At 36.3% G+C, this 144,179-nt stretch overlaps 5 protein-coding genes, 1 long non-coding RNA gene and 1 pseudogene across 10 annotated transcripts; 2 read left to right on the forward strand and 5 right to left on the reverse strand.

Moving 5' to 3' along the window:
* Positions 1–14,322: 14,322 nt before the first annotated feature.
* On the forward strand, positions 14,323–16,749 carry LOC105491589 (probable ATP-dependent RNA helicase DDX6 pseudogene; annotated as a pseudogene).
* A 16,894-nt stretch (positions 16,750–33,643) lies between these two features.
* On the reverse strand, positions 33,644–37,085 carry LOC105491588 (olfactory receptor family 14 subfamily J member 1). Its single transcript, XM_011758106.2, has one exon. The coding sequence runs from the start codon at positions 34,908–34,910 to the stop codon at positions 33,873–33,875; it is 1,038 nt and encodes a 345-aa protein (XP_011756408.1). The 5' UTR covers positions 34,911–37,085; the 3' UTR covers positions 33,644–33,872.
* A 10,775-nt stretch (positions 37,086–47,860) lies between these two features.
* Positions 47,861–48,805, reverse strand: LOC105491590 (olfactory receptor 2B6-like). Its single transcript, XM_011758109.2, has one exon. The coding sequence runs from the start codon at positions 48,803–48,805 to the stop codon at positions 47,861–47,863; it is 945 nt and encodes a 314-aa protein (XP_011756411.2).
* Positions 48,806–49,075: 270 nt separating this feature from the next.
* LOC105491591 (uncharacterized) lies at positions 49,076–83,756 on the reverse strand. The gene is made up of 5 exons (XR_011623140.1): positions 83,602–83,756; positions 81,216–81,268; positions 51,948–52,113; positions 50,603–50,740; positions 49,076–49,391 (listed from the first exon to the last, which is right to left on the reverse strand). It is a non-coding gene; the product is annotated as an uncharacterized lncRNA (long non-coding RNA).
* On the reverse strand, positions 80,169–81,147 carry LOC105491677 (olfactory receptor 2G3-like). The gene has a single exon (XM_011758260.2). The coding sequence runs from the start codon at positions 81,144–81,146 to the stop codon at positions 80,211–80,213; it is 936 nt and encodes a 311-aa protein (XP_011756562.2). The 5' UTR covers position 81,147; the 3' UTR covers positions 80,169–80,210.
* A 6,022-nt stretch (positions 83,757–89,778) lies between the features above and the next one.
* On the reverse strand, positions 89,779–104,578 carry LOC105491595 (olfactory receptor 2G3-like). Of its 5 annotated transcripts, XM_071096091.1 has the most exons (4): positions 104,522–104,578; positions 102,765–102,818; positions 93,212–93,371; positions 89,779–90,878 (listed from the first exon to the last, which is right to left on the reverse strand). In XM_071096091.1, exon 4 carries the CDS (start codon positions 90,754–90,756, stop codon positions 89,821–89,823), a length of 936 nt encoding a protein of 311 aa, XP_070952192.1. In that variant the 5' UTR covers positions 90,757–90,878; positions 93,212–93,371; positions 102,765–102,818; positions 104,522–104,578; the 3' UTR covers positions 89,779–89,820. The 5 variants fall into 5 exon arrangements, with proteins under 5 accessions (XP_070952192.1, XP_070952194.1, XP_070952195.1 ...); XM_071096093.1 differs by lacking the exon at positions 93,212–93,371 and having other exon boundaries at positions 104,522–104,574; XM_071096094.1 differs by lacking the exon at positions 102,765–102,818 and having other exon boundaries at positions 104,522–104,560.
* Positions 104,579–135,529: 30,951 nt separating this feature from the next.
* LOC105491594 (olfactory receptor 2G3-like) lies at positions 135,530–136,474 on the forward strand. The gene has a single exon (XM_011758111.2). The coding sequence runs from the start codon at positions 135,530–135,532 to the stop codon at positions 136,454–136,456; it is 927 nt and encodes a 308-aa protein (XP_011756413.2). The 3' UTR covers positions 136,457–136,474.
* Positions 136,475–144,179: the final 7,705 nt, after the last annotated feature.

Raw genomic sequence — 144,179 nt, forward strand, 5'->3', positions numbered from 1 at the left:
TCAGCCTCCCGAGTAGCTGGGACTACAGGCGCCCGTCACCTCGCCCGGCTAGTTTTTTGTATTTTTTAGTAGAGAAGGGGTTTCACCGTGTTAGCCAGGATGGTCTCGATCTCCTGACCTCGTGATCCGCCCGTCTCGGTCTCCCAAAGTGCTGGGATTACAGGCTTGAGCCACCGCACCCGGCCGAAGAAGTGTTTTCATTTGCAAAAGTTCTATCACTAGAAAAATGAATTCAAGCAACATATTGTTATTTTCCTTTCTTTAACTTAGGTCATCCCACCTTTTCCTATCCCATGCTATCATTCTTACATTTTGGAATGTCTCTTTTTGAATTCTTTACTCACTAATAAAATTCCTTAGAACCTTAGCAATATATTATGAAAAAGTTCTCCAATACCACTACCTAGTCGTGATAATTCTGTGTTGTCGTTAACATTCGGTTCTTCTCCCAAAAGCTATTTCTCTTATTCTTCAATTCAAAGCTGCTCCTTCTCTCACAGTTTGAGGAGGTGGGTAGGATCAAGGTCTGCATTCTCTAAGTTCCTTATTTTTTTTTCTGACTGTTACTTCTTCTCTTTCATATAAAATATCTTGCCCTTCAAGGCCTACATTTTCTTACCAAAAAATTCTTTACATCTTCTTTTTTTTCTCATATGCTTATTTTCCAGGCATGTTCCTAACTGCATATTGGGTGCCTATACCAGTTTTTTCTTTCTAGTATCAAATATGGCCATCACCCAGGCATCTATGTTGATGATGCAACCTTCCCACTGACCATCATGCTGCCACAATTAATATCAGGTAGATATCTTCCCTCCCCATGTTAACCTCAGACCTCCTTGACCTCCACTCCTTTTTTATTCTTTTTAAAATTATTGTTGATCATCAACTTAGTACAAGACATAGTGGTATAATCCAGATATCAAAAATTCAATTGTGTATAAAGTCAAGTCTCAATTCTCCACCTTTAAATCATTCACCATATAAAGAGAGAAATGCATATAGCAGATAATTAGAATACGATGTAGTAAGTGCAACAGTTAATATGAAAAGGAGTTACAAAAGTAGTGCAGATGTTATGATCACATCATGAAGATTACCTACATGTCTACTCTAAGACTGTATCCCACCTTCATAGTCTTTTGTTTGGTATTGGAGTGTGTTCTTTGCCATTCTTCCATTACTTCTCTCATTCCAATTTATTTTATAAATGTATAATTTATAGACAGTAACATTCTCTCTTTTAGCATATAATTATTTGATTTTTTACAAACACATATAGTCATGCAACTATAGACACAGGCAAGATATAAAACAATTCTATCACCTCCCAAATCTTCCCATTCCTTTTTATAAACAACACATCACTGATTCCAGCTTCTGGAAACCATAAATTTGTTTCTATCTCTACAGTTTTTTATCTTCCCTAATGTAATAATACAAGTAGAATCATATGACCTGTATCTTTTTTCTCTACTTCTTTTTTGTTTCTTTGGCTTCAAAGATATTTTCAGTTTCTTAACTCTCCACTTTCCCTAAGTCTTTCAGTTCCTTGTAACTGTACTTATGTCCCTATAGAGCCAGAACTCTATGTCTGTGAAGGGCTAGAACAGTAAGCCAGAGGAGAAAAATTTGCATTTTATTTCTAGGATTTCCAACTTCATAACACATTTATCCTCTACCCACATCTCCAGTGAATAATCCAAACCAGCAGCCAGTCTCTTCTACACATATGGTTCAGAAAATGTGGAGAAAATTCCACACTCACACACTCTGGTGTTGTTTAAAATTAATAGCACTCTTACTTTTCTCTTATTTTATTTGTTGTGGTTACTGCTATCTCCCATTTCCTTCAGGAACTGTTTTAAACATTCACCTTTCCTTCATTACTTTACCTACACTCCCTTCATGCTTGGCAGACAGTCTCACCTTCTGTCCCACAGAAGAAACATAAACCATTAGATAAGTTCATCTAATGCCATTCTCTGTATTTCCAACCACTCTTCTATCTTACTTCAGTCTATAATCAAGTTCAAATATTTAAAGTGTTGTTAAAAATTAGGTCCACCCATGAAACTGTTGCTATGTGCAAGGAATTTATTATTGCCCCTGACCAGAAAAGTTCTGTAAAGAGATACAGGTGGGAGCCTGATTTCAGTAGTCAGAGTGAGTGGGTAGCCTTTCCCACTCCTCATTTTTCATTTCTTTACATCTAATGTTGAACGAACGATCAACAACTTTTCTTTAACCAACAACTTACTCTTACTTCCATATTGGCTATAATATCCCTAAACTTGGAGGATAAAAGTTATATGAACAAATTTATCTCTTTGCCTTGGAGTAGTTTTCTTAAGTCACAGTGCACCTAGTTCAGGGTTTCTCAACAGAAGAACAATTGGCATTTTGGGCTGCATAATTCTTCGTGTGTGGGGCTTTTAAAATATGATGAAACAAAGCCACAGAAAGACTAAAGAACTTTCCCTGGCTTCTGGAAACCTTTAGTCACATTTAGTAAGGGGTGACATGGTGATTTGAACAGATGATTTTTATGTGTACAGTAAATTTATAAGCAGTTGGTTCCACTATTTCACCTCATTCTCCTATTTTACTGTAGTTTGCATACTTCCACTGAAAAAATGTCCTTTAAATGTCTGGCCAGAATGAGTCCCTAGAGATGGCTCATGATTGATAGGGCCATGACAGAGATTAGGATCAGAGTGCAGTCTGAGGTTGTATTCCACAGAAGCACAGTCTCTCCTCTGCACCAACTAACTTCACACACCAATTATGTAACTCATAACAGCTTAGTGACATGGTACATATCTTTTTCAAAATATAAGCAAATTAATATTAGTAAAGTAATTGCTAAGAGATTCCCATTTGGCCTATATGTCTGTTTTTGTACCACTACCATGTTGTTTTGGTTAATGTAGCCTTGTAATATAGTTTGAAGTTGGGTAGTATGATGCCTCCAGCATTTCTCTTTTTGCTTAGTATTGCTTTTGCTATTTGGGCTCTTTCTTGATTTCAAAGGAATTTTAGAATATTTTTTTTCCAATTCTGTGAAAAACAATATTGGTAGTTTGATAGGAATAGCATTGAACCTGTGGATTGCTTTGGACAGTATGATCATTTTAACAATATAAATTCTTCTAATCCATGAGCGTGGGTTTTTTCCCCATTTATTTGTATCCTCTCTGATTTCTTTCTTCAGTATTTTGTAGTTTTCCTCAAAGAAATCATTCACTTCTTTGGTTACATGGATTCCAACATACTTTATTCTTTCTGTGGCTATTGTAAACAGGATTGTATTATTGATTTGGCATTCAGGTTCAGTGTTATTGGTATATAGAAATATCACTGATTTGTACATTGATTTTGTATCCTGAAACTTTATTGAAGTTTTTATCAGCTCTACAAGCCTTTTGGCAGTCTTTAAGGTTTTCTACGTATAGAATCATATCGTCAGCAAGGAGATAATGACTTCCTCTTTTCCTATTTGGTTGCTTTTTATTTCTTTCTCTTGCCTGATTCCTGTGACTAGGAATTCCAGTACTATGCTCAATAGGAATGGTGAGAGTTGGCATCCTTGACCTGTTCCAGTTCTTAAGTGTAACACTTCCAGCTTTTGCCCATCCATGTTGGCTGTGGGTTTTTCATAGTTGGCTCTTACTATCTCGAGGTATGTTTCTTCCATGCCTAGTATGTTGAGGATTTTTTTTATGAAGGTATGTTGGATTTTATCAAAACATTTTTCTGCATTTATTGAGATAATTAAACGGTTTTGTTTTTAATTGTTTATGTGGCGAGTCATGTTTATTGATTTGCATATGTTGAACAAACCTTGCAAACTGGTAGTGAAGTCTGCATGATAGTGGTGAATTAGCTTTTTGATGTGTTGCTGGAGTCCGTCTGCTAGTATTTTATTGAGAAATGTTGCATCTACGTTCATCAGGGATATTTGTCTGTAATTTTCTATGTTGTTGTTGTGTCTTTACTAGATTTTAGTATCAGAGTGATACTGGCTTCGTAGAACAAATTAGGGAGGAGTCCTCTTCCCCATTTGTAAAAAAATATTTCAGTAGGATTGGTACCAGCTTTTCTTTGTACATCTGGTAGAATTTGGCTATGAATACACCTGTTTCAGGGCCCTTTTTATTTTGTAGGTTTGTTTTTCAATTTCAGAACTCTAAATTGATCTCTCCATGGTTTTGATTTCTTCCTGGCTCAATCTTGGGGTGTTGTGACCTTCAAGGAATTTATTCATTTCCTCGAGAGTTTCTAGTTTGTGTGCATAGTGGTGTTCATAATAGTTTCTGAGAATTTTTTATATTTCCATGGAATTGGTTGTTATTTCACTTTTGCCATTTCTGATTGCACTTATTTAGATCTCTTTTTTGTTGTTGTTGTTAATTTAGCTGGTGTTCTATTGATCTTGTTGACAAGAACAAGCTTTCGGTTATTACTTTGCATGTATTTTTTTTTAAATTTATTTATTATTATTATACTTTAAGTTGTAGGGTACATGTGCATAACGTGCAGGTTTGTTACATACGTATACTTGTGCCATGTTGGTGTGCTGCACCCATCAACTCGTCATTTACATCAGGTATAACTCCCAATGCAATCCCTCCCCCCTCCCCCCTCCCCCCTGCCGCTGATAGGCCCCGGTGTGTGATGTTCCCCTTCCTGAGTCCAAGTGATCTCATTGTTCAGTTCCCACCTATGAGTGAGAACATGCGGTGTTTGGTTTTCTGTTCTTGTGATAGTTTGCTAAGAATGATGGTTTCCAGCTGCATCCATGTCCCTACAAAGGACACAAACTCATCCTTTTTTATCGCTGCATAGTATTCCATGGTGTATATGTGCCACATTTTCTTAATCCAATCTGTCATTGATGGACATTTGGGTTGATTCCAAGACTTTGCTATTGTGAATAGTGCCACAATAAATATACATGTGCATGTGTCTTTATAGCAGCATAATTTATAATCCTTTGGGTATATACCCAGTAATGGGATGGCTGGGTCATATGGTACATCTAGTTCTAGATCCTTGAGGAATCGCCATACTGTTTTCCATAATGGTTGAACTAGTTTACAATCCCACCAACAGTGTAAAAGTGTTCCTATTTCTCCACATCCTCTCTAGCACCTGTTGTTTCCTGACTTTTTAATGATCGCCATTCTAACTGGTGTGAGATGGTATCTCATTGTGGTTTTGATTTGCATTTCTCTGATGGCCAGTGATGATGAGCATTTTCTCATGTGTCTGTTGGCTGTATGAATGTCTTCTTTTGAGAAATGTCTGTTCATATCCTTTGCCCACTTTTTGATGGGGTTGTTTGTTTTTTTCTTGTAAATTTGTTTGAGTTCTTTGTAGGTTCTGGATATTAGCCCTTTGTCAGATGAGTAGATTGCAAAAATTTTCTCCCATTCTGTAGGTTGCCTGTTCACTCTGATGGTAGTTTCTTTTGCTGTGCAGAAGCTCTTTAGTTTAATGAGATCCCATTTGTCAATTTTGGCTTTTGCTGCTGTTGCTTTTGGTGTTTTAGACATGATGTCTTTGCCCATGCCTATGTCCTGAATGGTACTACCTAGGTTTTCCTCTAGGGTTTTTATGGTATTAGGTCTAACATTTAAGTCTCTAATCCATCTTGAATTAATTTTCGTATAAGGAGTAAGGAAAGGATCCAGTTTCAGCTTTCTACTTACGGCTAGCCAATTTTCCCAGCACCATTTATTAAATAGGGAATCCTTTCCCCATTTCTTGTTTCTCTCAGGTTTGTCAAAGATCAGATGGCTGTAGAAGTGTGGTATTATTTCTGAGGACTCTGTTCTGTTCCATTGGTCTATATCTCTGTTTTGGTACCAGTACCATGCTGTTTTGGTTACTGTAGCCTTGTAGTATAGTTTGAAGTCAGGTAGCGTGATGCCTCCAGCTTTGTTCTTTTGACTTAGGATTGTCTTGGAGATGCGGGCTCTTTTTTGGTTCCATATGAACTTTAAAGCAGTTTTTTCCAATTCTGTGAAGAAACTCGTTGGTAGCTTGATGGGGATGGCATTGAATCTATAAATTACCTTGGGCAGTATGGCCATTTTCACGATATTGATTCTTCCTATCCATGAGCATGGTATGTTCTTCCATTTGTTTGTGTCCTCTTTTATTTCACTGAGCAGTGGTTTGTAGTTCTCCTTGAAGAGGTCCTTTACATCCCTTGTAAGTTGGATTCCTAGGTATTTGATTCTCTTTGAAGCAATTGTGAATGGAAGTTCATTCCTGATTTGGCTCTCTGTTTGTCTGTTACTGGTGTATAAGAATGCTTGTGATTTTTGCACATTAATTTTGTATCCTGAGACTTTGCTGAAGTTGCTTATCAGCTTAAGGAGATTTTGGGCTGAGACAATGGGGTTTTCTAAATACACAATCATGTCATCTGCAAACAGGGACAATTTGACTTCTTCTTTTCCTAACTGAATACCCTTGATTTCTTTCTCTTGCCTAATTGCCCTAGCCAGAACTTCCAACACTATGTTGAATAGGAGTGGTGAGAGAGGGCATCCCTGTCTTGTGCCAGTTTTCAAAGGAAATTTTTCCAGTTTTTGCCCATTCAGTATGATATTGGCTGTGGGTTTGTCATAGATAGCTCTTATTATTTTGAGGTACGTTCCATCAATACCGAATTTATTGAGCGTTTTTAGCATGAAGGGCTGTTGAATTTTGTCAAAAGCCTTTTCTGCATCTATTGAGATAATCATGTGGTTCTTGTCTTTGGTTCTGTTTATATGCTGGATTATGTTTATTGATTTGCGAATGTTGAACCAGCCTTGCATCCCAGGGATGAAGCCCACTTGATCATGGTGGATAAGCTTTTTGATGTGTTGCTGAATCTGGTTTGCCAGTACTTTATTGAGGATTTTTGCATCGATGTTCATCAGGGATATTGGTCTAAAATTCTCTTTTTTTGTTGTGTCTCTGCCAGGCTTTGGTATCAGGATGATGTTGGCCTCATAAAATGAGTTAGGGAGGATTCCCTCTTTTTCTATTGATTGGAATAGTTTCAGAAGGAATGGTACCAACTCCTCCTTGTACCTCTGGTAGAATTCAGCTGTGAATCCATCTGGTCCTGGACTTTTTTTGGTTGGTAGGCTATTAATTATTGCCTCAATTTCAGAGCCTGCTATTGGTCTATTCAGGGATTCAACTTCTTCCTGGTTTAGTCTTGGAAGAGTGTAAGTGTCCAGGAAATTATCCATTTCTTCTAGATTTTCCAGTTTATTTGCGTAGAGGTGTTTATAGTATTCTCTGATGGTAGTTTGTATTTCTGTGGGGTCGGTGGTGATATCCCCTTTATCATTTTTAATTTTGTCGATTTGATTCTTTTCTCTTTTCTTCTTTATTAGTCTTGCTAGTGGTCTGTCAATTTTGTTGATCTTTTCAAAAAACCAACTCCTGGATTCATTGATTTTTTGGAGGGTTTTTTGTGTTTCTATCTCCTTCAGTTCTGCTCTGATCTTAGTTATTTCTTGCCTTCTGCTAGCTTTCGAATGTGTTTGCTCTTGCTTCTCTAGTTCTTTTAATTGCGATGTTAGAGTGTCAATTTTAGATCTTTCCTGCTTTCTCTTGTGGGCATTTAGTGCTATAAATTTCCCTCTACACACTGCTTTAAATGTGTCCCAGAGATTCTGGTATGTTGTATCTTTGTTCTCATTGGTTTCAAAGAACATCTTTATTTCTGCCTTCATTTCGTTATGTACCCAGTAGTCATTTAGGAGCAGGTTGTTCAGTTTCCATGTAGTTGAGCGGTTTTGATTGAGTTTCTTAGTCCTGAGTTCTAGTTTGATTGCACTGTGGTCTGAGAGACAGTTTGTTATAATTTCTGTTCTTGTACATTTGCTGAGGAGTGCTTTACTTCCAATTACGTGGTCAATTTTGGAGTAAGTACGATGTGGTGCTGAGAAGAATGTATATTCTGTTGATTTGGGGTGGAGAGTTCTATAGATGTCTATTAGGTCTGCTTGCTGCAGAGATGAGTTCAATTCCTGGATATCCTTGTTAACTTTCTGTCTCGTTGATCTGTCTAATGTTGACAGTGGAGTGTTGAAGTCTCCCATTATTATTGTATGGGAGTCTAAGTCTCTTTTTAAGTCTCTAAGGACTTGCTTGATGAATCTGGGTGCTCCTGTATTGGGTGCATATATATTTAGGATAGTTATCTCTTCCTGTTGAATTGATCCCTTTACCATTATGTAATGGCCTTCTTTGTCTCTTTTGAACTTTGATGGTTTAAAGTCTGTTTTATCAGAGACTAGTATTGCAACCCCCGCTTTTTTTTGTTCTCCATTTGCTTGGTAAATCTTCCTCCATCCCTTTATTTTGAGCCTATGTATGTCTCTGCGTGTGAGATGGGTCTCCTGAATACAGCAGACTGATGGGTCTTGACTCTTTATCCAGTTTGCCAGTCTGTGTCTTTTAATTGGAGCATTTAGTCCATTTACATTTAAGGTTAAGATTGTTATGTGTGAACTTGATCCTGCCATTATGATATTAACTGGTTATTTTGCTCGTTAGTTGATGCAGTTTCTTCCTTACCTCGATGGTCTTTACATTTTGGCATGTTTTTGCAATGGCTGGTACTGGTTGTTCCTTTCCATGTTGAGTGCTTCCTTCAGGATCTCTTGTAAGGCAGGCCTAGTGGTGACAAAATCTCTAAGCATTTGCTTATCTGTAAAGGATTTTATTTCTCCTTCACTTATGAAACTTAGTTTGGCTGGATATGAAATTCTGGGTTGAAAATTCTTTTCTTTAAGAATGTTGAATATTGGCCCCCACTCTCTTCTGGCTTGTAGAGTTTCTGCCGAGAGATCTGCTGTTAGTCTGATGGGCTTCCCTTTGTGGGTAACCCGACCTTTCTCTCTGGCTGCCCTTAAGATTTTTTCCTTCATTTCAACTTTGGTGAATCTGGCAATTATGTGTCTTGGAGTTGCTCTTCTCGAGGAGTATCTTTGTGGCGTTCTCTGTATTTCCTGGATTTGAATGTTGGCCTGCCCTACTAGGTTGGGGAAGTTCTCCTGGATGATATCCTGAAGAGTGTTTTCCAACTTGGTTCCATTTTCCCCCTCACTTTCAGGCACCCCAATCAGACGTAGATTTGGTCTTTTTACATAATCCCATACTTCTTGCAGGCTTTGTTCATTTCTTTTTCTTCTTTGTTCTTTTGGTTTCTCTTCTTGCTTCATTTCATTCATTTGATCCTCAATCGCTGATACTCTTTCTTCCAGTTGATCGAGTCAGTTACTGAAGCTTGTGCATTTGTCACGTATTTCTCGTGTCATGGTTTTCATCTCTTTCATTTCGTTTAGGACCTTCTCTGCATTAATTACTCTAGCCATCAATTCTTCCACTTTTTTTTCAAGATTTTTAGTTTCTTTGCGCTGGGTACGTAATTCCTCCTTTAGCTCTGAGAAATTTGATGGACTGAAGCCTTCTTCTCTCATCTCGTCAAAGTCATTCTCCGTCCAGCTTTGATCCGTTGCTGGCGATGAGCTGCGCTCCTTTGCCGGGGGAGATGCGCTCTTATTTTTTGAATTTCCAGCTTTTCTGCCCTGCTTTTTCCCCATCTTTGTGGTTTTATCTGCCTCTGGTCTTTGATGATGGTGATGTACTGATGGGGTTTTGGTGTAGGTGTCCTTCCTGTTTGATAGTTTTCCTTCTAACAGTCAGGACCCTCAGCTGTAGGTCTGTTGGAGATTGCTTGAGGTCCACTCCAGACCCTGTTTGCCTGGGTGTCAGCAGCAGAGGCTGCAGAAGATAGAATATTTCTGAACAGCGAGTGTACCTGTCTGATTCTTGCTTTGGAAGCTTCCTCTCAGGGGTGTACTCCACCCTGTGAGGTGTGGGATGTCAGACTGCCCCTAGTGGGGGATGTCTCCCAGTTAGGCTGCTCAGGGGTCAGGGACCCACTTGAGCAGGGAGTCTGTCCCTTCTCAGATCTCAGCCTCCGTGTTGGGAGATCCACTGCTCTCTTCAAAGCTGTCAGACAGAGTTGTTTGCGTCTGCAGAGTTTTCTGCTGCGTTTGTTATAGTTTACTGTGCCCTGTCCCCAGAGGTGGAGTCTACAGAGACAGGCAGGTTTCCTTGAGCTGCTGTGAGCTCCACCCACTTCGAGCTTCCCAGCGGCTTTGTTTACCTACTTAAGCCTCAGCAATGGCGGGCGCCCCTCCCCCAGCCTCGTTGCTGCCTTGCCTGTAGATCACAGACTGCTGTGCTAGCAATGAGGGAGGCTCCGTGATTGTGGGACCCTCCCGGCCAGGAGTGGGATATGATCTCCTGGTGTGCCTGTTTGCTTAAGGTGCAGTATTGGGGTGGGAGTTACCCGATTTTCCAGGTGTTGTGTGTCTCAGTTCCCCTGGCTAGGAAAAGGGATTCCCTTCCCCCTTGCGCTTCCCAGGTGAGGCAATGCCTCGCCCTGCTTCAGCTCTCGCTGGTCGGGCTGCAGCAGCTGACCAGCACCGATCGTCCAGTACTCCCCAGTGAGATGAACCCAGTACCTCAGTTGAAAATGCAGAAATCACCGGTCTTCTGTGTCGCTGGCGCTGGGAGTTGGAGACTGGAGCTGTTCCTATTCGGCCATCTTGCTCCGCCCCCACCGCATGTATTTTTGAGTTTCAATTTTATTGAGTTCTCTAACGAACTTTGGTCATTTATTGTCTTCTAGCTTTGGGACTAGTTCTTGTTTTTCTAGTTCTCTAGGTGTGTTGTTAGATTGTTAATTTGAGATCTTTCTAATTTCTTGATGTAGGTATTTAGTGATATAAGCTTTCCTAACACAGTTTTAGCTATATTCCAGAGATTTTAAAATATTGTGTCTCTGTTTTTATTTATTTTAAATAATTTTCTAAATTTTTTCCTTAATTTTATTGTTTACCCAAAAACAATAAAATTACTCACAAGAAAGTTCTTTTATTTCTATGTAATTTTGTGGTTTTGAGAGAACTTATTGGTATTGATTTGTATTTTTATTCCACTGTGACCCAAAAGCATAGTTTGTATGATTTTGAATTTTTTAACTTGCCTTATGTCCAAGCATGTGGTCAATCTTAGCATATCTTCCCTATGCAAATGAGAATAATGTATATTCTGTGGTTACTGGGTGGAGTGTTCTGTAGATGTCTATTGTGTCCAGTTGGTCAAGTGTTGAATTTAACTCCAGGATTTCTTTGTTAGTTTTCTGCCTCGATGATCTAACTCTGTCAGTGGGATGTTGAAGTCACCCACTCTCATGGTGTGGCTGTCTGTCTTTTTGTAGGTCTAGCAGTACTTGTTTTATGAATCTAGGTGCTCCAATTTTAGGTGCATGTATATTCAGGATAGTTAAGCCATATGGTTGGATCTAACCCTTTATTACTGCATAGAGCTCTTCTTTACCCTTTTTTGACTGCTGTTGCTTTAAAGTCGATTTTATCTGATAGAATAATAGTAACCCCTGATGTTTTTTGTCTTCTGTTTGGGTGACAGATCTTTCTCCTACCTTGAGTCTATCAGTGTCGTTACATGTGAGATGGTTCTCTTGAAGACAACAGATGAGTGAGTCTTGTTTTTTATCCAACTTGCCACTCTGTGCCTTTGAAGTAGGGTGTTAAGACCATTCACAGTCAAGGTTAATATTAATACGTGAGATTTTGATTCTATCGTAAAGTTGTTAGCTGGTTGCTTTGTAGTTTCTATTGTGTGGTTGCTATATAGGGTCTGTGGACTGTGTATTTAAGTGTGTTTTTGTAGTAGCAGTTATTATTCTTTCCATGTTTAGAAATCCATTATGGACATCTTGTAAGGCTAGTTGAGTGGTAATGAATTCCCTTAGCTATTGCTTATCTGAAAAAGATTCTTAGTTCTTGTTAACTTATGAAGCTTGGTTTGGTGGCGTATGAAATTCTTGATTGGAGTTTCTTTTCTTAAAAAATACTGAATATAAGTCCCCTGTAAGATTTCTGCTGAGAAAGCCCCCATAAGTTTATAATGTTTCCTCTGAGAAGTTTACTGTTAGCCTGTTGGGGTTCCCTTTGTATGTGATCTATCCTTTTTTTCTAGCTGCCTTTGTAGATCTTTTTCTTAATCATTGACCTTGGACATTCTCGTCACTATATACCTTGGTGATGTTCATTTTATATAGGATCTGGCAGGTCTTCTCTGGATTTATTATATCTGTGTGTCTACTTCTCTAGCAAGATAAAGGAAAATTTCTCAAATTATTCCCTTAAATATGTTTTCCAGGTTTTTTACTTTTTCTTTTTCTCTCTCATTAATGCCAATCATTCATAGGTTTTGCCATTTTACATAATCCCATATGTCTTGGAGACTTTGTTTCAAGAATTTTAAGAATTTTTAAATTTCTTTTTTTTGTTTTATTTTTGTCTGACTCAGTTAGTTTGAAAGAACAATCTTCAAACTCTGAAATTCTTTCTTCTGTTTGGTCTTGTCTATTGAGAAAGCATTCAATTGTATTTTGAAATTCCCTAAGTGAGTTTTATAGTTTTCATTGCTCTGATTGATTTCTTTTTAAGACATTTGCATCTTCTTTTATTTCCTGGATTGCTTTACAGGTTTCTTTGTAGTGATTTTCAACCTTATTTTGGATCTCATTGAGTTTCCCTGTGATCCATACTTTGAATTCCTCATCTGTCATCCTCCTGCCTCCATTTTGGTTAAGAACCATTGCTGGAAAGCTAGAGTCTGCCTTTGATGATGTCAATCCTTTCAGATTTTTAATGGTGGCAGAATTCTTATGCTGGTTCCCTCTCATCTGGAGAGTGTTGTACTAGGTAGGGTCTTTGGGGTTGCTTCTATAGTTCTATGCACTTCCGTCAGCAGGTTTTGTGTTAGGCTGTGTGGTTTGACCTACAACGCAGGATATGGCATTTGCAGGTAAGAGTCAGCAGCCACATAAGTAGGTGGGAGCAGAGCTGACCTTTGTTTACTGTGAGGTGCTCTCTGTTGTTTCAGGTGAAGGACTGGACAGTGGGGTGCCCAGTGTTCTGAGCTTCCTAATTTGTGAGGTTGGTGGGACATACTTGGGCAGAGCTGGAACCATGGCTTTCCCATGAATATCTCAATGACAAGTACAGGCACCAGCCCTGATGGGTGTGGCTAGGAGAAGCTCCTGGTAAAATGTGGTGAGGTCTTTGCGAGCCCCCCACTTCCTTGGTGAATCTTGACATGCTGTCTTAGAGAATTCACCTGAAGAACTACTATTTACTCGCCACTGTCTTTCCTCTCTGTGAGAGCAGCACACACTAGCTGCTTCCAGTCAGCCATCTTGAACCTCCATAACCATTTGGAAAATGCAAATTGTGGTGAGCGGCTGCAGTCAAGAGATACTAAAAATAAGTTATGGCCTGGCGCGGTGGCTCACGCCTGTAATCCCAGCATTTTGAGAGGCCTAGGCGGGCGGATCACGAGGTCAGGGAGACCATCCTGGCCAACATGGAGAAGCACCGTCTCTACTAGAAATACAAAAATTAGCTGGGTGTGGTGGCGCACGGGCCTGTAGTCCCAGCTACTCGGAAGGCTCACAACAGGATAATCGCTTGAACCCGGGAGGTGGAGATTGCAGTGAGCCGAGAAAGGGCCACTGCACTCTGGGCTGGTGACAGAGCGAGACACAGTCTCAAAAAAAAGTGATTCATTTATTCATTATTTCTTCTTCAGAATTAAGTTTAAGATTTAAATACAGTATAAGAAATAGCTTTGGAAATAACTGAGAGTTCTACCCTAATTAAAATACATATCATTTAACAGGGTATGATGGCACATGCCAGCAGTCCTAGCTCCTCAGTATGCTGAGGTGGGAGGATGAGCCCAGGAGTTTGAGGCTGTAGTGAGCCATGATCACACCTGTGAATCACCACTGCACTCCAGCCTGGGCAACATAGCAAGACTCTGTTTCTAAACAAACAAACAAAACAAAATACACATCAGTATATGAGTGTTGACGAGTCACTTGGTAATGAGTGTCATATTTCTGCATTTTTCTTTTCCATCTGTGAGTTCTAGAAAGAAGTGGGAAAACCACTATATCCAACAGCCTCTTTGGACTTTATTCTAAACCATGTAAAATCTCACCAGATTTATTTGTGTGTCTCAGTAATTAATCTTAGAAATTATATCCGGAGGTGCAGGTTGAGGTGTCCAAAGAGGAAGGAGTGGCACCATTTGGGGAGCTTCCAGTCAACAATAAAGGACCAAGAGTGCCCAGCACAGGAGTGGCCTCAGTGATTGAAATGAGTGAATTCAGCTATACTTGAAGCTGGTAAGAGGGCCTTTTAAAAATTAAAGTTGATTCAGTACAAGAAAGCAAGTTACTGCTACTAACCATTCAGAGACTTGTGGGTGCTTACCTGCATTATAATAAAAGAACTCAATTATTAAACAAGACCTATATTTACCTCTTCACTTTGGACAGCCTAATAAACTATTATTATAGTTTCTCTACTGACTTTCAAACGTTTTGAAGTTTGAAGGACCCCTTTGCAATTAACACAGCATGAGCACAACCAGAACAGAGAAGGCTGTTATAATGGGTCTGTCCAGTCAAAATGGTCAGCTGAGGGGTCCTGTGAAACCCAGTGGTGGCCCTAGAGGAGAGGCCACACAGACACAGCAACAGATGAACCAGCTGAAAAAACCAACCCGATAATAGCACTCAGCAGCAAGCACAGAGTATGACCACCACAGTTAAGCCTGGTGATAACTGGAAAAAGACTTTAAAACTCCTTCCAAAGGATCTAAGAACCAAAACATTAGATGTGACCTCCACAAGAGGAAATGAGTTTGAAGATTACTGTTTGAAACGGGAGTTACTGATGAGAATTTTTGAAATCAGATGGAAAAAGCCATCTCCTTTTCAAGAAGAGAGCATTCCCATTGCTTTATCTTGTAGGGATATCTTAGCTAGAGCAAAAAAAATGGAACAGGCAAGAGCAGTGCCTATGACATTCCCTTACTTGAAAGGCTACACCTGAAGAAGGACACTATACAAACAGTGGTGATTTTTCCCACTGGAGAACCTGCTCTACAGGTCAGTCAAATTTGCATCCAGGTCAGCAAACACATGGGAGGAGCCAAAGTGATGACAACCACAGGAGGAACCAATTTAGATGATGTAATGAGGATTCATGATACAGTGCACGTGGTAATTGCTGCCCCTGGGAGAATCCTGAATCTTATCAAGAAAGTAGTAGCAAAGGTCAATCATGTCCAGGTGATACTATTGGATGAGGCAGATAAGTTCCTGTCATAGGATTTTGTGCAGATAATGGAAGATATTATTCTCGTGCTGCCTGAAGACAGGCAGATTTTACTATATTCTGCTACTTTCCCCCCTAGTATACAGAAGTTTGTGAATTCCCATTTTCAGAAATCCTGAGACTAACCTGATGGAAAAACTAACTCTGAAGGACATAACCCAGTATTACACATATGTAACTGAACACCAAAAAGCACACAGCCTCAACACACTTTTCTCCAGGCTTCAGCTAAACCAGTTGATCATTTTCTTTAACTGCTCTCAGCGAGTTGAATGGCCAGCCAAAATTTCTCAACTGGTTTATTTTTGTTTCTACATTCATGCTAAAATGAGGCAGGAACATCAAAACTGTGTATTTTATTATTTCTGAAATGGTTTATTCTTGTTTGCACTGATCTGTTTACCTGAGGTATTGATATACCAGCCATGAATGTGGTAATAAACATTGACTTTTCAAAGCTGGAAGAGACCTATCTCCATCATACTGGAAGATCAGGTCACTTTGGTCATCTTGGCTTAGCCATCAACTTGATCACATATGGTGATCACTTCAACCTGAAAAGTATTGAGGAGCAGTTGGGAACAGAAATTAAACCTATTCCAAGCAATATTGACAAAAGCCTGTAGGCAGCAGAATTCCACAGCAAAGCTGTAGAAAATGAGAAGCCTTACCAAGCACTCTTTGACAAACTACAGAAGCGTTGTTTGGATCTGTGACATACCACTTTTTAGGAAGGGGTGCTCTTCTCTTTGTGGGTTTTTCATCTTTTATTTCAGAACTATGAAGACTTAAAAGAGTTTGGATTTTTTTTTTTCCTTTTTTAACTGGTGAAGAGAAAAAAGCTGAAAAGAAGGAATATTCTTTTGTTGTTGTTCCATCTGTTTGCACTGTGTGCTGACTGAACATTAGTTGCACTAACTGCTGGTTTTAAAAAAATGTTTTCTGGGGAAAGGGGACAGGGAAGGAAAAGAAAGAAGGGGAGAAACCCTATAAAGAGAAGAATCTTAATGAACACAAAAGCTTGTCTATGATTTCAAAATTCTCCAACACCTAACTCTCAAGGACATTTCAACTTCTCCCTAATCATCCATTTCTTTTAAGCCTGAAGAGCTTATTACTCATTTGTGTGAAGTGGTATATGCTCTGAGATATTCAGAATATCATCTTTTAGACACAGACCAAGGAATCAACCATAGTAACTCTTTCCTTTTTTCTTTAAAAAAAAATTGTCTTTTCGTTTTGGTTTTAGAGTGAAGTCTCTCTCTTTTCTTTCTACCCAGTACTCAAGCCCAGAGCTGGTAGAAGGTCAGGAGTGTGGTAAAGGCAGTGTCTGATGAGGTTATGAGCTTCCAAAGAGTTTCTACATTTTTAGTGTAGACACCCTCCCTTTGTGGGCAAAGTACAGTTCCTCCCATCTCTATTAAAAAGACAATAATTAAACTAAGTCGTCAGAATGAGATGTTTTGACTCTAACAATTTACACTCAGATATTTTTAAACATGTTTTTTCCCTAGAAGATTCAGGATTTTTTTATTTTACATCTTTCGTACTGGACTATATCATAAAAATATTTCAATTTCCTACTCTTCTAGCACCTGGAATTTGGAGCCCTTGGAATTTTCATATAGGAGGAAAACAGTTTAGTAAGTTGTCGGGTTTTGTTGTCCTTAGCATTGGTTCTCAAATTTTAGCAGACATTTGAATTGCCTGAAGATCTTATTAAAACACAAGGACCTAAGTCTAAGCCTCAAACTCAGGAATTCTGATTCAGTAGGTCTGGAGAGGCACTCATGAATTTGAGTGCGTAATAAGCTCCCAGGTACCGCTGCTGCTAGTCCGAGAGCCAAACTTGGAGAATCAATGCACTCGCTAAATCACATATTTCCATAAAAGAAACAGGAACTTTTAACCCTTTAAAAAATTAATGCATCTCTAATGCCAGACTTCCTGGAAAACTAGAAGTCAATTCTTAACATTTTTTTTATGCTAGTAATTTGAGCCTTTGTGTCAAAATTAGATGTAGAACAGCTATTTTGGTCATAAATTATGATCTCTAACAATCAGAAATATGTACTGAAATATTCAAAAACAAATCTAGCAACAATATCTGCAAATCTCATATAATAGCTATATCCATTAAAATGTATATTAAAATTTTTGCAACAACTTTGTAACTGCTTAGAAATAAAAGTAAGTCCATAATGTTGCTTTATATTTTGGAGTCATCTCACTATCTTGTATATACATTTTAGTATTTTTAGTAATAACATAATTAGTTACAGAAATTCCTCTGGAGCTATGTGGATATACATTATTTTTTAAAGGCTACTTAGCATTCTGCTCAGATAACAATTTACAATTTGCAAAAACATTTTATTTATTTATTTAACAAACATTTATTGATTGCCTATTGTATACCAGTCACTTTTCCAGTTTTTCATTGTTATAAGCAGCATTAGTCAATGTTTTCTGTAATCATTATCACATTCACCAAAACACGTTAAATAGCTCTATTAATATTTTTTCTGAGTTATGAATAACATAACAACAAAGTGATAGCATAATCATCTTTATAAACATTGCATTTCCTGCAGTTGATTTTTTCCTTAAAATAAAATGAAAGAATATAAGATTATTCAGTTTATTTCTAAAACTGTATGCATTTAAATATTGATAAATTCCTTTCTAAAATTATTGTAAAATATTATATTGCTTCCAGTATTATCATTTGTTATTTTTTATACTTAATAATAGAAGGCATACTGTATCATATATAAGTACATAACAATTACAGTCAGTTTGCTTGGGTTTAATTCTAGTGCTACCAATTATCCTTTGTGAGGTAACTTTAGACGCTTTATCGTTCTGCCTCTGTAAAATGAGCATGTTGAATAAATAATTCTGTAAAGTGCTTAGCAAAGTGACTCAAAAATAGATACTTAATGGTGCTACATATTATGTCCATTAATGTTTTATTTAAAATTTTATTACAAAGAAATCATAGACAACACAAACAAATGGAAACACATCCTATGCTCATGGATGGGTAGAATCAATATTTTGAAAATGACGATACTGCCAAAAGCAGTCTACAAATTCAATGCAATTCCCATCAAAATACCCCTACCATTCTTCACAGAATTAGAAAAGCAATTCTAAAATTGATATGGTACCAAAAAAGAGCCTGCATAGTCAAAGCAAGACCAAGCAAACAGAACAAATTTGGAAACATCACATTACCCAACTTCAAACTATACTCTAAGGCCATAGTCACCAAAACAGCACAGTACTGGTATAAAAATAGGCACATAGACTAATGGAACAGAATAGAGAACCCAAAAATAAAACCAAATACTTACAGCCAACTGATCTTCGACAAAACAAAGAAAAACATGAAGTGCGGAAAGGACACTCTGCTCAACAAATGGTGCTGGGATAATTGGCAGGCCATATGTAGGAGAATGAAACTGGACCCTCATCTCTCCCCTTATATATACAAAAATCAACTCAAAATGAGTCAAATACTTAAATCTAAGACCTGAAACCATAAAAACTCTAGAACATGACATCGGAAAAACCTTTCTAGATATTGGCTTAGGCAAAGATTTCATGACCAAGAACCCAAAAGCAAATGCAACAAAAACAAGGATAAATAGGACTAAAAAGCTTCTGCACAGCAAACAAAATAATGAGCAGAGTTAACAGACAACCTACAGAGTGGGAGAAAATATTCACAATCTATACATCTGACAAGGGACTAATATCCAGAATTTACAAAGAACCCAAAAAAATCAGCAAGAAGAAAACAAAGAATCCTATCAAAAAGCAGGCTGAGGATACAAATAGACAATTCTCAAAAGAAGATATACAAATGGCCGACAAGCATATGGAAAAATGCTCAACTTCCCTAATGATCAGGGAAATGTAAATCAAAACCACAGTGTGATACAACGTTACTCCTGCAAGAATGGCCGTAATCAAAAATTCAAAAAAAATAACAGATGTTGACATGGATGTGGTGAAAAGGGAACACTTTTACACTGTTGGTGAGAATGTAAACTTTGTACAACCCTCATGGAAAACAATGTGAAAATTCCTTAACGAACTAAAAGTAGATCTACCAGTTGATCCAGCAATCCCACTACTAGGTATCTTCCCAGAGGAAAAGAAGTCATTATATGAAGAAGATTCCTTGCACACACATGTTTATAGCAGCACAATTTGCAACTGCAAAAATATGTAACCAGTCCAAATGCCCATCAATCAATGAGTGGATAAAGAATATGTGGGAGATGTATACATATACACCATGAAGTACTTTTCAGCCATTAAAAGGAACAAAATAATGGCATTCACAGCAACCTCGATGGAATTAGAGACCATTATTCTAAGTGCAGTAACTCAGGAATGGAAAACCAAACATCACATGTTCTCATTCATAAGTGGGAGCTAAGCTATGAGGATGCAAAGGCGTAAGAATGGATTTTGAGAACTCAGGGGAAAGGGTGGGATCAGGGTGAGGGACAAAAGACTACACATTGGATACAGTGTACACTGCTTGGGTAATGAGTGCACCAAAATCTCAGAAATCACCACTAAAGACCTTATTCATGTAGCCAAACACCATCTGTTCCCCAAAAACCTATTGAAACAAAAAATAAATTAAAAAATTATTTAATAGCAGGGGATTTAATATCTTTAAGTAGAACATCAACTAATAAATGTGGAAGAGATGGTAGACTTATAAAATCACCATTTTGCAACAAATACAATAAAAATTGATTTAAGCAAAAATTTTCAGTGAATACTTAAATGAGTAGGTGAAAGTTTGGGGAATAAAGAATATTTATGTATCGTCAAAGTACCTCTCCACAAATTACTTATAAATTACTAAGGGGAAAATAGTAAATTTATATTGGAGAAACTTGGCAGAACCATCTTAACTAACTGATTATAGCTAATATCACCAGTAATGGTACAGATAAACATCATGTGCCTTCTGATGTAATGTGCTGAGAAGACAATCTCATGTCTGTTTTCCTATATGACATTTGTGACCTGAATCTAATCAGAGGAAATACCAGACAGACCCAAGCTGAGTGACAGTCTACAGAATAACATGTACTCCAAGCTGCCAACGTTATAAGAGAAAAGACTGAGGAGTTAATCCCTCAAGGGACATGACCGCTGAGTGAAATGTTTATTCCTGAATTGAATTTTAAACTAGGAAATAAAATCAATATAGGATGTTATTTGGATAATGGATTAAATTTGAATATTGACTCTGGATGACATACTACTACTGTATAAATGGTATTTTTTTATATAGGTCATTTTACTAGTTATGCAGGAGAATGTCTGTTCTTAGGAAATACACATTGTTCAAAAGGTTAAAAACATTTATTAAAAGAGTAAATAAAGCAACTAGGGCAAAAATGTTAATAATTTGTGAATCTGGGTAAAGGACATATGAGTATCATTTGTTCTATTCTGATAATCTCTAGGTAAACTTGAAATTATGTCAAAATAAAATGTTTAAAATAAATAAATAAATAAATAAAATTTTATTACACAAAATTGTCCAGGAAATAGGGAAGAAGAAACACTTCCAACTTGTCTTATGAAGCCAGTATCAACTTGATAACAAAATTAAACGAAGACATTATACACACACACGCACAGACATACACACACACGCACAGACATACACACAGATGAAAAATAACTATTCCAATAGATCCAGCAAAACATTTGAAAAAATTTAACATCTACTAAAGATAAAATCACTGAATTACTGAGCATACTCAGATGAAAAGGGAATGTCTGATCTAATGAAAAGACTCTACGTAAAAGCTACAGTACATATCATATTTGATGAAATACTTTAAATTTCCACTATAGGTTAAGAAATAAGATAACAATGACTACTGTCAGTACTTCTGCTCAGTAGCCCAATAGAGCCAGGAAAATGACAAAGAAGGTATAAATGTTTTGGGTACATAATAATTTGGAAAGGAAATATACCTAAACTACTAGAATTAAATAGTAAACTAAATAAAATACAAAGCCCATAAAATTTTAGTAGCATCGAAAGGCTCCCAATATTTAGGAACAAATTTAATTAAATATTGGCAAAATGTCTACATTGAAAACTACAAATGATTGCTAAAAAAATTTTAAATAGATGAATAAATCAAAGAATCTTACATTTTTATCAATTGGAAGTTTCAATATTGCTAAGAAGTCAATTCTTCCCAAATTTATCTTTAAATTCATTGTGATGCTCATTAAAATGCAAGCAGTTTTTGACTTTATGGAAATTCACGAAATGATTCTATTAATATCTAAATGCAGGCAACCAAAAGCCACAACGACATGAAGAAAAACCAAGTTAGAGAATTCACACCACTGGATATCAAAACTTACAAAGCTACAATAACTAATTAGAACTGTGGCATAGAATCAAGTATCAAGAATCACATCACATATAAACATTGCCAAATTTATGACAAATATGCTAAACTGATTTTAATAATTTTAGCCATAAATACTTATATTAAAAAGAAAAAATTAAATATTAACTAACTAAGTCTCTAATGTAAAAAATTACAAATACAAATGGAAAAATTTCAAAATAAGTGGAAGAAGTGATACGGTGTTACAATAAGAGCAAGAGTTATTGAAATTAAGAACAATAGAGGGAAAGATATTAAAATGTCAAATTTCTGGCAAAATCTTTTAAGAATAATAGCTGATAATGCACAAATTAATATTAGGGATTGAAAGGAACTGTAACTTCAGGTAACCACAGAAATAAGATAAAAGAATAAATTATGAAACGTTATGCCAATAGGTTTGAAAAAATAGTGAATGTAATTTAGTAATGGTGAAGAACAATTTAAAAAAATATACTGGCTTCCTTGCTGTTAATTACACATTCCAAGAATGCTCCCATCTCTGGACTTTGCATTGGTTTCTCTGCTTGGAATGTTTTTCCTCAGATACTCAATTAGCTAACTGTGTTTAAGCTTTATTTTTATATACGGTGCTATTAGTGAAAACTTTACTATATAAAATAATTTGTTTCCTGCACTACATCACTTGCCTTGCTTTCTTTACCTCTGTAATGGGTGTTGCCATCTAACCCATTTCATGCTTACATGTTTATTTGTCAGTAGTTTCTCTACCACTATAGATTGTACTTCATGAATATGAAAACTTTGTCTAAATCATCACTTCTGGATTTTCAGTTGCAGTTCCAGTAAATTCACTTGAATAAATGATGTATAAAAGAATTAAAACTGCATGATGGTCTTAATAGATATAGGAAAAAGAAATATTGCATACAAATCAGCGTATATTTATGATGAAAAGTTTAGCAGACTTGAAATAAGAAGGGACTTCGTCAATTTAATAAAGGCTCCTGGGGTAGATCAACACTTTAATGGGCTCAACGAACTATGCCCCCAGCACTCACATTTGTTTCACAATGACATACTCCACAGTTGGCCATGTGATAAGTTTGACCAATGTGACAATCTAAGTAGAGGCTTGCACATGTCGCTTATATTCTTGAAACACCTGTTCTTCAGATTATCCTTGGAACCTAGCCATCATTTTTTGAGGAGCCCAACCTAGCCATGTAGAAAGATCATATGGAGAGCCATATGGAGGACCAGCCAACATCTCTAGCTGGACTCGGCAAAACCTAATACGAATTTTATTGGAACAGTGGCAAGCTGTCTTTACCAAGCTCTGCTAAAGTAAGTAAGTTAAATAGTTATTGTTTGAAATCACTGTTTTGGGATGTCTCCTTATGTAAAACTAGATAAGTGGAACAGTTGTCCACCTAAAACCTAGGTCAAAACATGTACTCAGTGAGAACAAGACGTAACTGCCACTTGTTATCACTTTAATTCCACACTGTTTTGATTGTTGTAGCTGGTGCATTAAGATAAAGAAAATTTATAGGAACTAGAATGGAAATTTAAAAACTTTCCTTAATTATAGGAGCTATATTTCCCTACTTAAAAAATCCCTAAAAATCTGCAGATAAAACATTAGAAAAATGAGATAATTTAGCAAATCCCTTGGCCCAGGTATCAAATTTATTTCTATCTACCAGCAACAAAGAGTAAAATGTAGTTTGGAAAATATAATTTTGATGACTACCAAAGTAATAATGTCCAGATGTAAATCTAATAGAACATGGAAAGGCTTTACACAGAATATTATACAACTTTACTGAAATACATTAGAGAAGATCTAAGTAAACATGGATATTTACCTTAATAATGGTTGAGGAGTTATCTTTAGTAGCTTTATTTTTTTGCTGACATACAGAGTCAATGAAATTTTAATTAAAAGATATTTTACTTTATAAAAAATTTATTGCACCGATTCTCACATTTATGCAAAGGAGGAAGAGCTCAAGATAACAACAACAAAAAAAAAAAAAGCAGAAAAACAGGAACAAAATTCAGAGATTTGTTCTAATAGCAATATTTACAATGTATAGGAAATAAGACAGTATAATGTTAGCACAGGAACAGACAGGTAGATGAGTGGACAAAAAGAGAGGGCACCGAAGAGATCTGCATACACACAATGTATACACACATTGCAAGTCAGTAAATGGCACTGGGGCAATTGGTTTTCCACATTAAGAAAAGAAAAATAAATACATTGAAATATTTCTCACTATAAGTATATCTAAAAATGAGTTTCAGGTGGATTAAAGATTGAAATATTAAAGTTAAAACTTTAAAACTTTTTGAAGTACCTATAAAGTCATTATCTTTATGTCCTTGGGAATGGAAAACATTTCTTAACAGAAGAACTAAAAAAGACTTTAGCATAAAGAGAAGACTTATTTTAATAATTCCACAATATAAAATTAGAGCATCTTTACATCAAAGGAAACCACAGAATGAATGAAAATTCAGGCTACAGAAGGGAAAGAGATATCTGCCACTTCTATTAAGTGGCACAGTTTAGTATTCTAAAGAGACACATAATTCCCTTAAAAATAAGAAAAAGAAAATGACCAAAATGAAAATGAGCAAAAGTCTGCAAAGAAATCCAAATGCCTAGTAAACACATAAACAAAAATGTCTAATAAGATAGAAAAAGCAAATTAAAAGTAGAGTGTGCTCTATCTGTCAGTATCCTTAGAGTAGTAGTACCTCGTTGGGTAAGTATGTAAAGCTCTGAGAGCTCGTATACAAGGTTGGTAAGAGTGTAAATGGCTAAAACTACTTTGAAGAATAATTTCACATCATATTGGAAAGTTTTAGATGTCAAAGGGAAAAATATAATTTTTTCAGAAATTTATAGTAGATATCTTTTAGAAACAGGGAAGTAGGAAAAGGAGCCTAGAGCTGTCCATAAAGGGAAATAAAATACGCTCATAAAGAATTATGCCTTTAAAAGTTATTGGACTCAAATCTTACGAACTATTAATGGTTATTGTTTCAACCATTATTATGAAATATGAATTTCAGTTGCACTGTTTTTTGTAATCTTCCTTCTGAGGGTAAAAATCAAACAGAAAGATTTACAAAAGTAGGGATTCTGTTTATAATGCTATGACTTTTGGTCTCAAGTCGTGTCATGCTTCTTTATGGAAAGGCTGGAATTCCTTCCCTTTCCTTTCTTAGTCTTTCATTTTCTTTTCTTTCATTTATTTATTTCTTTCCTTTTCTTTCTTTTCTTTCCATCCCATTCCTTTCCTTCTCTTTTCCTATCTCTCTCTGTAAACACATAAGAATACATGCATATTCACTGCACCACTCTGGTAGTGTTTTACTAATATATTCCTGTCCATTTATAAATCAAAATAGAAAGCTGCTATAATTCAACACCATGGACAGCTTTGAAAGATATGGATCATAGGACAATTTTAACTCATGTGTTGATGTGATAATATATCTCATAGAATGTCAACTCAAGAAAGATATAAGACATGGCATAATGTGTGTATGTACATATTTGTGTCCAAGTTAGTATTGAAAAGTTATATTAAAAATGAACAAAGGGAAAAAGTGCATGAGGTGCAGGGAGTCTAGGAGAAGCCAGGAATAAGCTTCTAGGTGTTCTCTTCCAGTGAGTTACATTGATGTGCTTAATGTGCCATCAATGGTATGATAACACATGCAGAATAATGTCAACCAGGAAGTTCACTCAAGTTTGATGTAGAGGGTTTTTATGGGGGATCAGTCAGGTACGCATATGGCACCTGTGTGACTGACCTCAGCTACTCAGACCCAGCCCACCAGAGCAAAATAGGCACCATAAATCACCCTGTTAGCATAATCTATCTGATCAAATTTATATTCTGTGACCCAAGAAAACAAATTATTTAAAAAAACACAAATATTTTATTAGGCAGGATATTCCAAGAACTTAGAGCTCCTCTCCCAGGAGCCTGCCAAGAGCCAGTCCCGAATATAGGCCTTTCTTAGGAGTATACAGGGTTCTGCAATACAGATGTGAAAAGTTAACCCTTTTCTGCATAATGGTTGACTGATATTTTGATATATCAGATGCGTTAGGTGTTTTACAACTGAAAAAAAAAAAGAAGCAAAACTATATTCATAAAATAATATCAAATTTTTCCATAAAATACCATAGTGGTAAAGAATGAAAACTTTGGGGCCAAACTGCCTTGAGTTTGAGTCCCAGGATTAGCTAGTAATTTGCTAGTGACTGTAGATAAGTTGATTAGTGACCTGTGCCTTAATTTCCTTATCTTTAAAATAGGAATATCAATATTATTTGCCTCACAGGATTTATTGTGAATGTTGAACACAACAATGCCTTTGAAATCTAGAATAATCCTTGGCATAAGTAGTACTTATTAAGTGTCACTGTTATTATTATAGTTTTATTATACACTAGCATAGGCATAAGAAAGTAGATCTAGAGATATGAGCAAAAAGTTTTCCAAAAAGCTAAAAGTGAAAACAAAAACAAAAACAAAAACAAAAAACCTCAAGCTATTTAGGCTATTTTATAAAGAGAGAAGTGTTACAGTTTTGCAAGATAGTAACATTGGGGAAAAAGGTGAGGGATAAAAGAGAAACCTCTGTATTATTTTTACAAATTTTTTATAGGTTTAAAATTTCTCCAAAGTTTAAAAGTGAGGTAACGTTGTATTCTATTTGAGTAGTAGAAAGCAGGGTAGTGCCAAGAATTGGGAGAGCTGAGGAAATGACAGGAACATGTCTGCCCCACTGGTAGGAGTGTAGCCTCATGGAAGCATTCTGGAGCACATTCTGGGTATAAAAATTCAAATTAAGCCTCTCATATATTGGACCTGAGCAATTTTGCTTCCAGGTACATATCCTAAATAAATCCTTACACAGGTCCATAACAACACTTGTTTGGCATAATTCATGGTAATGGGGAATTAGAAGCGACCGAGATGTCCATCAGTGAGAGAGTAGATCTGCAAAGGTTGAGGATGTACACCATCAAAAAACATGCAATTTTTAGAAAAAGTGGGCTAGATACAGACATTGTAACATGATAGCTCTTTAAAGTAGTGTGCTGAGTGAAAAAAAGTAAGAAACTGAAAAGATTATAATGTAATACTATTTTATAGAATAAAATATCCTAAAACAACAATACTAGTAGAAATTAAGAGCCCATAAAAAGTTACACATGAAACTTATAATAATTGTTTTCTTTAGGGGGAATGGTAGTAGAAACAGAAAGGAAAGAAATGTTATAAATTAATTAATGTAAGATGAGAGAGATTGTGCACATATCAATGAGGATAGGGTGCCATGAACTGATAAATGTAATGAATTCAACCTTCTGCACTTGAGATCCAACCACATAATAAAAGGAAAAAACAAATAATATATACAATTTTGTCTATATATATATATCAAAATTAAAATAGTGAAAACCTCTAGGAATCAGTATTAAAGAGGAAATTCTTATTTTAATGTTATTTCTACAACATTTAAAATAATTTGAGGAGCATGATGTGTAATTTTAGTATTCAAAACATAAAATGTGAATAATTAGTAATAAATTCAATAAAGGAGCAAGACTGCCTCATAAAGCTATGTAACATGACTGAAAGAAATTAAAGACCTAAAAAATGGGAAGCTATGTCATGTTTATGAATTAAATGACTCAATATTAAGATTTCTATTTTCTCAGAAATGATCTATAGATTTGATGCAATCCTAATAAAAATGCCAGCATGCTTCTTTTTAGTAGGAATTAACAAGCTATTTCTAAAGTGTATATGGAAATGCAAATGACTTGGAAAATCGAAGCCTAGAAAATCAAAAGATTAGAGGCCTTAACCTATCTGACTTCAAGAATTGTTATAAAGTTGCTGTAATTGATACAGTATGGTATTAGTTAAAAATAAACACATAGATCAATGAAAAAGAATAGTAAGCCCATATATTGACAAGGTTCTGAGGTAAATCAATGGGGGAACATAATGTCTTTTCAATAAATCACACTAAAAGCTATATATCTGTATAGAAAAAGAATGAGCATTAATACTCACTTTATATTACATTCAAAAATTAACTCAATAGGGATCACGGACTGAATTAAGTATAGAAGCTAAAACTATTCATTTTCTAAATGGTCACTTAGAAAAATATCTTTATAATTTTAGGCCGGGCATGGTGGCTCACACCTTTGATCCCAGCAAATTAGGAGGCCAAGGCGGGTGGATCATTTGCGGTGAGGAGTTCAAAACCAGCCTGACCAACACAGTGAAATCCCATCTGTATTAAAAATTCAAAAAAAAAAAAAAAAAAAAAAGAACAGAAAAGAAAAGAAAATGAGCCAGCATAGTGGCACACACCTGTAATATCAGCTACTTGAGAGGCTGAGGCACGAGAATTGCTTGAACCAGGAGGTGGAGGTTGCAGTGAGTCAAGATTGCACCACTGCACTCCAGCCTGGGTGACAGAGTGAGGCCCCGTCTCAAAAGAAAAAAAATCTTTATAATTTTAAAGAAGGTATTTTTGGAAGATAGGACACCAAACATGAATTATGAAACAAAAAGTTGATAGATTGAACTACATCAAAATGTTTAAAGTTTTACTCTCCAAAAGAACCTGATGAAAAAAAAAAAAAAAAAAAAAAGACAACCCTAGGAGATTAGAAAAAACATTTGTAATACATGTATCTGACAAAAGATTTTTATCCAGTATATATGCATATATACACACATATGTAAATGTCTTCTTAATAGAAAGATTAACAACTCCTTTTAAAAATGGGCCAAGTGTTGGAGCAAACACTTCACAAATGAACATACAAATAACTAATAAGTCCATGAAAAGATGTTCAACCTTGTTGAACAGGGCAATGCAAAATAAACTCTTCGATATATATCACCATGAATGTGTTTAAAAAGCTAAAAGTTTTGAAAACACCTGACAATATCAACTGTTGGTGCAAATGTGGAACAACTGGAACTCTCATACACTGCTTAGAATATTATATTCCCTGGACTATCTAGGGAATATAATATGGAACAACTACTTTAGAAGTCAGTGTGGGTGGCTGGGAAGATGGCCGAATAGAAACAGCTTCAGGCCGCAGCTCCCACTGAGATCAATGCAGAAGGTGGATGATTTCTGCATTTCCAACTGAGGTACCCGGCTAATCTCACTAGGACTGGTTAGACAGTGGGTACAGCCCACGGAGGGCTAGCCAAAGCAGGGTGGGGTATCGCCTCACCCAGGAAGCCCAACGGGTGGGACCAACTCCCTTTCCTAGTCAAGGGAAGCCATGAGGGACTGGGCTGTGAGGAACAGTGCACTCCTGGTAGATACTACGCTTTTCCCACAGATTTCACAAACCAGGAACAGGAGATTCCCTCGGGTGCCTATGCTACCGGGGCCCTGGGTTTCAAGCACAAAACTGGGCCGCCGTTTGGGCAGTGACTGAGCTAGCTGCAGTAGTACTGCTAAGGCAGTGTTTAAAGGGAAATTTATAGCACTAAATGCCCACAAGAGAAAGCAGGAAAGATCTAAACTCAACACCCTAACGTTACAATTAAAAGAACTACAGAAGCAAGAGAAAAAAAATTCAAAAGCTAGCAGAAGACAAGAAATAACTAAGATCAGAGCAGAAATGAAGGAGATAAACAAAAAATAAAAATAAAAAGAACAATGAATTCAGCAGCTCAGTTTTTTTGAAAAAATTTAACAAAGTAGACCACTAGCCAGACTAATAAAGAAGAGAGAAAAATCAAATAGACACTATAAAAAATGATAAATGGAATATCACTGCTGATCCCACAGAAATATAAACTACCATCAAGGAATACTATAAACATCTCTATGCAAATAAACTAGAAAATCTAGAAAAAATGGATAAATGCCTGGACACATAAACCCTCCCAAGACTAAACCAGGAAGAAATCTAATCCCTGAAAGACCAATAACAAGTTCTGAAATTAAGGCAGTAATTAATAGCCTACCAACAAAGAAAAGCCCAGAACCAGATGGATTCACACCCGAATTCTACCAGAAGTATAAAAAGGAGCTGGTACCATTCCTTCTGAAACTATTCCAAACAACAGAAAAAGAGGAAATCCTCCATAACTCATTTTATGAGGACAGCATCAACCTGATACCAAAACCTTGCCGAAACACAATAAAAAAGGAAAATTTCAGGCCAATATCCCTAATGAACATTGATGTGAAAATCCTCAATGAAATACTGGCAAACCAAATCCAGCAGTGCATCAAAAAGCTTATCTACCATGATCAAGTCAGCTTCATCCCTGGGATGCAAGGTTGATTCAACATATGCAAATCAATAAATGCAATCCATCACATAAACAGAACCAATGACAAAAACCACATCATTATCTCAATAGATGCAGGAAAGGGTTTCAATAAAATTCAACACCGCTTCATGCTAAAAACTCTCAATAAACTAGGGATTGATGGAATGTATCTCAAAATAATAAGAGCTATCTATGACAAACCCACAGCCAATATCATACTGAATGGGCAAAAGCTGGAATCATTCCCTGTGAAAACTGTCACAAGACAAGGATGCCGTCTCTCAACACTCCTATTCAACATAGTGTTGGAAGTTCTGGACAGGGCAATCAGGAAAGACAAAAAAAATAAAAGGTATTCAAATATAAAGAAGGAAGTCAAATTGTCTCTGTTTGCAGGTGACGTGATTCTATATTTAGAAAACCCCATAATCTCAGCCCCAAATCTCCTTAAGCTTATAAGCAATTTCAGCAAAGTCTCAGGATACAAAATCAACATGCAAAAACCACAGGCATTCCTATACACCAATAATAATAATAATAAAAAAGAGAGCCAAATCATGAGTGAACTCCCATTCACAATTGCTGCAAAGAGAATAAAATACCCAGGAATACAACTTACAAGGCATGTGAAGGACTTCTTCAAGGAGAACTACAAACCACTGCTCAAGGACAGAGGACACAAACAAATGGAAAAACATTCCATCCTCATGGGCAGGAAGAATCAATATTGTGAAAATGGCCATACTGCCCAAAGTAATTTATAGATTCAATGCTATCCCCATCAAGCTACCATTGACTTTCTTCACAGAATAGGAAAAAACTACTTTAAATTTCATATGGAACCAAGAAAGAGCCCACATAGCCAAGACAATCCGAAGCAAAAAGAACAAAGCTGGAGGCATCATGCTATCTGACTTCAAACTATACTACAATGCTATAGTAACCAAAACAGCATGGCACTGGTACCAAAACAGATATATAGACCAATATAACAGAACAGAGGCTTCAGAAATAATGCCACACATCTACAACTATCTGATCTTTGATAAACTTGATAAAAACAAGCAATGGGGAAAGAATTCCCTATTTAATAAATGCTGTTGAGAAAACTGGCTAGCTATATGCAGAAAACTGAAACTGGACTCCTTCCTTACACCTTATACAAAAATTAACTCAAGATGGATTAAAGACTTAAACATAAGACCTAAAACCATAAAAACCCTGCAAGAAAACCTAGGCAATACCATTCAGGACATAGGCATGGGCAGAGACTTCATGACTAAAGCATCAAAAGCAATGGCAACAAAAGCCAAAATTGACAAATAGGATCTAATGAAACTAAAGAGCTTCTGCACAGCAAAAGAAACTATGATCGAGTGAATAGGCAGCCTACAGAATGGGAGAAAATTTTTGTAATCTATCCATTTGACAAAGGGCTAATACCCAGAATCTACAAAGAACTTAAACAAATTTACAAGAAAAAAAAAAAAAACCATCAAAATGTGGGTGAAGAATATGAACAGACACTTTTGGGATTCTCCGGGTTCAAGTGATTCTCCTTCCTCAGCCTCCTGAGTAGCTGAGATTACAGGTGCATGGCACCATGCCCAGCTAATTTTTTGTATTTTTAGTTGAGATGGAGTTTCACCATGTTAGCCAGGATGGTCTCAATCTCCTCACCTCGTGATCTGCCTGCCGTGCCCCTCCAAAGTGCTGGGATTACAGGCATGAGCCACGGCCCTGGCCCGACAGACACTTTCTAAAAGAAGATATTTATGCGGCCAACAAACATATGAAAAAAAGCTCATCATCATTGGTCATCAGAGAAATGCAAATCAAAACCATAATGAGATACCATCTCATGCCAGTTAGAATGGCTGTCATTAAAAAGGCAGGAAACAACAGATGTTAGAGATGATGTGGAGAAATAAAAACACTTTTACACTGTTGGTAGGAGTGTAAATTAATTCAACCATTGTGGAAGACAGAGTGGCGATTCCTCAAGGATCTAGAACCAGAAATACCATTTGACCCAGCAATCCCATTACAGGGTATATACCCAAAGGATTATAAATCATTCTACTATAAAGACACATGCACATGTATGTTTATTGTGGCTCTGTTCACAATAGCAAAGACTTGAAACCAACCCAAATGCCCATCAATGATAGACTGGATAAAGAAAATGTGGCACATATACACCCATGGAATACTATGCAGTCATAAAAGGATGAGTTCATGTCCTTTGCAGGCACATGGATGAAGCTGGAAACTATCATTCTCAGCAAACTAACACAAGAACAGAAAACGAAACAGTGCATGTTCTCACTCATAAGTGGGAGTTCAACAATGAGAACTCATGGACACAGGTAGAGGAACATCACACACCAGGGCCTGTTGGGGGGTAAGGGGGTAGGGGAGGGATAGCATTAGGATAAATACCTAATGTAGATGGCAGGTTGATGGGTGCAGCAAACCACCATGGCACATGTATGCCTATGTAACAAACCTGCAAGTTTTGCACATGTACCCCAGAACTTAAAGTATATTAAAAAAAGGAAAACAAAATCTCATGTAGAAGATTAAAGAAAAAAAACTCACTAAGGTGTATGCATGTGTAGATATCATAACCATTAATTCAAAAAAGTCCTATAAAAACATTCCCCATTACTGAGCAATTGCTCATTCCCTTTGTCATTAAAACATGTACTTTGATTTACTTCAAAACTGAGGGGACTAGTCCAGTTTTGTACTCTTGGAAATTATGAGTCTTTCTTGACGAAATCTGCAGCATTACACAAAATTGAATCAGATATTCAGATTCACAAGATTTATGCCCCCTTATCTCACACATTCATAAGTTGGATCTTTTCATTTGCAGTTTATCTATATTCTGTTTCATGGAACTAGGGAGCATCCCCAGGCTAACTCTGTAAAACCAATTTGTCAAACTCTTGTACAGATCAGAAAAGTAAAGGAATTAATATAAATATCTCCAGTAATAGGGATACACAAGGGTGATGACAATTTTATTAATAGATTATAGTTGTATATGCTTATATTTATAGATTGTACACCTCACACACACACATAAACATACACACTCACATTTGGGTAATAATGCATTTGCCATGAGTAAGGAACATAAATGACATTATTGTTTGAGTCAGACAAATATTAATTTGAATCACAGCTTAACTACTATTTGTTTGAGAAATCTCAGAAAAAATTAATTAATCCTTCCTAAATTTATTGCTCCTATTGGCAAAATGGGGACAATATGGCATAGCTAGAAGAGTTGTTTTCTTGAGTCAAAAGAAAAAAATATGTATAAACACTTGATACTTGCTAGGGGCTGAATACATTGTTGAAATCACCACTGTAATAATAGCAAAAGAACTTAATAAGAATACTTAATATGGATAGGAAACTAGGAGGCCCGCTGGAAAGACCATATATGCACTATCATATTACCCCAGTTAGCTTCAACTATCTCCAACCTATTTGTTAATAATGGATTTTAAATTATACAGGCCAGACTCCAAACTAATTGTCTTTCTCCTTCATTTCAGAAAAATTTCCCAAAGATGACTTAAAATAGCACTTGAATTGGAGGGAGGAAGGAAAGCCAATATTATTAGAAGCACAACATCTTAAATTTTGAAGAATTATATTTGAGAGGAGTATATGCAATAGACAGCTTGGAAGAGCGTTCTGGGAAGAAATTAGATTCACCCCCTTCCAATCTGAAACATAATAACAATGCCTTTCATTTCTATGGTTCTTTAGAGTTTAAACATGGCTTTTAAACACATCTTTCTCTGAGGAAGCTCTTCCTTTGACAACATCTTCCTCAGTGCTGCCTTCATGGCGTCATTCCGTAAGCTATAGATGACTGGATTGAGTGTCGGAGGTATCACAGTATAGAATATGGAGAATACAAGGTCCATAGTCGATGAGGAATCAGAAGGCAGTCTGAGAAACTCAAAGCCTGCAGCTGAAAGAAAGAAGGTGACTACAAATAGGTGTGGTAGGCAGGTGGAGAAGACCTTGGTCCGGCCCTCAGCTGATGGGATTCTCAGCACTGTAGAGAAGATGCGAATGTAGGAGAGCACAATGGATATCAAACAGATAAATGCTGTAGACGTCGTGAATGCAGCCAGTGCAATCTCGTTAATGGATTCATAAGAACAGGCTAGTTTCAGCATCTGAGGAACATCACAGAAGAATTGGTGAATGACTCTCTTCCCACAGAGAGGTATGGAGAAGTTAATGGCAGCATGCATGAGCCCAGAGAGGCCCCCAGCAATCCACACAGCTATCACTGCATGCCTACAGGCACTGGGATCCATAGTGGTCTCATAGTGAAGTGGTTGACAGATCGCTGCGTACCGGTCATAAGACATCACTGTGAGAATGGCCACTTCTGATGAGGCCAGAGCTATGAAGAAGAAAACCTGAAGAATGCACTGAACAAGAGAAATGTAACCATTGCCCATGAGTGAATTTGCAATGGACTGGGGGACTGTGACAGAGATGAAGCAGAGGTCCAGAAGAGAGAGGTGCTTTAAAAAGTAATACATGGGGGAATGGAGACGATGGTCCAAGGTAATGACGGTGATAATGAGGAGGTTGCCTGTCAAGGCCAGCAGGTATGTCACCAGAAACAGCAATGCATGTAAAATCTGAAGCTTACGCTCATCAGAAAACCCCATGAGGAGGAATCCACTCATTGCAGTCAAATTGACCATAGTCTCTCTGAAGATACCAAGTGTGACTCTGTTTAGGAAGCCAAAGAACAGTAGGAAGAAAATGCATGACATCTAATATATTTGTATGTCAAGTAACTCAGTTCCTCAGCATGGAGGTACTGAAATGAGATGAATTTATCTCCATTGTGATTAGTTAATATTCAATTAAAAAATTTAGCAATTATTCAGAAATAGAATCCCTAAATGTGATCAACAAGTCATAAACGTTTTCTGGAGCAGAGTTTGCGTTGTCAAAAGAGGGAGAAATTGATGGAAATGATAAAATCTTTACCTTCAACAAAGTCAATGAAAATGATATTAGCATACCAATCTCATTACATCTTCTATGTGATGCCTTAGTATTATAGTTATGCACTATACAGCTTCATTTGCTAACCAGCTAACATGAAGTTATTGATACCACCTCAACTCAGAGGCACATCTAGAAACAGCTCAGAAGCTAATCTAGAAGAGAGGTTCGCTCAAAGAACAGTCATATTTTTTCCTCTGAAAAGCTCTTAACATCTAAAAAAGATTACATTTGATTGTAATAAACTTTCCATAGAAATTTTGAAAAATGGAATGTCTCAAAATTGTAAACTGCAGATGCCACTGATATCAGGCATTGAATCCTGAGCTTTGGAGATCTTGCAACTAAATGACAAAGGTTCACTGTCAAAGAACGTTTAATTCTCAGAATTCTTATGACAACTTGGGGTTGGACATTTTCAATCAAATCCATTTGAAGAAATAAAGAGATTTTCTAAAATCTCTGTGATAGGGAGAATGCTAGGTAGTGGAGTATGTATCTTTCTAGTGCTATGTCTCATTGTGTCTTCCCAAATGAAAAAAAAAGAAACAGTATTTTTTTCTCTCTAGGACTTGAAATATATTAGATAGTGGGAGCCCATTTCTTAAAATAACCAACCAAACAAAAGAAACATCTATACCAGATGTAACAATTGTTAGGAGGATTAAATGATGTAACTTTTCCTATTTTATTTTAAATGTGCTATTATTGTAGAATCATCATCATCATAGAATCATTTTGTGTATCAGAATCACTCTGCCAACTAATTTTTGCCTCTTTTTTTTCTTTTTAAATCTGTGCATTTGTTGAAAGGTCAATCAGTATCATTTTCACTGAGTTTCTTTTGCACAAAGACTATTCCTTCACCATTTCAATCCATTTCTTCACCCTTGACCAATGGTATCTAACATATAAGTACTAAGTAAATAGTTATTTAACTGGATATCTACATAATTGATTTCAATTCTATATAGATAAAAACTTAATGGCCAAGTTACATGAGTTACTGCATCGGATTTTGAAGTTACTGTATCTGATATTGTAGTATGTTTCATTTATTAATCCCTAAGCTGTAGGAAACGGTTAAAAATCACTTAAACCAAGATCTTTCTGATTTTGCTGTAATTTATTTTGAGAACTGATTGAAACTAATTTTTAGGAAGTATTTTTTTTTTCCACAAGGCACAGTCTCAGGGATAGAAGGGCCCTTAATCCATCACCGATGGTCACATGCCCTGCTTCACGGCAGTAAGAATCAGAGGAAAACAGGGGTTACTTTCTTCAAAGTTTCTCTAGCTTTCTTACTCCTACAGCTTTCCTGGTCCTCCATTAGATATGGCTTAATTCCCATTGCTGCCAATCTTAATGCCTGGCTTAACTTGCTCCAAATATCAGATGGTAGTTTTGGAATTTAAAATAAATAGATTAAAACAATTCACTTATATTTTAAAACTTATTGTCTCTGGCTTGAAAATCAAGAGCATCATGTTATTTACCACTTCTAATACACATTGTTAGTGTAATTTAAGAAAAACCTCTATCATTTAGCGTCCCCATTAAGGTTTCTCCATAGAGGGAAGGAGGAGAAAAATCATTAGAAAAAACTTGAATGAACACACCATATTCTCCTCTCAACAACTCCCACCAACCTATTTTTATTTTTATTTTCTTTGAAGACATAGAGAATAATTTTTATGTCTGATGAATACAAGGATAATTTCATCATTTTAATTTCATTAGTTGCAAATTGTATTGATTGATTCATCACTTATCAAATAAGAAGGAAGGGAATCATATACATGTGGAGATACACTTAGGATTAAGGATGTACTGTGAGAACATATAAAACCTGTGTTCAATCCTTCCAAGTCATACCTGTATTAAATACTTTATTTTATAATAAAACTAAACATTTTTTGGTGGAGAGTATAATGATTCTTTGAATGTTATTTGTTTCCCCCAAGCATTTATTTTCTCTCTTCACTAACCACTTATATGCAAATTTTATCTTACAAAACATCTATAAACTGTCTATTTTTTAACTCTCATATGTTGTTGAAACACTCAGTTTTTTTTGAAAGTAGTTCTCTTTTAGGTTCAGTGGTACATGTGCAGGCACGTTATGTAGGTAAACTCTAATTCATTCCAGTAGCTGCTCTAGAGAGTCCGCATCCTAAGTCTCTTCTTCTCTATTTTCCTCTATTTCCTGGGAGGTCACATTGCCAACAACTTCAGTGAGAAAACGTAGGTAATTATATGTTAAATATCTCAGTTTCCTACCTGTATACAAATGAAATTATCTCTAATATGATTTAATTCCACCCATTCCAGGGTTTCAAAAGCAGAGAAAGAGCTCTTTTTTCCTTTCCAAGTCAGTGACCAACCCTATACACAGCCTTGTAAAGGCCATCTTTGCCACAGTATGCGCTTGCTCTCTCTCTGTCTCTCTCTCTCTTTCTCTCTCTCTCTTTCTCTCTCTCTCTTTCTCTCTCTCTCTCTCAAGAGCACACATTTTATGTGTGTGTGTCTGTGTATGTGTATGTATAAAATTCACACAAACTCCATGTCTAAAAATTCTAATAATGTTGATTTACTGAGATTACTTTTAATGAACCAGTCAGATTGTTTCACTATTCTCCGTTGATAAATGATAAATTAGAGATAGATAGATGAGAGATAGATAGATAGATAGATAGATAGATAGATAGATAGATGTAGATAGATAGATAGACAGATAGATAGATAGATAGATAGATAGATAGATAGATAGATAGATAGATGTAGATAGATAGAGAGAGAGAGAGAGAGAGAGAGAGAGAGAGAGAGAGAGAGAGGCAGATGAATATAGACAATCGTAAGACTTTTCCACTTTAAAGAAAAAGAAAAGCCTTCACTCCATACTTAGGACTTACTTATAATGTCCCTTCTCTTTACAGCCATGCTTTATGAGCAGAATAAGGTATCATTCTGTGCCCGGGCACATTTAGTTCAATTTTGAACCATGTTTATCATGCTTGCCTCATGAGTGCTCACAAACAGCTCCAGCAAATCCACAAATAACTGTCACAATGGAAAATTCAATGCACTCTTTCTATTTTGTTTTTATTTTAAACTTTCTCAAATATATGACACTATCATACAGTTCTTTGTTCTAAAACAGCTCTTTTCCATTGGCTCTATGCCACTTAGTTCTGGTTTTCTATTTCTTCTCTGAATATTTTTTCTTTTTTTAAATTTTTTAAAAAATGTACTTTATTTTTAGAGCAATTTTAAGTTTACAAAATAAATTGAAAGGAAGATAGAGAGATTATATGCCCCTACCCCCACATAGTCACAGCTTCCCCCATTACCAGCATCTCCCATTGCAGTTGTACATTTGTTATAACTGATCAATTTACATTGACACACTACCAGCCAAAATCCATAGCTTACATTTAGGGTTCATTCTTGGTGCTGTACATTCTGTGGGTTTAGGCAATTCATAATGACATGAATTCACCATTTGAATGTCATACAGATCAATTTCACTGCTCTAAATATTTTTTCTTAGTCTCTTTATCTGAGTCTTCTTTTAACATTTATTGAAATTTGGCGGTTTCCAAAAATTTGTCCTGACACTTTCTTTCTGTACTTCTGTTTACTCAAATATACTATTGTGCCTTTTAAAGAAGACAGATTATTTTCTTACAGAATAGAAAATAATAGTCGGCTGTTTCGGGCACTACCATAGGTCTTCTGGGTTGCAGGTCCTCATCTCCTACTTCATGGTTGGCACATCACTGCCCCTGAATGGGTCTTTGCCGTAAGGACTCACCTCTTCTTCCAGCCGTCTCCCTGTCACTGTTACCTATTTCAAAGAATGGCACAACTTTGCTTTAATCTGTATATTCAATCAAACACCAAAATTTTATTTGCTTACTACCTGTTGTAGTTATTACCTCTTGCTGTCACACGTACAGATTAGTTCAAACCTTCATTATCTCTGGCAATATTTCATTCTTCAGCTTTATGTAATTCTAATCCAACTTCAGTGCTGTTGTCAGGATAAATGGTGATGCCAATCACATCTTGTAACATTAATTTAGCTTTTAACTCTTTATTGACTTAATTGATTATGCAAGGATGCCCAAAAAGCTTAGGATGGCAAACAGTATCTTTACAATGCTTCCTGACTGCCATTCCCGTATTATCTATCACTGTGACTTCTCCAACCCCATGCCAATCTCCATGTTTAATAATGCTGACTGACTTAATCACTCTTAATAAATCAATCAGGTTGTATCACCATGCTGTGTTTGTTTTCTTAAATCACACTATTCCTCCTGTCTGAAAGTCCTCTCACTAGAATCTCCCCTTGTGGCTGGGCACTGTTGCTCACGCCTATAATCCCAGCACTTTGGGAGGCTGAGGTGGGCAGATCACCTGAGGTCAGGAGTTCAAAACTAGCCTGGCCAACATGGTGAAACCCTGTCTCTACTAAAAATACAAAAATTAGCCAGGCACAGTGGTGGGCGCCTGTAATCCCAGCTACTCGGGAGGCTGAGGCAGGAGAATTGTTTGAACTCGGGAGGCAGAGGTTGCAGTGAGCCAAGATTGTGCCATTGCACTCCAGCCTGGCCAACAGACTGAGACTCGTCTCAAAAAAAATAAAAAATAAAAAAATAAAATGGAATCTCCCCTCATTTGTTTGGCAAATACTTAACTATCTTTTAACACAGCTACATTGTCTCTTTCCATCTAAAATTCACCTGAGTTTAACTGTCGACCCAAGAAGAATTGAACACTGTTTGGAGCCCAGATTGCATTCATTTCAGATTCCTTATAATTTATACTAACTTTATTACACTTATTTGCATAGATTTTCCAGCTTATTTAACTGTTCTTAGTTAAGGAATGAGAAATTGTATGCCTTATTTACAGTTATAATTTTGATGACTCGCATAGTCACTGGAACTAAGCAGATGCTACATAAATTCTGGATAAATTTCATAAAATTCGGAGAAGTTTTACTCACCAGAGTGGATTTCTTAGTAGAAACAAATCTCAGTTGATCCTGAGACTGAGCATCTTTGTTCTAGAATCAAGCTGTTATTTCAGTCCGTGAAATTTCCATGTAGGGAAAGGACTGAAATGCTTTTATATAGGACCAAACAGGATGTAACTGCCCAGGGACATTTAAATTTCCTATTAACTAAGTGGTATTTGAAATAAAGCCAGTGCTGTCCAGGCACTAGGGACAAACATCGTGTGCAGGGAAGTTGGTGTTTCAGATAAATACTATGAGATCAAAGCAGGGGATTTCATGGACCTCTCCCTCAAGGAATTGCCTCAGTGGAAAGTAGTTAATTACTATCTTGGTTTAGCTAACTCTTGTAGTCGATGCATTTCAGGTTAAAAAATGAATATTATACATAACGTTTTCTGTAATGTAAGTTCACAGGTTTTTCTAGTAAAAACTATTTTTTCATTAATTAACAATTTCAGTTGAACTGGTCACCAATAAAATCATGCATGATTGCACTGGCCTTATTTAAAAAAAAAAAAAAAGGAATACTTAGTAATTGTTTATTTACATAAACCCATACATAATAGTAGAATCAAATAATCTCAGAATAAAACCAATACTTAGAGAGCTAAACTTTCTTCAAACATGGTGTCTTTTCTAAAATAACTTGAAACTTATAATCCAGTCCTCATTTTAACAATCCCCTAGATGAATATGAATAATTTTTACTCAAAAGTGAATGAATTCCATTCTTAAATATGTGTGGTTATGGAAAAGGCATTTTTAAATCGTGATAAGGACACAACATAAAATCTACCTTCTTAGCATTGAAAGAAATTTTTTAAAAACTTTTAGTATGAAAAATTTAATATATTATATATTTTACTTGGCAAACATTTAAAAATAGCTCTAAGTTTCCCTGTATACATATGTGTGTATATATATAATTTATATTATGTATATTATATACATATGAATTATATATATAAATATAAGAAACTGAATTGTAAATGTTGCAGACCAATAAACTTTATTTTGATCTCCAGTGGCAAATATAGTACCACATTAAGCACCACAATATGACAATACAGTGTCTCAATAAGGATCACACGTTCTCATAAGGTTGTTTATGAACAATAAGAAAGACAATGAATGAATGATCAAAAAAATACTCTGAGGTTCTTTTCATTTTGAGGAAAGAATTTTCTATTTTAACATAGACTTTGATTGTGATCTGATCAATGTTTTCGTAAAAGCTTTGGATACAGATAGTAGGTGGATTCAATATTATACATGGTGGTTAGTAGACAAATAGTACAAAAATTTCAACATACAACAATAATGGATGATTTAGAGAAAATTGTGTGATAGTTCAAATAGGATAAACTTTAATAAAATACTTTCCATATATAAAGTCACATTAAAGTTTGAGAGATGTGTGTTTTTCTTTGCTTTTTATTTTTTTTAAAGATTGGTTAAAACTAATTAATACATGCTAAGAGCATCCAATGACAATCAAAGTAAACAGTTAAAAAAAAAAACCCTAAGTAATATATCAATTGATGAGTAATATTTTCACTTTACTCTCTTCAGTAGACCGAAACTGAATGAGTCGTTTCAGAATTAAATACGTTAAGAAAATTGTAGACAAATGGATGTGTTAGCAAACAAAAGCGATTGTCATTCATTCCAATTACTAGAAAGCTCAGGGTGACCTATATTTTCAATATTAAAAATGTTTGTCTTTTAAAAACAAATTTAAATGTATCTATGTTCCTAGACTCAATCTAGTAATAATGGTTATTAGTTATATTCAGATGGTTGTTTTCTCAACATAAACAATAATTTTCAAAACCTGCTCCTGATGAAACAGTAAACACATTGGTATTAAGAAATATTTATTTATTTATTTATTTTTAAAGCAAGGGTTTGAATCCCTTACAAAAGTTCTGTGTAGACCTTTTTGAATTCAGTGAAAAAATCTAATTTCGATATTGTCATAAAATTCTTTCTTTTTTTTTTCCATCTACACTTTCAATTTCCAACTCCTGTGTCTACACCTTTAATATTCTGACTCCTAATTCAAGCCATGAAGATGTGTTTCCACAACTCCTCCAGGATAAAAGAAAGCCCGTATTAATTTATGTTAGTAATAATAACATTGGACAGTCTGAAGCTGCTTATGTGGCTTGTATAAAAGGGGTTTTCCACTAGAAGTTTACCTCAGGCAGGGCGAGGTGGCTCATGCCTGCAATCCCAACACTTTGAGAGGCCAAGGCAGGTAGATCACTACAGCTCATGAGTTCAAGACCAGCCTGGGCAACATGGTGAGACCCTGTCTCCACAAAAAATACAAAAATTAATTTATCTATTATTTTATTAATTTCTATTATTAAATATTTTCTTTATTATTTCCTGGCTTCTACTGACATGGATTTATTTTTCTTTTTTTCCTTAGCTTTTCAAAATCTTCTATCCAGACCACAAAAAATTTTCTCCATATCAGCAATAAGACTGTTTTGCTATCTTATTTATGTGGTTACCGAAGTAGTGCATTTACATTTTTTTCTATAACTTTTCTTTGCATTCACAACTTGGCTAACTGGTGCAAAAGCCCGAGATTCTGGCCTGTCTTGGTTTTGACAGGCCTTCTTCACTAAGCTTAATCATTCCTAGCTTTTGATTTAAATAAGAGACATGTGACTCTTCCTTTCACTTGAATACTTAAAGGCCATTGTAGGATTATCAATTGGTCTCATTTCAATATTGTTGTGTCTTACAAAATAGAAAGGCCTGAAGAGAGGGAGAGATGAGTGGGTGGAGCAATCAAAACGTACATCATTTATCAATTAAGGTCACTGACTTATATGGGCAGTTTGTGGTTCCCTAAAACAATTACAATAGTAACATCAAAGATCACTGATCACACATCATCGTAACAGATACATAATAATGAAAAAGTTTGAAATATTGTGAGAATTACCAAAATGTCACATAGAGATATGAAGGGGGCACATGGCATTGGAAAAATGGTATTGATAGATTTGCTCATTGCAAGGTTGTCACAAACCTTCAGGTGCAATAAAGTGAAGCATAATAAAATGAGGTAGGCCTGTATTTGGTCGAACATCATTCTGGGTGTGTTTGCAGAGGTGGCTCCTCTCTGCAGGCAGGTCCCCATTGACTTCCCAACTCTCAGCAGAGAGGATAGCTACTCTCTGCAGCTGGTCATCCCTTCATCTCTCAGTTGTCCTCTACCATGCTATTGCGGATCCTGGGACTTTCACTGACCTCAGAGGGGAGGAAGTGCATGTGGATTGGTCCATCCGTGGCCATGGGTGGGCAGAAAAAGGCACCACAAGACCCCACTCCAGTCCACCGGTGTGGCAGCCTGACCCCCAGCCTTCAGACTCTTCCCGGCCTGAGGATGGGGCCTTACAGGGACCCGCTCCCTTCCACCGAGGAGCCCGTCTGCCTCCTGACGCCTTCCATGGTTCACAGGCTGCTTGTGCCAAGGGGCACCTGCAGGACAACGCTTCCCCCTCATCCACTCTTGTCTGGCCCAACATCCAGAGGGGGCTGAGGTGGCAGGGCTCGATCATGCGTATACCTGGCAGGGTTATGACGGTGCCTGGGCTCAGCTCCACCTACTCCTAGGTTGGATCAGGTGCACAGAGTGGAGAGAGACCAGGCAGTAGGAGCAGGCACTTCCGAGCCTGCAATAGCAAAGGGGGCCTTCCGGGCTCTCAAGAGCACACAGAGGCCCAGGTCTACCGTCCGGATTTGGACAGCTGCAACTGTGCCCGGGGGTGTGGGGCTCCTGCCTGCTCCCAGCCCTCAAGAGCACACGGAGGCCCAAGTCTACAACCCTGACGTCGGTGGCTGCAGCCGCGCCCAGGATGGGCAGGGCTCCTGCCTGCCCCCAGCGCACAGGAGACCCGGATATGCTGCACCGACTTTGGCGGCTGCAGCTGTGCCTAGTAGGTAGGGGCTTTCAGGGGCGCCCTGGATAGAGTAGAACGCAGGCCCTGGCTGTAGGGAGTGGCAGGCTCCGAGGTAACCCAAACGCCTGGCGGACCCCAGGGGACTGGCCCTGGGAGGCCTGCGCAGAGCCTCCTCCCGAGGCCCAGGAACTCCAGCATGCCAACTGCAGTCACGGAGCTTCCCAATGTTGAATGCACTATGGATTACATCCAGTGCTTTTAGGTACTACGTATATTTAAACGTTGTGGTTTTCGTCTCTAGAAGTTGGATTTTTTAAAGTATCTTCCACATCTATAAATTTCTGAACATATGGTAAACAGTATAATTGTTTTAATGCCATAACTTGAATCATTCTAACATATGTGTCAGTTCTGAGTCAGGTTTGATTTGTTGTTTTTTTCCCTTACATCATATTTTCCTGCTTTTTTTCATGCTCAGTAAATTTTCATTGGAAAATTTTCTTTTACCGGGTATATTTGTAATCCTAGAAATATCCTTGAATTTCTTCTGGAGTAGTGCTACTAAATTACTTGGATACAGTTTGAAACTTTAGTTACTTCTTTCGAAGATTTGTTAGGTGCAACCAGAACAGTGTTTAGTTTAGACCTAATTATTGAAACTCTTGAAGCAAGACACTTTTGATTGCTAAACTCAATGCCTCAGGAATTCTTAGGTTTTCATTCTGGCACATAAATAGCTTGAGAACCCACAAAATTCCCAGCCTTTGCATAAGCATTGGGCACTATTTACCTTAATCCATTAAGTAGTTCTTTCCTCATTCTTGGATAGCTTCCTCACACACATATGCAGATCAGCGCTCAGCTAAACTCAAGCAGGGCCCTCTCTCTGTGTATTAGTCCTTTTTCATACTGCTATAAGGAAATACCCAAGACTGGGTAATTTATAAAGGAAAGAGGTTTAACTGACTCACAGTTCCACATGGCTGGGGAGGCCTCAAGAAACTTACAATCATGGTGGAAGGTCAAGAGGAAGCAATGACCTTCTTCACGTGGTGGCAGGAAAGAGAAGTGCAAGCAGGGAAAATGCCAGACGCTTATAAAACCATCAGATCTCATGAAAACTCACTCACTGTTACGAGACCAGAATAGGAGAAACCGCCCCCATGATCCAATCACCTCCCTCCCTCAACATATGGGGATTACAATTGAGATGAGATTTGGATGGGGACACCAAGCCAAATCATATCATTCTGCAAGTCGTGAAAGATTTTTCTATGTTTAGCATTATCTTTTCTGATGCTTTTTATGACAAATTCTGCCTTAGTCTGGTCGCTCAGTTCTGTCTCTTTTATTTCTGTTTTGTTCAAAAGTTGTACTCCTTGATATAAAGGTGAATATCTAATTTTATTTCAGCAACTTGTACATAGTTGCCATCAGAAAATATTTACCAAATAAAGGAATAAACATTTTCATCATAAGATAAACTTAATCATAGCAACAGCTCATTTAAATGATGCTGTTTTTGTTGTTTTATAACATATACCAAATGTTTTTATTTAATAATTTACTAATATTATTTTTAAGTTGTATTGGGTAGTTAATCCAAATCAACAATATGTAACTGTGATGAGAGTCAGAAAATTTCTATTGTTTCTAAAAGTATTGGGAATTATCCACTGCTCCTAGAATAAATATGATAGTAGACTTGGTTCTGATATAAATATTTTTACCTTATTGAATATGTTTTCCTACTGTTCCTACAGCACAGGGCATGTTTCTATTTAATGGCTTGCTGGATATTTGCATAATTGATGTAATATTTGATAACTTTTAATATTTAATAACTTTAATGTTTTGGTAATACTTTCAGGAATACTTAAACTATTTCCTTATTAAATATGTTCAACATTGCCTTGTTTTGATTTGCTTGCCTGATAGTACAGGTACTATAATTTATTTAATGATATATTTAAATATATAGCCTTCCAAAATCTCAGGCAGCATACATGCAGAAACATTATACCTTTATAAAGTCAAAAATTTTAAATTATTTAAAGATAAAATTTTTCTCTGGCATAGCTGTAATAATGAAAGTGAATCAAAATGTATTTCGAGAGCTTTGGGGACATATCTTGAGCAGCCACCCACATCAGCAAAACATTTCTCCAAGCACCCGTATTTCTATTTAAAAATACATGCGATTTTCTCAACATAATATATCCATGTTTATTCCAATGCAGAATAGTAGTTTCAATGTTCAATTATTTTGAGTTCTATTTATACTTCTAAGTTAAACAAACAAAAACAAGAATATGTTAACATTTTTATTAAGTGACCCCAAAAACCCCACAACATTTAACCTCTGAGAAACATACTCCTTTAATAGAATAAGTAAATAAATACAATAAGCATTTTTTTCATAATACATATTAGGATGTATTTTATTTCATGCCAATAGCAGACTCCATGTAAAAATGAGTCATGGGTTGGGAAAAATACTGTGATCCAAAAAATTCATAATGTCTAGGATCCTTTTCCAGATTATACTAGAATTAAGGAAATGAACTCACTTTCTCTTATATAGCCACGGGTCTTCGAAAGTGTTCCCAAAAACCTTTTCTCTGTGTTCCAGCTTCTCATCTGTCTTAACACTGGGAACCACAGAAAGTGGACATGCTCACAGTACAGGAAATAGAGCTTTGCACTGTTCTTTTAATGACGTGGATTTTTTGGTGAACTCACTCTATTTTCTCGTGGTATCTTTGGCTCATAGGTTTGTGAGGCAGTTTATAGCAATAGGCTATAAAAGTTTTTTTTTTCTAAATAAAGATAATAGATCAACCAAAGTTTTGAATTCCACATGGTATTCTCAAACCCCCACACTGAAATAGGACTAACTTGCCCAGTCAGTTGATGAAGAAAGTTTCCTTGTCAAAACATGTAAATTCCCACTGAGTTTGTGTCCCTAAATTAGAATTTTTTTCCATCTCAGGTTTTTCCCCTGCTGATCACTGTCCAAAGCATCTCACTGTTCATCTTTCCCCCCAGAGTAAGTTCTATGTGTATTGACCTAGGCCTCGTTGTTGTGTACCACGAGAGCATAAGACTGACTAAGGCAAAACATTTATGGCAAAAAAGAATTTTAAAAGAATTCATGGCAAAAAAATTATATTTAAAATCATCACCTCTAAATTTGTTCATTAATTTCACGTTCCATAATTTCATCTTAATGTTTTTGAACTAATTGTCTCTTGATTCTACTTGCCACTGAGACCTTAAAAAAGCATTTGAGGGTGATATAATTGGACATTGAATGTTAGAAGATGGCTAGATGGTGGCAATACATGTTGATCAAAATTAACTCACGATAGTACTGACATGTTTTTCTAGGAGTTGGGATCATTTCTAATTTAATTGGGATTCATTTATAAACAATTTATGCTAAATATATTTCCTAAACTTTCTAAATATCTTTTTCTCTGGATATTATACCATTTTCCCCTACTCTAACTAGATTAACTGGTCATTAGGAAAAGGGGAAAAAAAAGACTGACTTGATGGAATTCAATATTGTAAAGCAGGTATTCTCATAAGTGAAAAAATGCTACGTAGATTTTACCAAGAGTTAACTGTTTTTTTCTTAGTCTTGTTCCACTTGTGAACTTTGTGTCACTTGATACTATTCCCTCATCAATTCCATGTCTGACATCTTTTTGAAAGTCAAACATATCTATCCTTGCTTCTTAGGACTTCTTTTCAGAGATCATCTTGTCTTAATCCAAAACTCTTTAGTCAGTGATCTTCTCAGGGCAGCTTTCACATCCTTGTTTCTCAATGTGTAGATGAATGGGTTGAGGGTGGGTGTGACAATGCCATAGAAGAGAGCCATGACCTTTCCCCGGTCACGAGAATAGCTAGAGGGAGGCTGTACATACATACTGATGGCTGTGAAGTAGAAGAGGGAGACCACCAGCAAATGTGAGGCACAGGTATTGAAAGCCTTCCAGCAACTTTCAGCAGAGCGGATTCTCATTACTGCCTGAGCAATGAACACATAAGTGCCCAGGATGAGGGTGAGTGGCACCAGGAGAAGCGAAGCGCCTAGTACATTGAGCTCAGTTTCATTCACACCAGTATCAATACAGGCTAGTTTCAAAAGGGCTGGAACTTCACAGAAGAAATGGTCCAACACCCTCTGTCCACATCTTGGGGCCACCACTGTGAGAGTGGACTGGACAACGGAGTTAGCAAAACCACTGATCCAAGTGCCAGCAGCCATGTGGATACAGCGTCTCTGGTTCATGATGACTGGGTAGCGAAGGGGCTTGCAAATGGCAGTGTAACGGTCAAAGGCCATGATGGCTAGAAGTATGGATTCAGTAGAACCCAGGGCCAAAAATATATAGAGTTGGGCAACACAACCCCCATAGCTAATGATCTTTTCTGCTCCCCGGAGGTTGACCAGCATCTCTGGGACAGTGCTGGTGGTATAGCAGAGGTCCAGAAAGGATAGATTGGAGACAAAAAAGTACATGGGACTGTCAAGCTGGGGATCCAGGCAGGAAACTAGGATAATGGAGATGTTTCCAAATAGGGAAAAGATGTAGGCCACCAGAAAGATTACAAAGAAGGGTGTCTCTAGCCAGGGACGGTCAGAAAATCCCAATAGGATAAAATCATGTAGCGAGCTTTGATTGTTGATCCACATGTCAGCACTGGTAGGTGAAATTCCAGGTGAGACCTTTAAATACCCACAGTTAGGGATATACATCAACAGTAAGAGGAAACCACTGAAAATTAGAGATCAGAGATGCTGAGATTAAATTTTCATTTTTGCTCTAATCTGCATCTGTATCTTCATGACAGTAAAATGTCATTTGCCTCTATATCCTGATTATGATAAATTGTGGAGACAACATCATCAATGTAATATTGAAAGATTACTAAGAAAAGAATAAATACCACACCAGCAACATAGTTGGGAATTTTGCTTCTTTAATATATGTCTTCTGGTTAGCTACTCACTTCATTTGAGTTTTCATATTTTCTCTTCTAAACAGTTTTATTAGTACCACCATCAACTCTACATTCATGGATATTTAATGGTGGCGACAGAGTGTAGATTAAAACAGAAGGAAAAGGCAGAACTTCCCACAAACAGGTCAAACGAAGGCCAGCATGAAGGCTACAGGAGGATCTGCAGCCAGGGAGAGCAAAGACATCTTGGCATGTTCATCCGCTTTGTACAGATCATGGTCAGAAAACACCGTAAGAACTGCAGCACTTCATAAGGTCTGCATGATAAAAGGATGGAGTGTCAGGACTCGTTTTACCCCTTTCAAGTTTTAATGCTAGTCTTACTCAGAAAATTTAAAAATAGGGAGAAAACAGCCAGAAAAATCAAACAAAATTACACACACACAAAAACAATCAGTCCTTAGAAATTTGTTTGCTGTGAAAATGCAACTTTAAAAGTATCTGGATAAATCTGATGAAACTTTAATCTCTGGAAGAAATCACCACAAAGAGTTTTAAATATTTAAATCCTTGAAATTTGAGGATGTATATGAATTTCTAGTCCCTCAGGATCATTCTCAGCACATATGAACTTAATCATTTTCCCTCTCCCTTCTTTATTCACATATTTTCTAATTACTGATACTATTTTTGCCACTTAAATTGCCTCTATTCTGCTCTTTGCCCATCCAAATTATGCAATTCCTTTATCATATAATTTCTAAAGAATAACTCCAATTGCAAATGTTTCCATTCCCTACAATCCCAAATTTCTTGTTTTTGTTTGACTCTTATCTTTTAGTAAATTTGTCATATTTTTCTCTAGTTGTTTTATAAAAGACATTTATAAAAGACTGGGATTTCCTCCAAATCCCAGTCATTCCATTCATCAGCTGTGTGACTTTGGAGATGTCATTTAATCTTCATGTGCTTCAATTTTCTCATCTTTCAAATGAGCATAATTATACCCATCTCAGAACTGCTGTACAAATTAAGGAATAGAGTGTACATTGCAAACATAGCTCAGTTCTTGTCTTATACTAATAATTCAATGACTATTAATGATTATTATATACTTACCTAATTATGAATCCCCAGATATATTACAATTGTTTTATTTTTGTGCATTTATACACAGTTCATAATTATATTTGTAATAATAAATATTTATTAGAGGATAGTAAACAAAATGTGACTGCTCTGAAATCAGCTCAGGTCCTCTATTTACTTTTCTGATCCTCTCATTTGCCCTACATCATATTCTTCTTGTGATCCTGACTTAGTAGGGTTCATGTACTTAGTTGGCCAGCTCTATTTTTCAAATTGTGTCATCTGAGTTATAGACTTAGACCATGTGAATGACCATGTGAGTGACAGTGAGAAATGATGGGGATAAAAACTTGTTTCACAGCTAAACGTAAGAATCACTAAATTCAAAACTGATTTTAGTATCCATTCATTAACACTTCTAATTTCTTCATTTGCTTACAGAATAACAATTCTTTTGGTATGCAGAGGTCATCCTTCTCTTTGAATTATAATTGCATACATGTCACGTAAGATGTCAGCTGGACTAATTTCTTCTTTACCATTGTCTCTCAAATCTATCCATTAAATCTGTATCTATCTGAAAACATTAAGGCAGACATATAGAAAATAGTTCAGTGTCCTCTGATCTCTAAGTTTCAAACTATTATTCTTACTTACAATTGTTCTCTCATCTTCAAAACAACCTAGCTGGTTTGGAGAACAGCCTTTCCATTGTTAAAATGTAGCCATGTACATTTCAGTTCAAAATTCTTCAGTGGCTCTCCATATTCTGACACATTATATTAAAATGCACGCTTGGACTCAGGCCTCATATAACAAGCACTTGAACCAATGCAGACATATTCACTGATGCACCCAAACTTGTGACCGTCCCCCTTGACTCCTTGTATTTAGGCTGATGCGAAATGCCATTGTTGTTTTGTATCCTGTAAGGATCATCTCAAATGCAAAAATGTCCTTAAGTATTTCCTGCTCTCCTTTCTTACTGGTCATCCAGAATGTTTTATTTGTAATTTCTTGATGATATACTCATTTATATATATGACACATATATATATATCATGTATATATGATTTGATAATTTTTTCACGATATACTCATACATATATACTCATATATAGACATATATCCATATATGGGAGAGATAGAGATTTTTTTTCTGTCTTTTTTGTACTTGACATGCTTTCCTGACTATATCGATTACATACTTTTTTGAAAGAGTCAGCATGTGACTTTTAGAAGTAAAAGCATATGTTAAATATAATAGATATTTACTATGTGTTAATCAGTTTGAATTTAGTTGAAACCAGCAATCATGAAGCTTTTTCCTTTGGTGCTCTGATATGTTATTCCTAGATTACATTAGCATTTTTATCGTTATTTTTCACCTATGACCTCAATCAGTTTCACTCATATTTCAGCACAACCAAACCCATATACATCATTTACTAATTCAGAGCCCAAGAGGTCAAAGCAGAGTCAAAATATGCCCTATTGGCAGTTTTAGGGTTTTATTGCTAATTCTCAAATTGATGTAACTGATTAACCAATAAATAAATACATTTATTTTATTTACTAAAAACTAATGGACTTTAAATATGTCACTTCATACCCTTGTGACCTGTTTTGTTCAACCAGATCAAGAGAATTAAAATACTTGCATATAAACTCCATAGTACTTCAATGACAATTAGATGTATATTTCCTTTGTAAATTAAAAAAAACCTATACAAGACCATATATAATACGAAAGCAGTAGCTGCAATATTAGTAGGACTACTCACATGGTAAAATTACATAGAAGTGATTTTAGAAACTTCTGGGACTTCTCCTTTTTTAAACCTTGTCATTTTGTATCTCTATAATGCCACTCTTCATTCAAACTGGTGCTATCCAATTCCTTTCTTCTCCCATTTCTCACCTGGGACAGTGAGTCTTTAGGAATAGAGCCTTAAAAATATGATTACATTTTGTATTGTATCCCCAAAGAAATGGAACACATATCACTGTCAGTTGATTAGAAGATTATTATATAAATAAATTTTGATTCAATACTGAGAAATAATTTTATCTTTACATATATATTTCTGAATCCAATTTTGCCTTATCTATTATGGTCAAAGGAAGACTTCTTCTGTGTTGTAGGATTTCTTATAGAAGAATGCTTCTTAATCAGTATTCAAGTAATTCCTTGTCCAATTAAATTCCTAAAAAGACAGTTTTAGAATGCTACCTTCATTCTGTCTGGATTGTTTTCTTACTAGAGTCTCTTTCAGAATCTCATTTAGTTAGAACTCAGAAAATGTTCTAAATCTGAAGAAAGCTGTGTTTCTTTTCCTACATTTAAAAATTAGTAATAACATTTTCACAATCTTTATATTTTCCTACTGCTTCTCTTCCAGTAGGCACAGCTATTTGTTTCTATTAAGTGCTATTAAGTTTCTGGGATAAGTTTGGAAAGTTATGAATAAAATTAATTATATACTTTACCCGATGAAAACAGTAAAGTTATTAAAGAAGTATATGTAGCCTGTTCCCCTGGTGTTCCATATACTTCATTTGTGCCTAAATATTGAAAATATGTAGGAAATAGAGGTAAAGTGAGTAATAAGGAAATAATAGCAGTAGATAAACTCATAGAGTTAAGAGAGAAGAAAAATGGAAAGGAAAGAAAAACAATAAGACAGAAAAAGAAGTACATAAAGATAGTAAATTTTTGTCTAATACATAATAATAGTCACATAAGTAACTGTCAAATATACAAATACAAAAAGAAATGGAAGAAAAATAGAAAATAAAAATGAAAGATCTAAGACTAAATTCAGTAATTCAGCTTAAATGTCTAGAAAGGACAGCAGGGAGTACTTGCCTTTCTGACTGTATAAGAATCAAACGGAAATAGGAGAGTTTAATTTGCCTAAATCAGAAGTTAAAAACATGCTGATGATCCCCATGAGGGTGAAAACCTGGAGATGGGAGACAGAAGAATCTATAGATCTCTGGCAAATGGGGTGCACAAAAAAACGAAGAGTGATCAGAGAAGTATCTGACCACATGGTTTAAGAACACATGAAGCCCATTATTTTAAATGTTTACATCCTAATACACTCTTCATTGACTTTCTAAGCATGGCTCTAATATAATACGTTAATAAACAAAACTGAAATAATATTTAGATTTTCATTCTACCTGACTTATTTTATATACTTCTTAAGAACTTTTGCTATAGGTTTAATTCCATGCTCTCTATCTATCAGATTCCCTTGTTCCAAATTGTCATAGATTTAAACAACGTTTTGTTGCTGTTGTTGTTTGTTTGTTTTTGGGTTTGATTTTGTTTTTGAGACAGTCTTGTTCTGCCACCCAGGCTGGAGTGCAGTGATGTGATCTCAGCTCACTGCAACCTCCACCTCCCAGGTTCAAGCGATTCTCCTGTCTCAGCCTCCAGAGCAACTAGAATTACAGATGTGCACCACCATGCCCAGCTAATGAATTTAAACAACCTTTGATTTATCTGAGTGGTAGGCCTTTTAGAGCTAAATTTTCTCAAAAATCAGTACCTTAATATCTACAATCTTTGTAATGGAAATAGCAGTTTCAATCCAGAAAAGTGGTTTTAAAAAGTACACCTAAAAATATTTAAATGAAAATATAAAGTTTCAAAGGTAAATAATGTGATTGGTAACACATATTTTTCCATCAGTCTCCTCATAATAAAATAGTATTTAACAAAGATTGGCAAACACCGGATAGTTCATATCAAATTTTCTATCCATAAACTTAAATTTTTAAGTATATAATTGCTTTCATACCAGTATGTTCATTTTCTTCTTATAATATGCCTCTAAAGTAAGAATGTTTTTTTTACAATAGAAGAGAGGAAACTCAGGCACCAAGAGGTTATAGGACTTGCTCAAGCTTATAGATCTAGTAAATTCAGAAGAAAATATTTGAATAATACAATATTTTGAATCCTACATCAGTATACTTTTCATAAGCTTATTGTTATCTCAAACAAAAATGTATGTGGCTTGTAGAATAAACCCTTTACATTTTTTTAAATTTTTATAGTTCTACTCCTGAGTGCTCCCTTTAGCCTACTCCATGAAGCGATGACAACTTTGATTAATGTTCCCTCTCCAAATCCCTTCAGCATTTACCTGATGCTGGGTTGTAATCCATCAGTTTGTCTGGAGATGGGGAGTCCTGGAAGACTGACCTGGGGCCCAAACATGGTCCTCAGACCAGTTTGTTGTCTGAATTTCTTCTCAGCCCTCTTTAACATCAACCCAGTTCTCTCTGACCTACTGAAGGGTCAACCTCAATAAACCAACTTCAACTTATGGCCATCCATAGATGAAAGCTCTTCAGGGAGCTTTCATGCCATTACTACCTCACTCTCATACTTCTGTTTAAGCCTCCGAGATTCAAAATAATTAGCCTCTACTGCTGCCAACATGTCCAGGGGAAAATAACCAGAGGGACTAGAAAATGAGGACACCACAGAAGAAACCAAGAAAATGTTTCTAACGAAATACAAACTTTGGGCATGTGAATTTGGAGAGTCATCTAAGAAGAAAGAAAATTAGTTCAAGCAAGACTAAATCTCATGGTTGCCAAGATGATTTTTTTTCATTATACTTTAAGTTCTGGGATCCATGTGCAGAACGTGCAGGTTTGTTACATAGGTACACACATGCCGTGGTGGTTTGGTGCACCCATCAACCCATCATCTACATTAGGTGTTTCTTCTAACGTGCCGCACCCCCTAACAGGCCCCAATGTATGATGTTCCCCTCACTGTGTCCCTGTGTTCTCATTGTTCAACTCCCACTTATGAGTGAGAACAAGGAGTGTTCGGTTTGCTGTTCCTGCGTTAGTTTACTGAGAATGATGGTTTCCAGCTTCATCCATGTCCCTGCAAAGGACATGAACTCATTCTTTTTTATGGCAGCATAGTATCCCATGGTGTATATGGGCCACATTTTCTTTATGCAGTCTATTATTGATGGATATTTGGGTTCCAAGTCTGCTATTGTAAATCGTGCTGCAATAAACATACGTGTGCATGTGCACGTAGAATGATTTATAATCCTTTGGGTATATGTCCAGTAATGGGATTTCTAGATCAAATGGTATTTCTGGTTCTAGATCCTTCAGGAATCACCACACTGTCTTCCACAATGGTTGAACTAATTTACATTCCCACCAACAGTGTGTAAAAGCACTCCTATTCCTCCACATCCTCTCCAGCCACTCTTGTTTCCTGACTTTTTAATGATCACCATTCTAACTGGCATAAGGTGGTATCTCATTGTGGTTTTGATTTGCATTTCTCTAATGACCAATGATGATGAACTTCATTTCATATGTTTGTTGACCACATAAATGCCTTCTTTTGAGAAGTGTCTGTTCATATCCTTCACCCACTTTTTAATGGGGTTATTTCTTGTAAACTTTTTAAGTTCTTTGTATATGCTGGATATTAGCCCTTTGTCAGATGGATAGATTGCAAAAATTTTCTTCCATTCTGTACGTTAACTGTTCACTCTGATGATAGTTTCTTTTTTTTTTTTTTTTTTTTTTTTTGGAGACGGAGTCTCGCTCTGTTGCCCAGGCTGGAGTGCAGTGGCCGGATCTCAGCTCACTGCAAGCTCCGCCTCCCGGGTCTACGCCATTCTCCTGCCTCAGCCTCCCGAGTAGCTGGGACTACAGGCGCCCGCCACCTCGCCCGGCTAGTTTTTTGTATTTTTTAGTAGAGACGGGGTTTCACTGTGTTAGCCAGGATGGTCTCGATCTCCTGACCTCGTGATCCGCCCGTCTCGGCCTCCCAAAGTGCTGGGATTACAGGCTTGAGCCACCGCGCCCGGCCGATAGTTTCTTTTGTTGTGCAGAAGTTCTTTAGTTTAATTAGATCCCATTTGTCCATTTTGGCTTTTGTTGATGTTGCTTTTGGTGTTTTAGTCATGACGTCTTTGCCCATACCTATGTCATGAATGGTATTGTCTATGTTATCTCTAGAGTTTTTGTGATATTGGGTCTTGTGTTTAAGTCTTTAATCCATCTTGAGTTAATTTTTTATAAGGTGTAAGGAAGGAGTCCAGTTTCCGTTTTCTGCATATGGCTAGCCAGTTTTCTCAACAGCATTTATTAAATAGGAAATCTTTCCCCATTGCTTGTTTTTGTCAGGTTTGTCAAAACCTGTAGATGTTTGGCATTATTTCTAAGGCCTCTGTTCTGTTCTATTGGTCTATATATCTGTTTTGGTATATCTGTTTTGGTATCAGTACTATGCTATGCTGTTTTGGTATCAGTACCATGTTGTTTTTGTTACTGTAGCCTTATAGTATAGTTTGAAGTCAGGTAGCATGATGCCTCCAGCTTTGTTATTTTTGCTTATGATTGTCTTGGCTATGTGGGCTCTTTTTTGGTTTCATATGAAATTTAAAGTAGTTTTTTTCTAATTCTGTGAAGACGGTCAATGCTAACTTGATGGGAATAGCATTGAATCTACAAATTACTTTGGGCAGTGTGTCCATTTTCACGATACTGATTATTCCTATCCATGAGCATGGGGTGTTTTTTCATTTGTTTGTGTCCTCTCTTATTTCCTTGAGCTGTGGTTTGTAGTTCTCCTTGAAGAGGTCCTTCACATTCCTTGTAAGTTGTATTCCTAGGTATTTTATTCTCTTTGTAGCAATTATGAATGGGAGTTCACTCATGATTTGGTTTTGTGTTTGTCTATTATTGGTGTATAGGAATGCTTGTGATTTTTGCAAATTGATTTTATATCCTAAGACTTTGCAGAAGTTGCTTATCAGCTTAAGGAGATTTGGGTCTGAGACAACGGGGTTTTCTAAATATACAGTCATGTCATCTGCAAACAGAGACAATTTGACTTCCTGCCTTCCTATTTGAATACCCTTTATTTTTTTCTCTTGCCTGATTGCCCTGACCAGAACTTTCAATACTATGTTGAATAGTAGTGGTGAGAGAGCGCATTCTTGTCTTGTGCTGATTTTCAAAGGAAATGCTTCCAGCTTTTGCCCATTCAGTATGATATCAGCCGTGGGTTTATCACAAATAGCTCTTATTATTTTCAGATATGTTCCATCAATACCTAGTTTATTGAGAGTTTTTAGCATGAAGAGTTGTTTAATTTTATTGAAGGCTTTTAAAATAAACAACCTGACATCACAATTAAAAGAACTAGAGAAGAAAGATCAAACAAATTCAAAAGCTAGCAGAAGACAAGAAATAACTAAGATCAGAGCACAAATGAAGGAGATAGAGACACAAGAAACCCTTCAAAAAATCAATGAATCCAGGAGCTGGTATTTTGAAAAGGTTAACAAAATAGATAGACAACTAACCAGACTAATAAAGAAGAAAAGAGAGAAGAGTCAAATAGACACAACAAAAAATGATAAGGGGGATGTCACCACTGATCTCACAGAAATGCAAACTACCATCAGAGGATACTATAAACACCTCTACACAAATAGACTAGAAAATCTAGAAGAAATTGATAAATTCCTGGGCACATACACCCTCCCAAGACTAAACCAGGAAGAAGTCTAATCCCTGAATAGACCAGTAACAAGTTCTGAAATTCAGGCAGTAATTAATAACCTACCAACCAAAAAGAAGCCCAGGATCAGACAGATTCACAGTCGAATTCTACCAGAGGTACAAAAAGGAGCTGGTACTATTCTTTCTGAAACTATTCCAAACAATAGAAAAAGAGGGAATCCTCCCTAACTCATTTTGTGAGGCCAGCATCATCATGATATCAAAACCTGGCAGAGACACAACAAAAAAAGAAAATTTCAGGCCAATATCCCTGATGAACATCGATGTGAAAATCCTCAATAAAATACTGGCAAACTGAATCCAGCAGCCCATCAAAAAGCTTATCCACCGTAATCAAATCGACTTCATCCCTGGGATGCAAGGCTTGTTCAACACACACAAATCAATAAATGTAATTCATCACTTAAACAGAACCAATGTCAAGATGATTTTTTAAAATATGGATTATGAAATAGGTGAATTTTTCCTTCACGTATACTTATTATTCTGATAAAGATATGACAACTTCATGCACTCGTGAAAATAATCTAAGTTTAAAATATGATTTTTATTTTTTTTCTATTTTTTCCTATAGTGTTTCCTCATTCTCACTTAATGTATTGTATATGATACTTTACAAACATAAGACGTATTGATTCATTGGATAACATTGTCACTATGTAAATTAGGAAAATACATTTTCATTATTCATATTTAGCTGATGACAATTCCAAAACTCAGAACATCAAAGTTTCCCAAGATTACAGACAGGTAGACTAGGAACACAAACCAATGCTTTCAATTTGATCTAGTTTTTCCTCCTCCAATTTATTGGGCATAACTAATCCAGGCCCCTCAGAGTGAAGGTTGAAATTGTAATTCAACATATATTCTGACCCACTATCTCCATTATATTAGCCTTTTTTTTCTGTTACAATCTTTTTGGAATAGTAGGAAAAATAGTAGACATGAAAATGCTAAGACTGTTTATAAATACTTAAGCAGTCTTCTTGGACAGATAAGCTTAAATACCAGACTTTGTATTTCTTTACTTTAAAAAGTATACTTGTCAGAACTACTAAGTCAACTTGATCTCAAATAATATGAAGCAAAGTTTTTGAGAGCATTTCATATCAGGCTTCAGAAATGAATTCAAATGTGTGTAGAGATTTACTTTATCATAAAGGAGTAATTTCATATCGTTAGGTAAAGGCAGAACGTTTCAATGGAGTGTATGTGTGCCAGTTGATTTAAAATCAGGAAAAAAATAAATAAATTCCTACTTTTAAATTAATTTCAAAACAAAAATTTAAATGTAGAAATATTAGGCAAAATACATAAGATCACTAAAAGGCCTTCAATTATTGATATATTTGATACATAAAAGTATTCACACCACACAAATTTGCACATATTCATTCAGTAGTGGGTGTATAAAGACCTTTGTTGCAGTATTGTTTGCATTAGTAAAGAGCTACACATCTCATAAATGACTACCAGTCCTGAAGTTGTTAAACACATCATCATAATGTAATATTACGCATTTATTAAAAATAGCGAGGCAAGTCTGTAGTTAGAGAATTGATATATTTAAGGAGAAAAAAGTTACAGGATCATATTTATAAGATGACACAAGATGTTATCTATCTACTAACCTATCAATATGCATATATAAATAAATGTATCTATTAAAATGCATGCACACATACAGAACTACCCCACATACACTAATATGTGTACAGAATACCTTCAGAAAAGTGAAAAATGGCAAATGGTGAGATGGAGTAAGGAGTGGAAAAGGGATTTGTTTGCCCCATAAATATCTTTATTGAGTATATTTCTTGTCTTATATTTTTTACATTTTTTGAATTTGTAAAATAATGAGCACAAAACAACAGCATTATGATGACCTTCCTGGGAAGTTTCCTGACGCGTGCATGTAGAGTTTAATTCTATTATGAAAAAAATGTGCTTGGAATCTGAAATGAAATAAACCAACGTTTTGCCTAATCAAATTATCTTCATTACTCCTCTATTTTTAAAACTTCATGGTTTTAAATACAAATTTGTTTCTCAAAGTAACATACGTATGTAATTTAAAGTCAAATAGTTCTACGTGGATTTAAAAAAACAACAACTTGTGTTCCACTCCCTCTCCACATAAGCACTTTCAGCTTTTGCATTTTTATCTGGCAGTTTCTTAAATATTTCTAACTTAATCCGACATTTTCAAAAATTCAGTACTTTTGAGTGTCAGATACTGCTTTGTGCACTTGGAACACATCAGTAGATAAAAGAAATATCCCTGCCTCTTGTGGGTTAAAATTCTAAGGCATGTCAGCGGAGAAACCAAACTCTATAAAATTTTTCAAACACGTTAATTCTGAACCATTATAAGTAGTTGTGTGACACAGGGAAACACAAACCCAAGAAGCCTTGAGTAACTCGTGTCAAGGTTACAACCCTGCTTTATATATTTCTGGGAAGCAGAATTTAGAGGCTAAGTCATAAATTAGTACATTTAGATGGAGGGGGCAGGTATCCATCTTTTAGGCACATTTTTTAATTGTTCTGATTTTAGCCTCATTCTGCATTTGCCTTATTAGAAACACAATGTTTATCCTTCTTAAGCCTCCAATGATACTGCAGGGTTCTGCAGTACAAATTCCCTTTATTCTTACTGCTGCTCCCACCCCAAATTCCTCTAAAAGCAGTTAGGTCTCATATTTTTGTTCATAAGTCACTTACTACCTTTCATCTATTTTCTATCTTACAAAAGCTTATTGACCTTTCCTCTGCTTTCAGCTCCTCTCTACTTCTATTTATTCTTTTAGATTTATAGTATTTTTATTTAGTATAATTTGTAGGGTGTTTATAACGGAATGGAAATAAACACTTCCATTCCATGTACCAGCTTAATCAGAACTCTTTATTATTTGTCATACTATTTAGGTTACTGATTATGATAATGAGAAAAATTTGTGCTGAGTTTGAAAAACTGCACCTTAACATTTTATTCATTAAAAATTTGTACAGTTGTCTGGGCACGGTGGCTCATGCCTGTGATCCTAGCACTTTGAGAGGCCGAAACGGGAGGATCATCAGAGGTTAAGAGCTTGAGACCAGCCAGGCCAACATGGCCAAAACCCGTCTCTACTAAGCATGAAAAAACAATCACCCAGGCGTGGGGGCACATGCCTGTAATCCCAGCTACTTGGGAGGCAGAGGCAGGAGAATCACTTGAACCCGGGGGGTGGAGGTTGCAGTGAGCTGAGATTGCGCTGCAGCACTCCAGCCTGGGAGACAGAACGAGACTCTGTCTCAGTTATATATATATATACAGTTATAGCTGTAAAAATGTAAGGTATCATATTGTTTTTACTCATGATGGATATCATTGGAAGCCAATGACCTGATTTCTATCTTCCAGAGATGATGACCTCTTATCCTTAGCACGTTCAGGATGTTTTCATCTGGAATGTAGTTTTCTTTACTCCACATATGTTTGCAGTTTTATTTCTTCTTTCAAAATAATACTCAGTGGTCAGTAGCAGATCTATTCTTTACTGTGAATTTCTCAAACACATAGACATTCAATATGCTTGCCTTCTTGTTTTGTTTTGCATCTAGTAAAACCTTAAATTGCTTTTTAATTCTTTTATAAGTCATGAAATACCTTTTAGAGGAATATTGTATATTATTTGTGGACAGTGCTAGCATCTTCTAATCACTCACAATGATAAACCTATAGTGGTACATAAACTATTACTGATTGAATGAATCTCATCTATAAGTTGACACATCAGTTCTTAGTGCATATTTCTGTTTAAAGGGCAACTCTTAAAGGGTAGAGATCACAGTTCATTTTATGTCATATAAACTTATTATTGACTGAGTTTTTATGTAATTTATAAATGGTGTTTGTTTGTTTTTGAGACTGAGTCTCGCTGTGTAGCGCCATCTGGAGTGCAGTGGCATGATCTCGGCTCCCTGCAACCTCCACCTCCTGGGTTCCAGCGATTCTCCTGCCTCAGTCTCCCGAGTAGCTGGGATTATAGGCGCGCGCCACTGTTTTGTATTTTTAGTAGAGACGAGGTTCCACCATGTTAGCCAGGCTGGTCTTGAACTCCCGACCTCAGGTAATCTGCCCTCCATGGCTTCCCAAAGTGCTAGGATTACAGGCATGAGCCACCATGCCCAGCCAAGTATGTTGTAAAAATAAAAAAGGGTAACGAGATAATAGAGGGAAAGAGATGACTTATGGTTATAAATATTAAACATAAGAAAAAAACATTAAAATGAATAATTTATACAGGTGAGTAACAGCTCATGCTAGCACAGCTTTCAAGAGAACTTTGCCAATCAGGACTATCATAGATGAATCCAGCTTATAGGCTGGAAGGCAAACTAGATGACTAAACATGAAGTGTGCTGCATAATGCTTGCATAAGGATATCTTTGTTGAGAAATTGAGTTTTATGTCAAAGTGAGGAATACATCTACCCTTGTACTCTGGGAATGGGGAACAACAGAAATCAAAGCAAGAATCAAACACTATAATTGAGTGACAATCATTAGATCACAGTTGAGTCAAAATCATTACATAATAGTAGACTGATTATTTTTGTCTTGTCTATGAAAAAGTGCATGTTTTCATAAAACAGTTAAACATATTTGGTCATATGTCAAAAGCAGAACTTGCTTGATTATTGCAAGTAAAGTTAGTGGAGTATTAACAATGACTAGTGACTATCCACACAATGTATGACTGGAAAACATCTGTATGTTTGCCATCAAGGCTACTCAATCTGATATGATTATTACTGAGAAAATCAACAGTTTATTAATCATAACTGATATTTACTGAGTCCTTGCTGTCTACCTTCTAATTATCTACTAAAGTACAATGAATTTTTGAGGTTGTCCTCATTTTAGAAATGTTCTCATTATAGAAACTGAGGCTGAGAGATATTAAATCATTTACCAGACTTATTCAGCTGATATATAAATGGTGGAGATAGGCTATAGATTCTGGTGTCTCCAAGTTCAAATAATATTTTTTTACTACATCACTAGAGTATCTGTACTTCTGGAAATGACACCTTCAACTCTGCTGTCACCATTAAAGGTAAGCGTGTCACACTTCCATAACTTAGTAGAGAAAATAAATCATGTTTTTTTCCATATTATAAAGACAAAACAGGGTTTGACTTATTTTTCTTATATTTTCAGATATTTGTTTTCCATTTGTATATAAACACAAGTCGGTAAATGATTATAGACTAGGTGAGAATTTTAATTGGATACAATTGAAAGCAATAAGCGTATATTAGATCAAAATATGAAGAATACTATGACTAAAGAAGTAGAAGATCAAAAGTATATTAGTTAATTTTTATTGATCATGTATTACTTGGTGCTTTATTTATATTTTAATAGTTTAATTAACAGAATAGTCAAGATCATTATTTTTTTACTCCTAAGTAAAATTAGCTCCAAAAATCCAATAAAATTTACAGAAACTCAAAAAGGGAGTTGTAGAGTTAAAATCCAAATTCTCTAGTCTAAACTCTCCACTATTCCCCACGAAGTAAATGCAAGCTTTTTATTGTGATAAATGAGAAACACATTTTAGAGCTAGTTGTTTTCAGGAATTGTTAGAATATTCATGGGAAGGGATGTAATGTAGAAGCGCCAGGAAAAAATGACTGTAAAACACATCATACAAATGAGAAGAAAAGAAGAAATAAAAAAAGGAAAAGGAAGGAAGGGAAGGAAAAAAGCAAGAAAGGAAGGAAGGCTAAAGAAAAGCACAGGAAGGGAGGGAGAGCGAGAAACAGAAATGATGTGACTCATGGAGATTTAAAAGGTATGGGGGAATATTGCCTTACATGGGCTCAAAAGAAGTCTGGAAAGAGATTGGAGATGATAGACAGTTCTGAGGCCAAGTGAAATACAGTAATGCAGACGAAGAAGATTACATCTGTTCTTTTAGAGACAGTTAAAGTTCTGGAGTGAAGAATTATACATGATGATCTTTAAAGTTCCTTTGTGAAAAAAGTTGAGTGCTTTGTACTCTGCTTCGTTTTTTATTTGCCTAAGTCTCTGTGAAATAATCTTCTCAGTGCTCCTTTCACGTCTTTATTCCACAGTGCGTAGACGAGGGGATTGAGGGTTGGGGTCACAACTGTATGAAGAGGGAGATAAACTTCCGTTGCCCCTCCTGGATATTAGAAACAATATTACTGGACACTCCCTGCAACATTGGGAGTAATATCATCCTCTTCCCCATGGATATCAGAAAAAATATCCCAGGGTGGCTGTACACCTTCTGCGGTATTGAGAGTAATATCATCCTCTCCCCCCTGGATATTAGAAACAATATCACAAAAGGAGTGTACACACCCTGCAATACTGGGGATAATATCCTCTCCCTGCTGTGAAATTGTTGCTAATATCCAGAGGGGGAGAGGATGATATTACTCCCAATATCGGAGCAGGTGCACAACTTTTCTGTAATACTGTTTTTAATATTCAGGGTTGGGAGAGGATGATCTTATTCCTAAAACTGCAGGGGATATACACCCCTCCTGTGATTTGGTTTCCAATATCAAGGCAGGGAGAGGATGATATTGCTTCCACTATCACAGGGGCTGTACAGCCCCCTGTGAAATGGTTCCTAATATCCAGGAGAAGAGAGGATGATATTACTCCCAATGTCACAGTTGGTGTAAACCGGACAGTAAGGACTCAGTAATGTGTAAACGCCCCTGTGATATTGTTCTTAATATCCAGTTTGGGAGAGGATGATATTACTCCCAATATCTCAAGGGGTATACACCCCCTTTGTGATATTGTTTCTAATATCTGGAGGGAAGAGGATGGCATTACTCTCAATATCGCAGAAGGTGTACACCCACAGTGTGATAGTATTCCTAATATTCAGGGAAGAAAAGGATGTTATTACACCCAACATCGCAGGGAGTGTACAACCCCCCTATGATATTGCTCCTAATATCCAGAAGGGGAGAGGATGATATTACTCTCAATATCGCAGGGAGTGTACACCCCCACTGTGATATTTTTCCAAATATCCAGAGGAGAGAGGATGATATTACTCTTATATCGCAGCAGGTGTACAACTTTTCTGTGATATTGTTTGTAATATCCAGGGAGGTAGAGGATGATATTACTCCCAATATCGCAGAGGGTGTACACCCCCATACACTCCCCCTATAATATTGTTCCTAATATCCGGGGGAAGATGATATTCCCAATATCGCAGGTTTAGACAACGCCTGTGATATTTTTCCTAATTTCCAGTGAAGGAGAAGTTGATATTACTTTAAATATCACAGGGGGTGTTCATACCTCTGTGATACTGTTTCTAATATCCAGGAGGGGAGAGGATAATATCATTCTCAACAACGCATGGGCTTCACACCTCCTCCCCATGACATTGCTTCTATTACACAGGGAGAAAGAAAATGGTATTAAACTCAATATCGCAGGGGGTGAACACTCCCCCTGAAACATTCTTCCTAATACACGTGAGAAGAGAGGATAATATTGCTACCAATATCGCAGGGAGTGTACATCCTACTGTGATATTATTTTTAATAACCAGGTGGAAGGAGGATGATATTACTGGCAATGTCGCACAGGTGTACACACCCCCTGTCATATTATTTTCAATATACAAGAGGGGAGAGGATAACATTACATCCAATATCATGGGAAGTTTACACCCCCTCCATGATATTGTTCCTAATACAAAGGGAGGAAGAGGATGATATTCCCTTCAATATCACAGAAGGTGTACACGCCCCCTGTGATATTTTTCCCAATATCCGGGGGAGAGAGGATGGTATTATTCCCAATATCGCAGGAGGTGTACACTCCCTCTGTGATATTGTTCCTAATACACGACAGGGGAGGGGCAGAGAATGATATGACTACCAATATCGCAGGGGGTGTACACCCTCTCGGTGATATTGTTACTAATATTTAGGTGATGAGAGGATGATATTACTCCCAAAATCCTAGGGATTGTACACCCCACCTTGGGTATTGTTCCTAACATCCGGGGGAGGACAGGATGATATTACTGTCAGTATTGCAGGGAAAGTACACCCTGCTGTGATATTATTCCTACTATTTGGGTTGGGAGGAAGTGATATAACTCCCAATATCTCAGAGGGTGTACAATTTTCCCAGTGATATTGTTCCTAATATCTGGGGTGCGGAGAGGGTGATATGACTTATATTACTTACAATATCGCAGGGGGTGTAGGCGATATCGTTTCCAATATCCAGGCGGGGAGAAAATGATGTTACTCCCAATATCGCAGGGGTGTACACTCCCCCATGATGTTGTTCCTAATATCAAGGGAGAAAGAGGAAGATATTACTTTGAATATCATAGATCATAGTGTTTTTACACCCCCCCCCCCCACTGTGATGTAACTCCTAATACCCAAGAAGGGAAGAGGATGATATTACTCCCAATATAGCAGGAGGTGTACAGCCCACCTGTGATATTGTTTCTAATATCCAGAAGGAAAGAGGGTGATATTACTTCCAATGTCGCAGGGAGTACACACTCCCACTGTGATATTGTTCCTAACATCCAGAAGGGAAGAGGATGTTATTACTCCTAATATCACAGGGGTATACACCCACTCTGTGATATTGTTCCTAATATCCAGGGGAAGGGGAAAGATAATATTACTCCCAATATTGCAGGGGTGTACACCCTCGCTGTGATATTGTGTTAAATATCTGGGGGGAGGGGGTAGAAGATGATATTACTCTCAATATGGCAGGGAGTGTACATGTACACCCCTCCTGTAATATTGTTTCTAATATCCAGGGAGAGAGAGGATGATATTACTTCCAATGTTACAAAGGGTGTACAACCTTTTTGTGATATTGTTCCTAATATCCAGAAGTGGGAGAGAATGCTATTACTCCAAATATCACAGGGGTTGTGATAAAATTGACAAATGGGATCTAATTAAACTTAAGAACTTCTGCACAGCAAAAGAAACTCAACAGAGTGAACAGACAACCTACAGAATGGGAGAAAATATTTGCAAATTATGCATCTGACAAAGGTCTAATAGCCAGTATCTATAAGGAAATTCAACAAATTTACAAAACAAAAAATATACAAAAAAACAAAAAAAATACAACCCAATAAAAAAGTGGGAAAAGGACATGAACAGACACTTCTCAAAAGAAGACATACATGCAACTAACAAGCATATGAAAAAAAGCTCAACATCACTGATCATTAGGAAATGCAAGTCAAAAAGTAACAGATGCTGGCAAGGTTGTGGAGAAAAGGGAACACATATACACTCAGGTCTACCCTACCCTCACATGCATAGAAAATGTTCTCAATACTGTCCCTTCATGTGTCTTAACCAACGCCCTCCATCTCATCCACACGGACACTGCCCTTATTCATATCTGCTATCTTGCTTCCAATAAGGATTACAAACATGTGGCTTGGGCTGAAATGGGTTTACGGGCATGTTAAGTTTGGAAAGAAGAGTTTAGTGTAATGACTGTGAGTGCCCTCAGCTGTGTAATACACGCTCTGCCTTACCACCGACCTTCACACCTGGCCCACCTAGAGCATATGGTTCACCTCCTAGCCTTGAGGCACTTAAAGTGTTGGTACCTATGACCAAATTTTTAAACTTTCCAAACTGTTCTTTTCATGTCTTATTTTTTTTCTTCATGATAACTTTGAATGTTCTACAATAATTAACTTTTCTCTATTACTATGATATTCTAATAGTAAATGACTCCTAGTTACAAATAAATTCTAAAATTCCATAAAATCTGTTTCTCTACCATCTTGATTCAGTTTATCTCTTATTTTCCTCAGCATGCCCTCAATCACCCTACATTAAATTTATATTTAAATGCCCAGCAATTTCTGGATATTTTTTTCTTTCTATCAACCTTAAGTACTTTACGTCATATACACTGCTTAAAGTCAAACTTATTACTGACAATGGTTTCTTGTGCTTTCTTTTTTATTTTTTTGAACAATTTTACCAGCAATTTATGAATTGTACTAATTTCTTGCAAAATTGTATGTTTTACCTTATTCTCTCAGTTGTATGCTGTTTTTTATTTACTTTCTATTATGATTGTAATTTCCTTTCTTCTATTTTTGGGGAGTTTAGTTTGTCATTCTTATTACATATTCTTAAGAGTCTACTTTTTATATTGATTTTCTACCTTTCTTCCATAACATGTAGGTAAGGTTATATATTTCCCACTCTGCATCTTATAAGCTATGATGCATAGTATTTTATTATTATATTTTTATTATCATTTTAATGCATCTGGTTTATCGTGTGATTTCTTTTTTGATTCATGAATGCATATTTATTAATTTACAAACACATTTGGTTGTTCTAGTTATCTAGTAAATCTGATACTATCTAAAGAACATGTAAATTGAATTTTTTTGATAATAAAAAGTACTTCATGTAACACTATATATTCTCCCAAGGAACAACTTATATTGGGGAAAGTACTTTAAATCCACTTGAGTGAAAACAGTAGGTGTAATGTAGTGATTGATGGGATAAAGACAAGAAAAGAAATAATAAAATTATAATAACAATAAAATAAAGGAGGAGAGTGCCCTTGTAGAAATCAATGACAGTTATGCATGCATTATGAAACATGGGAGGCTACGACTTTAAATTCCATGCAAATTTAATTCTACTGTCCAAATATGTCAGAGAAGTTTTTGATTCTTTGGCAGTTATGGTTTAATTTATGAGTATCCAGGTTTTAGTAGTGATTGTCTATGGATGCAGTAGGTACAAGGAATGAAGTTTATTCTTTGATAAATTTTGTCTGTAGCTAAAATGAAAAACAGAGAAGAGTAGCTAAATGCAACTAAAGACTAAAAATATGTATGAGTTTAAGTATATAAGATATTTGAGTATTTTTATATCATCAGAGGAGAGACACAAATAGAAAAAGCTGAGACAAAAGAGAAAGGAGAAAAGAACAAATCTGAAGAATTTAGGTTCTTATGGAGGCAAGAAAAGATGGGAAGTAGAACACAGCTGTAAAGACACAGAGAAAACGTGAAAATAAAGTAGACTGAAATGAAAGTGACCTAGCTCTTAAGGCTGTAGTTTCCATTTTAGTGAAATAAATGACCTTATACCTGTTTCCCATGATAGAATGAAAGTTCATTCTGGATTTCTTCCTATCAGCAAATCCTGTGTATTCTTTCTTAATAGTCTTAAATCACTTCCCACTTTCTTTACTTATCTCAATCACCATTCTATAAATGAGCATTTGTCAGACTTGTGTTACAGGACACATTCTCAGGTGTTCCTATATTCTAAAGCAAGAGAAATACTGGTTAGGAATATCACCATCTCTCATTCATATTATTATCATTGTGCTCTTTCTCCTAGGTGCCTTCTCGTCTTTACCATGCAATATTATAATTATATCACCATAAAAGTTTGTTGTATAGGATTCAGTTTCTGTTTCAGCTGAGTTCATGAAAGTCAACAGGAAACAGTAGTTGGCAAGAATTTCCAAATTCTAAACGAAGGTACTCACAAACTTAGGTAGGACTTTCAAAGATTCCATGGTTTAAAACAATAAATATTTGTTTCTCGCTGACAGCGTATGTCTGTTAAGTTTAGCAAGGAACTCTGACACATGTCTTCCCTCTCAAGATCACAGCCTGACAGAGTTGCCAGCATCCTTAACATTACTCGTAGCTGTAAGAGAGAGACAACTTGGAGGATTTTGTTTTGGCAATTAAATGTTCTGGTCTGGAATTAACATGGGTTACTTTTGGTCACAACTAACTGATCAGAACTAGCCATTGGGTTCACCGAGTTTTTCAAAGAGTGTATCTGTCTGTCAGCTGCAGAGGACAGCCCTTAATATGTGCCAAGGCAGCTGAAAAAATCCACGGAAAACATCATGAGCACCCACTATGGTGGCCTTTAGTTGATTATTCCTACGCGGACTGGGAAGATTAGAGGTGTGACCTATAAGATGAAGGGTAGATTTGGTGAGGATCGTGTTGCACATTCTTGCTCCCCACCTCAAGTCTGGTAGGAGGAATTCAGTGGAATGACTTAGAGAATTTTGTAGGTATTGGTGGCTGTCTGGTGAACAAAGTGGGCAGATTTAATAATACATGTCTGAAAATACATAAATGTGAGAGACTGATTGAAGCAGTGTTGAGCTATAATACATAGTAAAGTAAACCCTGCTGCTTAACTTCCCCTTTCCCCATCTGCAGAGTTTTATCCTGGCAGGTTCAGAAACCACATTTATAAAGCTAAAGGCAGAGAGAAACATGTACGAGATGGAGAACTAGAGACACGGATAACCCTCATACGTCCCCATAGGAGCTCAGACTAGAACAGGTCTAAATTTGAGGGGTCTTAGTTGCAAATTAGTTATGAACTGAAGGCAGACATTTTAATTACTGATATGAGAATATTTTATTACTAAAGTTTGGCTTTTTTATCATTTGAAAGGGACCAGAAAAGTCACAAGACATTTTAAAGATGTAATCCAGGAACATGAAAAGAATCGCTACCATGGCATGGGCAGTATAGATAATAGGAAAATAATTTTTTTCTGTTTTAATAATACCTAATGAGTTTGTCTCATTGTGAACATATTAACAGGTAAATATGTATTGAGCTTTACTAGGTGCTGGGCACTCTGCAAAGCTTGTTATATGTATTGTCTCACTCCTCATCATCTTATGTATAAAATTTGCACTATTATTTCAGTCACTATAAATTTGGAAACTTTATCTTCTAGAGGTTAAATAACTTTCTGTGGGAGTGAAAACCTATTCTGGTGGGATTCTAGTGTCCAGAACCTTATATAATACATGATAGCCTCCTAGAACCTCACAGGACTGTCCAAGCTCCTTAGCATACAAGATCCTCCAGGATTTGGTACATCTTATTCTTCCAAGTGTATCTCCTATCATTTCTGATTATATTTTCTCTCCTCTAACTATAATAGAATACTTAAATCCCTCAGGAGGTATCTATTTCCCACATAGTTATTAATGTCATGAAAAATAATATGACACCGCAGAAGAGAAAGAGATTATGCTTGGGTGAATAGGACATATTTATGGACTACATGAATTTTAAGTTTGACTTTAAGCAGTGTCTATGACATAAAGCACATAAGATTGATAAAAAGAAAAAAATATCCAGAAACTGCTGGGCATTTAAATATAAACTTAATGTACGGTGATTGAGGGCATGCTGAGGAAAATAAGACATAAATTGAATCAAGATGGTAGAGAAACAGATTTTATGGAATTTTATAATTTATTTGTAACTAGGAGTTGTTTACTATTAGAATAGCATAGTCATAGAGAAAAGTTAATTATTTTTTTTGTTTGTTTTGTTTTTTTGAGACGGAGTCTCACTCTGTCGCCCAGGCTGGAGTGCAGTGGCGTGATCTCGGCTCACTGCAAGCTCTGCCTCCTGGGTTTACGCCATTCTCCTGCCTCAGCCTCCTGAGTAGCTGGGACTACAGGCGCCCGCCACCGCGCCCGGCTACTTTTTGTATTTTTTTTTTTTTTAGTAGAGACGGGGTTTCACCGTGGTCTCGATCTCCTGACCTTGTGATCCGCCCGCCTTGGCCTCCCAAAGTGCTGGGATTACAGGCGTGAGCCACCGCGCCCGGCCGAGAAAAGTTAATTATTGTAGAACATTCAAAGTTATCATGGAGAAAAAAATAAGACATGAAGAGAACAGTTTGGAAAGTTTAAAAATTTGGTCATAGGTACCAACAATTTAAGTGCCTCAAGGCTAGGAGTGACCCATATGTTCTCCGTGGGCCAGGGGTGAAGGTCTGTGGTAAGGCAGAGAGTGTATTACACAGCTGAGGGCACTCACAGTCATTACATTAAACTCTGCTTTCCAAACTTAACATGCCCATAAACCCATTTCAGCCTATGCCACATGTTTGCAGTCACTGGAAGCAAGATAGCAGATGTGAATAAGGGCAGTGTCGTGTGAATGAGATGGAGGACATTGGTTAAGACACATGAGGGGACAGTATTGAGAACACTTTTCTATGCATGTGAGGGCAGGGTAGACCTAAAGGTAACACAGGACCCATATTTAGAGTTTATGCTGAGTTAGATTCCTGAAAAGTGATTAAAGATAGACAGGAGATTATTAAATGGGTTAAGTCCATTAAGTTATTAGGTTTAGAATTACATAAGTGGTATAGGTAGCTAACAGTTATTGGGTGGTTTCTATTAACATGACACAGGTTTTGGGCTAAACTCTACCTGGGTTATCAGATTTATGGATCACAACAGCCAAGTAATTTAAGAACTACTGTTACCACTCCTGTCCAGGTGAGGAACTTGTAACTTGACATAGCACAATGAGGTTCTTAAGTATTGCCCTAGTTAATTAGATTGATAGAATGGGGCTTGGAACACCAGCACTCTGACTCAGAGTCTCAAGCATGTTTTTTAGAGCACAAATTCCAAAGTGCAAATGGGCACATAAGAAGCGCAAATTGTGTTTACCCATGTAACAAACCTGAACTTAAAATAAAAGTTGGGAAAAAAAGAGCAACAAGAGCGAAACTCTGTCTCAAAATAAATAAATAAATATAAATGTCCCAGCTTTATTAATTTATCATAGATTTCAGTGTTTTTGTCAGATAACTGAGTAAACAATAAAAACAGAAACTAGTAGAGTAACAACAGTGGAACCCGAGCGCGAGCGACACAGAAGACCGGTGATTTCTGCATTTTCAACTGAGGTACTGGGTTCATCTCACTGGGGAGTGCCGGACGATCGGTGCTGGTCAGCTGCTGCAGCCCGACCAGCTAGAGCTGAAGCAGGGCGAGGCATTGCCTCACCTGGGAAGCGCAAGGGGGAAGGGAATCCCTTTTCCTAGCCAGGGGAACTGAGACACACAACACCTGGAAAATCGGGTAACTCCCACCCCAATACTGCGCTTTAAGCAAACAGGCACACCAGGAGATCATATCCCACACCTGGCCGGGAGGGTCCCACACCCACGGAGCCTCCCTCATTGCTAGCACAGCAGTCTGTGATCTACCAGCAAGGCAGCAGCGAGGCTGGGGGAGAGGCGCCCGCCATTGCTGAGGCTTAAGTAGGTAAACAAAGCTGCTGGGAAGCTCGAAGTGGGTGGAGCTCACAGCAGCTCAAGGAAACCTGCCTGTCTCTGTAGACTCCACCTCTGGGGACAGGGCAATAACAAACACAGCCAAAACCTCGGCAGACACAAACGACTCTGTCTGACAGCTTTGAAGAGAGCAGTGGATCTCCCAACACGGAGGTTGAGATCTGAGAAGGGACAGACTCCCTGCTCAAGTGGGTCCCTGACACCTGAGTAGCCTAACTGGGAGACATCCCCCACTAGGGGCAGTCTGACACCCCACACCTCACAGGGTGGAGTACACCCCTGAGAGGAAGCTTCCAAAGCAAGAATCAGACAGGTACACTCGCTGTTCAGAAATATTCTATCTTCTGCAGCCTCTGCTGCTGATACCCAGGCAAACAGGGTCTGGAGTGGACCTCAAGCAATCTCCAACAGACCTACAGCTGAGGGTCCTGACTGTTAGAAGGAAAACTATCAAACAGGAAGGACACCTACACCAAAACCCCATCAGTACATCACCATCATCAAAGACCAGAGGCAGATAAAACCACAAAGATGGGGAAAAAGCAGGGCAGAAAAGCTGGAAATTCAAAAAATAAGAGCTCATCTCCCCCGGCAAAGGAGCGCAGCTCATCGCCAGCAACGGATCAAAGCTGGACGGAGAATGACTTTGACGAGATGAGAGAAGAAGGCTTCAGTCCATCAAATTTCTCAGAGCTAAAGGAGGAATTACGTACCCAGCGCAAAGAAACTAAAAATCTTGAAAAAAAAGTGGAAGAATTGATGGCTACAGTAATTAATGCAGAGAAGGTCCTAAACGAAATGAAAGAGATGAAAACCATGACACGAGAAATACGTGACAAATGCACAAGCTTCAGTAACCGACTCGATCAACTGGAAGAAAGAGTATCTGCGATTGAGGATCAAATGAATGAAATGAAGCGAGAAGAGAAACCAAAAGAACAAAGAAGAAAAAGAAATGAACAAAGCCTGCAAGAAGTATGGGATTATGTAAAAAGACCAAATCTACGTCTGATTGGGGTGCCTGAAAGTGAGGGGGAAAATGGAACCAAGTTGGAAAACACTCTTCAGGATATCATCCAGGAGAACTTCCCCAACCTAGTAGGGCGGGCCAACATTCAAATCCAGGAAATACAGAGAACGCCACAAAGATACTCCTCGAGAAGAGCAACTCCAAGACACATAATTGCCAGATTCACCAAAGTTGAAATGAAGGAAAAAATCTTAAGGGCAGCCAGAGGGAAAGGTCGGGTTACCCACAAAGGGAAGCCCAACAGACTAACAGCAGATCTCTCAGCAGAAACTCTCCAAGCCAGAAGAGAGTGGGGGCCAATATTCAACATTCTTAAAGAAAAGAATTTTCAACCCAGAATTTCATATCCAGCCAAACTAAGTTTCATAAGTGAAGGAGAAATAAAATCCTTTACAGATAAGCAAATGCTTAGAGATTTTGTCACCACTAGGCCTGCCTTACAAGAGACCCTGAAGGAAGCACTCAACATGGAAAGGAACAACCGGTACCAGCCATTGCAAAAACATGCCAAAATGTAAAGACCATCGAGGCTAGGAAGAAACTGCATCAACTAACGAGCAAAATAACCAGTTAATATCATAATGGCAGGATCAAGTTCACACATAACAATCTTAACCTTAAATGTAAATGGACTAAATGCTCCAATTAAAAGACACAGACTGGCAAACTGGATCAAGAGTCAAGACCCATGAGTCTGCTGTATTCAGGAGACCCATCTCACACGCAGAGACATACATAGGCTCAAAATAAAGGGATGGAGGAAGATTTACCAAGCAAATGGAGAACAAAAAAAAGCGGGGGTTGCAATACTAGTCTCTGATAAAACAGACTTTAAACCATCAAAGATCAAAAGAGACAAAGAAGGCCATTACATAATGGTAAAGGGATCAATTCAACAGGAAGAGCTAACTATCCTAAATATATATGCACCCAATACAGGAGCACCCAGATTCATCAAGCAAGTCCTTAGAGACTTACAAAGAGACTTAGACTCCCATACAATAATAATGGGAGACTTCAACACTCCACTGTCAACATTAGACAGATCAACGAGACAGAAAGTTAACAAGGATATCCAGGAATTGAACTCATCTCTGCAGCAAGCAGACCTAATAGACATCTATAGAACTCTCCACCCCAAATCAACAGAATATACATTCTTCTCAGCACCACATCGTACTTACTCCAAAATCGACCACGTAATTGGAAGTAAAGCACTCCTCAGCAAATGTACAAGAACAGAAATTATAACAAACTGTCTCTCAGACCACAGTGCAATCAAACTACAACTCAGGACTAAGAAACTCAATCAAAACCACTCAACTACATGGAAACTGAACAACCTGCTCCTGAATGACTACTGGGTACATAACGAAATGAAGGCAGAAATAAAGATGTTCTTTGAAACCAATGAGAACAAAGATACAACATACCAGAATCTCTGGGACACATTTAAAGCAGTGTGTAGAGGGAAATTTATAGCACTAAATGCCCACAAGAGAAAGCAGGAAAGATCTAAAATTGACACTCTAACATCGCAATTAAAAGAACTAGAGAAGCAAGAGCAAACACATTCGAAAGCTAGCAGAAGGCTAGAAATAACTAAGATCAGAGCAGAACTGAAGGAGATAGAGACACAAAAAACTCTCCAAAAAATCAATGAATCCAGGAGTTGGTTTTTTGAAAAGATCAACAAAATTGACAGACCACTAGCAAGACTAATAAAGAAGAAAAGAGAGAAGAATCAAATCGACGCAATTAAAAATGATAAAGGGGATATCACCACCGACCCCACAGAAATACAAACTACCATCAGAGAATACTATAAACACCTCTACGCAAACAAACTGGAAAATCTAGAAGAAATGGATAATTTCCTGGACACTTTCACTCTTCCAAGACTAAACTAGGAAGAAGTTGAATCCCTGAATAGACCAATAGCAGGCTCTGAAATTGAGGCAATAATTAATAGCCTACCAACCAAAAAAAGTCCAGGACCAGATGGATTCACAGCTGAATTCTACCAGAGGTACAAAGAGGAGTTGGTACCATTCCTTCTGAAACTATTCCAATCAATAGAAAAAGAGGGAATCCTCCCTAACTCATTTTATGAGGCCAACATCATCCTGATACCAAAGCCTGGCAGAGACACAACAAAAAAAGAGAATTTTAGACCAATATCCCTGATGAACATCGATGCAAAAATCCTCAATAAAATACTGGCAAACCGGATTCAGCAACACATCAAAAAGCTTATCCACCATGATCAAGTGGGCTTCATCCCTGGGATGCAAGGCTGGTTCAACATTCGCAAATCAATAAACATAATCCAGCATATAAACAGAACTAAAGACAAGAACCACATGATTATCTCAATAGATGCAGAAAAGGCTTTTGACAAAATTCAACAGCCCTTCATGCTAAAAACGCTCAATAAATTCGGTATTGATGGAATGTACCTCAAAATAATAACAGCTATTTATGACAAACCCACAGCCAATATCATACTGAATGGGCAAAAACTGGAAAAATTCCCTTTGAAAACTGGCAGAAGACAGGGATGCCCTCTCTCACCACTCCTATTCAACATAGTGTTGGAAGTTCTGGCTAGGGCAATTAGGCAAGAGAAAGAAATCAAGGGTATTCAGTTAGGAAAAGAAGAAGTCAAACTGTCCCTGTTTGCAGATGACATGATTGTATATTTAGAAAACCCCATCGTCTCAGCCCAAAATCTCCTTAAGCTGATAAGCAACTTCAGCAAAGTCTCAGGATACAAAATTAATGTGCAAAAATCACAAGCATTCTTATACACCAGTAACAGACAAACAGAGAGCCAAATCAGGAATGAACTTCCATTCACAATTGCTTCAAAGAGAATAAAATACCTAGGAATCCAACTTACAAGGGATGTGAAGGACCTCTTCAAGGAGAACTACAAACCACTGCTCAGTGAAATAAAAGAGGACACAAACAAATGGAAGAACATACCATGCTCATGGATAGGAAGAATCAATATCGTGAAAATGGCCATACTGCCCAAGGTAATTTATAGATTCAATGCCATCCCCATCAAGCTACCAATGAGTTTCTTCACAGAATTGGAAAAAACTGCTTTAAAGTTCATATGGAACCAAAAAAGAGCCCGCATCTCCAAGACAATCCTAAGTCAAAAGAACAAAGCTGGAGGCATCACGCTACCTGACTTCAAACTATACTACAAGGCTACAGTAACCAAAACAGCATGGTACTGGTACCAAAACAGAGATATAGACCAATGGAACAGAACAGAGTCCTCAGAAATAATACCACACATCTACAGCCATCTGATCTTTGACAAACCTGAGAGAAACAAGAAATGGGGAAAGGATTCCCTATTTAATAAATGGTGCTGGGAAAATTGGCTAGCCATAAGTAGAAAGCTGAAACTGGATCCTTTCCTTACTCCTTATACGAAAATTAATTCAAGATGGATTAGAGACTTAAATGTTAGACCTAATACCATAAAAATCCTAGAGGAAAACCTAGGTAGTACCATTCAGGACATAGGCATGGGCAAAGACTTCATGTCTAAAACACCAAAAGCAACGGCAGCAAAAGCCAAAATTGACAAATGGGATCTCATTAAACTAAAGAGCTTCTGCACAGCAAAAGAAACTACCATCAGAGTGAACAGGCAACCTACAGAATGGGAGAAAATTTTTGCAATCTACTCATCTGACAAAGGGCTAATATCCAGAACCTACAAAGAACTCAAACAAATTTACAAGAAAAAAACAAACAACCCCATCAAAAAGTGGGCAAAGGATATGAACAGACATTTCTCAAAAGAAGACATTCATACAGCCAACAGACACATGAGAAAATGCTCATCATCACTGGCCATCAGAGAAATGCAAATCAAAACCACAATGAGATACCATCTCACACCAGTTAGAATGGCGATCATTAAAAAGTCAGGAAACAACAGGTGCTGGAGAGGATGTGGAGAAATAGGAACACTTTTACACTGTTGGTGGGATTGTAAACTAGTTCAACCATTATGGAAAACAGTATGGCGATTCCTCAAGGATCTAGAACTAGATGTACCATATGACCCAGCCATCCCATTACTGGGTATATACCCAAAGGATTATAAATTATGCTGCTATAAAGACACATGCACTCGTATGTTTATTGCAGCACTATTCACAATAGCAAAGACTTGGAATCAATCCAAATGTCCATCAGTGACAGATTGGATTAAGAAAATGTGGCACATATACACCATGGAATACTATGCAGCCATAAAAAAGGATGAGTTTGTGTCCTTTGTTGGGACATGGATGCAGCTGGAAACCATCATTCTTAGCAATCTATCACAAGAACAGAAAACCAAACACCGCATGTTCTCACTCATAGGTGGGAACTGAACAATGAGATCACTTGGACTCAGGAAGGGGAACATCACACACAGGGGCCTGTCATGGGGAGGGGGGAGAGGGGAGGGATTGCATTGGGAGTTATACCTGATGTAAATGACAAGTTGATGGGTGCAGCACACCAACATGGCACAAGTATACATATGTAACAAACCTGCATGTTATGCACATGTACCCTACAACTTAAAGTATAATAATAATACATAAATTAAAAAAAAAAAAACAGTGGAACCCAAGTCATCTAATTCCACAAGGATATGTTTTGAAATATAATTATATGTTTGTGAAAAGCTTATTAAGCCTTGGTATATGGGGATCCATTATTATTCCCATACCATAGATGAAAAGTAAAGTGAACTTCCTAAATTAAAATATAAAGTCAGTAAAAACTTTCAAAAAAAAAAAAGAAACTAGTAATAAAAACAACATAAACATTCAATGAACTGCTCGATACTTTAGTTAGAGTTTATTTACTATTAGAATAGCATAGTCATAGAGAAAAGTTAATTATTGTAGAATATTCAAAGTTATCATGGAGAAAAAAATAAGACATGAAAGGAACAGTTTGAAAAGTTTAAAAATTTGGTCTTAAAATGTACTCCTGAACTTAAAATAAAAGTTGGGAAAAAAAGAGGTGCAAATTGGTGTTAATACAAAGAGGTGTGACGAGAGAATTTGGTTGGTCTTGGTATTTCCAGTCAAGTAAAAAAAAAGTGATATCAAGTGCCATATAATATGAAACACAAAACAAATACAAAGAAACCAAGCATATGTTTAATATAATAGAGGAAGAACGTGAAGACTCGAGGTTTCTAAACACCAAACAGTTTTTGAAAAGTATTTCAATAATTCTAAAGATTTATTTAGCACTTACCAGTGCCATGATTAATTTTTCAGCATGTCACATGGATTAATTTATTTAACCCTCACTGCAAACCTACAAAGTGATTAAACTGAAAAATATACAGGTTGGGTAAAGAGCAGAGGGTTATACCCAGCTACTTAGTGGAACAAAATTTCAAACCAAGGCTGCCTTGGCCAAGAGTTCGTGTGTTTAAAGACACTGAGTGAAGCAAGAGAGTGTCAAATAGGATAAAGTGCAAGGTTTGTTCAAGCAGGCCCTGAATCTCTCTGAAATTACATTAAAAATATTGGATATTTCATTAAATTATTCAATAATTATTTATAATACAATTATTTCTATTTGTATTAAAAAGAAATATTTCATTTTTTCTTAATAGTATTTTAAGTGAATTCAAAGATATGTTCCTTTACTACAAAGAAAATCACATACACATATATTTTCAAGTTTTGTTTTACTGTATTTCTTGAAAGAAAATGTATACTTAATGTTTTAAATAATATTACACTGTGAGTCTTTTACAAAGAAAATACTACAATTCTCTCCTTACAGTAATCAATACTTTAAAATTTTCTGTTTAAATATTATTTTAATTCCCTAATCCTATATGTAGGCACAATATAGTGGGTAGGTCATTACGAAATGTCCCAATGTTGGTATATGCTTCAGCCTTCAAAGATATTAAGAGAGAGTATTAAAATGTTTGTAAACACACACACACACACACACACACACACACACACACACACACACACGGTTCCATGAGCTAGGTAATTTGAATTTATATGCTTGCTTCTTTTTTTGAGACTATGTTAGCCATATTGTATGTAAATAGAACCAGAGAGACAAGCGACATTTGTAATATGTGCATACTTGGAAGTCATTTCATGTCATATTTATTATCTAAAATTCCAGCACAGAAAGTTACTGTTTCCTGATTTTTCCATTAGAAAGTTTGTTCCCTCCTCAGCAGTCTCCTCAGGGCTCCTCTTACATCCTTGTTCCTCAGAGTATATATGAGAGGATTGAGGGTAGGAGTCACAACGGTATAAAAAAGTGTGAGGAACTTGCCCTGGCTGCAGCCATAGGATCTCTTTGGTTGAATGTATATGGCCGAACTGGGCCCAAAGAAGAGGGACACCACTAACAGATGGGAACCACAGGTCCCTAGGGCCTTGCGCCAAGCCTTGACTGACTTAGTATTTATCACTGCTTGCACAATGAATCCATAGGAGACTAATATCAATGCCATAGGAAGAAGGAGGAGAACCAATGTGGCCACAAAAAGCTGGACTTCATTTGCATGAATGTCCACACACACCAACTTGATCATGGCAGGCACCTCACACAGGAAGTGGTGGAGGTGGCGATTCCCACATCGAGGCAGCCGGAGGGTGATGGTGCCTTGGATGAGAGTGTTTCCTACTCCACTTAGCCAGGCTATTCCTGCTAAGGCCTTGCAAAGTGATGGGGCCATGACAGTAGTGTAATTGAGAGGTCTGCAGACAGCTACGTAGCGGTCGAATGCCATGACAGTAAGGAGTACACACTCAGTGGAACCCAAGGAGAGGGACACATAGAGTTGTATGGCACAGCCAGTGGGTGTGATGGTCTTGGATGGTCCCTTCAGGTTCCACAATAGCTGGGGAACAATGCTGGTAGTGAAGCAAAGGTCAAGAAAGGAGAGATTTGTGAGAAAAAAATACATAGGCGTGTGGAGTTTGGAGTCCAGGCAGGAGATCACAATAATGGCTGTGTTGCCCACAAGGGTTAGAAGATATGATATCAAAACTACCACAAAAAGGATGACCTCCAACTGGGGCTGATCTGAGAATCCAAGCAAAATAAAATCTCCCCCAGATGTTTGATTGTTTCTTTCCATTAGTCGTCCAAGGTAAAGAGAAAAATAGGTATAGGGAATTCAATTTAGAGAAATATTGTTACTACTCACATACAATATTTGAAGTAAAATCTTAACTGAGGTTTTTAACTGGAGGGGTTTCTCTGAAAAGGAAAAAATAATAATTATTAAAAAGACATTCTTAAAAACAAAAACATTCTTTAGGTCATTATTTTTGGACTCAATAAACATTGGCCCATCCTCCTTATTTTTATTTATTTATGCATTTATTTATTTATTTATTTATTTATTGAGAGAGAGTCTTGCTCTGATGCCCAGTCTGGAGTGCAATGGCACCATCTCATTTCACCGCAACCTCCGCCTCCTGGGTTCAAGTGATTCTCCTGTCTCAGCCTCCTGAGTAGCTTGGATTACAGGCACACTCCACCATGCCCGGCTAATTTTGTATTTTTAGTAGAGACAAGGTTTCACCATGTTGGCCAGGCTGATCTTGAACCCCTGACCTCAGATGATACACCTGCCTCAGCCTCCCAAAGTGTTGGGATTACAGGTGTGAGCCTTTTTTTATATGATCAGCTCTTTTCCCCATTTGTTGAAAATTATTACTAACTATAATCTACTCAAAGATGAAAGAAAGCTCCCAGTTCAGGTGACTATACAATTCTGTTAGTAGGAAATTCTGTTTGGAGGAAGAAACTTATCTGAATACTGAGACTATAAATACCCAGTAGTCAATTATTAGTGACAATTGATCATTCTAACAGAAATTGTAATGCAAAATAATACATAACAGTGAGGAAGTGGGTCAGAAAAATAAATTTAACATATTTTGTGTCCTTTCTGTCTTATAGACAAGGTTGGTTATGATAATATTTTGTATAACTAATTTTCTGATCAGAATGATACAGTGTCAGACACAGATGAATTTCAATATGGAAGGAAGCTATTGTCTTTATTTAACAACTTACATGACTACCACAAAATCCTTTATCTATTATAGTTGAAAAATAAAACATTTGTAACATATGCACATCAAAAGGCAAACTCACAAATTCAGAAGTGCACACATTTGTTCAGACTGATAGCCACAAAATGTTTTTGTTTAAAAATAAAGTTAAAAACTCATCTACTCTGACTCATTTAAAGACAAGGTGTTATTTCACATGATTATGAAGAGACAAAATATGTCTTTATCAGCTCTTTCACCATTGTTCTACATTAAAAAAAAACTGTCTGGATTATAATATACTCCATCGTGCTTCACTTACTATTTTATTAATGGTATTATCCTCTATGCACCAAAATTTTCTGCCCTTCACATAGAATCTTACTGAATCTTTTATCTTTAGTAATAATGAAGGCTAAATTTATTATTTTGTTTAGATAATTTTATATTTCAGAAAGTAAAATGGTGATTTAAATGGGGTAAAGTTTTAAATTTTTAAATTCTGAAACTAAATGTTTAAATTTATATGGATACTAAAGAATTCTACTTAAAAAAATGGAAAATCATGTTGCATAGATTCCCATATTCTGCTTATTCCCAATGCTTCTTAACATACAATGCTAATTTATCCTAGATTGATGTGTTCTAGTGCTAGTCACTAAAAGTCATATTTCAGTTATTTAATACATTAAATTCTTATGACTGTACTATTTATATGTCAGAATTATCAATGAAATCAAAATCATCTATTCCTCTAATATATTTTTATTATATTTGAATTTTATTTGAATGTTTGTATTATAAGGAATGGTTCTACAAGGGCCTTTCAACTTATTACTAACTTTCTATCTTGATCATATGAAATCGTACTCTCTCCAATTCACTGAGAACCAGCTTACAAATTGGAGGTGAGATGTGTAGCCATTTGCCTTCTCTATGGTTTAAATCTAAGACTTGTGACTTGAAGAAAGTCTCTTAACACGATCTGAGAAGGAGAGTTGTTTTTTATATATATTATATATACACACACTCACATATATACATACATATATATGAAGAGAAACTATATATTTTATACATTTTATATGTAATTTTTCTATTTACTTTATTATTATAAAATTTATATATAAATTATAAAATACTTATGTGTATATATACATTTTAATCAGAAAATAGTATTCTGAAAAACTATCTTTCCAAATCTGAAAGACGAAGAAAGGCTATTAAGTGCTATTTGGGAAAGGAAGAATTATCTAGAGGAAAATCCATTTCCTCTTGGCAAGAAGATCAAGAACTTTGTTTTCCCAGTGCATTTTTCTAATTATTTTTGTGGTATGAACAATGACTACATTTGATATTAATACATAAAAGTCAGACCTTAGAAATGACTCCTAAAAGGAAATCTGTAGGAGACACAAAGTGAATCATTAAAAGAAGTAGCTAAGTCAGTCAAAGCTGACTAATGTGATTGGAGGCAACTCAAGAGGGAGAAAGGAATGGTGACATGAGGTATTAAGACAGGTTACTTACATTCTCTCATCATTCTCCTTCTCCCTTTCACCTCTGTCAGTGTGCAGACAATATCTCTGGTGACATGACTTAGGCATATTAGAGTTTCTCCCCTGAAGTGAATATCACTGCCCAATACCTACAAGTCTGGTGAAAGTAAATATTTCTTGGGCAATAGTCCCTGGAGAAAATCAGATTAGAAAAAAATTAGAAGTATGTAGGATATAAGTTCTCTCAACACCTTGGAGATATGTATCTCCAAATTGCTAATTAGCCTGGAGTGTTTAGTGTCCAGGCAGGGCTTTCTCAAGGGAGAAACATGAAGTGAGGCATTTCTCAAGTGGACATTTGCTGTATCTGCAGTGAGACAATATCATGACAAATTATTTTACCCATGCTCAGGCCCCTCAAGTGTATACATCCTTATGTTCATCACTATGGTTGGAGAAAAAGGAAAGAAGCAATGTCTTTACTATTAGAAGCTAGCTACACACCAGGTAAATGAGACTTGTTTCTCTTTAATAACTGGTTATTTTCCTTAACAAATATAAACATTTTTCAACATCAGTTACCATTATGTATAATGTCCGTGCCTGAATAATGCTCCATTACAAGGATGTCCCAAATTACTTGAGTAAATGCCATATTATTGGTTACTAAATTTGTTATAATTTTACTTTATATTAAGAACTGCTGTGATAAAATATTTTTATAATTCAACATATGATTTATAATTAAATATGCACACATACTATGATGTATTTACTTAGAAATAATATATGAGTCAAAAATATGGCATTGTCATATCTAAAAGAATTTTAGAACATCCACCTATGTCTCTTAACACTTGTGCAAGAGAGCCTCCCCACCTCCCCCCTGCCAATTCCAATTCAATGATTATTTTTGTCTTATAATCTGTTAGGTAAAAAATCGCATATCATCATGACTTTTAATTTGATTTATAAAAAATTCCAAATCCCAAGTTTATGCAAGAATTTACATGTTCTCCCCATTCTTCAAGTAAGATTCACAGTTTGCAGTGAAATATTTATATATTTAATCCTTTAAATATTTAATATATTAGTTAAATCATTGAGTCAGTAATCTAAAATCATCATTATTTTAGTGGGTCATCATTTGATCCATTAAGTAATTTATTATTTTGTCATTGATTTTAAATACCAGATTTATGACATTTTAAATTATTTCAGACAATTGCATTTTTATTGCAAAGTTTATGACTCTTCCAGTGATACGTTTCCCAGAAATATATCCACTGATTGTACTGATTCATGAAAATTTTATAGTGCATTTATTACTGTTGTTCTGTTTTAATTTCACATGACTTTTAAAATGTATGTATGCCCATATCTCAGAATTCTTATCCAGTTACAGTTCCAAAATTATACTAGGTAGTAAATATTTTTAAAAAGAGTAAATAATTGTGATAAATGCTGGCAATCTTTACTTTTTCCCGATATTAATGAGATTTCTCTAGTATTTCTCTAATTAACATGATAGTAGATTTAATTTTGAGTAAACATTTTTGTCTCATTAAATAATTTTCCTACTGTTCCCTACAATGTCACATGTCACCAAGCATTTTTAAAAATTGGTAAGATATTTTGAATTTTAATCAGTGTTATTTACTCATTATTTGGAACAGTAATCTATTGAAACACTCTTGAAGAATTTCTCAAATAAATTCCACTTGGCTATGGCATATCATTCTTTTAATTTATTCTTGAATTTCATATAAAATGCTTCCACTTCTGGTAATGGGATTTCTATTTTTGTAAACATCCTGTAACCAGTTGGAAAATACAATAGAAGAAAAGATATATCCACAGTAGTGCAAATAAACTAGAAAGCCTAGAAGAAATGGATAATTTCCTGGACACTTACATGCTCCCAAGAGTAAACCAGGAAGAAGTTGAATCCCTGAATAGACCAATAGCAGGCTCTGAAATTGAGGCAATAATTAATAGCTTACCAACCAAAAAAAGTCCAGGACCAGACGGATTCACAGCCGAATTCTACCAGAGGCACAAGGAGGAGCTGATACCATTCCTTCTGAAACTATTCCAATCAATAGAAAAAGAGGGAATCCTCCCTAACTCATTTTATGAGGCCAACATCATCCTGATACCAAAGCCTAGCAGAGACACAACAAAAAAAGAGAATTTTAGACGAATATCCCTGATGAACATCGATGCAAAAATCCTCAATAAAATACTGGCAAACCGAATCCAGCAGCACATCAAAAAGCTTATCCACCATGATCAAGTTGGCTTCATCCCTGGGATGCAAGGCTGGTTCAACATATGCAAATCAATAAACGTAATCCAGCATATAAACAGAACCAAAGACAAAAACCACATGATTATCTCAATAGATAAAGAAAAGGCCTTTGACAAAATTCAACAGCCCTTCATGCTAAAAACTCAATAAATTCGGTACTGATGGAACGTATCTCAAAATAATAAGAGCTATTTATGACAAACCCACAGCCAATATCATACTGAATGGGCAAAAACTGGAAGTATTCCATTTGAAAACTGGCACAAGACAGGGATGCCCTCTCTCACCACTCCTATTCAACATAGTGTTGGAAGTTCTGGCTATGGCAATCAGGCAAGAGAAAGAAATGAAGGGTATTCACTTAGGAAAAGAAGAAGTCAAATTGTCCCTGTTTACAGATGACATGATTGTATATTTAGAAAACCCTATTGTCTCAGCCCAAAATCTCCTTAAGCTGATAAGCAACTGCAGCAAAGTCTCAGGATACAAAATCAATGTGCAAAAATCACAAGCATTCTTATACACCAGTAACAGACAAACAGAGAGCCAAATCATGAATGAACTTCCATTCACAATTGCTTCAAAGAGAATAAAATACCTAGGAATCCAACTTACAAGGGATGTAAAGGACCTCTTCAAGGAGGACTACAAACCACTGCTCAGTGTAATAAAAGAGGACACAAACAAATGGAAGAACATACCATGCTCATGGATAGGAAGAATCAATATCGTGAAAATGGCCATACTGCCCAAGGTAATTTATAGATTCAATGTCATCCCCATCAAGCTACCAATGAGTTTCTTCACAGAATTGGAAAAAACTGCTTTAAAGTTCATATGGAACCAAAAGAGAGCCCGCATCTCCAAGACAATCCTAAGTCAAAAGAACAAAGCTGGAGGCATCACACTACCTGACTTCAAACTATACTACAAGGCTACAGTAACCAAAACAGCATGGTACTGGTACCAAAACAGAGATATAGACCAATGCAACAGAACAGAGTCCTCAGAAATAATACCACACATCTACAGCCATCTGATCTTTGACAAATCTGACAAAAACAAGAAATGGGGAAAGGATTCCCTATTTAATAAATGGTGCTGGGAAAATTGGCTAGCCATAAGTAGAAAGCTGAAACTGGATCCTTTCCTTACTCCTTATATGAAAATTAATTCAAGACGGATTAGAGACTTAAATGTTAGACCTAATACCATAAAAATCCTAGAAGAAAACCTAGGTAGTACCATTCAGGACATAGGCATGGGCAAAGACTTCATGTCTAAAACACCAAAAGCAACGGCAGCAGAAGCCAAAATTGACAAATGGGATCTAATTAAACTAAAGAGCTTCTGCACAGCAAAAGAAACTACCATCAGAGTGAACATGCAACCTACAGAATGGGAGAAAATTTTTGCAATCTACTCATCTGACAAAGGGCTAATATCCAGAACCTACAAAGAACTCAAACAAATTTACAAGAAAAAAACAAACAACCCCATCAAAAAGTGGGCAAAGGATATGAACAGACATTTCTCAAAAGAAGACATTCATACAGCCAACAGACACATGAGAAAATGCTCATCATCACTGGCCATCAGAGAAATGCAAATCAAAACCACAATGAGATACCATCTCACACCAGTTAGAATGGCGATCATTAAAAAGTCAGGAAACAACAGGTGCTGGAGAGGATGTGGAGAAATAGGAACACTTTTACACTGTTGGTGGGATTGTAAACTAGTTCAACCATTATGGAAAACAGTATGGCGATTCCTCAAGGATCTAGAACTAGATGTACCATATGACCCAGCCATCCCATTACTGGGTATATACCCAAAGGATTATAAATTATGCTGCTATAAAGACACATGCACTCGTATGTTTATTGCAGCACTATTCACAATAGCAAAGACTTGGAATCAATCCAAATGTCCATCAGTGACAGATTGGATTAAGAAAATGTGGCACATATACACCATGGAATACTATGCAGCCATAAAAAAGGATGAGTTTGTGTCCTTTGTTGGGACATGGATGCAGCTGGAAACCATCATTCTTAGCAATCTATCACAAGAACAGAAAACCAAACACCGCATGTTCTCACTCATAGGTGGGAACTGAACAATGAGATCACTTGGACTCAGGAAGGGGAACATCACACACAGGGGCCTGTCATGGGGAGGGGGGAGAGGGGAGGGATTGCATTGGGAGTTATACCTGATGTAAATGACAAGTTGATGGGTGCAGCACACCAACATGGCACAAGTATACATATGTAACAAACCTGCATGTTATGCACATGTACCCTACAACTTAAAGTATAATAATAATACATAAATTAAAAAAAAAAAAACAGTGGAACCCAAGTCATCTAATTCCACAAGGATATGTTTTGAAATATAATTATATGTTTGTGAAAAGCTTATTAAGCCTTGGTATATGGGGATCCATTATTATTCCCATACCATAGATGAAAAGTAAAGTGAACTTCCTAAATTAAAATATAAAGTCAGTAAAAACTTTCAAAAAAAAAAAAGAAACTAGTAATAAAAACAACATAAACATTCAATGAACTGCTCGATACTTTAGTTAGAGTTTATTTACTATTAGAATAGCATAGTCATAGAGAAAAGTTAATTATTGTAGAATATTCAAAGTTATCATGGAGAAAAAAATAAGACATGAAAGGAACAGTTTGAAAAGTTTAAAAATTTGGTCTTAAAATGTACTCCTGAACTTAAAATAAAAGTTGGGAAAAAAAGAGGTGCAAATTGGTGTTAATACAAAGAGGTGTGACGAGAGAATTTGGTTGGTCTTGGTATTTCCAGTCAAGTAAAAAAAAAGTGATATCAAGTGCCATATAATATGAAACACAAAACAAATACAAAGAAACCAAGCATATGTTTAATATAATAGAGGAAGAACGTGAAGACTCGAGGTTTCTAAACACCAAACAGTTTTTGAAAAGTATTTCAATAATTCTAAAGATTTATTTAGCACTTACCAGTGCCATGATTAATTTTTCAGCATGTCACATGGATTAATTTATTTAACCCTCACTGCAAACCTACAAAGTGATTAAACTGAAAAATATACAGGTTGGGTAAAGAGCAGAGGGTTATACCCAGCTACTTAGTGGAACAAAATTTCAAACCAAGGCTGCCTTGGCCAAGAGTTCGTGTGTTTAAAGACACTGAGTGAAGCAAGAGAGTGTCAAATAGGATAAAGTGCAAGGTTTGTTCAAGCAGGCCCTGAATCTCTCTGAAATTACATTAAAAATATTGGATATTTCATTAAATTATTCAATAATTATTTATAATACAATTATTTCTATTTGTATTAAAAAGAAATATTTCATTTTTTCTTAATAGTATTTTAAGTGAATTCAAAGATATGTTCCTTTACTACAAAGAAAATCACATACACATATATTTTCAAGTTTTGTTTTACTGTATTTCTTGAAAGAAAATGTATACTTAATGTTTTAAATAATATTACACTGTGAGTCTTTTACAAAGAAAATACTACAATTCTCTCCTTACAGTAATCAATACTTTAAAATTTTCTGTTTAAATATTATTTTAATTCCCTAATCCTATATGTAGGCACAATATAGTGGGTAGGTCATTACGAAATGTCCCAATGTTGGTATATGCTTCAGCCTTCAAAGATATTAAGAGAGAGTATTAAAATGTTTGTAAACACACACACACACACACACACACACACACACACACACACACACACGGTTCCATGAGCTAGGTAATTTGAATTTATATGCTTGCTTCTTTTTTTGAGACTATGTTAGCCATATTGTATGTAAATAGAACCAGAGAGACAAGCGACATTTGTAATATGTGCATACTTGGAAGTCATTTCATGTCATATTTATTATCTAAAATTCCAGCACAGAAAGTTACTGTTTCCTGATTTTTCCATTAGAAAGTTTGTTCCCTCCTCAGCAGTCTCCTCAGGGCTCCTCTTACATCCTTGTTCCTCAGAGTATATATGAGAGGATTGAGGGTAGGAGTCACAACGGTATAAAAAAGTGTGAGGAACTTGCCCTGGCTGCAGCCATAGGATCTCTTTGGTTGAATGTATATGGCCGAACTGGGCCCAAAGAAGAGGGACACCACTAACAGATGGGAACCACAGGTCCCTAGGGCCTTGCGCCAAGCCTTGACTGACTTAGTATTTATCACTGCTTGCACAATGAATCCATAGGAGACTAATATCAATGCCATAGGAAGAAGGAGGAGAACCAATGTGGCCACAAAAAGCTGGACTTCATTTGCATGAATGTCCACACACACCAACTTGATCATGGCAGGCACCTCACACAGGAAGTGGTGGAGGTGGCGATTCCCACATCGAGGCAGCCGGAGGGTGATGGTGCCTTGGATGAGAGTGTTTCCTACTCCACTTAGCCAGGCTATTCCTGCTAAGGCCTTGCAAAGTGATGGGGCCATGACAGTAGTGTAATTGAGAGGTCTGCAGACAGCTACGTAGCGGTCGAATGCCATGACAGTAAGGAGTACACACTCAGTGGAACCCAAGGAGAGGGACACATAGAGTTGTATGGCACAGCCAGTGGGTGTGATGGTCTTGGATGGTCCCTTCAGGTTCCACAATAGCTGGGGAACAATGCTGGTAGTGAAGCAAAGGTCAAGAAAGGAGAGATTTGTGAGAAAAAAATACATAGGCGTGTGGAGTTTGGAGTCCAGGCAGGAGATCACAATAATGGCTGTGTTGCCCACAAGGGTTAGAAGATATGATATCAAAACTACCACAAAAAGGATGACCTCCAACTGGGGCTGATCTGAGAATCCAAGCAAAATAAAATCTCCCCCAGATGTTTGATTGTTTCTTTCCATTAGTCGTCCAAGGTAAAGAGAAAAATAGGTATAGGGAATTCAATTTAGAGAAATATTGTTACTACTCACATACAATATTTGAAGTAAAATCTTAACTGAGGTTTTTAACTGGAGGGGTTTCTCTGAAAAGGAAAAAATAATAATTATTAAAAAGACATTCTTAAAAACAAAAACATTCTTTAGGTCATTATTTTTGGACTCAATAAACATTGGCCCATCCTCCTTATTTTTATTTATTTATGCATTTATTTATTTATTTATTTATTTATTGAGAGAGAGTCTTGCTCTGATGCCCAGTCTGGAGTGCAATGGCACCATCTCATTTCACCGCAACCTCCGCCTCCTGGGTTCAAGTGATTCTCCTGTCTCAGCCTCCTGAGTAGCTTGGATTACAGGCACACTCCACCATGCCCGGCTAATTTTGTATTTTTAGTAGAGACAAGGTTTCACCATGTTGGCCAGGCTGATCTTGAACCCCTGACCTCAGATGATACACCTGCCTCAGCCTCCCAAAGTGTTGGGATTACAGGTGTGAGCCTTTTTTTATATGATCAGCTCTTTTCCCCATTTGTTGAAAATTATTACTAACTATAATCTACTCAAAGATGAAAGAAAGCTCCCAGTTCAGGTGACTATACAATTCTGTTAGTAGGAAATTCTGTTTGGAGGAAGAAACTTATCTGAATACTGAGACTATAAATACCCAGTAGTCAATTATTAGTGACAATTGATCATTCTAACAGAAATTGTAATGCAAAATAATACATAACAGTGAGGAAGTGGGTCAGAAAAATAAATTTAACATATTTTGTGTCCTTTCTGTCTTATAGACAAGGTTGGTTATGATAATATTTTGTATAACTAATTTTCTGATCAGAATGATACAGTGTCAGACACAGATGAATTTCAATATGGAAGGAAGCTATTGTCTTTATTTAACAACTTACATGACTACCACAAAATCCTTTATCTATTATAGTTGAAAAATAAAACATTTGTAACATATGCACATCAAAAGGCAAACTCACAAATTCAGAAGTGCACACATTTGTTCAGACTGATAGCCACAAAATGTTTTTGTTTAAAAATAAAGTTAAAAACTCATCTACTCTGACTCATTTAAAGACAAGGTGTTATTTCACATGATTATGAAGAGACAAAATATGTCTTTATCAGCTCTTTCACCATTGTTCTACATTAAAAAAAAACTGTCTGGATTATAATATACTCCATCGTGCTTCACTTACTATTTTATTAATGGTATTATCCTCTATGCACCAAAATTTTCTGCCCTTCACATAGAATCTTACTGAATCTTTTATCTTTAGTAATAATGAAGGCTAAATTTATTATTTTGTTTAGATAATTTTATATTTCAGAAAGTAAAATGGTGATTTAAATGGGGTAAAGTTTTAAATTTTTAAATTCTGAAACTAAATGTTTAAATTTATATGGATACTAAAGAATTCTACTTAAAAAAATGGAAAATCATGTTGCATAGATTCCCATATTCTGCTTATTCCCAATGCTTCTTAACATACAATGCTAATTTATCCTAGATTGATGTGTTCTAGTGCTAGTCACTAAAAGTCATATTTCAGTTATTTAATACATTAAATTCTTATGACTGTACTATTTATATGTCAGAATTATCAATGAAATCAAAATCATCTATTCCTCTAATATATTTTTATTATATTTGAATTTTATTTGAATGTTTGTATTATAAGGAATGGTTCTACAAGGGCCTTTCAACTTATTACTAACTTTCTATCTTGATCATATGAAATCGTACTCTCTCCAATTCACTGAGAACCAGCTTACAAATTGGAGGTGAGATGTGTAGCCATTTGCCTTCTCTATGGTTTAAATCTAAGACTTGTGACTTGAAGAAAGTCTCTTAACACGATCTGAGAAGGAGAGTTGTTTTTTATATATATTATATATACACACACTCACATATATACATACATATATATGAAGAGAAACTATATATTTTATACATTTTATATGTAATTTTTCTATTTACTTTATTATTATAAAATTTATATATAAATTATAAAATACTTATGTGTATATATACATTTTAATCAGAAAATAGTATTCTGAAAAACTATCTTTCCAAATCTGAAAGACGAAGAAAGGCTATTAAGTGCTATTTGGGAAAGGAAGAATTATCTAGAGGAAAATCCATTTCCTCTTGGCAAGAAGATCAAGAACTTTGTTTTCCCAGTGCATTTTTCTAATTATTTTTGTGGTATGAACAATGACTACATTTGATATTAATACATAAAAGTCAGACCTTAGAAATGACTCCTAAAAGGAAATCTGTAGGAGACACAAAGTGAATCATTAAAAGAAGTAGCTAAGTCAGTCAAAGCTGACTAATGTGATTGGAGGCAACTCAAGAGGGAGAAAGGAATGGTGACATGAGGTATTAAGACAGGTTACTTACATTCTCTCATCATTCTCCTTCTCCCTTTCACCTCTGTCAGTGTGCAGACAATATCTCTGGTGACATGACTTAGGCATATTAGAGTTTCTCCCCTGAAGTGAATATCACTGCCCAATACCTACAAGTCTGGTGAAAGTAAATATTTCTTGGGCAATAGTCCCTGGAGAAAATCAGATTAGAAAAAAATTAGAAGTATGTAGGATATAAGTTCTCTCAACACCTTGGAGATATGTATCTCCAAATTGCTAATTAGCCTGGAGTGTTTAGTGTCCAGGCAGGGCTTTCTCAAGGGAGAAACATGAAGTGAGGCATTTCTCAAGTGGACATTTGCTGTATCTGCAGTGAGACAATATCATGACAAATTATTTTACCCATGCTCAGGCCCCTCAAGTGTATACATCCTTATGTTCATCACTATGGTTGGAGAAAAAGGAAAGAAGCAATGTCTTTACTATTAGAAGCTAGCTACACACCAGGTAAATGAGACTTGTTTCTCTTTAATAACTGGTTATTTTCCTTAACAAATATAAACATTTTTCAACATCAGTTACCATTATGTATAATGTCCGTGCCTGAATAATGCTCCATTACAAGGATGTCCCAAATTACTTGAGTAAATGCCATATTATTGGTTACTAAATTTGTTATAATTTTACTTTATATTAAGAACTGCTGTGATAAAATATTTTTATAATTCAACATATGATTTATAATTAAATATGCACACATACTATGATGTATTTACTTAGAAATAATATATGAGTCAAAAATATGGCATTGTCATATCTAAAAGAATTTTAGAACATCCACCTATGTCTCTTAACACTTGTGCAAGAGAGCCTCCCCACCTCCCCCCTGCCAATTCCAATTCAATGATTATTTTTGTCTTATAATCTGTTAGGTAAAAAATCGCATATCATCATGACTTTTAATTTGATTTATAAAAAATTCCAAATCCCAAGTTTATGCAAGAATTTACATGTTCTCCCCATTCTTCAAGTAAGATTCACAGTTTGCAGTGAAATATTTATATATTTAATCCTTTAAATATTTAATATATTAGTTAAATCATTGAGTCAGTAATCTAAAATCATCATTATTTTAGTGGGTCATCATTTGATCCATTAAGTAATTTATTATTTTGTCATTGATTTTAAATACCAGATTTATGACATTTTAAATTATTTCAGACAATTGCATTTTTATTGCAAAGTTTATGACTCTTCCAGTGATACGTTTCCCAGAAATATATCCACTGATTGTACTGATTCATGAAAATTTTATAGTGCATTTATTACTGTTGTTCTGTTTTAATTTCACATGACTTTTAAAATGTATGTATGCCCATATCTCAGAATTCTTATCCAGTTACAGTTCCAAAATTATACTAGGTAGTAAATATTTTTAAAAAGAGTAAATAATTGTGATAAATGCTGGCAATCTTTACTTTTTCCCGATATTAATGAGATTTCTCTAGTATTTCTCTAATTAACATGATAGTAGATTTAATTTTGAGTAAACATTTTTGTCTCATTAAATAATTTTCCTACTGTTCCCTACAATGTCACATGTCACCAAGCATTTTTAAAAATTGGTAAGATATTTTGAATTTTAATCAGTGTTATTTACTCATTATTTGGAACAGTAATCTATTGAAACACTCTTGAAGAATTTCTCAAATAAATTCCACTTGGCTATGGCATATCATTCTTTTAATTTATTCTTGAATTTCATATAAAATGCTTCCACTTCTGGTAATGGGATTTCTATTTTTGTAAACATCCTGTAACCAGTTGGAAAATACAATAGAAGAAAAGATATATCCACAGTAGTGCAAATAAACTAGAAAGCCTAGAAGAAATGGATAATTTCCTGGACACTTACATGCTCCCAAGAGTAAACCAGGAAGAAGTTGAATCCCTGAATAGACCAATAGCAGGCTCTGAAATTGAGGCAATAATTAATAGCTTACCAACCAAAAAAAGTCCAGGACCAGACGGATTCACAGCCGAATTCTACCAGAGGCACAAGGAGGAGCTGATACCATTCCTTCTGAAACTATTCCAATCAATAGAAAAAGAGGGAATCCTCCCTAACTCATTTTATGAGGCCAACATCATCCTGATACCAAAGCCTAGCAGAGACACAACAAAAAAAGAGAATTTTAGACGAATATCCCTGATGAACATCGATGCAAAAATCCTCAATAAAATACTGGCAAACCGAATCCAGCAGCACATCAAAAAGCTTATCCACCATGATCAAGTTGGCTTCATCCCTGGGATGCAAGGCTGGTTCAACATATGCAAATCAATAAACGTAATCCAGCATATAAACAGAACCAAAGACAAAAACCACATGATTATCTCAATAGATAAAGAAAAGGCCTTTGACAAAATTCAACAGCCCTTCATGCTAAAAACTCAATAAATTCGGTACTGATGGAACGTATCTCAAAATAATAAGAGCTATTTATGACAAACCCACAGCCAATATCATACTGAATGGGCAAAAACTGGAAGTATTCCATTTGAAAACTGGCACAAGACAGGGATGCCCTCTCTCACCACTCCTATTCAACATAGTGTTGGAAGTTCTGGCTATGGCAATCAGGCAAGAGAAAGAAATGAAGGGTATTCACTTAGGAAAAGAAGAAGTCAAATTGTCCCTGTTTACAGATGACATGATTGTATATTTAGAAAACCCTATTGTCTCAGCCCAAAATCTCCTTAAGCTGATAAGCAACTGCAGCAAAGTCTCACGATACAAAATCAATGTGCAAAAATCACAAGCATTCTTATACACCAGTAACAGACAAACAGAGAGCCAAATCATGAATGAACTTCCATTCACAATTGCTTCAAAGAGAATAAAATACCTAGGAATCCAACTTACAAGGGATGTAAAGGACCTCTTCAAGGAGGACTACAAACCACTGCTCAGTGTAATAAAAGAGGACACAAACAAATGGAAGAACATACCATGCTCATGGATAGGAAGAATCAATATCGTGAAAATGGCCATACTGCCCAAGGTAATTTATAGATTCAATGTCATCCCCATCAAGCTACCAATGAGTTTCTTCACAGAATTGGAAAAAACTGCTTTAAAGTTCATATGGAACCAAAAGAGAGCCCGCATCTCCAAGACAATCCTAAGTCAAAAGAACAAAGCTGGAGGCATCACACTACCTGACTTCAAACTATACTACAAGGCTACAGTAACCAAAACAGCATGGTACTGGTACCAAAACAGAGATATAGACCAATGCAACAGAACAGAGTCCTCAGAAATAATACCACACATCTACAGCCATCTGATCTTTGACAAATCTGACAAAAACAAGAAATGGGGAAAGGATTCCCTATTTAATAAATGGTGCTGGGAAAATTGGCTAGCCATAAGTAGAAAGCTGAAACTGGATCCTTTCCTTACTCCTTATATGAAAATTAATTCAAGACGGATTAGAGACTTAAATGTTAGACCTAATACCATAAAAATCCTAGAAGAAAACCTAGGTAGTACCATTCAGGACATAGGCATGGGCAAAGACTTCATGTCTAAAACACCAAAAGCAACGGCAGCAGAAGCCAAAATTGACAAATGGGATCTAATTAAACTAAAGAGCTTCTGCACAGCAAAAGAAACTACCATCAGAGTGAACATGCAACCTACAGAATGGGAGAAAATTTTTGCAATCTACTCATCTGACAAAGGGCTAATATCCAGAACCTACAAAGAACTCAAACAAATTTATAAGAAAAAAACAAATAACCCCATCAAAAAGTGGGCAAAGGATATGAACAGACATTTCTCAAAAGAAGACATTCATACAGCCAACAGACACATGAAAAAATGCTCATCATCACTGGCCATCAGAGAAATGCAAATCAAAACCACAATGAGATACCATCTCACACCAGTTAGAATGGCAATCATTAAAAAGTCAGGAAACAACAGGTGCTGGAGAGGATGTGGAGAAATAGGAACACTTTTACACTGTTGGTGGGACTGTAAACTAGTTCAACCATTATGAAAAACAGTATGGCGATTCCTCAAGGATCTAGAGCTAGATGTACCATATGACCCAGCCATCCCATTACTGGGTATATACCCAAAGGATTATAAATCATGCTGCTATAAAGACACATGCACATGTATGTTTATTGGGGCACTATTCACAATAGCAAAGACTTGGAATCAACCCAAATGTCCATCAGTGACAGACTGGATTAAGAAAATGTGGCACATATACACCATGGAATACTACGCAGCCATAAAAAAGGATGAGTTTGTGTCCTTTGTAGGGACATGGATGCAGCTGGAAACCATCATTCTTAGCAAACTATCACAAGAACAGAAAACCAAACACCACATGTTCTCACTCATAGGTGGGAACTGAACAATGAGATCACTTGGACTCAGGAAGGGGAACATCACACACCGGGGCCTATCATGGGGAGGGCAGGGGGGAGGGATTGCATTGGGAGTTATACCTGATGTAAATGACGAGTTGATGGGTGCTGACGAGTTGATGGGTGCAGCACACCAACATGCCACAAGTATACATATGTAACAAACCTGCACGTTATGCACATGTACCCTAGAACTTAAAGTATTATAATAATAATAAAGAAAGAAAGAAAGAAAGAAAAAAAAAAATTAACTCAAATATTTACATTGATTATTGCTGGGTTGCAAGAATATAACTCAATTAGATTTTAATTTTTAGATTTTTGTGTATTTTATAAATTGTCCTGAAAAGCATGTATTACATTTGTTTTAAGAAAAACCTCAACAATTTGTAAGAAAAGGGAAGGAAAATATAAATAAATAAATAAATAAAAAAGAAAAAGGCTTTTAAAAAGAAGTCAACAATTTAATATTTTATATCTTTATTCACATGACATACATATTTATTGAAGATATTTCAGAAACAGAGAGAAGAAAAAAAATCACTGGTAATATAACTGCCTAAAGAAACTACTGTTGACATGTCATTTGGATCCACTCAAATTTATATATAAAGTTCTTGCAAAAACAAGAGGTCATACTATACAATTATTAAAACATGCTCCATTACTTAATAAATCACATTTACATTTCTTTCTAAACTTATAAACATACTTACAAATTATCTAATAACTAAATATAATTTCTGTTTTTAATTGTAGTCTGTGTTAACTAGTCAGTTATTCTTGCCTGTTCAGATTATTTACATTGTCAATTACTATCCACACAGTATAAATAAAAACCACAGTTTCACGTTTACATTAATAAGTCAGGTTTTCATAAAATTGGGATATCCAGCAAAACATACACCTTAGTCATTAGTGAGCATCACCATTATTCCCCAATAGTAGAAATATCACATTCTGAGAGAAGATTACATCTCTCTATTTGGCAGATAACCTTAAGCAAGATCATGGAAGTATCACAATTCTCCACTGTTTTTTCTATTACAACTATTATATGAGTAGTTATTAATTCCTCATAGATCAAATGTTAACAGAGCCCCTTTCTGAGAACTAGACGTTTAAATCCAAGGCAATGCCTCTGTAGGTGCCTAGAGCTACTGAATTGTGCTATAACCATGTTCAGTCCTCTGAAGAGCAAGTTTTTGGATGATCTCCAAATCTATTGCATCAGGATCCATCTGCACATATATACATTTTTAAATTACATTTTTAAAAGTTTACATTAATTTTAGTTCCATTTTCTTTCTCCATCTTTGCATTTTAATACTATTTCTCTTTTTAAAAACATTTTACCATGAGAACTCTCAGTAAAAATTGCCCATATTTTTCTTTTAATATTCTGTAACAACTGCTTCTGAAACTTAAGAGGGTGCTTTTTTTTAATGTTTACATATTTTATAGTTACATGCAAATCACAAAAATAATTATTTGACTCTATGTACCAATAATTAAAGTTGAATTTTAAGACATTTTTAGGGAAAGAAATAATAAACTTTCTAGAATTATTAGGTAATTAAGAATCATAGGGGACAGGCACCTTTAAGAACACACCCCCTTGTGACCAAAGCAAAAGTCAGATAGGCCCATCAGGGGCTAGAAAATGCCTAAGAGTGTAGTGTGAGAAAATTTACCTGGCTTCTGAGGTGTAAACTGGTAATTTTATACTCTAACTACAGAGATGACTCAAAAATTACCATCACTGTAACTAAAGAAGTTCCTTACAAGACATGTGGGAGAGTACACAGCTTTTTGTCTGTTTGCTAAATTTTAGGCTGTTTGTACATCTTTTCCAAGAAGCAAATTTTCAAAGTCCTCTGGTACCTAACTATGGGTCAAAATTTTTCCCTTGCCACGGTTCTCTGGAGAGCTGCCTTAACTTCCTTGTTCCGTAAGCTGTAGATGATGGGGTTCAGCATGGATGTCACCACTGTGTAGAAGAGAGCTAGGAGTTTATCTGTTCCTGGTGAATGGCTAGCCTTGGGCCTCAAGTAGGTGACAGATCCTGAGCCGTAGAAGAGTGTTACTACAAGCAGGTGGGAAGAACAGATGGAGAGAGCTTTACGGCGGCCTTCAGGTGAGGGCATGACCAGTACTGCAGCTAGAATTCTGCCATAGGAAGCAATGATCAGTAAAAATGGGCTGGAAATGCAAAGGATTGCCACGACAAAGACTGCAGCTTCATTATAAGATGTGTCCCCACAGGCGAGTGCCAGGATAGGTGGGAGGTCACAGAAGAAGTGGTCTATTTCACAGGGGCCACAGAAGTCCAAGGAGAAAATATAGTTTGTCTGGCCCAGGCCCACCATGCATCCTACTCCCCAAGAAACTATTGCCAAGTGGGCACACACTCCACGATTCATTCGTGTTGCATAGTGCAGTGGGGAGCATATGGCCATGTAGCGGTCAAACGCCATGGCTGCCAAAAGGCAGCATTCACTGATAGCAAACAATGTAAAGAAAAACATCTGTGTGGCACAACCCTCCCGAGAGATTCCTCGGGCCTCGCTCACCAGACTCTGCAGCATCTTGGGTATGACTGAGCAAGTGTAGCCGATCTCCAGGAGAGACAAGTTGGCCAGGAAAAAGTACATGGGGGTGTGGAGGACTGGGTTGGTCCAGATAGCAAGGGCTATGAGAGCATTGCCTGTCAGTGATGCTAAGAACATGAGTAGGATGAGGGTAAATAGAAGGAAACACTGTTCAGTGACCTCAGAGAATTTGGCAAACGCAAAGTGTTTGACAGACATGCTGTTGTCCTGCCACATGGAACAATTAAGACTCATGACCTGGGAAAGAGAAACACCAAAGTCACTAAAAAGATTCCTTTGGATGAGGGAAATAAGTCATTATTACTTTTTAGGAGTTTTAGTAAATCAGAGAAATGAATTTCTTACCTGCATTATAAAATTCAAAAATTACACTCATCCCCATACCTTTTCAAACCAAATCTTATTCTGTGTTCACTATCTCAGTTGATTTGTCCAAAATATAATCACCAAGCATAAAATTTAAAAATGTTAATTTTAGCTCAATTCTCCCTTCATCCCTTCCTTTAATCAGTTGTCAAATACTACCAAATAAAGGGCCGCTTGTACCTATCCATTTATCTTGACACTGACTTGCTTTCTTCATTCATTCATTCAACAAGTATTGAGCCAGAATATTTTGCAGTTACTGTTGTCGATCTTGGGATTCAGCAATAAACAAAAAGCATTTCTCCCCAAATGGAAATTATACTTTAGTACAGTAAAACAAATTAATTATTCAATCAATAAATAATTGCTATGATACAGAGAATTAAAACGAGGGCATGTCCTGATGGCCAACCAATTGAGATTAGGTGGTCAGAGAGGATTCTTGAGAATGAGGAGCGTGAGCTAAAATGTGAAAGACAAGAAGGGACAACCATGTGAACGTTGCATCACAGCCATTCAAATCCTGTCTATATTGTACTGCTTAGATAATTTTTGTCATAGCAACTAATGTTTTTACTTTTAATATTTCTCGTCTGCCACTCTTTCTCTATCAGACTGCTCTTTGCTAAATAAAAATTACCATCGCCTGCAAGTGAAAATTCAAAGTGCTTAATAAGGTTCGTGAAAATCTATGGGCTGGGCCACTGACAATTGATAGACACTTTTATTTCATCCCTTACCCAAATGGGCCTCGCGTTACAGTTATATCAAATTACTTGCATGTTGAGTATATGCCTTGCTTACACATACTTTCTTTTGTTTGTGCTCATTTTCCCATGGGGGCTGGACATTTGCTTCACTAATTGTCCACCTAGTAAACCGCCTATCAATATTCAAGTTCCAGCATAGTTTTGTCTTCTTTCTGGAAACTCTTTCCGACTCCCCTTCGCCTTCATCCCCATAGTAGTCAGTTACATGACCCCCCTTCCAACCCCGCTGTGTTTTCACCACCCTATAACAGCTGTGATAGCACTTTTACCACTCTGGTGACAATTACTTGCTAATTTCTTCCTGACAATAGCCCCAGACACTGGTACTGCATCTGGGATTTCATTTATTTATTTTTGCTTGCCATTATACCTAGCACCCTTAACAATTAAGATCTCATGTAATGAAAAAAAATTTTTAATGCTAAGTTTTACTATGGCTGCTTATATATTCTGCCCATAGGTACATATTCTATTTTCTGAAATTAAATCTGGTCTCCCTCAAGAATCTCAAATGTTACAGTTATTTTTCTCTCAATCTAATAATTATCTACTCTTGACAAAATATTCCTTGCAGTTGGTGTACTGCAGTTTGGATTCCTCATGAGATTACTGTGATGATTAAGTTAATTCCCACAATCACTTAGGAAAGTAATTAGGTGCTCAGTAAGTACCAGGTATAGCAGTGCATATACACATATGTACTGTCGCAATACGTTTATCTTCCTCTATTTTACCTATTGGGAAATTTTACAACACACTTCCTAATCGTTCCTTCTATTCAACATCTTCATCTCTATTTTATATCTTTGTCTATTCATCTACCATCATGGAGAGAAGAAATGCAAGAAATACAAACACACATACATACATACATAAACATGCCACCTGAATGCTATGTCTTAGGGAAAAATAGTTGTATATTATAGATCATTTAAATCTATTAAATTGAGTACTATTCACCTAAGCAACTTTTAACTAAAAAGTTAAAGATGAAGAACAAGTGGATTAATCAAAATACTGTTAAATATGAAGCAGCAACTCTGCATGATTGCATGGACCCTCAAGACATATGGCTATTGGAAGAATTGCCTGCACATTGAGTAGTCTATTATAAAGCATTCACACACATAGTAAAGCCTGTATAAACATTGTCCTTGCATTGCAGTTAATTTTAATATTTATATTTCTCGTGAAGCAACACAATTCACTTCAGGCTGAGCCAAAGAAAACTGAGACAATAGCCTACCTATCTTTCTGTGCATGTGTGTGAACACAAAAGATTTCCTTAAATTGATTATTCAATAATATTTAATGCAGTTTCATAGAAAGCTCTGTATGTAGAAAGTTTGTCATCTCACTTGTCAGTTAAATGTGCAGCTATATATCTTACCCATTGTATTTCCTTATTTCCAAAGTGACTATTTCCATAGTTTTTTCAGTGGCACTGATGGAAGGACAAAAAGGAAAATCCAGTCAGGAAAGAAGAATGTCTGATTGTTTCTTAACTGGTGATAAGATGAAGATTTCCTTTCATAAAAACCCTTGTCCCATTTAGAGGGTGTACAACAAATGCAAATGTCTGTGTTGGGGATGAGGGTTAGTTAGTGGGTGTTGGGGAACAGGAGGCACCTAGTAGTGGGTCGGACACAGTGAAGACTGACCACAAAGGCTGATGCACTCTGCAAATCGCTTGATACTTTTAAGACTCACAGGATGAATGAAAGCATGCATCCAATGATAAGTACACTTTAAAATCTAACAAAGTTCAGTAATAACAACTAAAAAGTATACAATATCAGACATAGTGAATGTCTGTGAGTACTTCCAAGGTAACTGACAATGCATGGTATTCTATCTAGGAATAAATACCAAATCGTATAAAAATAAATGTATGGGACTCACTGAAAGTGAGAATACAAACAAATGTAGCAAAATTCTCCTCTCCCTTCCTATCACTCAAAATAGCACTGAACTAGGTAAAATCTGACTTTTAATTACACTTTCTACTGTTTTTTAGGACTCCTCACCTATTGACCCTAGTCTAGGCACGCTGAGGTCTATGTAGTAGAGGTCAGCTTTGTAAACATACCAAAAATGTTTTATTTTCATCACTACCTTTGGAAGAAGAACTGTCAGGGGCCTGCAGAAACGTTGGTAGGTAGTAGAACAATTTGGCGTGGATATTGCTTCTGTCTCTCATCTGATACGTTTTCTTGACCTAAAATTTCTGATTTATCGTTTCTTTGTAAAGATAGAATGATGAAGCATTCTATCTTTCTGGTTTTCTTGATGAATTGTTTTGATTTAAAAATGCAAACAGGCCAGGCACAGTGGCTGATCCCTGTAATCTCAGTACTTTGGGAGACTGAGGCAGGTGGATCACTTGAGGTCCAGAGTTCGAGACCAGTCTGGCCAACATAGTGAAACCCTGTCTCTACCAAAAAACACAAAAGTTAGCCGGGCACGGTGGCGATTGCCTATAGTCCCAGCTACTCAGGAGGCTGAGGTGGCAGAATTGTTTGAACTCAGGAGGCAGAGGTTACAGTCAGCCAAGAACTCACCCCCACTCTCCAGCCTGGGCAACAGAGTGAGACCCTCTCTCTAAATAAATAAATAAATAAATAAATAAATATGCAAACATTGTAGAAGCAAACCATGAATAAAAAGTAAGAAATAGCTATTAAAATGCAAAACTTCTGCCCTTTAAAGCCTCATATTAATGAACTCATAGGACATTGCATGGAATATTCTGTTACCATCAACCTATAAAATAATCTATATTAAGAGTCAGTAATCAAGTCATTCAAATTGGCACTGTGACATAATCTGAAAAGATGGGGTTTCACACCCATTGATAAATTATGTTTTATAGATTCTTATTTAATGTTACAAAACCTTAAGTTGGCACTAAACACTGGAAAGTTTCTGAAGGTTTCAATAAGAAGATGAACTTTCAGTGGTTGGATTTATGAAAAAGACAGAGGAAGGACGTAAGTTAATTTTGATAGGTCAATGACTTATCCTCATGCCACCTTACACAGACTCCAGATCTAAGATGAACACACTCTCCATAGTTATACTTTGGAAATAATCCAGCACAAGTCATTCATTTGAGGTTGGCTCTGCATATTTAGAAGTGTTCCTTACCTGGCTCAGTCCCTTAGTTCATCTGTTTTCATGATGAAGTGTTTCTCTGTTTCTTATCAGCAGAAAGAAAACATGTGATACACTATTAAATATTGTATCTAAAACATTTAATGCACTTTCTGGCATACAAAATACAATAAATGTTAACCTTAATTATGATACAATCCTTTTAAACACTTTAGAAGTGCATATAATTTATGTAAATTAGTTATTAAAAATTATGGATAGGACCACCCATTGTTTTCTACTATTTCCCCATAGTCACTTCATCAAGGACTTAATGTTTAACTGGGTGATATCTTAACCCCTTAGAAACTGCTTAATCTTTTGACAGAATTACCATGTACAAGATAATCGTATGTCCATTCCCCAAAAATAAGAGCTATGTCAATGTCCTATGAAATAATTAATTTAGAACAACTTATGGCAATTTTGTGACAGGAGTACTAAGAAGCTGAGTTGTACTTCAGAGAAAGAAAAAATAACTAATTTAAATAATGACCTGAACTGACAATTTCTTTAGGTATTGGCTGTACATTTTTACACCTTAATTCACTGTCTTCCACAGCCCTCTTTTCTTAAGGCATCAGCTATGTTGCATACCTTTAATCATAACATTTGAGAGAAAAAAATAGATGATTTTTGCTTCTGATGAACCACTTCCTGATTTTCTCTGCACCAGCTCCTTATAACTTCCCAAATTCAGACGATGTAAATCTGCCCCATCTTCACTCCTGAGAATGTGCTGAGAAGACTTTGTTGCAGTCAGAGACAGTATCTGATCTCAGGAAGACTGGGTGCCTCGTGAGAGTGCACCACATCCCTTCTAGCAATGCCCTCAGCTACACGCGCACACACACACACACTCACTCACAGGAAGAGAGAGAGAGAGGCTGTGCTAGTTACATAAGGATTACATAATTCTTCCTAAAAAGCAATGGGATATGAATACGTCATACTTCAGTTCTCTCTGTGTTTTGAATCCCTATCCTGCCACACTCCTCCCTAGGGACTTACATTGTCTTCTCACTGGAGAATATCAGGAAGCAGTTTGACTGAATCTCTCTCAACCACTTCCTGATTTTCATGGACAGATCTGTCTCACTTGGGAAGCAAAAGTAGTAAATATAAAAGGCAGATTAATTAACAGTTAAGTAAAACTAACCTGTATTAATTGCTATCACAGGCTGTGCACACAGTACAATATGAATTAATGTGAAATGTGCTATTGCAACCAATTCTTTGATCACTCTAAACTGTTAAAATATTCAGATTTTAACTTTTATATGAATTAAGCATAATAATCATCAAAAATAGTTAAAAAAACTACACAAGCAACTATCATGTCACATTATGTTGATGAAGTTAATATTTATACTGATTATTAGAAAAGATTCAAACTAATAAGTTATCATAATCTTCTAGTCACAAATGAGTTTCACAAAGCATCCGCTTTTTCCTATCAAAAGTAAACATAACAAAATAGAGAAGCAAAAGTATATATTAGGAAAGATAACGAATTCGGTAAGGTACCTAGTTTTAAAGAAAAGTAAGTATGGTAGTGAATATATATCGTTTAAATGATATAAAGGAAAAGGAATAAGGAAGAGGAAAGTGTCATTTGGGTAGGAAATTACCCTTAGTATAACCCCCTTATAAAATAGGCACAATGTCCTCTTTGGAATTTTTTTATTGCCCTATTATATTAATATAATATAATCTTATATTATCTGGCTTACTCTTTTTAGCACCTTTGAACTAGAATCTGGTTGCTTGAAAATGATTAAAATGTAGTTCTTACAGTTATCATTCTCTGGATTACATATAAAGCCAAGGGATTTTTATTAGGTTTATGGGGATAAGCAAGACAGCTATCTTCTCTAGCGTTCTCCACTTATTTAGTAACAGAATAATGAATTTACCTAGTGTGGCAAATGCATTCAGAAATAATCTATTTCTCAGCTTCTGTCGCAGCTTGTTGCATCCTACAAATCATTCTGGCTGATAAAATGTAAATTGAAGTAGGTTGGGAGAGCTCCTTAAAGGGAAAGGGCATACCTTATTTTCACTCTTCATCCATTCAGCTATCCACTGAAACTCATCCACTGGAACTCAATGTGATGCCTGAAGCGCCAGTTCCATCCATCCACTGGAACTCAATGTGATGCTTGAAGTGCTAGCCTGCACAAGAAGGACAAGTACCAAAGCTAAGGGATGTTGGAACGGAAAGATAGAAGGAGGCTGAATTCCAGACAAACTGAACTTTTTTGGGTGAGAGATACAAACTTCTATTTTTTTAGAAAGGTACTGGTATTTTAGGATTTTCATTATGTGCTCCAGAGGCTAACCCTTACAGATTCAGGAATAACCTCTCAAGCAGATGATTCCATTAAGTTGAGAAAAGCTACTGCAATTGTGCATACTCTCTATTCTTGACTAAGAAAGTTAGTTCTCCCTTTCAGTCAGCACCAAAGAGCACAGGTACTTGCTGGGACATGATAAAACACATCCATTAATTTGCATAAAATTAAATAATTTACTCAAGCACTGAAGGAATACTAAAGGCCAGTAGCAAGTTGAATTAATAATGGAAATTTTTGTTGATGAAGAAAAGATTGAAAGCAGAAGTATGAGAGAGGAAAATAAAGATAAGTTTTCATAGCTACTAGATATGTTTGTGCAGTTGGTGCATTGTACAAAGTTGTGTAATTAAGAGATGCCTGGCTAAAAGAAGTGCTATCGTTGCCTTTTTTCTTCTAAAATACTCTGGTGCCTTTATCGATCAGTACAATCAGGTGTTGTATGTTTTATTGACCCCTTGTCCAGTGGGTAGTTTGTAAATATTTTCTCCCATTCTGTAGGTTGTCTCTGTTGATTGTAGAGCCAATTAACAATAGAGTTCATTAACATTTATTCAACATGATAATATATTAAAATATTTATAATAATAGGATAATTTTTAAATTAAATGAAAAGCATTATATTTGTTATTTTAGAAAAGAGCAAATATATTACTAACTAACCAGTATGTATTTATTTTGTGGCATTGCTAGTTTGGACTTAATTTTTTTTGTTTATTTTAATTTTTTTATAACCTTTGTTTTATTGCAGCCTTTTGAAGAAAATGGGCCTAATTGGAGCATGGTAATATCTACTGGGTAAGCATTTGTGGACAAGTATACAGGTACAGCTTCTGCTGTTCAAAAGCATAAAATACTATTAATTCACTAGAGCTGGTTTTAAGTCCTTTAGAAATTTTGATATTCTATTAAATTTATTTTGCTGCCAAAGCTAATGTGAAAACTTGTAAAGCTCTATAACTTCATGGTCTCTTGGAACATGCCACTGAGAAGGAAGAAATACCTGGCACACATGCTAACACTCTATCCTATGTTCACAGCAGACATAGTTAGTCAATCCCAGCACTGGTGTTGAAGTGGGACATTCCTTCAGAATCCTCCCCATTTGGCAAAGGAGATGAAGACTCTTTGTCATTCCTTTCCTGGAATGCAAAGGATACAACCATTTTTATAAGCTGTGCAGTCAGTCTCTGCTACTTCCCAACATCAGTTTCAAGTTCTCCTGGGAATTACCTCATGATTTCTAATTTTATTTGTTTCATTTTATTTCATTTATTTTTTCAATCTTTGTGGGTACATAGTAGGTGTGTATATTTATGGGGTACATGAGATGTTTTCATACAGTCATGCGATGTGAAATAATCACATCATGGAGAATGGGATATCTATTCCCTCAAGCATTTATCCTTTGAGTTACAAACAATCCACTTACACTCTTCAAGTTATTTAAAAATATACAATGAAGTTATTATTGACCATAGCCACCCTGTTGTGCTATAAAATAGTAGGTCTTATTCATTCTTTCTATTCTTTTGTACTCATTAACCACTCCTAGTTCCTCCACCATCCCCTGGCACTTCTGAACCTCTGGTAACTATCCTTCTATTCTCTATGTTCATGAGTTCTATTGTTTGGATTTTTAGATCCCACAAATAAGTGAGAACATGCAATGTTTGTCTTTCTGTGCCTGGCTTATTTCACTTAACATTGTGATCTCCAGTTCCATCTATGTTGTTGCAAATAACTGGATTTCATTATTTTTAGGTCTGTATAGAACTCCATTGTGTACATGTACCACATTTTCTTTATCCATTCATCTGTTGATGGACATTTCATTTGTTTCCAAATCTTTGCTATTGCAAACAGTGCTGCAACAAACGTGGGAGTGCAGATATCTCTTTACTATACCGATTTCCTTTCTTTGGGGTATGTACCCAGCAGTGGTATTGCTGGATCATATGGTAGCTCAATTTTTAGTTTTTTTCGAAAACCTCCAAACCATTTTCCATAGTGCTTGTACTAATTTACATTCCTACCAACAGTGTACAAAAGGTTCCCTTTCTCCACATCCTCACCAGCATTTGTTATTGCCTGTCTTTCAGATATAAGCTATTTTAACTGGAGTGAGATGATATCTCATTGTAGTTTTGATTTGCATTTCTGTAATTATCAATGATATTGGGCACCTTTCCATTTATCTGTTTGTCATTTGATCTTTTTCCCATTTTTTATTAGATTATTAGATTTTTTCCAGTAGAGTTGTTTGAGCTCCTTATATACGCTCATTATTAATCATTTGTCAGATGGAGAGTTTGCAAATATTTTCTCCCATTCTGTGGGTTGTCTCTTCACTTTGTTGATTGTATCCCTTGCTGTGCAGAAGCCTTTTAACTTTATGTGATCCCAGTGGTCCATTTTTGCTTTGGTTTCCTGTGCTTGTCGGGGCATTGCTCTAGAAATTTTTGCCCATACCTATGTCCTAGAGATTTTCCCCAAAGTTTTCTTATAGTAGTTTCACAATTTGTAGTCTTAGATTTAAGTCTTTAATCCATTTTGTTTTGATTTTTTTTATATGGTGAGAGACAGGGGTATAGTTTCATTCTTCTGCCTATATATATATCTAGTTTTCCCAGCAGCATTTATTGAAGAGACTGTCTTTTTCTCAGTGTATGTTCTTGGAACTTTTGTTGAAAATGAGTTCACGGTAGGTGTATGGATTTGTTTCTAGTTTCTCTATTCTATTCCCTTGGTCTATGTATCTGTTTTACGCCAGTTCCCTGCTGTTTTGGTTACTATAGCTCTGTAGTATAATTTGAAGTCAGTTTCAGGTAATGTGATTCCTTCAGTTTTGATCTTTTTCCTTGGGATAGCTTTGGCTATTCTGGGCCTTTTGTGGTTCCACATACATTTTAGAATTATATTTTCTATTTCTGTGAAGAATGTCCTTGGTATTTTGATAGAGATTGCATTAAATCTGTAGACTGCTTTGGGTAGTATGGACATTTTAACAATATTAACTCTTCCAATAGTCACAACTACTCTTCTATCATAGTTGTGACTATGATATTTATATTATTTGAAACCTAATTTTCCAACTCCTATATATCCTTCTGAAATACTAGACACACATAAATGTATTTATATATTTACATATGTTATATATGTGTGTATATATATACACACAAAACAAGGATATTTGTATTTTCATAGTGTTAAAATGTGTGCAGTTCATAATAGAAGAGGAAGAGTCAATTGTATATATATTGCATATATGTATAATGTATTTTATATATATTCTTTAAAGATGGTAGACACTTTATCACATCTGTAAGCTCTTCATTTTCCGTGCTCTGTGGGAAGAAGTGAACTATGTATCCACTGCCCAAATATCTGTAAAGGGCAAACATATGTCACTATTAATAAAATGACCATTGCATTACAATCTTTGAGGGTGGGTGCTTTTTGACGTTTTTCTACCGTAAATTCACACAAATGAATGTCCCATCTGTTTTTTTCTTTTCTATTCGGAATGATGAACATCATAATCTCCATGAGATGTTAATAAATGATAAAAATATAATGAGATACATTGCTAGGAGAAATGTTCTTTCAGATTTTTTTTTAAAGACAAGGTCTTTCTCTCTCACCCAGGCTGGGGTGCAGTGGCATGATCATGGTTAACTGCAGCCTCAACCACTTGGGCTTAAGGGATCCTCCTGCCTCAGCCTCCCAAGTAACTGGGACTACAGGCATGCACCACAATGCCTGCTAATTTTTTATTTTTTGTAGACATGAGGGTCCCACTATGTTGCCCAAACTGGTCTCAAACTCCTGGCTTTAAGCAATCCTCCTGCCTTGGCCTCCCAAAGTAATTGGAATTACAGGCCTGAGCCACCATGTCAGGCCAAGAGTTTTTTATAATGTCAAAACCAGACACTTTAAATGAGTTATAGGCCTTTCATCCACCAACCATTACATAATGATGTAGAGTCTCCGAAATAGGGTATTGGGGATACATATCCTATATACAGGAAGAAGGTCAGAAACTACTGGATTTCTTGTCTTTCAGTTTGAAAAGAATTGCTATTTTCCATTTGGCCTGCTGGGAATAGCTATCATAATGCTGATTAAGATTATTGAGCACGAACAATAAAATGCATACTGATTGGGCAGCAATATGTTTTTAAATCAAAGTCCATTACTGAGAGACATATGCGTCCTCCATATGTTAGCCATTAAGAAAAACTTCTGTAGAATGAGGTGTAGATATAAAGGAATACACTAAAAGGGATGGTTAGGATTATCTAAGAGAATAAGTAGGCACAGTCATTGCACAGAACTTTCTATATTTGCACTCCTTTTTCTGCCAAACAGTGTAGATGACTACAGCATGCATTTGGCTCACTGAGAATATACCATCCTAACACTGACTAAAATAAAATTAGATAAAATAAAATTAGATAAGACAACTATGCTTACAATATCCAAAAGAAAGAATATGCAAGGAGAAAATGAAGTTTCTCTTGATTATTTATGGGTGCATTCTAATTTTGTGGCGTGATTTAGTCATTTCAAAGAGTCATTTTCTTTCTTTCTAAACAAGTCTTATGATTATTTTCTTAATCATTAGTTTTAACATGCTAGGTGATAAAAAAAAATTCATTTTGGTTAATTTTAAAATTCATTAGGAAAAACAACATATATTAATAAAAATGTAACATTTTGTTAAAATCTATGGGTATTCATTATTTTTAGAGCTCTGTTTCATTATTTCTGGGGAAGGATAATAAATAATTTTCTTGCTATGAAATACATAGATAACAATAGTCACAATCAGCCACTGTTATTTGGAGATGGGAGGAATAATGGAACATTGCAGTTGGCAGTTGACAGTTGACAATTGGCATTCTGGGAGTGTGGAATTTGAATTGTAAGAGGACTGCATTCTCCTAAGCCATGTTCTGACCTTGCTCTTGTTCTCTTCCTAGTAGCTTCTTCACTGCTCCCTTAACATCCTTATTTCTCAAGGTATAGATGAGGGGATTGAGCATTGGAGTTATGAGTCCATAGAAAAGTGCAAGAAGCTTGCCCTTCAATTTGGCTGTGTTGCTCTTAGGTGCCATATATGCATAACCACTAATGGCAGAGCCATAGAACATAATAACCACCAGCAGATGAGACCCACATGTATTGAAGGCCTTCTTGCGACCCTCAAAAGATTGGATGCTTACTACTGCTTTGACAATGTTGATGTAAGAGAACAGAATTAATCCAACTGGGATGACCTTTATGACCACCACAGCTGCATACATCTCCACTTCATTGATCCATGTATCAACACATGATAACTGAAGCATGGCAAGTACCTCACAGAAGAAATTCTCCACTTGGTATTGACCACAGCGAGATAACAAGAAAGTCAGCACTGTTTGCACCAAGGAGTTGCTGAAACCTGTTACCCAAGCCACTGCTGCCAATTGCTGGCATAGCCGAGAATGCATGATAACCATGTAATGGAGTGGCTGGCAAATTGCTATATAACGATCAAAGGCCATTACTGAGAGAAGTACACATTCAGTGGATCCTAGACCAAGGAAGATGAAGAGTTGAGCTACACATCCTATGAAGCTAATGTCTCTCTGGTGGCTCCGTATATTTATCAGCATCTGGGGAACAGTGGAAGTTGTATAGCAGAGGTCCAAAAAGGAGAGATTGGCCAGAAAGAAATACATGGGTGTATGGAGTATGGGATCAAGGCAGGATAAGATAATGATGGCTGAATTCCCAACGAGGGTCATTATGTAGAAGATGGAGATGGCCACAGAAAGAGCCATTTCTAGTCTGGGCCATTCAGAGAAGCCCACCAGAATAAAGCCATTGTTGTAATAAAAGGTGTTATTGAATCTTCTCATTGCTGTGATACTATATGCTGGTAATACCAAAGCCAGAATTTTAGAAGCCTGATTATCTTGTGCTTAGAACTAAATATTGGCTCATAAATCTGCATGCAATAGAGAAACTGCGTAAAAGAAAACAAATTCATTAGTGTGTTTGCTCTTATTACCTCAGTAAGAAAAATGAATTTTTAACAATTATATAATCTATATTTTAGTAATCATATTTTAATCCACAATTTTAACTTAGTAAACTCAGAGTTTACTAAGTTTTACTTAGGAGTTTGCTAAGAGTTTACTAAGTAAAGAGGTTTTCAAGAATACAGATAGTAAAGACTTATTACAAAATGTTTGTTATAAAAAGGTATTGGATCTAGGAAGATTAAGGAAAATGGAGACTTCATTGGAGCTCCATTAAATCTCTAATTTACTCAATATGTTTCTTAACCATTCAATTTAATTTATCTTCTTGCTGCTTTTTAGTGCATTTCGATTATAGAATATGGAAATTGCCAGATGAAAGATACTATTGGTTGGGGAAGGTAAATTCTCCTTTCTGCTTATTGTAATTAAGTTAATATGAATAAAACTCCAAGGACTGAAGGCAATACACTCATTAAATTAATTTAGTATTATATTTAGTCAAGAGATTAGTAAGAGTTAACATGACTAGGACTAACAACACATAAAATATTCATTTATTTTGCTTATGTCAAAAACATTTACATTTATATTAAATAATGTATACTTATGAAATGGGAAATGTTCCTTGTCCCCCTCACAGAGTGTGGCTCGCTTCTTCAATGCCCTGCTGCTCAAACTTCTAGGGGAGCTTACAGATGGGCAGGCTGTGGGGCTCCAACCCGAGGGCAGTGTCTCGGAGCGAATGTTTAAGCTGAAACCCCAGTGGACCTGTGTTACAGGGTGCTCTTTCAGTTTGCCATCTATAGGCAGCTTGCGTTAGTCACCTCAATTAGACGCTCTATCTTGAGGCAAGGACAGAGGGCTTTCTGTATCCCAGGTTCCTGCCTTGGTGTACCGGAAGAATCGGATCACACGTGGGCTTGGAGAAGGAGAGTAAAATTTTATTGAGAGGAAGTAGCTCTCAACAAATGGAGCCGGAAGGGAGATGGTCTTCCCCTGGAGTTGGGCTGCTCAGCGGCCTGATCTCCTCTGGCTGCCCTGGCCAAACTCCGCCTCATCCCGCTGATCTGCTGGCGTCGGTCGGTAAGCTCTTCCGCCAGCGTCTCCGCTCGGCGTCCTCTCGACTCCCAGTTGCTTACCCGCTATCCTCGCCATCCAGCAGCTTGTGCCTTCTTCCGCTGATGTGCTCCTCTGACGTGTGGCTCCCTCTGTGTGTGGCCGCTAGGGTCTCAGGTTTTTATAGACCCAGGATGGGGCATGGTGGGCCAGGGTGGTCTTGGAAAATGCAACATTTGAGGACGAAAGCAGGAGCGTCTGTCCTCTCCTAGGTCCATGGGGGTGGAGCCCTGCCTTTCTCTACCCAGTACTTCCCTGCCATATCATTTATGTCAACATGAACTACAAAAATGTTTGTGGTTTCTACGGATGCTCTCACTATTTCTTATTTAGCCACATATCCATGAAGAAAAAGTATCAAAACAGGCTTTCCTATAATCTTCGGTATCACATAATCTTCTGTTTTCTGGGAAAATATGCCTACACAATGGATGTTACATAGCAAAGTGGAAAAAACTGTGAAGCGTACCTAAGAAAATCTGTGGTGTTTGTCTTAGATGTGGTAATTATCAAATATATGATCATTCACACATACACATACATATCAATATACACACATTATCTGCATGCTTCATTTTCATTACGTGTAAAACATATATAATTTAAGTGAGAACGTTTTATTGAAGCTTTGAACTATGTACAATGTATCACATAAATATAAGTATTACTATTAAAGTAGTAATAATTATCATTCATAAAATGATTCTCAGTGAAGGGCTTTTATAGCATTTCATTTTTAAATAATTTTATTTATTTTCAATATAAAGTTGTAATTATTTTTATGCACCTTTTATTGCAAAATTTTTGAACAGTTTTAAGTGAATTCATTCAGGTTTTTACTATTTTTAAACTGATAGATAAAATTGTATGCATTTATGAAAAACATGATATTTTGAAGTATGTATACATTGTGGAATGACTAAATCTAGCTAATAAACATATGCATTACCTTACATGGTTACCATTCTTGTGTTGAGAACACTTAGCATCCATTCTGTCAGCATTTTTCAAAAATACGTTATATTGCTATTAACTATAGTCACCATGTTATACAATAGATCTCTTTAACTTATTCTTCCTGTTTAACTGAAATTTTGTATTCATTAACCAACATCCCTCAGGTTCCCCTTGCCACCCACCAGCCCCTGGTAACTACCATTCTATGAGATCAACTTTTTAGCTTCTACCTATGAGTGAGATTATGCAGAACTTGTCTTTTAATGCCTGATTTACTTCATTTAATTCTCACAAATTAACTAATCATATCCATTTTACGGACAAGGACACTGAGTTTTAGAAAGTTTAAATAGCAGCTGGGCGCGGTGGCTCACGCCTGTAATCCCAGCACTTTGGGAGGCCGAGACGGGTGGATCACAGGGTCAGGAGATCGAGACCATCCTGGCTAACACGGTGAAACCCCGTCTCTACTAAAAACACAAAAATTAGCTGGGCGCAGTGGCGGGCGCCTGTAGTCCCAGCCACACAAGAGGCTGAGGCAGGAGAAGGGCGTGAACCGGGAGGCGGAGCTTGCAGTGAGTGGAGATCGCACCATTGCACTCCAGCCTGGGCGACAGAGCGAGACTCCGTCTCAAAAAAAAAAAAAAAAAAAAAAAAAAAATAGTTTGCCTCCAATCACAGAGGTAGTAAATGGCAGAACAGGCCTCAGACTCCTGGTATACCTCAGAATAAACTCTATGCTTTTAACTATTATTGCATGGAGCCACCAGGATTAATGAACAAGCCTGTGGCATGTGAATAGTTAAGCATTCACTCAGTAAAATGTTTTCTTTATGACATTAGATATTATCTGGTAAACATAAAAATCTGTCATCTCCAGTTATCTGCAAGCCAGAAATTAAGGCCACTCTTCTGTCTCAACTTAGAGATGACAAAGCACATGAGGCAGAGCGGGACTGTGCCCTGGGGGAAAAGAAAGTAACCTGGTTTACAAGCCAGCACAATTACATAATAAAACTAAATAGAAAGTAAAATTGCTGGAAGAATGAAACATTTCAACATAATTTATGAATAATTACTATCCTGAGATCCAATTATTTAAAAATTCTACGAAGTTCATAAAATGAAGTTACTAAAGTCACAACACCAAAAAGATTACTATACAAATAATTCAAAATAAAAAATGTTAAACACCACCAAGAGTTTAAAAATAAAAGAATACTATTTTAGAATGATAATATTTTACCTAGAAATTTCTTCTAAAGAAAATATTCTAGATATGTAATCTGATGCATATAAATATTTACATGCTAGGATATGCATAATTAGTATATTCACATTATTGAAAAATTACATAAAATAATCAATATTTTAGAATAGAGAATTGTTGAATATGTTTTGCTTATCAATAAAACTAATTTTAAATATGTAGTGCCTTTTCATGATTCTCACAATATCTTCGTACATGAAATAGGCATAATATAAAATATGAAGTTTTAAAAATATTGTTGAAATTTATGTAAATATAAGCTTATAAAAGCATGAGCAAATACAACAAAAATGATAATTGGGATTATCTCAGGGTTTGACATTATTACTAATTTTCATTATATAACTGTAGTCTACTTTTCCAAACTTTATTCAGTAATTAGACATTATTTTTTATAATTAGCTAATATAGTAGTTCCCCCTTATCCTCAGAGGATACTTTCCAAGTCTCCTAGTGGATACCTGAAACCACATATAGTACCAAACCCTGTTTTTCCCTATACTGTACATGCATACTTTGATAACGTTTAATTTATAAATTAGGCGCAGTAAGATATTAACAATAATAACTAACAATAAAATAAAACAATTATAAAAGTAAACTATAATAAAAATTATGTGAATGTGCTCTCCCTCTCTTTCCCTCCCTCCCTCAAAATACCTTATTGCACTCTACTCACCTATTTTCAGACCATGGTTGATGGTGGGTAACTGAAACCACATGAAGTGAAAGTATGGATAAGGAGGAATTACTGTATATAATAGATGTTATTGAACATGGCACCTCCTCCAAGCATTAGATTTCTTACTACTGAGTTCTTGTTATAGTGTTTCCATTCCCATACATTATATTTGCTCTTGTGCTTGAAATCTTCCCTCTCCAGACACGATTAAATCATTCCAACAGGCAGTTACTGAGACTGGCGCCTGCATATATTCCATTTATTTCATATCAGTTTTATGCCCTTGGGCAACTGACTCAAGTAACTGTCACATGGAGGTTGTTATAGGGATTCAGTAAGTTGATGTAAAACAGCACATAATTGGACAAAACAAAATTTCGATGCTAAATGGTTGCTTTGTTGTAGTAATTATCTTTCTCTGATGGCTAATACTATTTTAGTTTAGCCATCTATATATTTACAGTTAATCATATTCATAGTACAAATATGTAGAATCATTTGACAGATGGCAAGAAAAAAGTGAAAGTTTAATTCCTTTGGGTTTATGTATTATCTTGTTAAAATTTGTACTGTTCTCTTACATATATCATTGACCATTCATATTGAGATGTGTTTGATATAAATATGAGAATTTTCTTATGGAAAGAATAGATCATTCTACAGTATATGAAAACTTTGATTCATAGGTGGTCATTTGGACAGTGTAGAAGAACTTCAGACCAGAGAAAGCATCAAAGGGAGCAAGGCAATGAAAACAGAAATGAAATAACAAAAACCAGATTTCACCATGTTGTTAATGGCCAGATGTAACTTCTACCACTTTAAAGGATATCATTCACTACTGATTTCAGAGGAATAGAAATAAAGAAAGAGAGAAGCATCCTAATCTTAATTTTGTTATCTGAAAAAAAAAACTATAGGAATAGCTCTTATTATACAAGGGCAGATTTCAAAGATTTGTCATCACATAGTCTAAGCAGAAGGAGTATTCATAAAATATTTTTATATCCTACTTCATCTAAACATATCTCACAACAATAATTCAAGATGTTTTTCTCATGTTTTCTTTAGTAGTATAAAACATCTTTTTTCTTCTTTTCAATACAAGATGACATCATTGTGAGCAAAATGCATGATCAAATTGCTTTTGGAAAGTATATCTCTTTGTACTGTGTATGCTACCCAACTGGTAAAACAGCAAACTCATTTGCACAGTGCATGACAGCAAACTTTCTATACTCTTGTGTGGTGCTGCCAAAATGAATTTATAGTACTTTTAAAACCATTGGTAATCATTTTCAAATTATATATGTGCAGAAATGTGACTCCACAGTAAGTAGGGACTCATCCATTTTATTATTTATGTCACTTCCCAAATCTATAAGCCAATTTTTAAAACCAAATCTACATTTGTGTTAGGGAAAAAAATTGGCTCAGCTTTAGAAGAACTACCCAGAATAATTTTCCTTGTCTGCCAGTTATCTATCCCATAATCAACAATCCTAGAAATTAGGAAAGAAAAATTACCTAAATTCAATATCTTAAATTTAAACATGAGTATTCTTTTTCATTTTACATTGAACAAATTTTATTTTTGATTAATTCATTTTTAAATCACATACCATGATAACATCTTTCTCTCCTAGTCACCTATAGTCTCACCCTCCGTAAGACAAACTCCTTTTTTGTCAAAATGACAATCCTCTAAGCAAAAGTTTCTGTCTCTAAGATATAGAAAAGCATAAAAAGTTAGAGTAATTTTACCTCTTTTAGAACAAGAGTTCCTTGTCCCCTGAAAGAAGTGTTTTCGAGGTTCTGTTGTGCCCCTTACCTCTTAGTTTTGCTAAGTTTTTCTACTTCTAAGGTAATGATTCATGCTCTGTAGTTCTTCCTAGGTCTCATCTTCTTTCTGTCTAAATCTCATCACAATATTGACTACTCATCTTTTGTGCTATATTTAAAAGAATGCAGGGATCCTAGAATATTTTTCTCCTTTACTCCTCAGAGAATAGATCCACCTTAGAATAGAATATGCTAGAAATTTTTACCTTGGGGAGCCAATCTCCCAGTTGCAATTAAGCAGAACTCAGAAATAGGAACTTTAGCCACAGGGAAAAATATAAAAAATAGCATCTTAAATTGCTTACAACATGAATGGATTCTATACAATTATTCCATTCAGCTTTCCTTCCTATAGAATAAATCCTGAATTTCAGATCTGTTTCTTCTCTAGGTTATTTTCTGCCTCTATTATTTATAATTAGATACTGAAACCAATTTATGGCTTCATGGAAAATTCCAAACCCATTCAGAATGCTCTTAATCTCTATTTATTGAAATGTCTTTCTGATAAATCAGTATTTCTTTCAGGGCTTAGTGAGAATTGTGGGCAAAATGTACACTCTCTGGATTGAGTTTTGAATCCATAGTCCTTTTTGATAGAAATATACCCAACTCATGAATCTTAAAATGAATAGGTTTACTTTGTGCTAAGGATCTTTTATTAGAGCTTAATATGAATTACATCATTTAGGTTTTTTCCCAGTGCTTCATCAATGTAGTACACTGTTAAATTTTGGGAAATTTTATCAAACCTCATAGTTGAGAAATGATGTCAGTGTCACTGTATTTTGTATTTAGGTTATCATAAATGAGGTTTATATTCTTTTTTGTATGTTTCAATGCCATTTGCCTATTTATGAAATATCTGCCCATATTTGAAGACACCATTGCTCCCTTTAATCTTGGCTTATAAATCTTTTCTTTGGATATCTGAAAACTCTTTTAGGGAGTTGGCCCTTTACCGTAATTTGCCAATTATAAATATGATTTTTGTGGCTATCATTTATGGTTCAATTTTGCTTAATATGTGTTTTCCACTGAAGTATAACATATACACCAAAATGTAAAAACTATAGAGTTCAATGAATTTTTTAAGTGGATGGAACCCTGTAAACAACACACAAAGAGAGAATATATCACCCAGATCATAAACTACTCCTTGTGCCTCCTCCCAATCACCATACCCTCAAACACTACTGAAAACATAAATTATATTTACCTGTTTTTGAAATTTTCATAACTGAATTTATCATATATATATATGTATAAGTTTGTATTTGGTTTCTTTTGCTAAATGTTATGCCTTTGAGATTCATCTACGTTTTTGCATGTGCCATTTTTCTCATATACTTCTACATTTATGAATATATCACAATTTGTTATTCTTACATTTGGATAATTTCAGTGGGAGGCTATTACAACTAGTGTTTATGTGTACATTCTTGTAACATGCCTTTCAGTGAAGAAATGTATGAATTTTTTGGGCCTATAACTACAAGTTAAAATTTCTAGTTTAAAAGTATAGGGTATATTCCGTTTTAGTAGAAACTGCCAACATGTTTCCAAAGGGGTTGAAATGATTTATACTCCGACCAGCATGTATGAGCATTCATTTCCACTACAGCCTGTTCCCTTGGCAATGCCAACTTTAAAAATATATATATACTTTCTGTTTGATATATAAGAGGTATCTCAATATATTTTCTTGATGACTTTGAGGATAGACAACTTTTCAAGTCTATCTTGAAAAAATGAATGCTCAAGTGTTTTGTCCACTTTTTCTATGAGCTTTTTGTTTTGTCTTATTAACTTCTGAGAGATTTTTATATATTCTGTACATGAGTATTTATAAAATATATGCACCCCAAGTATCTTTTATGCTTTGGCTTATTGTTTTACTCTTTTTAATAATGTCATTACCTTTAATGGACATTTTTTAAAAATATACAAATATATAGAGAATAGTGCAATATACCTGATATATCCATCTAACAATAATGAATATGTGGCCCATTTTGCCTAATTTACATTCCCTATTACTCCCCAATTGTTATTTTGAAATAAGTCTCAACTATCAATTATTTCATCCATATATTTCAGTATTCATCTCTAAAATATAGTGATTCTTTATAAAAAGCATCATTTTGCAATACAAAAAAGATAATTCTTTATATCATCAAGTACCCAACTGTGTTTTTATTAATTGTATTTTTTTTGAAAAGGAGTTCTGAAAGTCCAATTTGTCAAAATTTTCCTTTTTGATTGGTGCTTTCTTTGTCTGATTATTGAAATCCCTCTCTACCTTAAGGCTATGAAGATATATTTCTCTATTTTGTACTAGAACTATTATTATGTGACCTTCACACTTGGATGTATAACCTGCTAGTAATTGATGTTTATGTATTATGTGGGATAGGGGTCAATATTCATGTTTTCTACTCACTATCCAATTCACCCAACATCATTTATTGAAAATATCCTTTCCTTACTTAACTTCTGTGTACCCTTATCATAAGTCACATACATTTTTCCCATATACTTATGGGTCTGACTCTCAAGTCTCTACTCAGTTTTTCTCTCCTGGCACCAATACCATATGGTCTTAATATATCTTCAAATAAGTCTGATATCTTGTAGTACAAGTCCTCCAGCTTAGATTTGATTCATCAAGTTTGCTTTAACCAATGTTTGTTCTTTGCATTTCTGTATGAATTCTTAAATCAGCTTAACAATTTTTTTAAAACCTGTTAAATTTTTTTATTTAGCTTTTTCCCCCATTGGAAAATCACTTGCTCACTTTTTTTAATGTCAGACTTCCTAAATTCTAGAACTATGAGAAGTAAATTTCTTTTGTTTATTAGCTACCCAGTTTATGGTATTTTGTTATAGCAACTCAAATGGACTAAGGTACCTACTAAGATGTTAGCTGGAGTATATTAGCAGAAAAAAAATTCTAGGTGTGGAGACAGAAACATAACTTGAAACAATATAATAGGAATTCATAGCTTTTTACCCAGTTTCCATATTAAGCCAGTTTGCAGATCCAGATCTTCTCATCTGAGAGGTAGAATAATCCCTTTAAAAATAGATCTGACAATGAAGCAACATAATATTCAAGCTTTTTCCCTCAAGTCTCATCTAGAGAGACATTCCATGCACTCAACTAGCTAATCATCACTGAAGAAGGGGGTTATTAGATACTGTTGCTAGTCCCTGGTGATCTGGTTGCTTTGATGAATTCCTAGTGTCTGAAAATGAAAGACATGGGTTGAGTTTTAGCTAGTTCACTTTCATTCTGAACCATTAATTATTTTATTGTCTATTTCCTTGAAGAGAAAAAACTCTAAAAGTAATTTTGCTCTACGAACTACATGAAATTTATCTGAAACTTTTTAACTGCTTCAAATAGCATTGGGAGAAGTTAAAATCTAAAGTGACAGAATATTTTGGGATAGGAAGAAAGTGAGATCATCCATGCCAGTAATTCTATTCACTTCATAATGAGATCCCTTGGGCCTTGCCCTTCCCTCTGGTAAATAACTGCTTACGTGAAAATCTGTCGTGCTCCTCCTTGACTTTAAACCTCAAATACGAGTCTGTTATTCAGAATCCTTGAGAATTTTCCCCAGTTATCCAGGATAGATAGCAAGGGCAAACACAACAACTCATCAATTTCTCAGAAAGTAGGAATGAACTGCCTGAAACAGGGATAACAACAGATAGAAGCACAATCTAACCTCAATGTGTGCTTCCATTTTTCCTTTCTCACACCTTTAGAATATAAAAGCCATAAGGCAAATGAGGCTTCAGAAAAATAGATGTCAAGTTGTATCTTCGTTTTAATTTGGGAGCTGAGGAGAAATGTAGTAAAAATATAGGAAATCAAAGACCTTGAAAGTAATTTATAGTAAATAATTGTCTGCTTTCAAGAATAACCAAACATTTGAGAAAAGAAAACTTCTAATCTTTTTATTTGAACTGATACTTTGTTGTTAGAAGAAAAAATTTATGAGCAAACCATTAGTGAGAAACTGAGTTTAGCAGTAAATAGGTAGTAGTAGAACTTACACAAACTAAGCCACAGAGTGCATCAGTCTAGTAGAGACTCTAATAGGTTTTTTTTTTTATTTGACTAAGATAGGGATCCAAAATCAAAATGCATATTTTTCAAAAATCATTTTTTATTTTACTTTTTTAAAGCACATCTATTTTTAACTCACCAAATTGTTTGACATATTATAAGAAAATCATTTGGTATTAATTTTAATTTTGTGATTATAATATTGTGCAGTCAGAAACTGCAGCAACTGGAAAGCTTTAAGTTGTAGAATTAAAGTACCTCAGACAATGATAGACACTGTATATGATAAAATACACATCCTTTAATCACATTAATGCCTTGGGAATTATATAAAAAGATATTTCCTTTACTATGTTGTTTGTCAAACCTAAGTAAGAGAATACAAATAAATTGTTTAATTATTTTCAAATTTTAAGTTATTTTGAATAATTCAAATTTTGTTACATATATAGAGAATATGTCTATTATAGTATTAAATGAAAATTAAATATGTAACTCTTCTATCATGAGGCACATCACCCTGCAAAAACCAATAATGTCGCTATAAGGCAAATTTTGCTGCATTATATCATACAAATGAAACGCAATATATTCAACGCTCTGCCACTTTTAATTACGAATATATCTTGACCCTGTTTCTATATGAGTATATGCAAACTTGTGCAATTATGTTAAATGTATATAATATTCCGTTAACAAACTCCTTCTTGATGATCATGTGTGCTGTTTCCAACTTTTTACATTAAAATAATGTTTTGCAAATATTTTAGGATACATGCAGAATAAATTCCTAGAAGTGAAATTAATGAAAGTTAGTTCAAAATATTATTATGTACATTTTTATTGTGAAAGATAACAGCAAATTATCTTCCAAAAAGAATTTATACTTCTCCATACAGATTATGAAACTGACCATTTTCTAAACATTTGCAACATTGCTGGTTCTTAACAATCACTTAAATATAAGCCATTTCAGGAAGAAAAGATGCCTCAACTTTTCGATTTCAACATACTAATTAGAATAGGATTGAAATTATTTTCACGTGTTTATTTCTTTTTTTCCAAAATGTCTTTTAGGATATTTGCCCATTTTTGTAGAAACTTTTTTAATTTGGGGGAAATAAAAAGTCAAAAAGCTATTTTTATTAAGAAAAGGAATATTTTTCTACTATGTGTATTAATGGTTTCATTTGGGTCCTATCGAACCACATGGTTTATCCATCACTGAATTTTCTATTAAAATTTATGATATGTCCTTTTTCTCAAATTTTGTTTTGATAATATCTGAAAAATAATAACATGTTCACATTCTGATTTATAAATACTTTTAATCAGTTGTGATTTTTAAAGAAATGTTCATAAATTATAATGGCACTTCCATAATGGTGGTGTGGCTCACTGCCCTGTAAAACAACCATGACTGATAGAATTTTTTCAATTCCAAGTCTCTGAAAATTGTCTTAAGAGAAAACAACAAATGAAGTAATAGTTATTCAAGATAATCTATTAAATCTCAGTAAGAAGAGCAAGAGTCTAAGGCACTTGAGCCACAGCCTGCTTTCCTACCCAGTTCAGTGTGATGGAAGCTCCACTCTGGACAGGTGTGGCCAAGAAGAAAAGGATCCCTTTCCCCTCAGCTCCCAGTCATGGAATATAGTATCTCACTGGGAGGGGCAGAATGCCAGCATTTCTTATCACTTTCACTTCTGAGTTATCAAGGCTACATTCCCAGAGATCTAAATAAAAGACTGGGGCTACCTTCCTGCACTCCACATATAAGGTGGATACCCTACGCCAAGCATGTTAAGCCAAGAATACTGGAACTGTTATCGCCCTTGCCCTAGCTCACTTGTAAACAGAGGTCCAACACTGGGGGAGGCAAGCAAAGAAAAGTAAAAGCTACCACTCTTGGCTAGAGCACTGGCCTTGGAAAAGTGGCATAGAAGATTTTGTCTAGGGACAGGGGAAGAACAGAGCATTCAATAGCTGCAGAAAAGGCTTTTGATAAAGTTCAACTTTTCTTGATTCTAAAAACACTCAATAAACTAGGTATTGATGGAACATATCTAAAAATAGTAAGAGGTATTTATGACAAACTCATAGCTAATATCATACTGAATGGGCAAAAGCTGGAAACATTCCCTTTGAAAACCGGCACGAAACAAGGATGTCCTCTCTCACAACTCCTATTCAACATAGTATTGGAAGTTCTGGCCAGGGCAATCAGGAAGAGAAAGAAATAAAGCATATTCAATTAGGAAGAGAGGAAGTCAAATTGTATCTGTTTGCAGATGACATGATTGTATATGATTGTATATTTAGAAAACCCCGTCACCTCAGCCCAAAATCTCCTTAAGCTGATAAGCAACTTCAGCAAGGTCTCAGGATACATAATCAACATGCAAAAATCACAGGCATTTTCTATACTCCAAAAATAGACAAACACAAAGCCAAATCATGAATGAACTCCCATTCACAATTGCTACAAAGAGAATAAAATACCTAGGAATACAACTTACAAGGGATGTGAAGGACCTCTCCTCAAGCGCAACTACAAACCACTTCTCAAGGAAATAACAGAGGACACAAACAAATGGACAAACATTCCATGATTATGGATAGAAAGAATCAATATAGTGAAAAGGGCCATACTGCCCAAAGTAATTTATAGATTCAATGCTTTCCCCACCAAGCTACCATTGACTTTCTTCACAGAATTAGAAAAACCTCCTTTAAATTTCATATGGAATGAAAAAAGAGCCTGTATAGCCAGGACAATCCTAAGCAAAAAGAACAAAGCTGGAGGCATCACACTACCTGACTTCAAACTATACTGCAAGGGTACAGTAGCCAAAACAGCATGGTACTGGTACCAAAACAGATATATAGACCAATGGAACAAAACAGAGGCCTCAAAAATAATGCCACACATCTACTACCATTTGATCTTTGACAAACCTAACAAAAAACAAGCAATGGGGAAAGGATCCCCTGTTTAATAAATGGTATTGAAAAAACTGGCTGCCCATATGCAAAAAACTGAAACTGGACCCCTTCCTTACACCTTATACAAAAACTAACTCAAAATGAATTAAAGGCTTAACTGTAAGGCCTAAAAACATAAAAACCCTAGAGGAAAACCTAGGCAATACCATCAGGATGGGCAAAGACTTCATGACTAAAACACCAAAAGCAATGGCAACAAAAGCCAAAATAGACAAATGGGATCTAATTAAAGTAAAGAGCTTCTGCACAGCAAAAGAAACTATCAACAGAGTGAAAAGGTAACCTACAGAATGGGAGAAAATTTTTGCAATCTATCCATCTGACAAAGGGCCAACATCCAGAATCTACAAGGAACTTAAACAAATTTACAACAACATCAAAAAAAAAACATCAAAAAGTAGGTGAAGGATATGAACAGACACTTCTCAGAAGAAGACATATATGTGGCCAACAAACATGAAAAAAAGCTCATCATCACTGGTCATTAGAGAAATGCAAATCAAAACCACAATGAGATACCATCTCATGCCAGTTAGAATGGCAATCATTAAACAGTTAGGAAACTACAGATACTGGAGAGGATGTGGAGAAATAGGAACACTTTTACACTGTTTTGGGGGGTGAAAATTAGTTCGACCATTGTAGAAGACAGTGTGGCAATTCCTCAAGGATCTAGAACCAGCAATACCATTTGACCCAGCATTCCCATTACTGGGTATATACCCAAAGGATTATAAATCATTCTGCTATAAAGACACAAGTACACGTATGTTTATTGCAGCACTGTTTACAATAGCAAAGACTTGGAACCAACCCAAATGCCCATCAATGATAGACTGGATAAAGAAAATGTGGCGTATATACCCCATGGAATACTATGCAGCCATAATAAAGGATGAGTTCATGTCCTTTGGAGGGACATGGATGAAGCTGGAAATCATCATTTTCAGCAAACTAACACAGGAACAGAAAACCAAACACTGCATGTCCTCACTCATAACTGGGAGTTGAAAAATGAGAACATATGGACACAGGGAGGGGAACATCACACACTGGGGTCTTTTAGGGGGTGGGGAACCAGGGAAGGGATAGCATTAGGAGAAATACCTAATGTAGATGATGGGTTGATGGGTGCATCAATCACCATGGCACGTGTATACCTATGTAACAAACCTCCACGTCTACACATGTATCTCAGAACTTAAAATATATATATATAAAGGAATTGTTCCTATCCAGAATAATCAGGCAAGCGAAAGAAAAAAATGGCACGTAAATAGGAAGAAAGAAAGTCAAACTATCTCTGTTTGCAGACCACATGATACTAAATCTAGAAAACCCACTGCCTCAGCCTAAAAGCTCCTTCAGCTGATAAACAACTTCAGCAACGTTTCAGAATACAAATCCATATACAAAAATCACTAGCATTACTATACAGCAACAGCCAAGCCAAGAGCCAACTTAGAACAGCAATCCCTTTCTAATTTGGGAATTACAATTGCCACAAAAAGGATAGAATACTTAGGGATACAGCTAACCAGGTAGGTGAAAGATCTCCACAATGAGAATTACAAAACACTGCTTAAAGAAATCAGAGAAGACACAAACAAATGGAATAACATCCCATGCTTGTGGATAGGAAGAATCAATATTATTAAAATGGCCATAGTACCCAAAGCAATTTACATATTCAATGCTATTCCTATCAAAATACCAATGACATTCTTTGCAGAACTAGGAAAATCTATTTTAAATTTCATATGGAACCAAACAGAGCCCGAATAGCCAAGGCAATCCAAAGCAAAAAGAACTAAGCTAGAGGTATCACCCAACTTTAAACTACACTACAGGACTACAGTAACCAAACAGTATTGTACTGGTATGAAAACAGGCACATAGACCAATGGAACAGAATAGAGAGACTAGAAATAAGAATGCACACCTATGACCAGTTGATCTTCAACAAAGCTGACAAAAACAAAGGGGAAAAGACTCCCTATTCCATCAAACATGCTGGGATAACTAGCTAATATCCAGCTTCTATAAGGACCTTAAACAAATTTACGAGAGAAAAACAACCCCATCAAAAAGTGGGTGAAGGACATGAACAGACACTTTTCCAGAGAACACATACATGTGGCCAATAAGCATATGAAAAAAAAAAGCTCAATATCACTGGTCATCAGAGAAATGCAAATTAAATCCAGAATGGCCAATAAGCATATGAAAAAAAAAAAAAAAGCTCAATATCACTGGTCATCAGAGAAATGCAAATCAAATCCAGAATGAGATACCATCTCACACCAGTCAGAATGGCTATTATTAAAATGTCAAAAAATAACAGATGCTGGCAAGGTTGCAGAGAAAAGGGAATACTTATACACTGTTGATGGGAGTATAAATTAGTTAAGCCAGTGTGGAAAACAGTATGGCTATTCCTCAAACAGCTAAAAGCAAAACTACCATTCAATCCAGCAATCCCATTACTGGGTATATACCCAGAAGAATAGAAATCATTTTACCATAAAGACACATTTGGCCAGGTGCGGCGGCTCACAGCTATAATCCAAGCACTTTGAGACGAGCCTGGGCAACATGACCAAACCGCATTTCTACCAAAAATACAAAAATTGGCCGAGTGTGGTGCTGCATGCCTGTGGTCCCAGCTACCAGGGAAGCTGAGACAGGAGGATCACCTGAGACTGGGGAGGTCAAGGCTGCAGTGAGCCATGACTGTGCCACCCACTGCACTGCAGCCTGGGCGAGAGAGTAGCATCCTGTTTCAAAAAAAAAAAAGGATATAGCACATGTGCAGGTAAATGTTCATTGCAGCACTATTCAGAAAAGCAAGACATGGAATTGACCTAAATGCCCATCAACAACAAATTAGATAAAGAAAATGTGGTATACACAGCCATAAAAAAAGAACAAGATCATGTAGTCTATGGGAGCATGGAGCTAGAGGCCATTATCCTTAATTAACTAATGCAGGAACAGATAAACAAATACCACATGTTCTCACTTATAAGTGAGAACTAAATGATGAGAACTCATAAACACAAAGAAGGAAACAACAGAAACAGATTTTCTTGAGGGTGGAAGGTGGGAGAGGGGGAGGAGGGGAAAAAGATAACTACTGGATACTGAGCATAATACATGGGTGATGAAATAATTTGTACAACAAACCCCTGTGACACAGTTTACCTTCTGTAACAAACCTTCACATGTACCCCTGAACCTAAAATAACGTTTTTATTTAAAAAAAAAAAAAAAGTTGAAGTCAGCAGAAATGCTTGGGTTTAAGATAAAGGGAGTTGTGGAAGCCAAGGTTCTTATTATGTAAATGAAGTCTCCAGGTATCAGGCTTCAGAGAGAATAAGTGGTAAATGTCTCTTATGAGATCATAAAAAGTGCCAGACTATTAGTTAAATCTCTCCTGTATCTGGAAAAGATGTGGAAAGGGTAGGGAATTCTATACAGAATGTAGATTTTCCCCACAAGCAACAATAATATAGGTGTTATAAAGAAATTATTTAGGCAGATAGTGAGGGTAAGGAAATCCTTCCTGGGTAAGGTTTTCCTTTTAATAAAAAGCAGCCCCAAAACAGTTTTTCTAACAAAGAGCAGCTGTATAGAACCTAGCTGCAGACATAGACAAGCAAGCGGGAAGTTTGCATTGGTGAATGCTGGCAGTTGTGCTAACAGAAAAAGGCTACCTAGGATTAAGCATGATCAAAATGGTGGCTCCATCTTCTCTTCTCTTTGTCAGCCACGTGTAGAATAAGGAGGAGACAAGATGGTGCTGGCCAAGTGGAAAGTCCATTTGCATAAGATTAAGGTGGGTCAACCAGCCTTCCCTGTGGGCTATGTAAATATCACACCTGATAGAACCAATCTGTGGGCCCTATGTAAATCAGACACCAGCTCCACCTCAAGCTTGCCTATAGAATATGCTATAGTCTGCCACAAGCCAGTTTTTCCCCTTTCCAAAGCCTCTTTCTCATGAGACAGAGAGAGAAAGAGCTGCTTGCCTCTCTCCTTTCTTCTGCCTGTTAAACTCTCTGATCCTTAACTCACCCACATGTGTCCGTGTCTTTAATCTTCTTAGTGCAAGACAATGAAGCCTGGGTATTTACCCCATACAACGATGCCACTTCAACAGCTTTGCAAAGGCATTCCAAAATGTGTCAAAGAAATCTATTTTGGGGTAAAATACTTTGATTTCTTTCAGGACCTGCTATCTATCATGTGATGCTATACTAGAGTCAGGTTGCAATTTGGTATGTTATTGGTATAAAGAGTCTGTTTTGTCAGTCTTAAGATCTCTGTTTTAAAGTTAATAATGCTGGCAAGTTGTACCTGAATTCCAAAGGGAGGAGAGTATGTCCCTGCAAAACTGCTTCTTGTGGGGGAAATTTACATTCTGTAGAGAATTGCCTTTCCTTTCCAGGTCTTTTTCTGATCCTGAAGAGTTTAGCTGAGAGTCCAGTACCTTTTAAAGGTCTGAATACAATACACTTCCCACCTATTGCTTGTAAGGGTGACCACCTATGAGACTTCATCTACATAATAGGAACCTTGTTCTCTGTAATCCCTTATTTTAATCCAGACACTCCTTTCTATTGATTCTAGGTATTTAAATAGTAATAACTTTTTCAACCATTGCCAGTAAGAAAATCTTTGAATCTACCTTTGACCTGGAAGGCCCCACTTTGAGTTGTTCCACCTTTCCTGACTGAACCAACATAGACCCCACATGTACTGATTGATTTTTTTATGTGCTCCTAAAATGTGTAAAACCAAGTTGTAACTCAATCACCTTGAGCACTTATTCTCAGGATGTCTTGAGCCTGTGCCTCAGGCCCTTGATTACTCACATCTGGCTCAGAATAAAACCCTTTAAATATTTTATGGAGTTTGACTCTTTTTTGTTGACAATTTTTTCTTCAAGAGTGTCTCAGAATTAATGGTACTTGGTATTCTATATACATTTTAGAATAATCTTAGAAAATTTTACAATAGTCTTTGAATTTTGATTGGGTTAGCATTGAATATAGAGATCAAAGATATAATTAATATCCATACAATTTTGAATCATCTATGAATAGTTGTAATCACTTTGAATTTTCTACAGACATAATCATATATATAATAATGAAATTTTATTTCTTCTACTCCAATCTTGCCTGTTCCTTGTCTTATCCTATTATACTGGCTAAAGTCTCTAGAACAAAGTATTTTGAATGGAAATGGAAATAGAAGGTGTCCTTGTCTTTTCCCTCAATTTCAAAGAGAAAATGTTCAACATATTCATAATGCTTGCTGAAAGGGCTTTCAGATCCTGTTTAACAGATTAGGATCTATCATTCTATTCATAGCTTACTAAGTCATTTTTATTATTTTTGTGTATTTTGAGATTTATCAAATACTTGATTTTTTATCTGGTAATATGATTATAAAATGTTGTTTCTTTATTGTGTTATTTTGTGTTATTGTTATTTACAAGAATAAATTTACTTTCAGCAGTGTGTAGAATAATTTAAATAATTGAATTAATTTGTAATATTTTCAAATCTATGTTAATTCGTGGGACTATTATGCAATTTTAAGATGTTTTGTTGCCAGAGTTATACTTGACTAAAATAGTATTTGAACCTTGCCTTTTATTTTGTTAACCTCTGGTATATACAAAGATTTCCTACAAATGAATTTGGAAAAAGGCGAGGACTTGAATGGATATTACACATAAGATTTCTCAATGACTATAAATATAAGAAAAACTGGTCAACTTCATTAGTTAGTAGGTGAGTACAAATTAAAATCATAATGATATATTTATGATATACTACCAGAATGGCTAAAATTAAAAGGGCAGAAAACACTGTTAGCATAGATTTGGAGCAACTGTAATTCTCACCATACTGTGGAGTTTAAGTTTGTGCAACCAACTTCCAGAATTAGTGGTATCTACCAAAGCTGAATATATGCATACCTCAAACCTAAGTAATTTCTACACAGTATAGTCCCTGACAAAATGCTTACATTTCTTACCAAATACATGTACTAAAATGATTGCAGCAGCAATATTCACAAAAGACAAAAATCATAAACACCCAAATGTCTAGCCTATCAGTACTACAAAGGATTAAAAAGTTGTGGCATATTTAGTCAATGAAATATAATGCAGTAAAAATACAGTGCTGTATTGGTACATGCAACCACATAAATGAATCTCACAAAGATAACATTGAATAAATATTAGCAAAAACAAAAGAAATAATGCTGTATGATTTTATTTATATATAGTTCAAAAAATCATAATAATGGTTACAAGGGACAGGTATAAGTAGTATGTGGAAATGAAATTGAGAATCATTCTGGAATGTTTCTTACGTTCTTTCCTTGATCAAGATGTGTTCACTTTGTAATAATTGATTAAGCTGCACCTTCATGAACTATTTTATATAGACTATTTTTTAAAATGAAAGCTTTCATAAAAATCTAGATTCTATTGAAGATTCAAAATACTTTGCAATCATGGGGCTCAATGCATAGAAAATTGATCAACTGGAGCTCAGCAGTTGTTTTTTCTTCAGATGTGGCATGTGCAGTAAAATGCGCACCACTCTTTTATTACTGCATATAGACCTTAGCTAAATGTTTGTTGACGTTCATCATTGCATTTCTGCAATTGTTTTTCTTATACCTGATCCACTCAGTCATTCATATCACCTGCTCGTACTTGAATATGCATGAGATTTTTCTTGGACCCTAAAATATTTATAGAATTTGCCTTAGACAAATAGAGGTTCACTTCCTCTATTGAGACCTGAAAAAAATCATAAAGGAAGCATATGAATGTGTATAGATTTATAGGTGACAGACAGGAAGTTAATGGAATTTCCCCCTGGGCCCTCTGTTTTGTCTTGGAAGTCCAAGCTGTGGGACATTGGGTTGGAGGATTTAAGAATTTGTTGGAAATTTGCTATTGTAATGCAAGAGACAAACAACAAGATACACACAGAATGACCTCTGGGCAGAAGAGAGCCCATTTGAAGTTGAGAAAGACCAGAAGTGTTTAAGGGCACTATTCAAAACATTTATATATCCATCTCCAGCAACAGTCAAGTGCCTATTAGATATGAAGGAAAAGGCCCTGTTGGAAGGCTCCAGACCTGCCATTTTTGTCTCAGTAGAGGTGAGGTAAAGGCAAGGTGCCCCAAAATTTAAAGTTATTAAGAAGAGAATTTAAAGTTATGAGTCAACATGATAAATTAATTATAGGTACTTGCATATATAAAATACTAGATTTTTGATAGAAACTTAACAGCAGAAATGAGAAAATTAAATATTGGGAGGCTATGAGGGCAGAAGTTAAATATCTTTGCAGTTTTGCTCACATTTAAACAATATTGAAAGATCAGAGAGTCAAAAGTATTTCTTTCAGAATAATCTCCTGGGACAGTTCATCTTTGGATACTACAGAGCCTGATATTAATTGCCACGTTGGGAGAACTGTGTCCCTGGGACCTTTTTGGATTCAGTGTCCTGTGTCCTTGCCAGTGTCTCCTGATTTGCTGATCTTCAGCAATCTCGAATCTCAAATAACAGCCTCGACAACCAATACATGAGCCTTAGACACTGATTTGTCACTTGAAGGTAATAATGGTTTGAACTCTGTGGCTTAAACTTCCTTTTTGTATTAAAATATGACTATTAGTGTGAAAAAATGTGGAGAACTTTTTTTCTTGTAACATATTTACTTCTTTTTATGCTTTGATTTTATTTCTATACCATGCCCATGATTCTTAACTTTTAATGGCAAACTGGTTTAAAGTGACGTTCCTCTGGGTGAGGGGAGATTATATAGTGCACATGTTAAATTTTGCGTCATGGTAAAATAAAATTCTTCTACAAGCCTGAAACAAACATATTCTTACAAATAAGGAGCTGGTTCATGACTGTGAATTGATCTCTCATCGCATTTCTTCGGAGGTATTGTGTGTGAGTGTGTGTTAAAAACACAGGAAAAGTCTCCTTTGATTGGGATGGATAAATTGGCAATGAGCAGGCTGCATTAAAGAGATTAGAACAAGAGTGACATGTGTCTGGCTTTATCTCATTCCTTTGATAGAAGTAAAATGAGTACAATTTAGTGTAGCTAAATGGGTGGGAATTAACGTGAGAGGATCAGAAGACTTACACATGTATGTATGTCTTTATGGGTATATATGTGTATAACTGTGAGTGAATTTATTAGAACTATATATATTTAGTGTATGTTATATTGAATATATCACATACAGCATATATATAAACTGGTTTGTTCCTTAGGGGTCCTTTCATGTTCTCTTTTTACTATTGTGCTCTCCTCACCCTATTTTGAGGGATCGCTCAGTGTCTTCATCCTCTTATGGGGTACCCAGATGCCTCCTCTGATTTTTCCTGCGACTTCCTTTCATTTCCATTGAGTTCTGCTAAGTACAATTTTTACGTAAGTGAAATAAATATTTACAAAATCAGTGAAAATTACCTTATATATTTTACTTTCATGATTAATTTTCAGAACAAATATTAATGCAATTTCAGGATATACAATTATTATAGGGGAAGAATTTTAGGCTGGAGTAATTTTTGCTGATGCCATGTGGAAAGTGCCTATTTGTCCTAACTATGAGGTAAAGTCAGGAACTTTGGGTATATACTTTGTATCAGTGAATATATTTTAAACTTCTGCATTTATAACTGTTTGGACTTTTAAAAAGCCAATTAAAAATTTTGATCTTTTAGTCTTCTAGAAGATAAACATTCTGTGTTGGTTTGATGCCCATGGAGGCAGCTTCTTTGTCTTACTAAAGAGGCCTCCTTACCCTGATCACCACTCTTTCCATACAGAATCAACCACCTCTTCATTCAACACACAAGACCGGGAGCTGACTCCCTTCCCTAACACCACACACCAAAGAAGAGAAGGAAGGTTGCTGTGAATAAACTGCATGAGCTTACATCATCAATATGCTGGTGGACTAAATGAGTCAACTGATCCCTAAAGAAAATATGTCATTGAAAGTATGTGTCCATATAATCAAACATTAAGTTATAAATGTTAATATTATTACTCTCAATAGCCAAATGTTTGCCATTTTATAGGAAAAATAACGTCTGTAATCTCCAGAAGCTAGCTACCATTCATATAAAGAAAAACCTTTAAAAAATGCCCAACTCAAAATTTACAGTTGAAGAATGGAAATGCTATTTATTTTAATTACTTGCGTATATTAACCATTACTGAGTTTTTTCACTGAATTTGAACTATTTGTCCTAAGTTATAAGTTGATTGAATGTACCTTATTCCTTTGACATTTTCTTTCTCTATTTTTTTGGTGATACATTTTATCTCAGCTTCTACTAGTTATCTGTCAGGAAAACACTGCTTCCACAAAAGCCTTCATGTGTTTCTCTGTATTACATATTTTCTTTAAGGTCTTCCTTTGTGGTTTCTATACCAAAATTTATTCCATGAGTCACTGTAACATCTCTGAGTCAGTGTTTTGATTAAATGTTTATTAAAGGTTGATATTGTGCCCAATGGCCAACACATTACCCTCCCTGAATTCTTGTAATGTCTTGCTCCTGTTCTGAACAGGGTGATGGGCATGACCAACAGCAGTGTCAAGGGAGACATCATCCTGGCGGGCTTCTCTGATCAGCCCCACCTGGAAAAGATACTCTTTGTGGCTGTTTTGATATCCTATCTCCTTACCCTTGTGGGAAATACAGTAATTATTCTGATCTGCTCTGTAGACCCTAAACTCAAGACACCCATGTACTTTTTTCTTACTCACCTCTCCTTAGTTGATATCTGTTTTACCACCAGTATTGTCCCTCAGCTGCTGTGGAACCTAAAAGGACCTGCCAAAACAATCACATTCCTGGGTTGTGTCATCCAGCTCTACATCTCCCTGGCATTGGGCTCCACTGAGTGCGTCCTCCTGGCTGTAATGGCTTTTGATCGCTATGCTGCAGTTTGCAAACCTCTCCACTATACAGCTGTAATGAACCCTCGGCTGTGCCAGGCTCTGGCAGGGGTTGCATGGCTGAGTGGAGTGGGAAACACTCTCATCCAGGGAACTGTCACCCTCCGGCTGCCTCGCTGTGGACACCAGTTGCTCCATCATTTCTTCTGTGAGGTACCCTCCATGATTAAGCTTGCATGTGTGGACATCCATGACAATGAGGTTCAGCTCTTTGTTGCTTCATTGGTCTTACTCCTCTTGCCCTTAATGCTAATATTGCTGTCCTATGGACATATTGCCAAGGTGGTCATAAGGATCAAGTCAGTCCAGGCCCGGTGCAAAGCCCTAGGGACATGTGGATCCCACTTGATAGTAGTGTCCCTCTTCTATGGGACCATCACAGCTGTCTACATCCAGCCCAACAGTTCTTATGCCCATGCTCATGGGAAGTTCATCTCCCTCTTCTATACAGTTGTGACCCCGACCCTCAATCCCCTCATCTATACACTGAGGAATAATGACGTGAAAGGAGCACTGCGAAGATTATTTCACAGAGACTTCACATAAAAAATGAAACAGAGTACACAGCGCTCAACTTTTTTCACAAAGAAACTTTAAAGGTCATCTTGTATAATTCTTCACTCAAGAATTTTAGCAGTCTATAAAGGAAGAGATATAATCTTCTCCATCTGCGTTACTGTATTTCACTTGGCCTCAGAACTGTCTGTCATCTCCAATCTCTTTCCAGACTTCTTTTGAGCCCATGTAAGGCAATATTCCCCCATACCTTTTAAATCTCCATGAGTCACATCATTTCTGTTTCTCACTCTCCCTCCCTGTGCTTTTCTTTAGCCTTCCTTCCTTTCTTGCTTTTTTCCTTCCCTTCCTTCCTTTTCCACCTTTTATTTCTTCTTTTCTTCTCATTTGTGTGATGTGTTTTACAGCCATTTTCCCAGTGCTTCTACATTATATCTCTTCCCATGAATATTCTAACAATTCCTGAAAACAACTAGCTCTAAAATGTGTTTCTCACTTATCAGAATAAAAAGCTTGCATTTGCTTTGTGGGGAATAGTGGAGAGATTAGACTAGAGAATTCGGATTTTAACTCTACAACTTCCTTTTTGAGTTTGTGTAAATTTCACTGGATTTTTGGACCCAAGTTTACTTCAGAGTAAAAAAAAAAGAGCTTGACTATTATGTTGATTAAGCTATGAAAATATAAATAAAGCACCTGGTAATACATGATCAATAAAAATCAATTAACATATTTGTGATCTACTTTTTTAGTCATAGTTTTCTTCATATTTTGATCTCTTATATGCTTATTATTTTCAATTGTATCCAATAAAAATTCGTACGTAGTCTATATTTATCCACTTGTGTTTATATACAAATGGAAAAACAAATATCTGAAAATACAAGAAAAATAAGTCAATCCATGTTTTGTCTTTATAATATGTAAAGAACATGATTTATTCTCTCTACTAAGTTACAGAAGTGTGACACACTTGCTTTTAATGGTGATAGCAGAGTTGAAGGTGTCATTTCCAGAAGTACAGATACTTTAGTGTGGCAGTAAAAAATATTATTTGAACTTGGAGACACCAGAGTCTATATCCTATCTCCACCATTTATTTACCAGCTGAATAACTCTGGGTAAATGATTTAATAACTCTGAGCCTCAGTTTCTAAAATGGGAACATTTCTAAAATGAGGACAACCTCAAAAATTCAATGTACTTTAGTAGATAATTAGAAGGCAGACAGTAAGGACTCAGTAAATGTCAGTTATGATTAATAAACTGTTGATTTTCTCAGTAATAATCATATCAGATTGAGTAGCCTTGAAGGTAAATATACAGATCTTTCCCAGTCATATATTGTATGGATAGTCACTAGTCATTAATACTCAACTAAGTTTGCTTGCAATAATCAAGCAGGTTCTGCTTTTGACATGTGACCAATATGTTTTTAGCTGTTTTATGAAAACATGCACTTTTGCATAGACAAGCCAATAATAACAAGTCTACTATTATGTAATGATTTTGACTCAACTGTGATCTAATGATTGTTACTTAATTATAGTATATGATTCTTGCTTTGATTTCTGTGGTTCCCCATTCCCAGAGTATAGGGGAAGATGTATTCCTCATATTCACATAAAACTCAATTTCTCAACAAAGATATTCTTATGCAAGCATTATGCAGCACACCTCAGGTTTAGTCATCTAGTTTACCTTCCAGCCTATAAGCTGGATTCATCTATGATAGTCCTGATTGGCAAAGTTCTCTTGAAAGCTGTACTAGCATGAACCATTACTCACCTGTACAATTATTCATTTTAGTGTTTGTTCTTATGTTTAATATTACCACAAGTAATCTCTCTCCCTCTATTATCCTGTTACACTTTTTAAATTTTACAACATACTTGGCCGGGCGAGCTGGTTCATGCCTGTAATCCTAGCACTTTGGGAGGCCGAGGCAGGCAAATTATCTGAGGTCAGGAGTTCAAAACCAGCCTGGCCAACATGGTGAAACTCCGTCTCTACTAAAAATACAAAAAATATCCAGGTTCAGTGGCACACATCTGTAATCCCAGTTACCTGGGAGGCTGAGGCAGGAGAATCGCTTGAACCCAGGAGTTGGAGGTTGCAGTGAGCCGAGATCATGCCACTGTACTCCAGCCTGGGCTACAGAGTGAGACTCAGTCTCAAAAACAAACAAATAAACAAACAAACAAATAAACAGTATACTTGTTAAATTACATCAAAATTCAATCAATAATAAGTTTATATGACATAAAATGAACTGTGATCTCCACCCTTTAAGAACCACCCTTTAAATAGAAATGTGCACTAAGAACTGATGTCAACTCATAGATCAACATATCAGTGTATTCATGATTCATTCAATCAGTATGAGTTTATGTAGGTTTATCATCGTGAGTGATTAGAAGATGCTAGCACTATCAACAAATAATATATAATATTCCTCTAGAAGGTATATGATGACTTATGAAATAATTAAAAAGCAATTTAAGGTTTTACTAGATGCAGAATAAAACAAGAAGGCAAACATATTGAATGTCTATGTGTTTGAGAAATTCACAGTAAAGAATAGATGGGCTACCAACTATGGAATATTATTTTGAAGGAAGAAATAAAACAATAAACATATGTGGAGTAAAGAAAACTACATTCCAGATGAAAACATCCTGAATATGCTAAGGATAAGAGGTCATTATCTCTGGAAGATAAAAATCAGGTCATTGGATTCCAATAACATACGTCAGTAATAAAAATAACATGGTACCTTACATTTTTATAGCTAGAACTGTATAATTTTTTCTTTAATTGAGACAGAGTCTTGTTCTGTCTCCCAGGCTGGAGTGCAGTGGTGCGATCTCAGCTCACTGCAACCTCCACCTCCCAGGTTCAAGCGATTCTTCTGCCTCAGCCTCCCAAGTAGCTGGGACTACAGGCGCGTGCCACCACACCTGGCTAATCTTTCTTTTTTTTGTAGGTTTAGTAGAGACAGGATTTCGCCATGTTGGCCAGGCTGTTCTCAACCTCCTGACCTCAGGGGATCCTACCATTTCGGCCTATCAAAGTGCTAGGACGACAGGCATGAGCCACTGCAGCCAGCCAACTATGTAAATTTTTAATGAGGAGCTTTTCCCAAGATGGCCGAATAGGAACAGCTCAGATCTGCAGCTCTCAGTGAGATCAATGCAGAAGGCAGGAGATTTTTGCATTTCCAACTGAGGGACCTGGCTCATCTCACTGGGAGTTGTTAGAGAGTGGGTGCAGCCCACAGAGGGTGAGCCAAAGCTGGGTGGGGCATCATCTCACCCTGGAAGTGCAAGGGGTTGAGCAACTCCCTCCACTAGCCAAGGGAAGCCATGCGGGATTGTGCCATGAGGAATGTCGCACTCAGATCCAGATACTATGTTTTTCCCATGGTTTTCACAACTCGCAGACCAGGATATTCCTTGGGTGCCTCTGTCAAAGGGCCCTGGGCCCTTTATAGTGCAAGCACAAAACTGGGCTGCCAATTAGGCAGACACCGAGTTAGCTGCAGGAGTTTATTTTCATACCCCAGTGGCAAGCCAGGGAACAAAGTAGTCTTGCTCAGGGGATCCCACCCCCAGGAGCCCAACAATCTAAGAACCACTGGCTTGAAATTTTCGCAGTAAGCATAGCAGTCTGAACTCAACCTGGGACACTCTAGTTTGGTGCGGGGAGGAGCATCCGCCATTACTGAGGCTTGAGTAGGCAGTTTTCCCTCACAGTGTAAACAATGCCACAGGGAAGATCGAACTGGGCAGAGCCCATTGCATTTAACCAAAGCCCCTGTAGGTAGACTGCCTCTCTAGATTCCTTCTCTCTGGGCAGGGCATCTCTGAAAAAAAGGCATCAGCCCCAGACAGAGGCTAATAGATCAAATTCCCATCTCCCTGGGACAGAGCACCTGGGGAAAGAGGAGGCTGTGGGTGCAGCTTCGGCAGACTTAAACATCCCTGCCTGCCAGCTCTGAAGAGAGCAGTGGATCTCCCAGCACAGGGTTCCAGCTATGTAAAGCGACAGACTGTCTCCTCAAGTGGGTACCTGACCCCCATGCCTGCTGACTGGCAGGCACCTCCCAGCAGAGGTCGACAGACACATTACACAGGACAGCTCCAGCTGGCATCTGGCGGGTGCCCATCTAGGACAAAGCTTCCAGAGGAAGGAACATCTCTGTTCCTCAGAGAGGAAGCAATCTCTGCTGATCTGCAGCCTCCACTGTTGTTACCCAGGGAAATAAGGTCTGGAGTGGACCTCTAGCAAACTTCTGCAGATCTGCAGCAGAGGGCCCTGACTGTTAGAAGGAAAACTAACAAACAGAAAGGAATAGCATCAACATCAACAGAAAGGACATCTACTCAGAAACCCCATCCGAAGGTCACCAACATCAAAGACCAAAGGTATAGAAATCCACTAAGATGAGGAAAAAACAGCACAGAAAGGCTGAAAATTCCAAAATCCAGAACGCCTCTTCTCCTCCAAGGGATCCCAACTCCTTGCCAGCAAGAGAACAAAACTGGATGGAGAATGAGTTTGATGAATTGACAGAAGTAGGCTTCAGAAGGTGGGTAATAACAAACTCCCCCAAGCTAAAGGAGCATGTTCTAACCCAATTCAAGGAGGCTAAGAACCTTGAAAAAAGTTTAGAGGAATTGATAACTAGAATAACCAGTTTGGAGAAGAACATAAATAACCTGATGGAGCTGAAAAACACACCACGAGAACTTCATGAATCATACACAAGTATCAATCGCCAAATCAACCTAGTGGAAAAAAGGATATCAGAGATTGAAGATCAACTTAATGAAATAAAGCATGAAGACAAGATTAGAGAAAAAAGAATGAAAAGTTACAAACAAAGTATCCGAGAAATATGGGAATATGTGAAAAGACCAAATCTATGTGTGATTGGTGTACCTGAAAGTGACAGGGATAGTGGAACCAAGTTGGAAAACACTCTTCAGGATATTATTCAGGAGACCTTCCCCATCCTAGTAAGACAGGCCAACATTCAAATTCAAGAAATAGAGAAAACACCACAAAGATACTCCTCAAGAAGAGCAACCCCAAGAAACATAATTGTCTGATTCACCAAGGTTGAAACGAAGGAAAAAATTTAAGGATAGCCAGAGAGAAAGTTTAGGTTACCCACAAAAAGAAGCCCATCAGACTAACAACAGATGTCTCTGCAGAAACTCTACAAACCAGAAGAAAGTGGGCCAATATGCAACATTCTAAAAGAAAAGAATTTTCCACCCAGAATTTCATATCCATTCAAACCAAGCTTCATAAGTGAAGGAGAAATAAAATCCTTTACAGACAAGCAAATGCTGAGAGATTTTGTCACCACCAAGCCTGCCTTGCAAAAACTCCTGAACTCCTCAAGGAAAGGAAAAGCCAGTACCAGCCACTGCAAAAACATAACAAATTGTAAAGACCATTGACACTATGAAGAAACTGCATTAACTAATGGGCAAAATAACCAGTTAACATCATAATGACAGGATCAAATTCACACATAACAATATTAACCTTAAACGTAAATGGGCTAAAAGGCCCAATTAAAAGACACAGACTGGCAAATTGGAAAAAGAGTCAAGACCCATCTGTGTGCTATATTCAGGAGACCCATCACATGTTCAAAGACACACATAGGCTCAAAATAAATGGATGGAGGAATATTTACCAAACAAATACAAAGCAAAAAAAAAAAAAAAAAAAAAAGCAGGGGTTACAATCCTAGTCTCTGTTAAAACAGACTTTAAACCAACAAAGTTTAAAAAGACAGAGAAGGGCATTACGTAATGGAAGAGAGATCAATGCAACAAGAAGAGCTAACTATTGTAAATATATATGCACCCAATACAGGAGCACCCAGATTCATAAAGGAAGTTATTAGACCTACAAAGAGACTGAGACTCCTACACAATAATAGTGGGAGATTTTAACACCCAATATCAATATTATACAGATCAATTAGACAGAAGATTAACAAGTATATTGAGGACTTGAACTCAGCTCTGGACCAAGCAGACCTAGTAGACATCTACAGAACTCTCCACCCCAAATCAACAGAACATACATTCTTCTCAGCACCACATAGCACTTATTCTAAAATTGACCACATAATTGGAAGTAAAACACTCCTCAGCAAATGCAAAAGAACGGAAATCATAACAAAAGTCTCTCAGATCATAGTGCAATCAAAGTAGACTTCGATATTAAGAAACTCACTCAAAACTGTGAAACTACATGGAAACTGAACAACCTGCTCCTGAATGACTACTGGGTAAATAACAAAATTAAGGCAGAAATAAATAAGTTCTTTGAAACCAATGAGAACAAAGACACAACATACCAGAATCTCTGGGACACAGCTAAAGCAGTGTTTAGTGGGAAATTTATAGCACTAAATGCCCACAGGAGAAAGCAGGACACATCTAAAATTGACACCCTACCATCATAATTAAAAGAACTAGAGAAGCAAGAGCAAACACTGTCAAAAGCCAGCAGAAGACAAGAAATAAGGAAGATCAGAGCAGAAATGAAGGAGATTGAGATACAAGAAACCCTTCAAAGAATCAATGAATCTAGGAGCTGATTTCTTGAAAAGCTTAACAAAATAGATAGACTGCTGGCTAGACAAATAAGAAAAGACAGAAGAATCAAATAGACACAATACAAAATGAAAAAGGGGATATCACCACCGATCCCACAGAAATACAAACTGCCATCAGAGAATACTGTAAACACCTCTATGCAAATGAAGTAGAAAATCTAGAAGAAATGGATAAATTCCTCGACACATACACCCTCCCAAGACTAACCCAGGAAGAAGTCTAATCCCTGAGCAGACCAATAATAAGTTCTGAAATTGAGGTAGTAATTAATAGCCTACCAACCAAAAAAAGCCCAGGACCAGACTGATTCACACCCAAATTGTACCAGAGTCACAAAGAGGAGCTGGTACCATACCTTCTGAAACTATTCCAAACAATAGAAAAAGAGGGACTCCTCTCTAACTCATTCTATGAAGCCAGCATCATCCTGATACCAAAACCTGGCCGAGACACAATGAAAAAAGAAAATTTCAGGCCAATATCCCTGATGAACATCAATGCAAAATTCCTCAATAAAATACTGGCAAACCAAATCCAGCAGCACATCAAAAAGCTTATCCACCACGAGTGAGTTGGCTTCATCCCTGGGATGCAAGGCTGGTTCAACATATGCAAATCAATAAATGTAATTCATCATACAAACATAACCAATAACAAAAACCACATGATTATTTCAATAGATGCAGAAAAGGTCTTTGATAAAATTAAACACCCCTTCATGCTAAAAACTCTCAATAAACTAGGAATCAGTGAAACATATCTCAAAATAATAAGAGCTATTTGTGACAAACCCACAGCCAATGTCATACTGAATGGACCAAAAGGACAAAGGGAAAAACTGGAAGCATTCCCTTTGAAAACCAGCACAAGACAAGGATGCCCTCTCAGACAACTCCTGTTCAACACAGTTTTGAAAGTTCTGGCCAGGGCAATCAGGCAAGAGAAAGAAGTAAAGGATATTCAGTTAGGAAGAGGGGAAGTCAAATTGTCTCTGTTTGCAGATGACATAATTGTATATGATTGTATATTTAGAAAACCCTATTGTCTCACCCCAAAATCTCCTTAAGCTGATAAGCAACTTCAGCAAAATCTCAGGATACATAATC

Source organism: Macaca nemestrina, chromosome 5 (assembly GCF_043159975.1).
Source record: "Macaca nemestrina isolate mMacNem1 chromosome 5, mMacNem.hap1, whole genome shotgun sequence".
Taxonomy (NCBI): Eukaryota; Metazoa; Chordata; class Mammalia; order Primates; family Cercopithecidae; genus Macaca; species Macaca nemestrina.

Bases quoted from the DNA above. Each gene is read 5' to 3' on its own strand.
- LOC105491588 (XM_011758106.2), bottom strand. From the start codon at position 34,910: ATGTCATGCATTTTCTTCCTACTGTTCTTTGGCTTCCTAAACAGAGTC.
- LOC105491590 (XM_011758109.2), bottom strand. From the start codon at position 48,805: ATGTGGATCAACAATCAAAGCTCGCTACATGATTTTATCCTATTGGGA.
- LOC105491677 (XM_011758260.2), bottom strand. From the start codon at position 81,146: ATGGAAAGAAACAATCAAACATCTGGGGGAGATTTTATTTTGCTTGGA.
- LOC105491595 (XM_011758116.3), bottom strand. From the start codon at position 100,472: ATGAGTCTTAATTGTTCCATGTGGCAGGACAACAGCATGTCTGTCAAA.
- LOC105491594 (XM_011758111.2), top strand. From the start codon at position 135,530: ATGACCAACAGCAGTGTCAAGGGAGACATCATCCTGGCGGGCTTCTCT.